The sequence below is a fragment of the Cottoperca gobio genome, chromosome 12 (assembly GCF_900634415.1).
Source record: "Cottoperca gobio chromosome 12, fCotGob3.1, whole genome shotgun sequence".
NCBI classification, from domain to species: domain Eukaryota; kingdom Metazoa; phylum Chordata; class Actinopteri; order Perciformes; family Bovichtidae; genus Cottoperca; species Cottoperca gobio.
Genome location: NC_041366.1, coordinates 5,888,070 through 6,032,248, shown reverse-complemented (window position 1 = coordinate 6,032,248; position 144,179 = coordinate 5,888,070). Strand labels below are relative to the sequence as shown.

General features: G+C 39.5%; 4 protein-coding genes and 1 long non-coding RNA gene across 7 annotated transcripts; 2 read left to right on the top strand and 3 right to left on the bottom strand.

Annotated features, from left to right (window-relative positions):
• Positions 1-24,937: 24,937 nt before the first annotated feature.
• LOC115017157 (uncharacterized) lies at positions 24,938-36,734 on the top strand. The gene is made up of 3 exons (XR_003833226.1): positions 24,938-25,119; positions 25,451-25,510; positions 36,643-36,734. It is a non-coding gene; the product is annotated as an uncharacterized LOC115017157 (long non-coding RNA).
• Positions 36,735-47,813: 11,079 nt separating this feature from the next.
• On the bottom strand, positions 47,814-54,619 carry LOC115016344 (uncharacterized). Its single transcript, XM_029444013.1, has 3 exons — positions 53,399-54,619; positions 52,733-52,806; positions 47,814-51,022 (listed from the first exon to the last, which is right to left on the bottom strand). Exons 1-3 carry the CDS (start codon positions 54,472-54,474, stop codon positions 50,874-50,876), a joined length of 1,299 nt encoding a protein of 432 aa, XP_029299873.1. The 5' UTR covers positions 54,475-54,619; the 3' UTR covers positions 47,814-50,873.
• Positions 54,576-100,739, bottom strand: igsf9a (immunoglobulin superfamily, member 9a). 3 transcript variants are annotated; one of them, XM_029444011.1, is made up of 19 exons: positions 100,471-100,739; positions 91,326-91,420; positions 90,964-91,164; positions 84,299-84,445; positions 81,208-81,356; positions 80,096-80,207; positions 74,813-74,954; positions 68,913-69,058; positions 67,969-68,111; positions 66,308-66,448; positions 65,742-65,858; positions 64,558-64,708; positions 64,186-64,297; positions 62,350-62,540; positions 58,002-58,219; positions 57,503-57,587; positions 56,420-56,590; positions 55,994-56,030; positions 54,576-55,679 (listed from the first exon to the last, which is right to left on the bottom strand). In XM_029444011.1, exons 2-19 carry the CDS (start codon positions 91,384-91,386, stop codon positions 54,602-54,604), a joined length of 3,402 nt encoding a protein of 1,133 aa, XP_029299871.1. In that variant the 5' UTR covers positions 91,387-91,420; positions 100,471-100,739; the 3' UTR covers positions 54,576-54,601. The 3 variants fall into 3 exon arrangements, with proteins under 3 accessions (XP_029299871.1, XP_029299870.1, XP_029299872.1); XM_029444010.1 differs by having other exon boundaries at positions 100,509-100,739; XM_029444012.1 differs by lacking the exon at positions 100,471-100,739 and adding an exon at positions 100,359-100,433.
• A 911-nt stretch (positions 100,740-101,650) lies between these two features.
• LOC115016670 (transmembrane protein 230-like) lies at positions 101,651-110,293 on the bottom strand. The gene is made up of 4 exons (XM_029444615.1): positions 110,164-110,293; positions 106,472-106,568; positions 105,928-106,050; positions 101,651-102,503 (listed from the first exon to the last, which is right to left on the bottom strand). Exons 2-4 carry the CDS (start codon positions 106,550-106,552, stop codon positions 102,363-102,365), a joined length of 345 nt encoding a protein of 114 aa, XP_029300475.1. The 5' UTR covers positions 106,553-106,568; positions 110,164-110,293; the 3' UTR covers positions 101,651-102,362.
• A 10,895-nt stretch (positions 110,294-121,188) lies between these two features.
• adra1ab (adrenoceptor alpha 1Ab) lies at positions 121,189-133,392 on the top strand. The gene is made up of 3 exons (XM_029444036.1): positions 121,189-121,366; positions 127,237-128,532; positions 131,714-133,392. The coding sequence occupies exons 2-3, from the start codon at positions 127,617-127,619 to the stop codon at positions 132,181-132,183; spliced, it is 1,386 nt and encodes a 461-aa protein (XP_029299896.1). The 5' UTR covers positions 121,189-121,366; positions 127,237-127,616; the 3' UTR covers positions 132,184-133,392.
• The last annotated feature ends 10,787 nt before the right edge of the window (positions 133,393-144,179 follow it).

The following is a 144,179-nucleotide window of genomic DNA, read 5'->3' as shown; positions in this document are numbered from 1 at the left end:
TGTGCTTTAATTCAGAAATTAATTAGGGTTTTTTTTATATTCAGATGTGAAAAAATAAAATAAAACAGTGAACAGTTTGGCATCTGCCTTCCTCAGTCGCTGTGGTAAATGAAGCCACATTAGCATTTCGCTCTCCATCCTGTTACATCTTCACAGCCAAAAGAGTGGGCAGTGAATAGGTGTTAATCAGCGGCCATCGATGCAGATTGGAAATACCTGTCATGTTGTGTTTGTAAAAGCAATCGCATATCAAAAATAGCCGTGGCGGGAAAGCTGCCATGTGGTTGGTTGAACTCACTGCACAGCTTCTGGAAGTAGGCAGATGCTAAAATGCTGAGCTGTGGGTGTGTTTTTTAACATGACAAACATGAGCAAATGATGATGGAAAATGCTATATTTAAAAAGTCGGAGTTGAGCATTCACTTCCACTCGGTCAAGTGGATAAGTGCTATTTTTTCCTCTTCACCTTTTTATTAACATTTTCTTGGTCAGTGGCAGGACCCCATCTTCTCTGTGTGTGCACGGACTGCCAAAATTGAATGGTGTTTTCATAAAGGAATTTTGTCAACTATTTTCATTTAGTGACCCTGTATACTTCTACACGTTCTGGAGACTGTTAGTCCTGCACAGAACTTTCTGATACGTTTATACCTTTTTCTTTTATTCATAAAACTACAAATGGTTTGACTTTGGAAAATCTAACTTGAAGGCTGTTTTTAAATGGCTACTTCAGTACCTGAGCCATCCGTTCATATGTCCTCATTCTGCAAGTGCTGTATATTCTGCTATTTCAGGTGTCTATAGTTGATACAGGAGGTAGAGTGGTTGTCCACCGGTCGGTGGTTCAATCCCCAGTTCCTGCAGTCAGCAGTCGAAGTGTCCTTGGGCAAGATACTGAACCATAAATTGCTCTCGATGGCCAACGGTGTGTGGTTATCCCTACTGACGAGCTGATGTGCACCTTGTATGGAGCCTCTGACTCTGTATGAATGGCTGAATGCTGACATGTGTTGTAAAGTGCTATATAAATGCAGTTCATTTACCATTTACTATGTAATTCGAATGAGGCAAAGGATAAACACAGTGTGCTCCTTGATGCTGAAACTCTGTAAACAGCATGGATGGGCCAATAGCTGAGGCTACACATATTGGAAAAAAATAAATAATTTTTTAAGGTTTTGATAATAACTGAAACTCCTCTTCCTCATGAGGTCAGTCGTGCACTTCATCAATATGGGTTGAGGAAACCCTCCTGTGTTGTTTTCCACATGCATGCGTCCTCTCACATAAAATATTAAAACACAAAACTCATAGAAAAAAAAGAAAGAAACAGAAAGCCTTTGTCATGTCATTTTACCAGTACTCCCTGTGCCGGCTCATATTACATAGGCTGGCAGCAAATAAAAAATGACAAATGACAACCTGTGACCGTGGCATTCAGGAAGAAGAAAGTGAGAGAAAATTCAGAATACAGTAACGGAGGGAGATGTCCTTTTTCAGGACGGACAGGACATTCCGCCAAATTTAACGACAACACAGCCATTTATAACTTTTCATCGTTTAGAACGACACATAGACACACAAGACTTGGTTAGGGTCGGGGAAAGTGGTTTGCATTCCAATTACCACTGATAAGGTTAGAGGACCTTCATGTTCATGGTTACATTAATAAACACATGGTTAGAGTTGGGGAATCACTGCAGACATGGATAAAAGAAACCAGTGTGACTTTCGCTAGGAAATGTGAAAGTGCGGACCCCCCATGTTGAACACCCACTGCTATACAATAACATCACACAACTTGCTCCTTTGCTCCTGATGATGACAGGTACCACTCCTGCTGAATTATTTTGTCTTATTTGTATGTCAAGAGGAGAGACCAAATTATTATTGCAATATAAACATGGATGTCACAATACCAGAGATTTAGTCGACGATACCAATACCAGTAAAATTCCTCAATTTCTCAATACCACGGTGAAAAGTAAAATAAACTATTACTATAATCGTTTGCATACTGTTTTTTGTTATGAAGTTAAACCGGTCATAATTCTCTCCTTTAATATCTACTTTATGTTGCTGTTGAAACTGTATTTATTCCACGGGGTTACCGCCAGAGTTCACCATATTGAAATGCTGGCGGTAACCCTGTGGCATTTACCAAGTCACTTAAAAAGAGGAAAATCTGCGTGCGTTCATGCGGGCAGCAACAGCTTCATAACCCTACCGTCGTGAGCGAAACCGCTTCTCCTGTGTTAACCACGTGCTTCAAACCGGGACTGTTTCACAACGTGCGACTATCGCCGTTACTCCCCAAAAGTCATATACTAATCAAATACTGTGTATTTTGAGCAGATAGTTGGGGAAAGATAGAGGGGGAAAGATTCACCAAACTTTCTTCCAAGATTGAGGCATTTTACCTGAATGCTACAATATTTGCTAAATCCAGATTACAAAATAAAACAACATTGTGTTAGAAATATTCTTGCACAATGTTACAAGCCAACTATGAAAATACAAGTCTGCAATATGTACTGTACAGTACTGTATGTCACAGTCTGGAATTAAAGAGCAGCCAGCAATACTGGGCAGAAAAGCCAAACACAAAGAAACACAAAGAATGTTATAGAACAGAGGTCTAACCCTGAGACAGCACTTAAACACAAATAAAGGTATGGCATCTCATATTACTGCGACGCAGAAAACACACATGTTCGCTTTAAAACTCATATTAATTGCTGAAACAGTTTTAAAGCCTGCCTTAATGATTCTGCAAAGCATCCTAAAGGTGTTTTATTGACCCGGGGAAGCACGCTGCGAGTGCTTGCAGTGGAAAGGTGCTATGTGACTAGATTATTATTGCAGTATTCATTCATACACGCACCACACTTCTACTATTTCTGGCCATTTATTGGATGTTTAGCAGTGCTGTTAAAGTGTTTAGCAGGTTATTTGAGGCATCTAAGGACTTTCAATTTGTCAGTTCGCTTTACAAGGTCTATCATAAAATGTAAAAAATGACTGGCAATAAAAAACATATGCTACTGTGATGACAAACCTCCTCTTGAAGTTTAATACTGTACGTGTTGACAGGACAAGGTGAACAATCAAACGTTTCCCTGAACCGTTTAGCGCTAATTTTCTGCCAAGATTGAGGACGACGAACGTCTATCCAGCTTTCTACACCTGAAGAATACATTTTCTTTTTTTTAAACACACACTCAAAAAGCATAGTCAGCAGATTGTGGAGTGGGTGACAGCGAGATAAGCCCGGAGCTTTGCTTTCACTGTCATTAGCAAAAACATGTATACTCATTCATGGACTAATGATATGCTGCAAGATCCATCTCTGTTTGTGCTTTCGCCGGAAAATATTGAAACGCAGTCCACATTTTTACAACATATGGGTCGTGCCGTTCTTTAAAAGCCTGCATCCCAAAACCACATGTGGTTAACACTGCCATTAAATATTTCTGGAGTAAAGAAAGGGACTCTGGAGGGCATTTCAAAGACATCAATCTATTTCCACCGTCAAAAGGCCGGGGCGGGGTGGGAGTCGAGCTCTGAATCCCCTGAGGGAAGCGCACAATCATCTCGTAGAGTGATTTCACTCCCACTCTCGCAAACTACACATAGTCATATGCAAATGAAATAAGGATTAAATAAATGTTTCTAAATTCGAAAGCACTTCCCTTAGAAAAACAATTTTACAGTATCGCGGCACACCACAGCCGCCTGACAGCTTGCAATAATAAGCTGCAGGAGAATGCGGGATCTGTTGTTTTAGCTCGTGCCTTTCTGAGGGCATGCTAATTTAATTTTAATGCATCCATCTGTGCATTAATGGGAAATAATGATGCAAACAAAGGACAAACAAATAAGCTTAAGTTTATGATTATGTTTCTGGAAATGTAAGAAAATGTTTAAGTGAGTGCAAAACAGGAATACAATAAAGGGAATTTATGTATCAAAATGTATAACCTGGGGTAGAAAGGGGAAAAGAAACAAAACAAAAACAAAATATTCTGCTGTACTGTGTAAAGGCAGTAATTAGGAATCCTTGCTTTTCTATTCTATTTGATCCAGTCTGCGGCAGGTACTGTAGTTTGTCAAGTCTTGCACTGTATTGATTGTTATACATACAGCTGCTTTTAGCCATGGAAAATCCTTGTAATGATAAACCTGTCAGCCATGCAGGGATTCAGAGAAGCAAACCAGAAAGCACTCAGTAGAGTGCAAGAAATGCCCACAAATCTCTCAAGTTAGCCAGCCAGTTTCACAAGCAGAAATTTAGTTGGATAGATGATAAAAAAAAAAGTTATTTAAGACCTGCTAATTAGTTAGTTGTATAAAAGGTGGGCTGATGGTGGAACCAGGGGAAAAGTCATTAGGTCTCTATAATAAAAGGTGGACAATTCAATCATTTTAAGATGCCAAAAGAGAAATCATGTGCTATTATTGAACTACATTTGTGAAATGTCAGGAATGCAGGCAAACCATTAACATATAAGGAACATTATTCTATTTATTATTTTTAAGAAATCCTCTAAAGAGACCCGCATTAACTGTCAGTGTGTAACCCCTATTTTCTCCCAAAAACACCTTAAAGTCAATAGGTGGAAGGTTTGTCAATGTTTTCTCTCCTTTTCTATATTGACCAAGTTTCCAAGTATTTTAATTCCCTAAACACAACCATGAATATGTTAATGATGCTTTAGTTGCCACTAGTGGAAATCTAAGAGAAAATCTTAAATAGATTTTTTTTTATGAGAAATGGTTGCATGGATTAGATTGAATGACAATGAAATCATTTTAAATTTGCAAAAATGCATTTGCAGATTTGATTGACGGAGAGAGAAAGAAACCTTCCATCCATCGTCTACCGCTTATCCGGGGTCGGGTCGCGGGGGCAGCAGCTCCAGCAAGGAACCCCAAACTTCCCTTCTCCGGGCCACATCCGCCAGCTCCGACTGGGGGATCCGGAGGCGTTCCCAGGCCAGTGAGGAGATATAATCTCTCCACTGAGTCCTGGGTCTTCCCTGGGATCTCTTCCCAGCTGGACGTGCTGGAACACCTCCTTAGGGAGGCGCCCAGGTGGCATCCTTACTAGATGCCCGAACCACCTCAACTGTCTCCTTTCAACGTAAAGGAGCAGCGGCCGAGTCTCTCCCAGATGGCTGAGCTTCTCAGCCTATCTCTAAGGGAGACGCCAGCCACCCACCTGAGAAAACCCATTTTGGCCGCTTGTACCCGCAATCTCGTTCTTTCGGTCATGACCCAGCCTTAATGACCATAGGAACGAAGATTGACCGGTAGATCGAGAGCTTTGCCTTCTGGCTCAGCTCTCATTTTGTCACAACGGTGCGGTAAAGTGAATGCAATACCGCCCCCGCTGCTCCGATTCTCCGGCCAATCTCTCGCTCCATCGTCCCCTCACTTGCGACCCCGAGGTACTTGAACTCCTTCACTTGGGGTAAGGGCTCATTCCCTACCCGGAGTAGGCAATCCACCGGTTTCCTGCTGAGAACCTCAGATTTGGAGGTACTGATTCTCATCCCAACCGCTTCACACTTGGCTTTGAACCGATCCAGTGACTGCTGAAGATCACAGCCCGATGACGCCATCAGGACCACATCATCTGCAAAGAGCAACGATGAGATCCTCAGGCCACCAAACTGCAACCCCTCTCCTCCACGACTACGCCTCGACATCCTGTCCATGAAAATCACAAACAGGATTGGTGACAAAGCGCAGCCCTGGCGGAGGCCAACATTCACTGGGAACGAGTCCGACATACTGCCGAGTGTCCGGACACAACTCTCGCTTTGGGCGTACAGGGATTGGATGGCCCTCAGAAGTGACCCCCTCACCCCATACTTCCACAGCACCTCCCACAGTATCACCTGGGGGACCCGGTCATACGCTTTCTCCAGATTCACAAAACACATGTAGACCGGATGGGCATACTCCGAGGCCCCCTCCAGGATCCTTGCGAGAGTGAAGAGTTGGTCTGTTGTTCCAAGACCAGCACGGAATCCGCATTGTTCCTCTTCAATCAGAGGTTCGACAATTGGCTGAACCATCCTTTCCAGCACGTTGGAGTAGACTTTACCAAGGAGGCTGATAAGTGTGATACCCCTGTAGTTGGCACACACTCCCCCTTTTTGAATAAGGGAACCCCGGTCTGCCACCCCCAAGGCACTGCTCCAGACTTCCTGGAACTTTGCCACTATGGAGTTGTTTGACTACCTCAGTGACCTCCAACAGGGAAATTGACGATGGTCCCCCATCAGCTTCCAGCTCTGCCTCTACCATAGAGGGCGTGTTAGTCGGATGCAGGAGTTCCTCAAAGTGCTCCTTCCACCGCCCGATAACCTTCTCAGTCGAAGTCAGCAGGGTCTCACCCTTGCTATACACAGCTTGGATGGTTCCCCGCTTCCCCCTCCTGAGGTGCCGGACGGTTTTCCAGAAGCACCTTGGTGCCGACCGAAAGTCCTTCTCCATAGCTTCTCCGAACTTCTCCCACACCCGCTGCTTTGCCTCAGAGGCTGCCGCCCTTCAAGTCTGTCGGTACCCTGCACCTCTTTCCGGAGTCCTCACGGATAACAAAACCCGGAAGGACTCCTTCTTCAGACGGCTTCCCTGACCACCGGGGTCCACCACGGTGTTCCAGGGTTACAGCCCCTTGAGGCACCTAAGACCTTGAGACCACAGCTCCTCACCGCAGCTTCAGCAATAGACATTTTGAACATTGCCCACTCAGGTTCAATGCCCCCAACCTCCATTGGGATGTCTGAAAAGCTCCGCCGGAGGTGTGAGTTGAATATCTCCCAGACAGGGGCTTCCTCCAGACGTTCCCAGTTCACCCGCACTACCCGTTTGGGCTTACCTGGTCTGTCCAGAGTCTTCCCCCACCCCTTGATCCAACTCACCACCAGATGGTGATCAGTTGACAGCTCCACCTCTCTCTTCGCCCGAGTGTCCAAAACATACGGCCTCAGATCAGATGATACAATCACAAAATCGATTATTGACCTTCGGCCTAGGGTGCTCTGGTACCACATACACTTATGAACATCCTTGTGTTCGAACATGGTGTTTGTTATGGCCATTCCATGACTAGCACAGAGGTCCAACAACAAACGACCTTTCAGGTTTAGATCAGGGAGGCCATTCCTTCCAGTCATGCCTCTCCAGGTGTCTCCATCATTTCCCACTTGCGCGTTGAAGTCTCCCAGCAAGATTACGGAGTCCCCTACTGGAGCCCCCTGCAGGGCTCCATTCAAGGCCGAATACTCCAAACTGCTGTTTGGGGCATAGGCACAAACAACAGTCAGAGTTTTCGACATAACCTGAAGGCGTAGGGAGGCGACCCTCTTCTTCGGGCTGTGCCCGACCGGGCTTCGTAGAAAACCCAGCCACCAGGCACTCGCTGTCGGGCCCTCCCTCTGGGCCTGGCTCCAGACGGGGACTCTCCTTCTCTTTCCCTCTGTTTCATGAAGTCGTTTTGACTAAGACCTAAGAGAAAGAAACTTGATCTCAAAATAATAATTTTATTTCATTTAAAAATACCTAATTTTACTGGTTTACTGCACATTTTCCAACCCAACAGTGACATAACAGTACACACACTGTATATACTTGACTGTGTCTGGCAATATTACATGTGGGCAGAAAACAAACATGACTTTATGTACTGTATCAATCATTGCTCAGCTTTCCTAAATCTACTTCTTGCTCACCGAGCACCACTGTTGCCAACTGTTTCACCAGACTTGATAACTTTTCAGACTTCTTTAAGTGACTATAAATCTCAGAAGAGTCGAGGAACAAATCTAGTGACATTTTTAGTAGGAATCAGCTACTTTCTTGCCCTTGCTCACATAATGCTGCTGTCTCACATAACATGTTGGTTATGTGAGACAAGAAAAGTTGCCAGATTTGCCAGCACCATGGCTGAAACATGAATGAGCTGCTCTTGAATAAGCAACAGGACGGAAACACTTAGGTTATAGACCTTGAGGAGGAGGATACAGAGTTCTCTTTGAGCTTTTTTGTGAGCTGATTCCACGTAGAAATCCACAGTAGATGTTATAGAGAGCATACTTTTAGTTGCTAACACTACACTCTATTGCAGGATGGCATGTTGTTGTACTGATGCCCTTAGTCAGAATCACACAATCTTAATATTTCAAATAAATAGTTTATTCTACTTTCTATCTAAAGCGAATAGTACTGTTATTTATTTGCAGACAAATCCTCATGTAAATAATGTGATTTTATCTTGTGTGTAATCTTTTGGTAAACATAACAGCTCTACTCCACTACAATAGGGAAGGAATTATTGTATGTTTGACTTTAGTTACAGCATTACTTTAGAGTTTCCTATTAATTACCTAGACTAGGGTGTCAAACCCTCCACAGTTTCAAAATGAACCAAAAATATTTTTAGACTTCTCATCATGAGCGCATTTCCTGCCCAGCGGTGAGATTAGATTTGTATGTACAACCACTGCTTTTATGATGAAATAGTTTATAGAGCACAACATTATTAAATTAGAAATTGTTGACAAGTGACCCTAGTGCAGGGGTGTCAAACTCATTTTAGTTCAGGGGCCACATACAGCACAATTTGATCTCAAGTGGGCCGGACCAGTACAATCATAGCATAATAACCTATAAATAACGACAACTCACAACCTTTCCCTTCGTTCTAAAAAAAGGTGCAATTTTAACAATATTATGCCTCAGTTTATCATTTACACATGTGCATTACAACTTACAGGTCACAGTGTATCTACAAAGACACAAAACATTTCGTCACAGGTATCTGGAACAGTCTTTTACTTTATGATCAAAACAACTCATTTTCACACTTTGCAAAGTCATCCCGCGGGCCGGATTGGACCCTCTGGCGGGCTGGTTTTGGCCGCATGTTTGACATCCCTGCCCTAGTGTGTCCGAGGTCCACCCACCATAGTCTCACTGAAACCCTGCATATGAGGAGTTAAAATGTTATATTTTTTTTAAAGATTAACAATATATACGAGTAGAGCTGGAATGATTAGTCAACAAAAATGTACGGTAACTACTCTGATAATCATTTAAGTTAGTTTTCATGTAAAAATGCCAAAAAACATTTCATGATTCCAGTTTATCAATGGTGAGGATTTGCTGCTTTTCCTTTTAATTATTTCCTTTTTTTCATTATTATTATTTTGAGGTTTGGAAAATGTAACAAAAAACAAGCATTGTAAAAATGTAATTATTTTCTGAAATTGTATACAACTAAACAAACAATCACAGAAGATTATTCTACAAGGAAAATAATTAGCAGCAGGCCAATACAAAATAGATAAATAAAGCTCCACATGAACCAACTACAGCAGTAACATACTGCTTACACATCAATGCATGAGTAATGATAATCTAATAGTGTAATATTGTAGCAACCCTGTACAGTTGGGAGTTGTGGATTGGCAGAGATGGGAGATGATAGACTGACTCCGCTGATCCAGAACTCCCAACTGCACAGGGTAGCTACAATATATAATAGTATAACACTCACAGGGGGCATCTTCCTACATTTAGTACTTTTACTTGTAAAGCGTAAAGACATTTTCCTGATTACACATAGTAGTGATATCCTCATTATTAACATGCAGTGACAGACTGGAAAAAAAAACCCTGGTATTTGCAACCAGAGGCCCTATTTTTAAACCAAATAACACCAATTAAACCCAAACGTGAACATGATTGACCTCTACGGTACAGTGAGGGGATCATGGGAGAAAATGTGTTTCTGTTTTGGGATGCATGCAAAAAATAACTTTATGAATCAAAATCTTTAAAGGCAAGCTGAATGCATACAATAATATATGTATGTATGTATGCATGCATGCATGTATGTATGTACAGGACGGTCTCAGAAAATTAGAATATTGTGATAAAGTTCTTTATTTTCTGTAATGCAATTAAAAAAACAAAAATGTCATGCATTCTGGATTCATTACAAATCAACTGAAATATTGCAAGCCTTTTATTATTTTAATATTGCTGATTATGGCTTACAGCTTAAGAAAACTCAAAAATCCTATCTCAAAAAATTAGAATAGTTCCTCAGACCAAGTAAAAAAAAAGATTTATAACAGCAAAACAAAATCAAACATTTGAAAATGTCCATTAATGCACTCAGTACTTGGTTGGGAATCCTTTTGCACGGATTACTGCATCAATGCGGCGTGGCATGGAGGCAATCAGCCTGTGGCATTGCTGAGGTGTTATGGATGCCCAGGATGCTTCAATAGCGGCCTTTAGCTCATTAGCATTGTTGGGTCTGGTGTCTTTCAGCTTCTTCTTCACAATACCCCACATATTCTCTATGGGGTTCAGGTCAGGGGAATTGGCAGGCCAATCGAGGACAGTAATGCCATGGTCAGTACACCAGTTACTGGTGGTTTTGGCACTGTGGGCAGGTGCCAGATCATGCTGGAAAATGAATTCCTCATCTCCATAGAGCTTTTCAGCAGACGGAAGCATGTAGTGCTCTAAAATCTCTTGGTACACAGCTGCATTTACTCTGGGCTTGATGAAACACAGTGGACCAACACCAGCAGCTGACATGGCTCCCCAAACCATCGCTGACTGTGGGAACTTCACACTGGATTTCAAGCAACTTGGATTTTGCTCCTCTCCAGTCTTTCTCCAGACTCTGGCGCCTTGACTTCCAAATGAAATACAAAACTTGCTTTCGTCTGAAAAGAGGACTTTGGACCACTCTGCAACTGTCCAGTGCTTCTTTTCCATAGCCCAAGTCAGACGCTTCTTCCGTTGTCTTGAGTTCAGAAGTGGCTTGACCATGGGAATACGGCTATTGTAGCCCATTTCCCGGACATGTCTGTGAACAGTGGCTTTTGATACCTGGACTCCAGCTTCAGTCCACTGTCTTTGAAGCTCCCCCAAATTCTGGAAGCGACTCTTCTTCACAATGCTGTTAAGGCTGCGGTCATCTCTCTTGGTTGTGCAGCGTTTCCTGCCACATTTCCCCCTTCCAACAGACTTTTTGTGGATGTGCTTTGAAACTGCACTCTGTGCACAGCTTGCTCTTTGAGAAATTTCTTTTTGTGTCTTACCCTCCTGATGGAGGGTGTCAATGATGGTCCTCTGGACAGCAGTCAGATCAGCAGTCTTCCCCATACTTGTGATTTAGTTTACTGAACCAAGCTGAGTGTTTTTCAAGGCTCAGGAAACCCTTGCAGGTGTTTCGAGTTAATTAGACGATTCAAGTGATTCGTTGAACACCCTACTAGTATACTTTTTCATGATATTCTAATATTTAGAGATAGGATTTTTGAGTTTTCTTAAGCTGTAAGCCATAATCAGCAATATTAAAATAATAAAAGGCTTGCAATATTTCAGTTGATTTGTAATGAATCCAGAATGAATGACATTTGTTTTTTTAATTGCATTACAGAAAATAAAGAACTTTATCACAATATTCTAATTTTCTGAGACAGTCCTGTATGTATGTATGTATGTATGTATGTATGTATATTAATGAAAGCAATGATCACCCATTTTAGAAATGGAAATTGCGGATCTTGAATGGTCACACACATCAGACAAGTGAAATTTAGAATCTGCATTTAAGTATTAGGAGCAGAGGGCAGCTGTTGTATCTGCCTTTCTGACATTTGTCCAATTTCCAGATGGCCAATCTCTCACTGTTAGCATTGTCTAAATGTTGCAATATTTTGCATGTAATTCCAAAGTCAGTTTTATTAGATGATGATTTATTGTCTTGATTATCATATTTGATTTTTGTGGTGTCCTCAATACCCCATATGCCTTAACATGTGTGCAATGGATGAGGGAGATTTTATGGGGGAGAACATCAACAACCATTTACATATTTACTGAAAACTGAAAAAAGGAAGCTATTATAATAAATAAAATAAAAATTCCCTTCATAATATTAAACATTATCGCAGCAAGCTCTGATTTGGTCATTTGTAGCTGAAATGATGTCTCGAAATTGAGATTAAAATTGAACCTAATTTACTTGAAAGTTTACACACCTAGGGGACATATAGCTGTCGGTTCAACATGGACTATATATTTCAAGATGTGTGTTTCACATTGAAGTTTGCTTGATGAAGATCTTGTATATCCAAATGTTGCCTCGCAAAAAGAAAAAGATAAATCAACTATTTATATGGAACCTAACAGTGTGCAGACCGCCTTTGTGCATCACACAGAAGTACAGTCATCGATGCTGTTGAATAATAATGGTTCTACTCAACCTTTGACAACTTTTCAAATAAATTCAGCCTGGTTTTGGCCTTGACATTTAAACATCTTCTGTACTGAAAAGAACCACATCACTATGATTGTAATACAGTTTAGATTTAATAATGCACTACTGCTCGTACAAGTGTATCTATGTAGTGATATCAGTGGTGGAAGAATTATCCACATTATTATATCATTATTAATTAACTTAAACAAAAGTACTAATGCTACATTGTAAAACTTTTTTTTTTTTAAATATTACTCAAGTAAAAGTACACCGTGTAACCGTTTTGATTCTCTCTGTGTTGCTTCAGCACTTGAGCATGAAACCTTATCACAACTGTTTTAGGGTGATCCTGTGCTGAGTTCTGGAAATCCTTTTATAACTTGCCCCTCCACAGATGGGTCAGTGCTGCTGGAACCAGGAAGAATTCAGCGACCTATAGGACAGGTAAGCTTCCTACTGCCTGCTAATAAAGTAAATAAATGAAAGGTTTACTTGGTGACATTCAGTAGGTGCATTCCTTATATCAATTTGCATTACAAACAGTACTGATATGCATATTATTATACAGTTTAAGGGCATCAGAACATTATACACTATATATACAGTGAAAGAAAAATACAACATTAGCATTTTGGCTATTTGTGGAGCGCAGAATCAAGTTGTAAACACAAATTTGACTTTTCAGTTGATTTGTCAAAATTCTTAGCTATTTACAAATCTGTCAGTTACAAAGCAACATTAGCAATAACTGGGAGTCGTGTTTCTGTCACGATATAAATATCGGTCTCTTTAGCTTCTGAATGCTCCACTATGTTCACCAGCTAGCCAGCTCTGTCTCATAGGCTGCATGTGGATGTAGTCCCTTTGACGGCACCCATTGTTTTGTGGACTAAAGTTTTGAAGCCTCGAGTTTGCCGTTTGGACCGCCGCCATCTTGGTTTTTGGCTGTTGCCATGTATATTTTTTGGAGACCAAGATGTTACATTTATCTTTCATGAACTGAAAACACACTGTGAAAGGGTTAAAATGGTAAGATAAAAATGCAGAAATCCCCCAAATCGGACATCACCGTGGTAGAGACTTGTCAATCACAAGGTAGCCCCGCCCTAAAGCATGCCCTGCTTTATTGTCCATTTTACTGTAAATGGGACCATAATTTAAAAAGGAACATCATGTTTTATTGAAGAAGACTTGGAACTAACGATTGAGAACATAAACCCATTAGTCTGTCTGTGCTTGGTCGGTCTGTTTTTTAATGCTGAGCAGGTAGCATATTTTGTCACTGAAAATGTGCTACCTGCTACCTTGTGAGAGTGAAAGGAGTTAACAAAACAGTAAAGTTGTGGGCCAGAAAACTAAGACAAAGACCCTTTAGAAAGACACTAAAGACAATATTTCACTTACCTAAACCAAGTTAACTTAATTAAACCTTAAAAATAAACATGGCAGATTGAAAAAACAAATTATTTGGATGAGTCATATGTTTCATAAAGAGTTGAGCAGGAGACTGCTGGTAACTTGAAGAAGTACATTTGTATTCAGGGTTCAGTGCAGCAAACCTACTAACAACAAAGACTGGACTGAAAACCAGCAGGACTTAAATACAAACTAATCTGACGAGGGGATGAAGTGCAGGTGGAACATGGGAGGAGAAGCTCAGGTGAGGGGAATTAAGTGATGAGGCAGGAGAGCAGGCAGGGAGCTGATTGGCTAGGAACAAACAGTGGGAGAAGGGAAGGACTAACGAGGCTGATTCAGAGCAGGTGTGTAGATGGGCAAGGAGGGAAAGGCAGAACAGGAACGTCACACACACACAAACACAGGGACACCGACAGGGGACATGGCAGGAGAGGAACACAGCGAAACACAAGTGAACAGTACTGAGGTACGGCCGTGGCAGTGATACCGTGTTACTGACACGTATGGTTGTTTTGGTCGATTTACTGGAAAGACTGACACTCCTAATTCCTTACTACATAGGCAACTGATGTATTGAGCATGTAATAAATATACTCAACAGTATCAGTGTGAATGCTACATTTGCATGATCTTTGAGAATCCAGATGATGGAGTATCTTGTCCCTTAATAAGCACTAAGGTGCACTCACACCTGCAAAACATTTGGTAGTGAAACAGCTTGAGCATGATCTGAAAAAAACCCCCAATAGTTTATTCTTTGTAAAAACAATTTAGCTTTCTCTTTCTTAACTTTAAGTGGCACTGGTATTCAGAGGTTGGCGTTTGATTGATGTCTATTGGAACATGTCTTGTACAGTGTCCTGTTGGTAGAAAACAGAGAAAAACACAAATGGTATAATATGTAATAAGTATATAGTATATACTGCACATTATTATTAGGCTATATAGCTATAATACAACCTTTAGGTACACATTACATGTCTCTCTGAGACCAGAGATAGCAGTGCCCGGAGGGGGGTGAGGGGGGGCTGTCACAAGGACAATTAAACAAAGATCTATAGACAGATTGATTGTTCCCTGAATAAAACCTGTGACTTGCCAGGAAGCAACTCCTCGCCACCAGTTGTTTTTGCTGAAAGGTAGATTAAGTCTTAAGATAACACTCTTCTCAAACTGCCTGTTTCCAACATAATTAACATTATTGACCCCTACAGTGGAGCTTATTCACATTCATCTTGCACTGATTTGTTTTGATTAAAGCTTTCCTAAAGCAGTCTTCCGCGTGGACGGTGTGCAAACATTGCTTTCTTCACAACTCAGAGATGTGATACTGACAGAAGAGTATGGTTGCCAGAACATGTTACATGTCAGCTGTCACAAGTGAGCTTGTACGCCTCTCTGCACAGCACTGTCGAGTCAATATACAGTATAGACTACTACTAGTCTGAGTGAAAGAAAGTAACACCAGGGACCAAGCCTGGAGAGAAAACGTTCTACAAAATATAATTTACTCTGTTTTTGTTTTTGTGAGCTTCAATCTCCAGGGTGTAGACCGTATTAGCAGAATGGAGCAAGTGTAAGACTTGTTTAACACGAGTACAATATTGCTGCAGATTTGTATTGAAACTCACTGTGGAGGAGTGTGAGTTAAATGTGTCTTATAGTATTTCTCTATTACATTGAATAATAACTAGTTTAACTTCAAATATTTAAAAAATATAATTCTACAACCAAACAGCATTTAAATTCAATATTTTAATATATAGGGCAGCATCATAAAATGACTCTATTGTTCTAATTTTACAGGACTCCCCCTAAAAGCATTTCAAATTAAGATAAACCAGGATGTTTTATGGGTAATGCAAAGGCAAATATACCTACTGCTATCTTCCGCTGAAAGCTCTTCTCGCTAAGATTTCCTTGGACTGCAATGTGCTGGGTCTGCATTTTTCTTGATTTAGGCCCAGCTTATCTTAAGCTTATAGAGATGTCAGCAAAACCCCTTTTTAATAGCGCAAGGCTCTTAATTCATTACCAAATGTAAACTTTGCTGCAGAGGAGAGCAGGATGGGCTGGGGGTAAATTAGAGGATGTATTCTACTCAACTAATTACTCTGTAAATTCAAGCCCCCCTTGGGAGGAGAGAAAAAAAATCAAAACACTCAGTCGTTTCTCTCCGCATTTATTAAATCCATCTACCCGAAGGGTGTAATTTTGCTTATTTTAAATGTCCTTTTATACATATTTTTCCAGAATTAAAAGGCACATCTTTTATTGTTGTTTTTATCAAATTGACAACAACCAGAAAATAAAAGAAGTTAGAACAATAAGCAGCTTGCCACACCATTGCCTCCACCTTATACGACCATGTCCCAATCCAATCATGTAACACTAACTCCACATGATGAGCAAAGATGTGCAGTATTGTGCATATGCATCCAACCAAACATCAGCTATCAATAGATGAAACCTGCTGACAGGTTTATTGCTTAACGGTGCTGCTATGGTCACAAAGGGGAAATATTCAGCCACCTGCCTGCAATGATTAAACCCTTTGATGCAGAGCTGTCACCCTGTCAGGCTAAAGGGCTGATGTAGGCGAGGACAGAAATCCTGGCAAACTGGTCATTTAACAGCAGACATCACAGAGCGGAGGATAAGCCGGACCAAGTGCTGCTTCTGTCTCCGGCTCTCAGCCACCCTCTTATCTTGTCTGAAGAGACGGATTTCAAGGTCAGCCAGTGACCCTTCAACTCTCCATGCTGTCACACTGCTCGCCACACACACGCACATGCACACGCACACGCACACTACTATCGCCTAACTAGGACACAGTTTGTGTAATGGAGGGCTTTTAGGTGACCCTTACACGCCCCATGAAATGGAGACTTTGACTTCCGGAAAACAGTGAATCTTATAAGGAATACCCAGCTGAAAATGGCAATGAAAAGCTTGAATCTTGCCCCTTTGCAGTGGATGGCAGCTTTTGCAATGTATCCCAATGGCAACCCAGAGTGACGGCAAAAAATAGTCAAAGCATGTCAAAATAGAAATGCAAATATCTCAAAACTCTCCTGCAACATAACCCCCTTCTCCACTGTTGGAAACCGTATGTTCAGCTTGTTCAAAACACTGTAGCGTATTTCTTGCTAAAACGCCACTTACTGGAGGTAGCACATTTAGCTATTCATTGGAAAAAAAAGCAATTGCCTACAGAGGCGAGAGTTTGATTCCCTCAAAGCAGGTTTTCGGTGGAATATTCCTTGGTGACCTCATTCTGCACTAGAAGCCTGAACGTAAAATGCTTTGTCCACCGCTTTTGTTTGGACTGAAATATCTCAGAAATGATTGGATGGATTACCATGAGGAATAATCCTAATGATCCCCTGACTGGTCCTTTAGCACTACCAGCAGGTGGAATCTTATATTTATCGAGGATGGATTGGCAGAAAAACAATTAACAAAATAAACATCTTGCTCTATGGAAGAAGGCTTGTAACTACGTTCAAGATGATAAATACATTAGGAAAATGTATCTGAGGTTATAAATCAAGTGAGAAGGAGGGTCATTTTATCATAGACTTATATATAATCTGACCTCTTTTTACAACCAGTAAAAAAAACAAACTACATTTTTAGAGCACTTCCGAATTGGCTTCACTTTTCAGACACAGAGGAAGGTGCTTGCCACTGATTAGCCAATGTTAGCATGCTTACATTTTAAATTAACATGGTAAACCTCATTATTGCTAAACATCCGCATGCTTGCATTGTCATTCTGAGAATAAAAAGCATACTGACTCTAGCATTTGGCAGGAAGACTAATATTTTTAAAAGAACCTGAAGCACTAAAGAATTACCATTTATAAGTAATGTTGGTCCAAAGCAAATCATTTATTTGTAGGTTTATTTTGAGATGCAAAAGGTAACTTAATTGTTACTGCTGTTCTCAAAGCAACAACAAGGTTTCTGAAAATGTCATTATGAGTAATAGAGTTGAGCTTTCCTCAAAATGTCAGAAAGGAAAGGGTAAATATGAAAGCATGAATGCATGTTATTAACTCGCTCTGCTCATATGTAATTTAGGATTTGAACAGGGATCCAACTGCAGTGTATTTTTGGTCTGCTTGTTGTGGGCGGGTTGAGGATTTTGTGTTCACTGTGTTTTACTGTTGAATTGTATTACATACAAGGAAGGTTGGAAGACAGACTATAGCTGTACATTCTAGGTGGAAGGATAGATACATTGATGGATGGATGCATAGGTAAATGACTGTGACTGTGTTCAGTTTAAGTCTTTTTATACATACATATATATATACGTAATATATGTAAATTAAGAAACAAGAAAGTACAATTATTTACAGCATTTTGGAGGGCTCCTGAGGGATTCTTTAAGCGTGCATTTTCATCAATACTGATTTCCAATAGTCCTGCGCCTACACGTGATATATGTCTGATTGCATGCCTTCTTAATTAGTAAAGGCCCTGTCACACATATCCGTATAACAGAAACGTATGCCGGCGCATATGAAAATTTGTCAGAGTCCAAATACGTCCAAATTTTCATCGGATCGGATCAGAAAAGTGAACGTATACAGATACGCATGTCTAACCTATTGATATCGTATCACTTACTTATACAAAATGTATCAGACGAATACCCAACAAATGCATAACGTATACAAAAATATGGCGTATACAAAATATCGGCAACACGCTGGTTTACGTTGATATAAGGTAAGGTATAAGTAGTATTCGTTAAGAGCTCACTGTGTTACGCTGGGGTGCGTTGTTGAACGCTGATGTTTTGTGCATGTTCAAAATTACCGGACGTACCCAACGTGTGCTTCATAAGATATGCAGACGTTACGTTACGTTAGACATACGTGAATACGTACGTGAATACTTACCTACGTAAATATAGTATGTGAATATTTACCTATGTAAATACAGTACGTGAATACTTACCTACGTAAATATAGTACGTAAATGACTACGTTAAAGGTACGTTAGATATAGTCTACGTCAGCTGACGGTGAACCCTACAGCCGATGTATTGATAACGAGTGGATAACCTATTTCTACCCTATGTTAAGATTATGCCTGACGACGGAGTAATTTATTAAACGTGTTTCTACAGTACAGCTAGCGTTCACCATGTTAGCCGTTCTCCAGCATCAGCATGACGTGAACCAGATGGCACTTTTCCAGCTCCGTGGGCCAGACGCTCTGATACGTTTTAAATAGGTAAGTGATACGCTATCAATGTTTGACATACGTATAATAATGTGTTATGTATTCGTTATGTATACGTCAGCTACAACACCGTTGTGGAAAAGTTGGACATATTTGGACTCTGACAAATTTTGAGCAAATTTTCATATACGCCGGCAGAAGTTTCTGCCATACGGGGCCGTATGTCTGCCGTGTTCGGCATAACGTCTGCGTCCTTCAAACGATCACAACTTACCCTAAATTTATATCAACCTATTGCCGATATTTCGTATGTGCCGGCATACGTTTCTGTCATACGGATATGTGGGACAGGGCCTTAAGCAAGAAGATAATCTTGTTGATTAGGGCTGTTACTATGGTTTCAGGTAACAACATACAGTAGATCATAATGCATGCTTTTAAATAAAAGTACTAAATAACCAAAATATGGATATAAAATGTTGTGTTTCTACACATATAGAGAAAGTGCATATACCTATCTTCAGTTCGTACTGATGTGATGCATGGTCATCGAAGCAGTGAGTGGATTAGAGTGAGTATTTGCATTGATGATCTAAATGAAACAACACCAAGTGAGAGCTTAGTGATTCAATATGCAGTGGAACTAGCGGTAACCTACATGCGATTAGCATGCACAGCCATTCGTAAAGATTGGGTTGCTCCTCCTTGAATAATAAAGACCTCAATGCTATGCTATGACAGCCCGAGGAATCCATTTAATTGCCTTCCGCATACCAATATTTCTCAATACACGCAGAAACTGATAACAAAAAAGAATATACATGGCTGACAAAATACAGCTTACGTCACATTCGGTGGCACAGGAGACGTGAAATGAATCTCTGAATTATCTTGTTTATTTTTAAGAAAAAGAAGGTCATGCATCTCGCAAACTTTAAAGTGTAGCCTACAGTGTTTATTAGTCATGTGTTTATGACACATGACTAATAATGTGTCACAGATTTAAACTTTCGTGGAAATTGTATTGCCATTTAAATGTTACAGTATGTTGACATAAAAGAATGGATGGAGTGAAAGTCTTATTTTCTTAAAACAAGTAAACAATTTTGACACCGTAGTAAGAATAGGGCTGGTGATCAAACCTCAGTACTTTTTTGGTACTAAAATGTGTATCGTATACTGTAGGCTAGCATTAGGTGTCTACTTTAGACTGCAAAGTTACATCAAATGTAGTTGCAAGAGTGGAGCACATATTTGATTAGTTTGCATCATAGATTTGTCCAATACTTTGGTTTATGACCAAGCGACAATCTCCAGGTCTGAAAGGGGAAGCCAATGCGGAAGTGCCTTAAACCTGCATTTGTTTTAATGGCCAGCAGGGGGTGACTGCTTTGGTCGCAAAAAGAAATCTGACTCTAAAGAAATCTATGAGAAGATTATCCTACTCAGTAAACATTTTCCTAATGAGTTCATGTTCTCAATCTTTAGTTTTAAGTCTTATTTAATACGGAATGATGTTCATTTAATAAATTATGGTCGCATTTAGAGTAAAACCGCCGATAAAGCAGTATATGCTTTAGGGCGGGGCTACCTTGTGATTGACAGGTTGCTACCACAGTGTTGTCCGGTTTCAGCGGGCAGTTGTACTTAGCTCCATCCTCTCGTGTCAATTCTGGTTTAAAAAAACCAAGATGGAAACGGCTAAAATGCCAAACTTGAGGCTTCAAAACCGTAGTCCACAAATCAATAGGTGACATACACTTCTTAGAAGCGCCTTGAGATTGATTTTAGCTTGGAAAGGCGCTTTACAAATAAAATGTATTATTATTATTATTATTATTATTATTATTATTATTATTATTATTATTATTATTATTATTATTATTATTATTATTATTATATACAGTCCAACCAACTACTTGCAGAAATAACGACAATCCCATTAGACTCAGCTGCTTGTTTTTTTACAAAGATTTACATTATTAAGAAATTAAACAACTTGCTGGAAACCAGTAAAAGATTATATTAAAATATTATAGATATTTACCACACACCTGTCTTAACCTGCTAATTAGGATCAATTGGCACACAGCTTCAATTTATGAGGACAATGGGGTTCATCATTATAAGAACACAGGTACAATCAATTCTGTGGTTTAAGAACTCGTCATGAATCTGACGTAGACTTTTCTTAGAACCTTTTTCAAGAACAACTTTTAAGGAAAAACTTGTTGGTGGATGAGGCCCAATATTCTTACTGCACAGTTGCATTTTTTCACGTTTTTTAAATAAACAACTTTTAAGGAGAAAGAAATGATTTGATAAGACGGTGATTTTCAAAAAGCAATTTGACGGAATGAAACCATGGAGGAGCAGGGCTGACGTGGGACAAAGAGAGAAAAAAGGGGGATAACTGTGAGTGCAGCAGAATAAAAAAGGAGGTTATTTGTTGAAGTGCATGTGACAGCACGTGTTCATTGTCAGTGTTTGCCCTGTTGCTGCTGACTTTAAGCTTTCTTAATTCTGCTTCCTGCAATTATTGCATTGGCATGACACCAAGCAGGGATTTCAGTCTTCATGGCTTTCTTTCTGTACTGTACAGTAAGTGTTTTGTCATTATTACTTTAGAGTCAGTGCAACTGTATAGATTTCAGAGGTGGCAGAATGTCTGAAGTCAAAACAAGCAAGACACCATGCCTGATGTTGACTTTTAATTACAAGCTGCTTGTGAAGTGTAAATAGATCACGTAAAGGAGGAGTAATATGTATCTTTATTTGTTGCAGTTTTAGAACACCTTGTATGCAGAGCATATAAAGCTGCTATAGAGTAGGGAAAAACGAGACAGAAGAATGGAGGGGGTGTCAGTAAGGAAGAATAAAGAGTTATCTCACTGATAGGAGCAGAGATGCCTCGTCTAGGGTAAATTACCAGCTGCTAGGGGAAGTAGCCTGTGTAAAAGTGGTTTGTGATGTGAATCACTCCAGTGGTTTGTGGCCTGCAGGGAGCCGAGTGGGGACAGGAGCAGGGCAGTGAGCGATGAGTGGCAAACAAACAGTTCACTGAGTGACATGCAGCGTACGCAGCATGGACAACCCGGGTAGGAGGTTAAAACAGCAAGAGCACTGAACTCTCCAGGGTGGCAGGAGAATGAGCGAGAGGGATAGAGGGGGCGTGTTTGTATGTGTCAGACGTGTGTGTGTGTGTGTGTGTGTTTACTCCACAGAGAAGGGGAAAAGAGAGGTAGACAGAGTAGCAAAGAAGATAAACAAAAAAAAAACATTATTTATTTGCTAATTACATGTGATACTTTGTATGATTGGGTGAAACATAATTTTTATTTGTTCGACTTGTTTACACAAGTTGTGAATAATTATACAAAATTGCACATAATTACAGATAAAAAGTAATTGCAAAAAACATTTGAAAGATATCTAATTGAAAGTGTAGAGTGTAATTTTAAAATCTCCATATTATTATTATTTCTAACTAGAAACTTGCTTCATCTTTCATTTTTTGGCATAATCTTGGTGTCCCTGCATCCTGTTTTATCTTGAAATGTTCACTCCCCCTTGTGTCATATCTTGTTTTACTTCCTGTCCTTGTGTTTTTCCCTCACCCTGTGATTGTTGATATGATCCTCATGTGTCCATTCACCCTGCCCTTGTGTCTTTGCCTTTCTCCTCCTGCTGTGTCTCGTTCCCTTGATTAGTGTCCGTATGTATATATCCTTGTCTGTCCTATTGTGCGTTATTGGTTCATCATCCATGTTACCTGTTGTTTCCTCATGGTTTCCCTGGTTTGTTCATTCAGTTGACTTTTTACCTTGTTTTGTATTTTTAAGCTTTTATCAATAAAGCTCTCTTTTAAACTTGTCTGAACTGCGTTTGGGTCCTCCCCTTTACACCACACCATAAGAAATGTTCACAGTAAAATAAACGAGCCTACAGTAATGCTTGCAGCTCTAACTGGGCACAGTGCTGCTTTGAGCTAATGGTTAATGTCAACATGACAGACAACCATGATGTTTAGCAAGGTTTTTTGTGCAATGTTCACCATCATAGTAAAGTGTGTTGCCATGCTAACATTTGCTAATTAGCAGTAAACACAAAGTACAGCTGAGGCTGATGCGTAGTCAATTGTTAATGCTGACCTTATGATGGTACTAGAATAAAAGTCAAGAGATCACCAAAGTCTCTGGGATTTATCCTCTAGGAACCATGAACGATTGCACCAAATTTCATGGAAAGTCATCCAGTAGACTTTGAGATATGTTTGGCTGCTGATGGTGATGGCTGAAAGGTGACGTCATTAGGATGTATTCTCTTGGCACTGTGTATATCTGTACCAAACGCTTGTCAAGACATGTCAACCTCATGGTGGCCTTGCAGGAAATATTGTATTATTGTTTTAGTTACCAGGTATTTTGTCATAAACCAAGGTATTGGACAAATTACAATTTGGATCCAATGATGGCACTTTTTTAAATGTGAAGGACTCACCTAAGTCAGTAATCTTCTGGGCACCATCAATGACGATACAACATTTCATGGCAACCAACGCTACCAGCATGGCTAAAAATGAGGTGTGTAACAGTTCTGAAACCCAGTACCTCGTGCTCCGCTCCTCGTGCTCTCCTGGTTTGTGTTTTTAGTTTTATTTGTTACTTTGTATTTTTACTAGCTTTTTTATAAAATAAAGCTCTCTTTTTGTTAGAACCTTGTCCAGTGTACTGCATTTGGGTCCTCACCTTTTCCCCACCGCGACACCCAGTTCATAATAAAACCCAAACATTTCTTTCACACAAATGCAGAAAAAGGTTGAGGTCTGAACCAAACCATGGATTTGTAGAATAATTTCTAATTAATTAAATTAAATCAAATGTTGGACATCTAATTTAGAAACATAATTTACAGCTAAAAAGCCAAATCATACTCTTGATGATCCAAGGGAAAAGGGAGTAACATATAACCAGATGTTTATAGTAAATAAAATATATTTATTAATACAATATGGATAATTGGCAATCAATTGCTTTTCAAGAGACAAATAGAACAAAAGAAGGTCTCTTAACATAAGAGCAATGAGGCGTCAAAGCCAAACTCACAAAAATAAACCCCAACCTAAACAATTCCAAAACAAAACTCGGGGTGAAAACTGGATCAATACGAAATACATACAAAGGCATAAACAGCACCGGAGCACCTAGCGTGCTTAGCAATTCTCTGCAAACAGCTTGTTCAACACGCTGATGATCAAACTTATCACAATCTACAGACGGTGAACAGCTTGCACGAAATACGAGACACACTGTGCCATGTTCAATATACAACATTCAATACTCTATATAAGAGCGCGATAGTCTCAGACCAAACAGAAATGCATATGGCTATGAACACCAGCAGCCTCGTCTGAAGAGCTGGCCAGGCAGTTGTAGTCTTCTGGTCTCTTCAGTGTGCCTCGGATTGGTGAACAGGAACAGGTACACGCCAATCACAACTCTGTCTTCTTCAAGGTGGGAGGAGAGGTATCACTGCAGCCAATCAAGGGGCGGGGGTTACACATTCTAATCTGCATACATAATAGGGAAACAAGGTGCATGCATCCACAAAGTAATCCCCGCAGATAAATAAAGCCGTGGCCATAACAGTGGCAGTTTGAGGCGTTTTGTGATATAGCTACAAACACTGACCAAAAATATAAATGCAACACTTTTGCTGTTGCTCCAATTTTTCATAAATTCAAATCCAAGATCTAAGACTTTTTCTATGTACATAAAAGGCCTATTTCTCTCAAATATTGTTCACAAATGTGTTTAAATATGTGTTAGTGAGCACTTCTCCTTTGCTGAGATAATCCATCCACCTCACAGGTGTGGCATATCAAGATACTGATTAGACAGCATGATTATTGCACAGGTGTGCCTTAGACTAGTCACAATAAAAGGCCACTCTAACATGTGCAGTATTATCTTGAAAAGAGACATTTATTAGGCACTGAACAGAGAGGGGTGGGGTCAGAAAACCAGTCATTATATGGTGTGACCACCATTTGCCTCACGCAGTGAAACATAAAGTTGATCAGGTTGTTGGTCCACTCCTCTTCAATGGCTGTGCGAAGTTGCTGGATATTGGCAGGAACTGGAACACGCTGTCGTATACGCCAATCCAGAGCATCCCAAACATGCTCAATGGTGACATGTCTGGTGAGTATGCAGGCCATGCAAGAACTGGGATGTTTTCAGCTTCCAGGAATTGTGTATAGATCCTTACAACATCGGGCATTGCATCATCATGCTGCAACATGAGGTGATGGTGTTGGATGAATGGCACAACAATGGGCCTCAGGATTTCATCACGGTATCTCTGTGCGTTCAAAATGCCATCAATAAAATGTACCCATGTTCGTTGAACTTAACATATGCCTTCCCATACCATAACCCCACCACCACCATGGGCCACTCGATTCACAACATTGACATCAGCAAACCGTTCACCCACATGACGTCATACACACTGTCCATCTGCCCTGTACAGTGAAAACCGGGATGCATCCGTGAAGAGAACACCTCTCCAAAGTGCCAGACTCCATCGAAGGTGAGCATTTGCAGTCAGGTCAAGACCCCGGTGAGGACGAAGAGCATGCAGATGAGCTTCCCTGAGACGGTTTCTGACAGTTTGTGCAGAAATTATTTGGTTATGCAAACCGATTGTTGTATCAGCTGTCCGGATGGCTGGTCTCCGACGATCTTGTAGGTGAAGATGCTGGATCTGGAGGTCCTGGGCTGCTGTGGTTACATGTGGTTGTGAGGTGCCACACCTGTGAGGTGGATGGATTATCTCGACAAAGGAGAAGTGCTCACTAACACAGATTTAAACACATTTGTGAACAATATTTGAGAGAAATAGGCCTTTTGTGTACATAGAAACAGTCTTAGATCTTGGATTTGAGCTTGTGAAAAATGGGAGCAAAAACAAAAGTGTTGCGTTTATATTTTTGGACAGTGTAAGTTGCCAAATGAAAAGCTCTCTTTTCAGTTCAGCCAACCTTTCTGTTTGAAGGGCTCTCTAAGATGAGTATATAAACGCCAACATTAGACATCATGTGCACCTTTTTAACAAAATGACTTCCAAACGGCACTCTTTAATGGCTCTTTTGACATTCTGCTCCAAAACACTGAAGAGTGAACAGAAGAGCTCAGAAATGGACTAATGGAGTGACTTTTCAGTCTTTTTTTTTCTCAGTCTGAAAAATTATACTGATTTACTCATTGTAATCAAATAGAGCCATTTCTAGCTCATATGACTTATAAAAAATAAGAGTACACCGGAAAAAGATATTTGAAAAAGATGCATTCATACAGGTAGGTTTTAGTTGTCCACCAACAGCAGCTGGCAGAACACAAATAATGAATCATCTCTGTTTGGATCTATGTTTGAATTATGTTCCTTTTGTGTTTGCTGCTATTGTAACTCTGATTTAATGTTTGCCAAGCAAACACTTCAATTATATCAATTTCAATATATTTTCTTTTCTTTGCAGTGGCATCTGTAAAGCTAGGATTAACTTCATAATCATTCCAAACATGAACTTGTGTAACTCCTGAGTACACTGTCAGTGAATCTGAAACTTGTTTTGGAACTATACAAACCGAAATCTTTACCAGGAGGCACCTCAAGGCTCAGGCTCCATTGCAGCCATGGGTGGATGACTGAACAGGCCTATCAGGCACAGGCCAAAGGCCCCAAAGTGTCAGGGGGCCCCCTGGCCTTCACCTACAAAATGTAATTTAAAGATACACCTACCAACCAGGAAGAGACTTAAATGACCAGACACAAACATGAAAAGACTACAAAGAGACACAAAACGAATACAAAGAGACCAAAACAACTGCCAAGAGACACAAAACGACTACAAAGAGACACAAAATTAACACATGGAGACACAAAAGGACTTCAAAGAGACACAAAACAACTACAAAGAGACAATAAAACAAAAAATAACAAGAAAAACAGGCTAACAACTCTAAAGTCTGTGTGACTTGCTCCTATGTAGGAGAGGTGGTGGGACCTTTGGCATGTCTGTGCCCAAGGGCCTATTGTCTCCTAGTCCACCCATGCTTGCAGCAGGGACTCACAAGAGAAAGATAAGAAAAATAAGGAATAGTTCAAATGGAAGCAGAGATAACTGACTTTTAGTCCCTTGTAATAATAATAATAAATTGTATTTATAAAGCGCCTTTCAAAGCTAAAAGCAATCTCAAGGCACTAAAATTATGTATGAGTTAAGCTCCAAAAACACTGAGCACTACAATTCCCATGATGCAACACTGTTCATTAGACCCTCTACTGTACATCTGGTAAATGACAACGTCTCTCAAACTCCGTGCCCCAAGTTTGTAACACTGGACTTATGTTGAAGATTTGAATCAAATCAAATCAAATTTATGTATATAGCCCAATATCACAAATTATACATTTGTCTCAGTGTGCTTTACAGACTGTACAGGTTACGACACCCTCTGTTCTTAGACCCTCGCATTCGCACAAGGAAAAACTTCCTAAAAGAAACCCCATAATTAAAGGGGGAAATGGAAGAAACCTCAGGGAGAGCAGTTGAGGAGGGTTCCCTCTCCCAGGACGAACAGACGTGCAATAGATGTCGTGTGTACAGGATAAACAACATAGTACAAATACAACATTTGACAGAAATTATGTTATGAGAAAGTATGGATGAATCCAGAAAAATGTCAAAAAGGCTTCCCGGTGTCCAGCAGGACCAGGGCAGCAGGCGCAGCCACGATTCCTGATCCTCACGTAAACTTTATCAGTGGCAACCTGCCACATGAGAGACACAGAAACTCCGGGGATGATGCGCCGGATGCTGTGTTAGTAACCTACATTTACATAAATGCATACAGATAGAGAGGGAGGGGAGGAGAGAGGAAGAGAAGGAGGAGAGCAGGGAGGTGTCCCCCGACAGTCTAAGCCTATAGCAGCATAACTAGGGGCAGATCCAAGGCAAACCTGAGCCAGCCCTAACTATAAGCTCTATCAAAAAGGAAAGTCTTTAGCCTGGTCTTAAATGTGGAGATTGTGTCTGCCTCCCGAACACAAACTGGACGCTGGTTCCACTGGAGAGGAGCTTGATGGCTGAAGGCTCTGGCTCCCATTGTACTCTTAGAGACTCTAGGAACTACAAGTAACCCTGCAGTCTGGGAGCGCAATGCTCTAGTTGGTTTATGATAAGAAAATACAGGTTTTACTGATTATAATACTGATTGTAATACTGATTTTTAAAGCACAGCAGGGGACAGGAGGTGAACTGCTCTTTCTAAGAACAGTTCCTCAGCCTAGTGAATTAGCAAGTCTGATAGTGGAGTCGATTGAATTAGCACGTCTGGGACCTGAGTTGATTATAGACGGAATCGGAGTTTCGGGCTTCCGGTGGAATCGCAATGCATGCTGGTGTGGCAAGTCTAGAAAAGTGAGCACCAACTCTACAAGGGCCGTCATATTGGATTTTCTTCTCTACGTGTTTACATTGTATTTAGCTTATTCTTCAAGCGTGTTTACATTGTATTTGGCTAGTTTTTAGTGTGTAATAATCGCTCTTCTAGTTATGGGATTTGGACACCGACATTGTATGGTGACAGGATGTTCAAACAGTGGGAAAAAGCTAAATAAATGGGCAGAATCTCATTGTGAGCTTCACGATTGCAAAAATTGCGACTGCAAGCCCCCGTTCGAACTATTTCCATTTCCAATAGCACTAAAGAACAACGATAGAAGGCTAGCATGGACCAAAGCTGTAAAGAGACAGGATTACAATGGGAAGTCTTGGGAGCCCAAGAAATCTTCGTGGATTTGCAGTGAGCATTTCATGCAAGGAAAAACAACAAATGAATTCCCTGATCCTGAACTCGACCTGAGGTATGTAGTCTATCTACTTGATTTATATATTGACAAATGTACTTTCTATATATTGAGTTTTATAATAATTAACAAACACAATTTAGGTATATATTTATAATAGCTTACCCTGCTACACAACTGCAATAAGCACTTATGATATCACCAGTTTTCTTGACTGCACAGATCCATGCCGATCCTTGTGAGTACATTTTGCTTTCAAAAAGCAATACTCAGAATCTGCGAGAGGATTGAAAGATATTTGTTTCAACCAGCCAGAGTCAAACAGTCTAAATGCTTTGCCTTCTTTGTATTCGTTCAAAGTTCGTTTATGAAACTCGACATTCGTTCCCTGGGTGGTCGGACATTAAAAATAATGTTATATCGCTGAGGTATATCGGCGGCCAAGAAGTCATGCTGTTGTTTTCATTGACCCAGCCATCCTGCAATGTCAAGGGATCAGGCACTGAAACGCCACTCGGCATAACCAAAAGCTTAGTCTTTTCTTTTTCTGTGATTGAAATTATTTCGTTAGCTGTTGGTTGCTCCTCAATGCTCATCTCTGATGCAGCAAACACCCTGGCAATATGATCGAGTTTTTACAATGTAAACGCGTAGAGAAGAAATCCAATATGTCGGCCCTTGTAGAGTTGGTGCTCACTTTTCTAGGCTTGCCACACCAGCATGCATTGCGATTCCACCGGAAGCCCGAAACTCCGATTCCATCTATACATCTGTGTTTTCTGTCGACCCCCATGTTGTAGCACAAAGGAAAACTGACCTGGAAGCTCTTCATGGCTTCCTGTCTTTAGAATGGGCATAAATACAGAGGCTAGGAGAGTTGTTTTTGATCATCCTTTGTATGAAATAAAACTCGGCTTCTTCTTATAAGAATATTGATCAAGCCCTTTTATTTTATTTGAATCCTGACTTCGTGGCGTTATTTTGAATATTTATAAGGTACTATGAGATCTTTAAGATATGCTGGAGCCTGACCATTAATTGCTTTGTAAGTCAGAAGGATTTTGAATTATATTCTGTATTTAACCGGGAGCCAGTGCAGAGCAGCTAATACAGGAGTAATATGATCCCGTTTCCTAGTTCTTGTCAATACACGTGCTGCTGCATTTTGGATCAACTGAAGAGTCTTAAGCGACTTTTTGGGACAACCTGATAACAATGAGTTGCAGTAATTCAGCCTTGAAGTAACAAATGTATGGACTAGTTTTTCTGCATCATTTTGAGACAGGATGTGTGTTATTTTTGCAATGTTACGTAGATGAAAGAAGGCAGTCCTTGAGATTTGTTTTATGTGGGAGTTAAAAGACAGAACATTAACATCAAAAAGTTGCTAGACATCCAAATGTTTATGTCCTTAAGGCATGCTTGAAGTTTAGCCAATTGATTGGTTTCGTCTGGTTTAATTGATAGATATAATTGGTTATCATCCGCATAACAATGAGAGTTTATAGTGTGGTTCCTTATAATATTGCCCAAAGGAAGTCCAACTCAAGATAAACATTTTTTCCTTCCAAATGCACAGATGTTACACAACTGTTTCCACAAGCTGATTCACACTCCAAATGACAAGTAAACTGACCTTTATTTGTAAAATTGGTGAAATGTCCCAGTCTTTATTGTAATGCAGCACACAGTGCTACCCCAACAAATGATGGCCTCCAAAATAATTAGAAAGCAAAGTATATATCTGACATGGAGACAAAAACATGGGAACATTACAAAATTGTTAGGTACAAGTATTTCTTTCAAGGCTATTATACTGAAAGGATCACATTGTGCAGGCTCTCCTTTCGAGCTGTTAGCGTTGTGAAGTACCAAAACGAATCACAACATATTGTACTTTTTCAGACAAGCATAAGAAAAAAGACTTCTGCAGCATGAAGCCCAGCACGATCTGCCTTGCTCCTCTTGTCTTAGAAATGAACTTGCTCCTATTGCTTGCTTGAAGTATCACTAAAAACCCATCTGTGTAAGAATAAAGACATCAGGGCAGGCTGCAGCTTAAAATGGTTACCTCATTCACTGAAGTTCCCCCTGAGTCTAGAAAGTAGTGTTCAAACTTCACTTGCACTCTAACAAGATACTCGGTTACGAGTCAAGTCAGGCCTCCCATAACCTCCGACATGCAGTTATACTCCAGCTACAAATCCCTTGATTTCTTGCCCTGTGAAGGCCTGTGTTTTGGTCACTGAGAATTCTAAGATCTGTATGAAGTAAATTAGTCTGACCAGCCACAGCTTATCACAGAGAAGGTCAAATAAATCCCTATACTCGCTCTCTTGGAGGGCCCCTACGTCCTCCCTCAGTCCCAACAGTGTGTCCATGACCTTCCCACTGAATAAACACTTCAGCACACAGCAGAACGACAGGTGCTAATGCTCTGCCTCCCGAAAAAAAAAAGACCTCTGAAAAGGTCCATTTCTTTGTTACTGAACCCATTTGTTTTCCAGTTATCTAGTGGCTGATGTGCTGCAAATAGTGAATGGCTCACTCCAATTAGACATTTTTCCTGAGGCTTCACACTCGTTTCGAATGTTATTAGGCCATTAAATGGTCGTTATCAGTTGTTTTCATAACCACTCGAATGCTTCAACACTTTCACAGTGCGTTTTCAGCCAATAAAAGTTCATTATAATAATTTGGGCGCCTATAATGTCTTGTTCAGCGTTCCGTTTTACTTCACTCTCTCGTGTCACTTCTGGTTCCAAAAATACAAGATTACAATGGCCAAAATGACAAATTTAGGCTTCAAAACGGTAGTCCACAAACTAATGGGTGACGTCACAGTGACTACGTCTACTTCTTGTATACAGTCTATGGTTTAGGAACCAAAACTACAGAGTTATGTTAAGGAAATATATCATGGTTTGGGTTAATAAATAAATGCTTATGTTAGTTACGTAACGTAAGATTACGTAAATTATGTTCCTCACGTAGTAATGTACAGAATGCTGAAGTTGGGGCTAAGCAACAGATAACAACGTGGGTCTAATGCTCGATCAAACCAGATTGCATATTCAAATATATATTCATTTGTAATATAACGCAGGGTCAAATCCTTATGCAGTAATTAAAAGTAATTTCCATTTCTATCCAGTAGCTTGCTAAATACCAGGCTCCCCTGATCTCTACCTGTTGCAAATGAAGTGACAATTTTAGTCCCTGCCCACACCGATATTGCACCAATCAAATTGCAGCAAAAAACTAAAAAGTCATGCCCACTGGAGAGCTGCAGAAGTATCGTTTTGGAAATGCCCATTTTGACCAAATAAGAACACAATGCAAAACAAATACCAAATATATATTATTTGATTTCCATGTTGATCAGTTGAACTTTAAAATAAAAAATATAATAATAAGTCTATTTGGCAGTTAGGAAACTTAAATATTTGATGGAGTCACATCTGGGTGGCTTTCAGCTGGTCCCTGGATGCTTTGGTGTAGTAAGAGGGGGAGGGGATCACTTCATCGTCAGTATCAACAGCACAAAATGAAAACAACATCCAATAACCTTTTCAATGTACAAATGGCATGTGAGTATTGTAACGTATCCTTTACTAAGATGCACAAACTTAATTACAGTATTCACTCCTGATGAGATTTATTACTGTCATACATTAGTAACCGTATTGTACACTACACATGTGCCACACAAGATGTCACAATAAGGGAAACAAACTTCATCATGAGAATATATAATGACATAGCTATCTTATTATGATATGCCAATTTTTCTTCTTTACTTTTCTTGGTTTAGCAAAAAAAAGGTAAGTATGATGATTTTTAGCAATGCACTACATCCTGAAACGCATTTTCTCCCCATTTAAACCTCACTTTAAAGACAACTTAATAAGTAAAAAGCACTTTACCACCACCCTCTATTTTTTCAAATTTAAATTGACAACCTAGAAAAATGGGTTATTAAGGCCAAAAGTCTGTATATCACAAATGACTACAAAAAGCCACCATGGATTTCTTAGCTGCTGAAGTGGTAGTTTAACAGTGTGTCATACCTCATTCTGAGATGCCTGCTGGTTCTGCGCTGCCTGGCTGACACTGGTTCTGGAGATGCTAACGCAACAGAATGTTGCCGTGAGAACAATCGACACCCTCATGATGCAATGTGCCAATTATTGTAAATGTAGCACCCTCGTTATCGTGGACTGACTCACTCGTCCTCTGCTGAGGCGCAGTTGTCTGAACCTTTCTGTGCGGTCTTGAAAGAATTGTCTCACTTTGTAGCCTACTCACGCTGTGGGGGTTCTGTAACAAGGTCTCTTTTTTAGTTATTACACAATGAAACTGGTATCAACTAAAATATCTACACAAACCACATATTGCGGCTGTTTTTTAAATGTTCTGGCTTGTGTTAACCTTACCAGACGTTATGAATAAATTCCATTCATTGTTTGAGATTCTAAATTGTTGACAGAAGTGGATTAGCAAACAAAAGGGGGACGTCATCTAGATCTTGGAATTCAATGGGGATATGTGAACGTATGCATTAATTTATTTTTGGTTCATTTTGAATTTCCTGTAGATCTGAAAGTTGTTCTTGTGAGTGATGGCCTGTTGGACTCAGGTGTCCTGTGGTTGGTGTTGTGTAGCCTCTCCCTTTTCCTTTAAGAATTTGAATGGACTTTTATTCAATTGCAATAGTGTATAAAGATGCATGATGATCATTTCCATCCTGTGCTGATTCCCTGGTGTCCTGTTATTATACAGAAATATCTAACTGGCATGACTGAGTCTCTGAGATGATGTAATTGTGGATTGTTGTAGATTGTTGAAGAATGACTGTTGAATTTCTAAGCGATATAGTAAGTCCAGGGTCCCCATTTTACCATATGTCGTTTTTGCAGGTTTATTTTCTTTGCTACTTCCTTTTTTACTATCAATTATAACAAAATGTTGTACAAGTGTCACGGATGTGTGAAGCTTTTATGGCATTGATGCACCCTCAGACTCAGCTTCCTCTCCATCACATCATAATTACCTCTCGCTAGGGAGGTTATGTTTTCAGTTTGGTTTGTTTGTCAGCAGGATTACAGAAAAACTACTGGCCCAATTTTCATGAAACGAATCACAGGGCTGATACACACATGTTTCTCACTAATGGAAGCAGCCTTGGAGGAGGTCAGTCCGGCTCTCTGAGTGCCCTTTTATTTGTGATTTCTCTAGGACATTCTTAAAAAGAGCCTTCAATAAGTCTTATGCTCTTATTTCATTAGTGGTTCCTTGTTTAATCCTGTAACACTAAACCATATGAATTATCTGCATGTGGTGCCAAATGGCTTTTGTCCCTGTTTCAGCCAGAAGAGCAGTATCAGCCATAGTGCAGATGAGGACAGCCATGGAAAGCTTTAACTAGCGGGGATTTATCTGTTACTCTCACTAGTTGCAGTGCTCTCTGTTTAGAATTTCCACTTTGATGTTAGTGATGATGTACTCTGAGTTAAGTTTTTACAGCATTTGCCTGATGAACTGTAATGTAATGTGCACTGGCATCTGTTGTCTTAGAAGTTATGGACAAGCGCAAAACGTGTCGCGTGCCACGTGATCTGAAAGATGGAAGTGATAGACAAGCGTAACTCAGACGACTGGAAGAATGAGCAGCTGGAAACAACAGAACACATCAAAACGTCGTACAGATGTGAACGCCAGTGAAAGGTAACACAGTATAATCATTAACAACCATCGACTAGCATTGCACCCAAGCAAAGAAATTATTAAACAATGACAGAAATTAGCAGTAATATTTGGTGAAAGATTACAGAACAGTACAACAACACTGCTGGCCCTAATTAACTCAATAGACTGACACCAGACTGATTGCATTCACTTTTAAAAAAAATCTAATTTGTTGTTGGGCCGACACAGTCGACCCCACTAACACATTTGTAATCAATTTGACTAATGGAATAATCTATTTGCCTGAACCAACGAACATTCATTGTGTAAAATAACTTATTGACGGCTGTATTTGGAGGTGAAAACAGACAATTCATATTATAATCATGGCAGTATACACTTCAGGCTTTAGGCTATGCATCAAAGAAAGTCTCATGGAAAAATGTTAGCTTGTGGTGGATTTCCATCCCCAGAGTAACATTTATAAAGTATGAAGCAAAAAACACGTTTTGTGCAGTCCTGTAGGGCATTTTGCTTGCAGTATGAAAGCGCACACTGACAGGACTGCACTAATTTTCTGTCACATTTGCTCACAGTCGTTTAGTTTACAGCTTGTCTTGGAAGTGCTTTGTCTGGAAAGAATATGTGCATGCTGTAAGAAGCCGCTAGCAACATAAAAATACCATTTCATAACACATTATGGATATCGCAGACAAAGTCAAAATACATGTCAAGGACAATCTCTTCACTCACGGTTCTCGTCTGCTGTCTGAGGCGTTTTGCGAATCAACAGGTGTTATATGGAGATTGTTAGGACATGTGTTGTTGTGCAGCTGCTCTGGACAGCTGCAGGCAGCTTCTATCTCATCTGATTGAGGGCAAACTGTCATAAGAGTGACAAGTTTGAGGCAAATTTGCAAAATCTAAGGCTGTATAATCTTCAGGAACACACCTGAGGAATATTGAAACCGGCAAACACTCCCAAACGACAGTTTATTTCCACTTTACAGATTTTTCTTAAGTCTTGACATTCACAGAGAAGCACATACTTACTTCCATATACAGAAATGGATCATCATCATATACCTTGTTAATTGATGCTAAAAATGTGGACTCAAATAATCCTGTTTAATAATAATACATATACATATATCAATCAAGGCACTTTTTTCAGCAGAATGAGTACTGTAAGTACTTTTACGTTGTTGTATTCCTACTTTGTAGTATAGTACTTGTTTAGCACCAGACAGCAGACAGAGACAGTTAGTGACTAGCTTGTGAGCATGTAGCAGCTAAAGAGACATATATTTGCCTCAGGAGTTGGTAGAGAGCAGAAACAGAGCCAGGGAGAGAGTAACACGACTCCAAATGAACGCTGATGATGATGATGATGATGATGATGATGATGATGGGTGCTCCGTAACTGCTGGATGTGTAAATATATAATCAACGGTTTTCTAACAGGTTCACTACAGTTGGCACTAACTACAAAGTAGAGCTTAGGATAATGTGAGTGTCATTGCAGAGTTAGAGGTCAGTGAATTTGTAATGTTGTGTTCATCAAACCTGAAGCAAACTTTTCGCCCGACACATTTAAATATAAAGTCAATGCAAAGACGCAACATTTGAGAACATTTGCGTGACACTGATTTGCTAAATCCTCTCAGCGTTGAGATTCTCTTCCTGGCGTCACTGACGTCCTGTAATTGTTGAATCAGAAATTATTAAAATAAATAGCCGTCTGTGGGCACCCAGAGCTTTACAATAGTACCTCATATGTGTACAGAGACCGGATGAAAATCTATTTTTAAAATGTATATGTATGAAGTATAGGCTGTCGATGGTATAAGGCTGCTGTATTTATGCCTGGATGAAGTTATTTTGTACGGTGATGGAGCAGCTACAAAATGAACAACAACATGTACAAAGCAGCAATGGTGGTTATTTTGGTCATGGTGAATGAAACGCTGTTATAGCAGCTGATTGCCTTCTATGCATCCAATTTGCAAAGCTCATACAGGACACCTTATTGTGGTTGCATTAGCATGCCTACCCTTGCTGCTGCTTGCAACCTGCCAACACCAAAGCTCTTCTTTTTTATGCTGTTTGACTTATTAATGTTATTTATGTTGTCATTGATGTCTGCTCTGTTCTGTACCCTATAGGCAGGCTTTGATGCTGTTCTCCCCGCCTTAGGCTGTTCATGTATGCATATGGAAGGGCAGGGAGGTTTGCCACAGAACAGAGCCACACCGCATATATCTTACTGAAAACAGAAATAAAGGTTTTCTAAGACTAAAGTGATCCTGACTGAACTGTGACCGTAGCGGAGTGTCAAAGTTTGACGTGTAGGGCTTCCAGTGCGTTGAAAAGTGAAGCCAAGGTTTCCTGACCAAGTGTCCGTATGTGACCAGTTGGGAATGAGAACGGGTTGCATCAACAGCTGTGGTGATATTGGCCTCAATTGCTGTTGTAAAGATTGAACCTGTTAATGAGAATGACAGGTAGTGAATATCCAATCCTTAAACAACAGACTGTAAGATTGTATCTCATCAATGTCAACCCCAAATGGCCCAGTCTAGAACGGACCTGGTCAAAATTGGTTTAAATGTTTATGATTCCCCAATTATGTTATAATCAGTCCAACTATTGCAGGCTTCTTTTTCTGTAACCGCACTGAACATGCAACAAAATGTGTTTCTGTCACTACCAAGAAGCCAAGTATTTTGACAAATGTGGCTAATTATTTAATGGTCTTTATTAGGATTATTAACTTTTCTTTTCGTACAGGTGGCGACAGCCAGTCTTCCTCGCTGTTCTCTTGCATTATTGTTGGGCAGTGCTATAATTAAACAGACACATTTGCCAGGTTTACTGCTGTAATTAGTGTGGAAATACTCACTCAAACCCGCATGTAGAGTAAGTATTCATGAGCAGTTCAATTTGTTTACTCTTTTCTCTGCTGCTCCAATGCTGAAAACTTTTAATTTCAAATTCATGATGTGAAAATGATAGGCTAAATAATAATTTCATAAAGTGCTTTTTTAAATTCTCGAGATACTTGATAGACCATGAGAGCTTCTGAATGATTTCTGGAACAACAAAGCGGTTTTGTCAGGCACCACAGAAAGCACAGTAACTGCTGAACACTGCCTGGAGAGTCTTATTGTGCATCGCTGCGAGGAAGAGAAAGTCAGTCATTGTGCTAAAAGTATTAATGATGATGGTTGTATTTCACTTCGACACACAGCCTCTTTAGTTTGTGGAGCCATAGTCCTGTAACATTTACGCTAAGTGTTAATATAAATGGAGTTGGAATGTTATTGCTATTTAAATGAAAAGTGGCAGTTAAAAAGCGTACCTGCCGAAATTAAACTACTGTGCATTCAGTCCGTCTCCTGTAGTGATCCATGGTAATCACACACAGTCATGATCACAATCCAAATTAAATAGAAAAGAAGACTGAGACTGACAAAATAAAAAAACAGAAATATTTAAAACCTTAAATTTCCTAGCAAGGCTTTGAAAATATTTTGCAAACAGAATGGGAACAAAAACCTGAAAGCTACATTTATTCACTTTAAAAATAAGCTTTACGGATATATTTCTATGCCAGCTAGCGCTAACATTCTCAAAAAATAGGGTTCTTGAGGCTGGGCAAGGGTAAAAATGCTTCATGTTTATTCATTAAAAATAAAAGACTAAAAAGGCTTTAAACTATGATTTACATGAGAAAATAATCATTATCAGTTGTAAGAGGCCATCAAAGAGACTTAAAAAACATACAAAGAAGCTTATTTTACTGTACATGAATTCTCTAAATGTTTTACAATGTTGCATTTTTATTTCAAACTATGGAAACCCTGATTCAGGGATTGAATATAAGTAGCGTTTATCCAACAGCCGTCTCAAAAGGTATCGTTTTACATGACTACAGTTATCTTCCAATCAAAAATCTGCTCATACAATCAACAATGTACAAATAAATCTAACCGTGGGATTGAAAAAGTGATGAAAAGTAATCCAAAAAGCACAATTCTACAGTTCAAAAGTAGTTTCCTAATTAGAAAACTCAATATTCTTTCATCTTGATGAGCTCATGTCATTTTATTGTCATTGTTGTAAACGGATCTGCAACCACACACTCCATAAATACATCACACACAGATATAAGCTTGATTAATCCTTCCGATAAACTGTTTTTCTTTCTTAAACCAGTAAACAGAATCAGAATCAGAATCAGAAATCCTTTAATTGTCCCACGACGGGGAAATTTACATTGTTACAGAAAAGCGACTTCAAAGCTATTCACCTTAACAAACGCTGAAATGAACATTGCCTCGGTTTATGGCAGCACTTGAGCACTACTCCGGTTTGATAGTCCACACGTTCGAGATGGTTCGACATATGAGCATTAATAACTGCCTCACCACTCAAGTCTTTCACCAGCCGACACGCCCCCTCACTGGATATCATATGTTATTGATGGGACGCTGCAGCTGATCAGACTGATCTGATACATTTTAACATCTCAGGAGTTTCATACCAGAGTGCAGACAGACAACAGTCTCAAGTGCATCACTCTTAATTTTTTTATTTTATTTGTTTTCTGATTCACCAGCTAGTTAAAAAAAAAAGATCTGAACAACAAAACAGCCCACAAACAACTTTCATTTATTAGAAAGATTTTTCCTTTCATGATCTGTTATTTCTCACATTAACTTGTATTATGGACCGGCCTACAAGTAACTCAGAGAGAGTATGAGAGTGTGTCTGTCAGCAGGAAACACTTTTTACATGTATTATCATTTTCATTCAATACATTATTACTATCATTGCTGAGCGTCAGGTTTGATAAGGGGTTACAACATTTCCACTTTCCCTGAAACATTAAGCCTAATAAGTCATTTCCAGTGTTCAAACGACACCACAATCATTTTCTGGGTTATTAAATAATGAATTCACAATCAGAACAGCAATACATATAGAAGCAAATAATAAATAAGTAAAATAAATGTATTCTGTCAGTAGAAGTGGTTATTGTGCCTCGCAGCAGGACACAGGACACAGTACACAGTATACATACAGACTGCAGGTTGTTATTCAAGTACAGGTGTTTGTTAGACGGGTACCAGGCTACAGCTGCTCTGGCTGTGGTAACTATGTCTTTATTAGTATTAGCACAGTGCAAAGAGACGTCACTTCGTGTGACGCTTCAGAGGAGAAGACGTCTCTTTTCTCTAAAAACACATTTCCTCTTTTCCTCTTTTCCTCTCTCCTCGTATGTTTTATGGGAAAAGATGCAAGTGAGGGAAATGTGGATGCAATTTAAGATGCAGCCACAGACAGGTGCAAGTGTCCTCTTCTTTAAAAAAATAAAATAAAACTAGTTTCATCAATCCAGGCTCTGAGAGCATGAAAGCCTCTCTCAACACCACCTACACTTCCTCTCTAGTAATTCCCACGATATCCAAAAACTTTCTTGGAGCTTCAATGGCTGTCTTTTACGAAGCAACGGCTTTTGTTTTGAAATTACTTCGAGAGCATTGCAGTGACTTTTCTGTTGACTGCTTTAAAGAAAAACGATTGATCCGAAAGGTACACAGATTTGGATTCGATATATACATCTCTCTATTTTCCTATATTTTTAATAATATAAATGTATGTATTTTCCTAATTTTCCTCTTCCCTTTAGTAAATAAAGTGTTTTACTTTGAAAAGTCTACAGTTAGAAAGTTTTACCTACAATTATGTCATTTCATGAAAATATAATATTAATATCAGTCAAACATCTCAAAAGTGCTTCATAATATTAACACATTGTGCATTTTTAAAGACACAGTCGAAGCACCCATTACAATAAGTGCATCAGTTCTGTGTAAACACGCTCTGTAATCAATGAGAGAATAAGAAACACTTACAGCAAGGTTAATGCCCTAGGGATAACAAGAACATAGAGGTTTTTCTGAAAAGTAAGTCTCTTGGGCAAGTGCCTAATTAAAGTGAAATAGGGGTTAAGAAAGATTCTGTTGTACTATAAAACCAATACAACAGAAGAAAAGTCATTCGCTCCCCTGATGCTATTATTCCACACTCTGCTGGGAGGCATTCGGTGAAGTAATTAACTTCGCTGACATGTTGTGAATTCTCGCTTCTCAGACTGAATGCTGGATGTGCAGATAGACTGATTGAAAAACTCCCATTTAAGTTTCAATCTTTAAAATATCCACATCCGGCCATATTTCTACGGTAATATTGCTGATAATCGCACTAATTTTACACTTGGCAGGAGAAGATAGTCGCGGCTTATCCTCGGCAACAAGCGCTAATTGCCATCCTCATTCTTTCTGAAATGCAACAAACGCTGTAGTCCACTTATAATAATTATGTCTGCAAGGTTATATGAAACATAAACACCTCCATCACAGTGGAACGCAATATGAAAATGTCACTGTAGAGCAGATAAAACCTGATCATGTGTGCCATGTTGCCCCTCAAGATGTTCCATGCATCTCACAACGTGGTCGCTATGTTATTTTCTTTTCAGCAACTAACGGTCCAAAACCAAATTTACAATGACGTAATACCATACTGTGGCAGTGGGGTGTGGTTAGGGCGCCGGCTGCTGTGGAGAGACAGGAGTGTCCCAGCTGGAGGCCAGACAGCTGAACGGAATCAGGTAATCAGTCACATAATAAATGCATGGTGATGGCCTGGTTCTGTTCTCTTGCAGTAGGCTGGGTTCGAGACTAGACGGAGACGCTTCTGCAGCCACGACGCAGAGCAGCCTGGAGAGCAGCGGACAGCAGAGCGACCGACAGGAGAGCGACCTGTGTCAGCTGTGCCTGTGTATAAACCCTACCTGTGTGAGAATAAAGCGTGTGTGTGAGAATAAAGCGTGTGTGTGAGAATAAAGCGTGTGTGTGAGAATAAAGCGTGTGTGTGAGAATAAAGCGTGTGTGGTGAGAATAAAGCGTGTGTGTGAGAATAAAGCGTGTGTGTGAGAATAAAGCGTGTGTGTGACACTACCACTCCTCTTTGTCATAACTATCCCTGACTGTGGACAAGAGGGTCCACACATACATTTCTGTGTTTTTACTTTAAAATGCATGAACGTTGTGAACTCATCTGATTTGCATGTCACAGCAAAGCTTCCAACTTTTTTAATTGCGTTCGAATGCTTTGGCCTCCAGGTGAAACGAAATAACACGTCCAGTTTCTGTCAGTGATCGTGCTTTGTGGTGAGAACGAGGGAACAACTTAAGATAATGGCATACATTTATATACTGGAAGAGTTTGACTTAGAGATGAATTAAAGTTCCTGTTTAATTTGTATTAATTTTTTTAACGCGTGTTTTGCGTTGATCGTCACCTATACGGCAGTATCTGGTAAAAAAGTTTTATAAAAAGGTTTTGTTTAATCAGTATTTTTAATGTTATATTAGATTTTCTTGGACAACGATAAAACATGTTGATGGCTCATCCTGCTCTCGGGGCGTATACTAATTTAAACATTTTTAACACAATCGTGGTCGTCTTCTTCTGCTGACTAGGCAATGATTAAGTTAGAAGCTACTGCCAATCTGGAAGTTTGGGACAATTGCACATTCAGCTATTTGCTATCTGCAACAAATCCCTCAATAGCCTACTGTTTTTTACAGGAAACGTAAATATGCGGAAATAAAATAACACTCTGCTAGCTGTTTCATGGGAACTTTAAGACTTTTCTTAAAGTTTTAATCTTTCAGATTTGCCTGACACCAAATCCCTTTTTTGATACTATTTATGGTCAGCATTTTTTCATTAGCTGCCATTTTGCCACTACCTTTCTAATGAACTGTTTTTCCTACTGCGGCATGCTGCTTCAAACTCAATGGTAAAGCATGGGGTGGCTTTCATTGTGAAGCAGTCACAGTTAACACAATGTATTGCTATTATTCAAAACTGCATCTTAAAAACAAGGCCATGGACATTGTTATTGTTTTTTAAGGGCAGATCTGCAGATTTGTTTGCTAAAGTGACGTCATTTTGTTTGGCTGCACTGTAAACAGACACATCAGTTGCTCTTGTTGTATTTCTGACAAACTAGCTGCTCAAGTACCGTCGTATTAAACTGCACAATCAAAGAGGAAAGTGTATAGATCATAACTCAAAATGTGTTTGAAGCATACTGAACTCTTAGTGAAACTCCATGAAGAATCTGGGAAGTAAAGGTTAAAATAACCCTATAGCTAATTGTCACTTCAAACCATCAGCACTTGAAACATATGGGGCAAAGGTCAACCAACACATCAAAGAACACGAACCATATATAGCATCGTAGCTCCAGCCTCATGCACCTTCTCTATATAAAGCTGAATCAAGCTGTCATTGTGTCACTTCTTGTATAGAAAGCTTGGAAGAGGAATCACAGGATGAAATAAATGTCTTCACTGAATAATATCACTTCAAAAACAACCAGTGGGTTGACAGCTACAGATTGAGCAGAGTAGAAAGCCTGAATGTCAGTAAATATGCAGCTGAGAAATTCACACAATGTACACGTACTAAAAAAAAGACAAAAAAATGGTACCTGTCAGTGCAAACTGCTATTTTGTCGTCTGAATGCCACGAGTGTTCGCCTTTGAAATGAGCTGTTGAAGTGGCAGGGCCACAGTGGTACACACTCATTACTGCCTTCTTTGTTTGCTCTCAGCTAAAACTCTACTTTGCCGACACAGACAAGAAATGTGTGTTTGTCCCAACCCCTTAATCTCTGATGTCAAAGTGATATAAAAGTCTAAATAAATGGAATAGAAGAGGATTAAAAAAAGATGACTGTGACAATACCGCCGATCATTTTTTAGGGAGTGGTCTTGTGCTGCAGTACTAATACCATTAGTTTAATTGGAAGCTGATTCAGATGTATGACAAGTATTTGATCAGTCAATGAAGTTAGCTGCCCACTCAGTGTCAAAAGAGCAGAATCAATGTGTATGTCTGTACATCATCACAGATTGCTTCTCTGGTTTACATTGTATAACAAGAGCAGAGTGAGCAGAGAGTAGCTGTTGCTGCCATGAAAAACCTGCAAACTATTCCTGAAGGCACTGAATGTTCGCTTCCAACTACAAAGCAGATCGGTTCTTTTAAGTAACTTGGTTTGTGTCGTTCAGCCGCCATTAGCTAACCCGCCTCATGCATGAACAAGCTAACTTGGAGAGACTCTCTAAGTCGGACGTTATTGTGATTCTTAGCGAGCAACCACCCGACAGGGAAGTTTGGCTCAGTGAGGGTTTGTACTTGTTAACGACTCAGAGTTCTACTGGTTTAGCTAACTGAACAAGTCTTTGGCTGAGCAGCGGCTCTCACTCGTTCTTTGTTCCGTTAGTTGTGTGCTGATGAAAGACTCGTTCTCGTGACGCTGAACAAGAGTCACGCTGAACAAGTGTCTCAACAAGGGTCTGAAAGAGAATCACATTGAAGGAGTCTCAAAGAGAGTCGCGCTGAACAAGAGTCCAAACCATACCTGTCAACATTGGAATTTCAAAATAAGGGAAATTTTTGCCGGACTCCGCCTATATTTTAACAGCTCTCAGCCACCAATGTAAACGTAAACACTTAAGGGATGGGTACATACATTCAGGAAATAAATGTTTATTTAAAGTATGTATTACTTGTACAGACATGTTTATAAGATTTATGTATTTTATTTATTAGTTATTATCATCAATTTATTTGATGATGGATGAGTTGTGTGGCTTTTGTTTCCCCCGACGAGGACTTCCTTGCGATGGCAGAGTCGGGAAACATGTCCGCTACACTGCGACTGAAATCATCGCAGAAGCTGAAGGCTACATTATTTTTAGCGCAAAGCATTGACATCTTTCCCTCAGCTTTGGTCACTTGGTTTGCCTGCGAAACAGTTCTTGTCACACATGAAGTCATTGACAGTGTATGTGTTTGTGCCTCTTGGCGTGCTTGTGCTTGGACGATTGTTCATGCTGGCGAACATCACTTATTCCGCCGTGTGCGATGCTAACATCTGAATGACACACTTTACAAAAAGCACAAGTTTTCCCGACTCTGCTTTTAATAAATAAGGGAAGGTCTCCTCTCATTTGGTACTTACATAAAGTTTTAACTTGTTTGGCAGGTACAACTCCATCTCCATATATCTCCCGGTCACTGTGACTCTCATCCATATGTTGTCGCCTTCTTCTTCAATGTTATTGTTCCTGTTTTCTTCTTCTGTGTGTTTACTGGCGGATAACGTTTTTCAGCTAAAGTTAAATATAATACTGCCACCTGCTCTACCGGAGGCCACTTTACACTTTTTTAAATTAGGCCTTTTTTTTATTTGAAAGGGTAAAAATACGGGAAAATTACGGGGAAATATTTAAACGGGAGAAAAACAGGATGGAAGTAAAAATACGGGATAATCCCGGGAAAAACGGGAGGGTTGACAGGTATGGTCCAAACGGCAGCGGCTCTCAGACGTTAACCTGGCTCTGCATGCACGATACAAAAGCAGGATTTTGGATTCACTCACTTGTGAATCAAATTAACTTGTTCCTCTTTAAGAGTTGTTCAAAAATAACAATTTGTTAGTGTATCTAACATCTCTATTTTTGAGCATCCCCATTGTCGTACTTGATTACCTTACTATAGGGGTCGGGAACCTTTTTATCTGGGAGAGCCATAAAAGCCAAATATCTTTTTATGTATTTCCTTGAGAGCCATATATTTAATAAAATTGAATGCAACTTTATGTGTGCATTTTTAAATATAACACGTCTCCGAGTACTAAAAGCGCTATCAGTGTTTCATTGAACAGGTGCTCTTTTATTAAATAAACTAAACGCTTACGTTATTTATCTTATGTATGAGCACGTTTCAGTGTTTACTGCACAGGTGTCAAACTCATAACTGGCCTGCCAGTTTTGGTAATTAAATCAATGCATGGCACAATCACGGGGAAATACATATTTGAGGAAGTATCTAAATGTGTGTGATATGAAACTGCCCCGGGACAAACTGACGGGACTGACGACAGATGGAGTGCCTGCGATGTGATGAAAAGAGCGGATTAGTGGGCAGGATGCGGGAGAAGATACACTGTCAGCTGCATCTTACACCAGGAAGTGCTGTGTTGTAAAGCTCTGGAGATGGAGCATGTAATAAGCACTGTAACACAGACAGGAAACTTTATAAGAGTCAATTTAAGTATTTTCTGAGCATGGAGGTGCGATGGCTGAGTCGAGGGAAAGTGCTGAATAGATTTTTCGAGATGCGTGAGGAAATCTGCCAGCAAAGGGAAACACACCACAGATCTCTGGGACGATGTGAGCTGGACTGTTTGTGCGACATAACGAAGCATCTCACTGTTAAACCTGCAGCTTCAGGGCCGTGAGATCACGGACATGTATGATGCAGTGAGAGCGTTCCAAGACGAGCTGCCTGTGGGAGACTCAGATGCAGAAGGAAACTTTGGTCACTACGTGTTTCCAAACACTGACAAACCATCTCCACCGCTGTGTTCCCGACCGCATTCTGCTGATCAACTGAGCGTATTTGCCGACTTTGCAGCTCAGAAATTTAAATTGAACTGCTCAGCTATCCGTTTGCCACAAACTATAACATAAACTCATTAAATGCATTTTTTATTTTAAAGGAAAACTACTAGAACTTTATAAGTAATAGATCTCAGAGCATGTTCTATTTCATCATGGAAAAAGCAGTTTTTGGCATCATTATGGTAACAAGAATCTATATGTGGAGGCCCATAAAACCTATTTCCTCAATCAGCTTGTCACTGGGAGCAATAGGGTCTCACATGAACACTGTTTTCTGCCATAGTCACAAAGGTTTTAGTTATTTCACTTGGGAGATTTATTTTGCCCCGCTTCTGCTTGGTTTGAAATGGAAGGGGCTCCGTTGGGAAAGGATCAGGATTAAGTAAGGGTTGTTTAGTCACCGTCAGTCCTCTGTATTCCTTTTTAGTCATGTATATTTAAAAAGGTGTCGAAAAATACTTCATATTTTATATATATACTGTATATATATATATATATACTGATTGAGCTCCAGATTTTTTGAATATATAATATATACAGTATATATACAATATATTGGGCGTCCCGGTAGTCCTTGCCACAGCGGCCACTGGTTCGAGCCCGACCTGCGGCCATTTGCTGTATGTCATTCCCCTTCTCTCTCTCTCCCCCATTCACTATCTGCACTTCCCACTATCATAAAGGCATGAAAAGCCCAAAAATATAACTTAAAAAAAAGAAGTATATATATATACAGTATATATATATACATATATATATATATAAAACGGACATGTCAAATCAAGCAATCTGATTGGTTCTTAGCCGTGGTATAATGAGCGTATATTGCGAGTAGAATTGTAGTTACTTTTCACAACAAGTCAGTATCCCTCAGCGTCTGAGAAACAGCTACAACCGTTACAGCTGTTAAATTACGTCCGTTAAGAAACAAACTTACAAAGCTTCACTCTGGAGGAGTGGATTGATCAGTGCCTATCTCCAGAGAAAAAAGCCCCTAAAAGACGACATGCAGAGCTACGTGAAGAGCAGAGCTGTTAGTGTTGTTGCATAGCAACCACCTTGCACTATGTTTTGTGCAGAAGGCAACGGAGGGACTATTTTATTTTGGACATCATTATTTAATAATAAAAACTATTTAAATTAGAGTGTGTATTTTTCTTTCATATTGCCACACTTGGTAACCGTTTTATAAAAGCAATAGCTCACTTCAGACCGTGATATATGCTCATTATATCACAGTTAAGGGGGTTGAACCACGCCCCTTAACTGTGATATGACCATATACCATATATATATATATATAGATATATATATATACTGTATATATAGATATATATATATATCTATGTATATACTATATATATATATACGTATATATGTATATATATATATATTATATATATATATATATATATATATATACGTATATATATATATACGTATATATATATATATACGTATATATATATATATACTATATATATATATACATATATATTCAATCAGTTCTAAATCTTCAAATATGTGTGAAAATCAGATTTTTTTTATTTGAATAACTCAAAAATGCAGGTGAGATTTGCACTATTACAATCCCATTTGCAGTTCAAACTTTCCGATCTTTGACAGTTTTTTCACTTTGAAGGAATCTGGCTCATAATCAGCAGCTTGCGTGTTAGCCGAAGTGAAGAGAAATGCAATTTAATTTCACTTCTTGCAGAAGAATAGAACACTTTTGATAAGAAACACAGTTTAAACTGGTCTGCCACAGTTAAAATAAATGTTATTTATTTTATTTTTCTAAAAGCAAAAATTTGCCATATTAATGTATTTCAAATAATGCTTTAATCACATTGTTGATTTCAACAAATATAATCCAGTCTGGGAAAGTCTGACAGCACGTTGACTTTAACAGTAACTCACATGTATATAAGGTAACATGAACAACATAAATTTTGACTTTTCAATTTGTATAAGACATTTATTTTTGAATGGTTTCTAGCTTCAAGAATCACTTCCTGTCATTTACAAATCATTTATTTGCTGCTTATTAATATCCATGATAAAAGAATGCTTGCTTTAAAGTACACATAATAACTGAAACAGTAGCAGTATAACAATCAGGTTCATGAGCCCTCGCTGTTGTCCACGTCTCTTTGTGAACACGTTTGCTTTCGTGATGTTTTAGTGCTGTTGTATTGTGCAGTATGGTTTATTCACATTATAGTATACAGCAATGTGCCAGGGCTGTGTTGTGTACATTTTCTTCTGGAACACTCATGATTGAATCCTTCAGATCACTCAACACACAGCATCTAGTAGATCCCCATATAATTCAACTATTCATATTTTAGTCGAAAATGGGTAAAAAAAAAAAGTTCACATACTTTTCTTTGTTTGAAGTATTGGAAGCACAATATTTAGATTCAATTTCAAAAACGTGGGCAAAAAAGTAGTGCTGACTACAAATCCCCAGAGCAGCACATAGGGGTTTGATCATTTACAGACTTGAGGTACAATATGTGTACACCAGAAAATTAAAATGTCCTACAAAAGTGAAACATTGATTTGCAGTAAATGTAGCCTCTATGAGAGAATTTCAATTATAGGATGGATACCCCACAATGCTCTGGAACACTGTGGAGCTCTGAGTTAATTATTTGGTTGACTAATGTGAAGGCCTTAAGCTAGAGAAGCAAGCAAAACCCAGTTTTCCTTTTTCTTCCATTGTTCGTGAAGAAAAGAGAGCATGAGGCATAAGCATGTTTCTCTCAGCAGGTTTAGGGGCAGTGGCTGCAGGTTTGTGGCAGCAGAGTCGTTCGATTTATCCCCAGAACTAACAGGAACAATCTGAATCTTCACTGGGAAGTAGGGCTTGGCGAGATCAATGGTTTTTATATGTCCAATTTTCTAATTTAATATTATATCACAACACATGATATATATAACATATGACATTATCAAATTAATGTTGGATGCAATGAACTGTGTTCCACTGTTACATTTAGTCGACCAATCATCAAATGTGATTCAGGGATGTATACCGAGAACTGGATACAGTGTTGGAGGCGGAGCTCGGTTTATTGAAAGTGAAAGTTGCTCAGTGGCGCATGAAGCCAAAACGTTTTATTGCTGGGTATAACATTTTTAAAAGATTACCCGCTGATTTACAGACATTTGTTTCACAACGTAAGTATAAGGTAAAAAAGTATTTTTCGGCCCAATGACATCATTACACGGTTTGGCCACTATGAAAATTGGCTTCAAAGCACGGCGCTGTTCATGTATCCAGTTCTCTTTATACATCCTTGACAGGAATTTCCCCATGAATCATCACGACCAATCACTGATCCCCATTGTTTGCCCGGGGAACTTGATGAGATGACAGCAAGTTGAAAATAAAAAATAACTAATAATAAAGCTAGTTAGTCAGTTAATTTCAGCTAGACTTTTATTTTTTTACTTTAATAAAAACAAATCTTATATGTAAAAAGTTATGTAAATAAGTCACCAATATGCAAATTACCAGGCTTTAGCTACTTTGCATTGAAAACGTTTTTTTGGGCACTTCCATAATATTTGCTAAACATATGGTTTCCACTGAAATGAATGAATTAGGGTCTGAATCTTTGCAGTTATAAATACTTATGTGACTGAGCAATTTGTTTCTAACTCTTAATTTGGACAACAACATTTTGTAATGTGACAGCATTACTATGCAATTTCATTGGAAGTCGATAAAGAATAATGTTGAATTGTCGCCCAGGCCTACAGGGAAGCATTCACTACCTGCTGTTGACGTGCCCTCAGACAAGGCATCTCAACTGGTGCCACTTATCCGCACCACAGTCGGCTCCCAAGTGTCAACGTTAACAACTGTGTGAGTGCAAAGCAGGTGTTCCTGGGAATCACTGAGTGATTAAATTGACTCTTGGCAAATTAAAGTCCAAAGAAAGAAAAAAAGAGAATTTCCTTTTATGTCCATAAAGAAATAAACAAGGACAAACCCTACAAGTTTACTTAAACCACTTCAATTACCAAACATAATTAGACGTCCTGCTTCCCTGATCAAGGAGCCAGCCTGGAGAGGAAACTAAGTCTTTCATCCACACTGAGGAGTTTTAGATTCATAGTATTTTAAAAGCAAAAAAAGCAGTAATGATCTCTGTTGGGAGAAACGGTGTTACACTGAAGCAAAACAGTAGTGTCGCAGAATAATATTTCATATTCTATTCATCTTCCTTATTTATTGGCATTTCATAAGTAGTTCTTGTTAAACTCAAAGGTGATTGATGACATTTAAAAACGTAATCATCCCCAGCCTAAGCCCGTCACTTGATGATGACTGAGATCGTTTTGTCCCTTGTGTGGCCACTGAGTCATGCCTGGATGATGAATGCGTATCAAACCACACACAGAGAATGTGGTGAATCCATCAGCACAGTGAAAAGCTTTGATATCGGCAGATTGGCAGACTGTCTCAAAAGAAAATGCCAAGAGCAAAAAATATTTGCTTTTAAAGCAGCGCTTTAAAAGTGTGTTTTTCTTTTAAGACTTAGAAAAACACACTTTTAAAGCGCTGCGTGATGGGTAAAGGTGATTCTGTGTCTCCCAATATATTTTTTACTGAGACATGTATTGTTGAAAATCCTTATATTCCAAGTGAAGTTTAACAAAGAGACCAAGCAGAATGGCCCACTCAAAAGTTTTTTTTTGTTTGAAAAAAGGAATTAGATTGGTCAGATAAAAGCTCAGTTTCTGCCACATGCACTTTTCGTCGTCTTGTGATGCGAGTCGATAAGTGAAAGGACACGTCAGGTGAGATGAGCCGTAGGCTGCCGCTGTCAGAACAGCACGGTGTCTGGTTCGGGTTCAGCAGAGCAGCTGCTTTGATGCCCCAGGAGCAAAGAGAGCTGTGCCTTAGTGGAGTGCTGCATTCTGGGAAGGCTACAGCACGGAGCAGGCATCAGTAATTTCAATGAAGGAAGCAGGTCTGTGGATAAAGAGAAATTATCTTTTAGTTTCCTGATACTTCAGATGTTATGTTATAAATGTCCGCAGCCTGTTCGTTTCGCCCCTTCGTCCTGAACTCTCACAGATGTAAAAGGTTGAGGGTTGGATATTAAATACTGGCTGCCGAGTGCAAATATCGGCTCGCTTGCGAGGTTAATTCAGAGAAGCCACAGAGTGACAATATAACCTTCCGGGTAATTTCTTCTTGAAACACAGAAACAAATGTCATATAAAATGGCTAAGTGTTGCAGTAATGGCCTGTAAAATGTTGCTCTCTACTACGCATACTACACTGTCTTGTATATAAAATATTAAACAAAATCCCGTAAGGAACACTGTACTACATATAAGGCATATCAAATTGAAATACAGAATATATATATATATATCAGGAGACAAATCATTCATCAAAAAGTGTACATTAAATTCCAAATAATATGTAATAATATGTATAATTATATTATAAGTGATCACTGAGTGCCAGTAAAATCATAAAAACAAGGAATAGACATTTTTTGTAATATTTGGTGGTGTTAAAAACAAGTTATGAGCTCATATCTAGAGAGCTAGCAAGAGAAACAACACTTTGCTAATTGTTTTATTTAGGTCACCTTCTAATGCTGAAATGAAATGCCATAGCTAATTTGGAGACAGGTGCTCTGGATTTCTCAGTCTACCTTTCCACCTCTGCTTGTCTTTTTAGCATTAATCAGTGTCACGCTGCAGTAAATAAGAAGTGAGAAACAGTGATTATGTGTTGTTGCTTCATCATGAACCTAACACCATCTTCATTTTTTATATTTATTAGAAAATTACAAAACTATTAAAATACCATTAAATTATTGGTCTGATTTTCCTAATCTTCACGTGTGTTCTTCAGATGTGGTGGAATACGGAAAAGGTACATACGCATAGTTCCCAGTTCTGTTGCTGTGGCCCCATTGCTCCTGAAACTATTTGGTTGAAAAGGAGCTAATATAGCCACGCCTCCCGGCATATGAGGACAAAATGAGTTAACACACAATCCTGCAGCTAAATGAGGCTGAAGAATGGAAGTCATTGCTGATCGACTATTCGCTAGCTAATTGACGTAGCTAATTTAGCGTAAACACTGATACCAGAGATGTTGACTGACATTCATATTTCTCAACTTCCTCTTGGAGGGAAGGCATGGCTGTGTACTAAAAAGTAGAGAAACTTGTCACCGACCAATCAGGTAACAAGTATTTCTCCTCTATGCTTTTACCCAAAAGGTTCTGGTGATACCCCGCCCCTGTCCAGTCACAATTTCCCCATCTTTAGAAAGATGTTATCCTTATCCATGTGAAAGGCACAGACTATTGTTTAACCTTAACATCCTTTACATGTTGAGTTCCAGATGCTTTCATTACACATGCATTTACTATAACTCTTTATTTCATGCCATTGCGTCTTGTTTTCCCATGATTCATGGTTAAGGAGATAAGGATCTTGTGTTATGTTGTGTATGATGTATTTCTTTAGACTATCTGTAAAGCAGATTGCCCCTCAGGGACATTAAAGTTCAGAATCTTGAATCATGTCCTCATCCACTTGGGAGCATGGCATCCATCGGGTTAAATTGTGAGGATTTGTCAACTAAACAGAAGACACCGTTTTGGATGAATAGAGATACACTTCATATTATCAACAAGAAAACAAAAATCCTCACCCTCAAGGTCTCCAGGCTGTGAGCAGAAATCAGCAGCATCCCACTCATAATTCTCATCAACTGAAGCCTTCCTCCTGAAGAGGTCACAAAGCATCACTTAGTATATGAACACAGCTCGGGTGTTTAATGCAGACATAGACACAGTGATGGCAAACAACTCTCAATAAACTATTCATCCAGTGCATATGTTAGCAAGTATTTCTGCTAACATCCTACCAAGAGATATTATTTAATTACATGTTACAGTTATTTAAAAGACATCTCTATAACTCTGAGTTATGAAACTCTTGATGCTTTATGAAATTCATGAATGCTTGGTAAGGAATGCATACAGAGGAATAGCTTTTTATATTGTTTTGACATTTCTCAACCTTTATATGGAACTTAATTTGACACCCATTTAATGAAGTGCATTTTATAATTTTTTGGAAATTGTCTTGGAAATCTTTTGAAATTAACCATGGATATATAATATAATCTAATCTGACTCTGAAAACATACCGTGCTTTCTTTATTTCCTTTAATATTTTATATGATTTAGTGTATAATAGGCTCACCTTGAAAGCTTTATAATGAACACAAAGGATCCACTAGCATAACAAATGTTAGCCCCCGCACATTCTTCTATAAACCATAATTTCTCCTTATTCGTTATGTCCTTGATACCTTTGGCTTTGTTCCATTGTGTGACTGTGCTTGTTCCCTGTGTGCTCCAGGCTCTCCTCTACAGTGTCAGGTGAGCAGGGGAGGGTTGGGGAAAGGTGACACAGGGACAGGCGTCCGTTGGCGGGCTCCATGCTGCCTCGGCCGCTGCTGGCATAACTGCTGTAGCTGCTCCCAGACTCTGGCACTCCCTCGTAGCCCCCTGCCTCCACTTCCAGTGCCTCTTGGTAATTATCACCATGTGGTAAGCATCTGGAAGCTTCCTTCATGGCCTCCAAGGAATCTTCTGCCTCTTTCATGGCCTCCCGGTAGTCAATTGGCCATTTGACAGTATTGGGAAAGATGGACGCCTCTCTTCTTGGCTCGTAGTGGCGAGGCACGTCAGCATGTGATATGGGCCTCTCTACTCTGCTCCTTAGAGATAAAGCGTCCACAGCCTGAGGTGACCGGGAGGCAGCTTGGGTAGCAGCAGGAGATTTGGAGATATTCCTGGTCGGAGAGCTCTGGGGTTCCCAGAACAGAGTGTCTGGGCGTAAGGAAGATGCAACAGAGCAGTTCTCTTGGCTGAGAGAGTCTACCCACGCATCAGGAGTCAGGAACCTGCTCTCTTTACGTCTCCGTGAGTCGAGGCTCTGACTTCGCCGCTTAGAGTCCCAGAGTTTAGAGCCTTGGGCCGCAGCTCTCCAGAGTTCTGGTTCTGGGGTTCTTGGAGAAGCCCTGATAATATCGTCCACAGAAGCGGGACTGCGATAGTTAAAGCTTGCGTCTTTGTGTTGACCTCGGCGAGTGAGCGAGTGCCCTTGTTGAACATGAGAGGCGATTCTGTGGTGCAGCATAGGCTTTGCAGGCTGCATCACACACACCTCCAACTCTGGCTCATCCACACTCATCTCTACACACACTTCTTCATCAGTGGGCTCGGGGAACACTACCTCCGCTTTTGGAGAGTCTGGCGCCCCGTCGAGAGCCAAATTAGATCTTTCTGTATATTTGTTGCTATGGAAAGACAACGTTGAAAGGCTGCCATGACTGAGATTGTTCCGTCTCTGTGCCTCAGAGCATGAATCATTCGTTTGCATTTCTAAGACTGTGGATTGTGGTGAATCATCATAGCCCTCTGGTGCTGCCTCTACCCTTTCAAGTCTGTGGTGCTTTGAGGAGAGATGTGGGAGAGTTAATCTGCCTTTGGAAAAACTGCCTGTCTCCTCAGACTGGAGTGGGGTCTGTTTGGTGAAGGGTGGAGCAGCATGATGGTTGCCCGGAGTTAAAAACAGAGGGACTCACAGGGGAAGACATTCTGAAACGGGTCTGGGCCGGGTTCAGAGTAAAAGGAGAGAGAAGAGGATGGGCATCCCAATGCACAGAGGATGAAGAAAAAGGGCTCTGTGGCAGAGCAAAGTTTTCCTTGCCGCCCTGGGGGTATTTGTGTGGCAAGGTGCTGCTCTTATATTCCCACACAAGCTCATTACCAGCAGCCTCTCTACTCTCCAACTCTGAATGCTCTATCTTCATTTCTCTCATGGAGCCTCTTTCCAGTGTGTACCTCTGGAGCTCCATCTCCAGCTCCTCCCTCTCCTGAGCCAGCTTCAGGCAGCGACTCAGGTTTCCTCTCTCACGCTCGTGCTCCATTTGGAGAACCAGAGCGCTGGCGGTCATCGATGGCTGACCTATCCCGGATCGGATATGCGGGAGCACTGGAAATGTGGGAGTTATTTCTCGGCCTTGATGAGAAATGGTGGGCAAACTACTAATGGAGCACATGCTGTTGAAGTCAGGTTCATAGCTTGCCTTCTGATCTGAGATATAAGGGCGGTGATGGGGCAGGTGTTGGGCAATGCTGCAAATTTGGTTTGTGGAATTAGCCTCTATTGGTGTGCAGGGCGGGAGATCAACAGAAAGCACAAACGCTGGCTGCTTCCTGTCTTCCCGTTCTGAGTGCAGCGACACAGACCTTCGGACTCTAGCTTGCTCATACCTTCCGCTTTTCTTGGCGTGAATGCCTGGCGCGTCACTGTCGTACGGTAGTGCGAAGCGCCCATCTGGGCGTCGAGAGATCAACTCAATTGGTGGAGAAATGGGGGAAGAAGTCGTCTGAGTAAGGCGGCCTCTGCTGTGATTGGACAGGAGTTGCTTCCCGCGATGATGATTCTCAGTGCTAAAGGAAGAACAGTCTGTCTGCGAGGAGGAGGTGGTGGTGGTAGAGGAAGTGGTGGGATAGAGGATGCTGGCTGGAAGGAGGTTTTTCTTCAACACACTGTCTGGACTGCCAGTGCCTGAAGTCTTTCTGTGGGAGAGGAAGGAAGAGGAGGAGGGAGGGAGGGGTGAAAGAAGAAAATTGTAAGAAAAAACGGAGGTGTAAGAGGGAGAGAAATAGCGATTGAGAAAAATAAGATTGAAAGTGAAAGAGGGGGCGGGAGAGATGCAGACAGAGAGAGACTAAAACAGCAGCAGCAGCAATAGATGAAGATGAGGAAGAAAAAGAAGATCTGAAATAGAAAATCACTTTAGTGCTGGCATTTTCAACAATTACTTTATAAAGGGAAGCAAAGGGAAAGGTCAATGGGAGGCATCATAATGAAATGATAAAGGGGTACTTACATTGATGGGGAGCATTTATAGATGGCAGAAGTGGGTTCTGAAAGGGAGGGAGAGGGGCAAGATGGTATCTGGCTCATTAGGATACAACCACATTGACCAAGAAGTAAAAACATAATCAAGCCTAATAAGAGCCCATTAAAGGGCTAGAGGCACCGAGGCTTGTCCAAAAAGTTAATTACACTTATATTTATAAGCTACTAATGAGAAATTACCCTAATTAGCAAGTAATGTAAATGACATCAATAACTTTTATAACTGGATGGAAGGGCGCGAGGGACAAGAGGAGCGCCAAATCCATGCAGTGGGGTATGATTTATATAATGGCCTGAAAGTGCCTTCAATATTTTATTGAATAAATGATGATATTCATGATGCAGTTCATCAAAGTGAGTGTCTGCTGAGTCTCTGGAGTGAGGGGCGTTTTACCATCCTTCTTTTTTCTGCGACGGCCATCCCTCTTGTGGCTGATGACACAGGCGGACCCCAGCAGCAAGACCAGCGCCAAGCACATGAAGCCGACCCCGCCCAGCACGCCGGCCAGTAATGGCTCCGGGACGAACTCCAGGAGTCGGGATGTGGCGGGGTAGATGTCCATCCCTGCGGACATCATTTCATCAGGGATATTGTTAAAGTGTTACTGTATAATAACCAGCCAATATATAACCAATAACTGTCAGCAATAACCAGAACAAACTACAAAAACAGCGCTTGCTGTGATAGTGACAGATAATACTAAAGAAATAAATACATTTTTTTTATCAATTAATGTTTCTAAAAAAGAAAGAAAATATGTACAAATGTTAAATGTTGTATGTTAAAAATATTTGACAACATTTTACATTTATTTTATAATTATAATTTATAAACTTGAAATAGATTTTTTTTAAAGTGTTAATATATATATTACTTTAAAATAAAAATATCTTATTTTCTTTTAATTTGAAAAAAAAAGAAGTTCATCAAGCTATACAATCATCTGATCATAATACATAATACAATACATGCATATTTCTTGCGTAAATCACATAACAGTAAATACGTCCCTGATGACAATTATCAGCTAATCCTAAACTTGATTGTTTTGCATTTGCTCAGTGAGATTACCAGCAGACACTATGTTAAACAATATACAAGCTATAGCTCTGATTGTTGTGACAGTCCTTCTGTGGTGCCAGTGGGAATTGTACATCCCCCAGTTTGATATCTCTGTACCATATCTAATAAAACATTCATGTCACATGCACATAAGAATCAGAAAAGACCGGTACAAATTCTGTCACTAACTCTTTTGAGAAGTTATTAGTGGAGCCATTTCTATCATTCAGGCCTCTAGTGGACAGCGTTCCCCAGAGGCTTGCTCTAATTTTGCTCCAACACTGAAGGACGGGGGGGGGAATAAAGGAAAAGAGAGACCAGAATTAGAAAAGTAGACTGAGAGAGGAGGATGGGTTAAAACAAAGGGGTGGGGGTGAGAATGCGAAGGGGGCAAGGTTGCTCTCGAACACCTACCCATGGTGGAGACATTGACTGATGGACTGGGCTCGCTCAGCAACTCCCCGCGACGAGATAGCAGCCGCAGCTCGTACACACAGTCCTGAGAGCAACACACACACACACACACACACACACACACACACACACACACACACACACACACACACACACACACACACACACACACACACACACACAGTGGGGAGGACAGAGGATGAAACCACACTTTGTCAACACGGGACTGTGCCTGCAATGCTAATGAAGTTCATTTGAATTTGTGTAGGCCTATATAGGAGAGAAAAAAGAAGGATGAGACGGGCAGAGAGAAAAAACGGCAGCGCACGCAGATTGAAAGATGACAGAAAAGTGATGGCTGCCATGTAGTGTGCATAATTGAGAGTCTACAAAAGTAAAAGTAACGGATGTATAGCCTAGATAAAAAAAATCTCCAAGGCATTCAACAAGCAGTGTGAACTGATTAGTCTCAAAGGGAGCAGTATGACTGGCTTGTTACCTTGCGCAGACCCGGAACGACTATCTCGCTACTGTTGGCACTGATGTCCTCGTCCAAAGGAGACCACTCCCCTTCCTTTGTGCGGAATTGGAGAAGAAAGCCTGTGATGGGAGGGTGCTGAGCTTCAGGAAGGGACCATCGCAGTACGACACCTGCTGTGCCCTGATTAGCTGACAGCGACACAGGGGGCTTCAGTTTGCTTCTCCTCGGCGGAGGATCTGATGCAGACAAAGAAAAGACCTTCAGTTGATCAGCTAGATATGCTCTGGCGGAAAAATGTAATTACTGTGGAGGAAATTGGGACTGCAACAGATGTTCAACCTTGAGGGTATGAGGGGAGTATGGCTGGGGCCGTTCCTTTGCAGGTTCCAGATACGTTGCAACATACAGTTTACAGCCCGGTTTGTTATAGCCTAATAGTACCATTTCAGAAAGGTTGATTAATATCGTAATAATACTGTTTACAGTGATACTTTGGCCACAATAATCGTGGCATGAACATTTGATACCAGCACAGACATGCAAAAGGCCCCAACACCACTACTACATAACAGCAAGACACGCTTTACAGTTGTTTAATCTCTTTTTGTTCCGTCTCTTTGCAGTGGTTTTGTTTGCTCAGACACACAGGCCTATTTTACTTGTTACTTTGTGTCTCTCTGTAGTCATTTTGCCTCTTTTTGTAGCGTTTTTGTGTCCCTTTGTGGTTGTTTTTACCCTTTTCATAGTCGTTGTGAGTCGTTGTGAGTCTCTTTGCAGCTATTTTGTGTCTCTTTGTAGTTTTGGTCTTCCCAGTCTTGTGTGTCTCTTTGCAGTCGTTTTATGTTTCTTTGAAGTCATTTTGAGTCTCTTCCTTGTTGGAATGTGTCTTTTTGAGTGACATTTTGGGTCCCTGTGCCCAGTAGGCCCGTTCATGATACCAGCACAGAAGTTGATAAGCTTGAAATATTGATGATTGATTGTGTATAAAAGTTAAATTGGGAGATTATGACTGCTGAACTGATCCTGCTTGTGAAAATAATCCAAATGGTGTTGTTTTCTTTACTCTTATCCAGCAGTAAGTTGCATCTTCAAAGGTATTTCCATGATCTCTGAGATGTCTCAAGGATATTTACTCCCTGCTGGGAAGAATAAAAATGTTTTCAGGGGCAAATTAAGTCATTTCTAAATTCACTGCCCTGTCTTGCTATAGACTATGGAAACATAGCTAAAAAGTACTCAAAAGCAGTGGTACACAGTGAGGAGACACTGGATAAGAATGTTGATTTCGGGCCGTGCAAACACTTGATCACCCCTGGAGAATTGTAGACATCTATGAGATCATAAAAATACCTTTGAAGATGCAACCCGCTGCTGGATAACAGATGAAACAGACACACCTCTGTGAGGCTGTGCTTAGTCAGAGTGGTGCTTTGAGGTACAGTGCATCCGGAAAGTATTCATACCCCTTCACTTTTTCCACATTTTGTTATGTTACAGCCTTATTCCAAAATGGATTCAATTAATTGTGTCTCTCAACATTCTACACACAATACCACATAATGCAATTTTTCTTTATGAATTTTTTGCAAATGTATAAAAAAAATATATATATATATATCACATGTACATAAGTGTTCACACCCTTTGCTGTGACACTTTAAATGAAGCTCAGGAGCATCCGATCTCTATTTATCATCGTTGAGATGTTCCTACACCTTGTTTGGAGTTTTGTAGTAAATTAAATTAATTGGACATAATTTGTAAAGACACACACCTTTCTATGTAAGCTCCCACAGTTCACAATGTACAGTATATCTCAAAAGTGAGTACACCCTTTAGATTTTTGCAAATATTCTGTTATATCCTTTCAGGGGATAACATTATCCTACTGAAACTTTGATATAACTTAAAGTAGTCAGTGTGCTGCTTGAATAACAGTATAGATTTATTGTCCTTTGAAAATTACTCAGTACACAGCTGTTAATGTCTAAACAGCTGGCAACAAAAGTGAGTACACCCCATAGTGAACATGTTCTAATTGTGCCCAATGATGTTGTTTTCCCGCCCTGGTGTCATGTGACTCGTTAGTGTTACAAGGATTCAGGTGTAAATGATAAGCAGGGCTGTTAAATTTGGTGTTTTGGGCACAATTCTCTCTGAATGCTGGACAACATGGCACCTCATGGCAAGGAACTCTCTGAGCGGCTGAAAAAAAGGATTATTGCGCTTCACAAAGATGGCCTTGGCTATAAGAAGATTGCCAACACCATGAAAATGAGTTGCAGCACAGTGGCTAAGATCATACAGCGGTTTTTCAGGACAGGTTCCACTCGGAACAGGCCTCGCCAGGGTCGACCAAAGAAGTTGAGTCCACGTGCTCAGCGTCATATCCAGAGGTTGGTTTCCAAAAATAGACGTGCGAGTGCTTCCAGCATTGCTGCAGAGGTTGCAGAAGTGGGATGTCAGCCTGTCAGTGCCCAGACCATACGCCGCACACTGCATCAAATTGGTTTGTATGGCCGTCGCCCCAGACAGAAGCCCCTTCTGAAACCGATGCATAAGAAAGCCCGCAAACAGTTTGCTGAAGACAATGAATCCAAGAACATGAGTTACTGGAACCATGTCCTGTGGTCTGATGAGACCAAAATAAACCTGTTTGGGTCAGATGGTGTCCGGCGTGTGTGGCGGCACCCTGGTGAGGAGTACCAAGACAAATGTGTTTTGCCTACAGTCAAGCATGGTGGTGGCAGCATCATGGTCTGGGGCTGCATGAGTGCTGCCGGCACTGGGGAGCTGCATTTCATTGAGGGACACATGAATTCCAATATATACTGTGACATCCTGCAGCAGAGCATGATCCCCTCTCTTCGGAAACTGGGCCGTAGGGCAGTTTTCCAACATGATAATGACCCTAAACACACCTCCAAGATGACAACGGCCTTGCTGAAGAAGCTGAAGGTTAAGGTGATGGACTGGCCAAGTATGTCTCCAGACCTAAACCCAATTGAGCACATGTGGGGCATCCTCAAGAGGAAGGTGGAGGAGTGCAAGGTGTCCAACATCCGTGCGCTCCGTGATGTCGTCGTGGAGGAGTGGAAGAAGATTCCAGAAGCAACCTGTGCAGCTCTGGTGAATTCCATGCCCAGGAGGGTTAAAGCAGTGCTAGATAACAATGGTGGTCACACAAAATATTGACACTTTGGGCACAATTTAGACATGTTCACTATGGGGTGTACTCACTTTTGTTGCCAGCTGTTTAGACATTAACAGCTGTGTACTGAGTAATTTTCAAAGGACAATAAATCTATACTGTTATTCAAGCAGCACACTGACTACTTTAAGTTATATCAAAGTTTCAGTAGGATAATGTTATCCCCTGAAAGGATATAACAGAATATTTGCAAAAATCTAAAGGGTGTACTCACTTTTGAGATATACTGTATGTCTGTGCAAAAACCAAACCATGAGGTCAAAGGAAGCCTGTGAAGCTCAGAGACAGGATTGTGTCGAGGCACAGAGCTGGGGAAGGCTGGGAGACCAGTCAGGGTCGACGGAAAGCTGAATGGAGCAAAGTACAGGGAGATCCTGAATGAAAACCTGCTCCAGAGCGCTCTGGACCTCAGACTGGGCCGATGTTTCACCTTCAACAGGACAACGATCCTAAGCACACGGCCAAAGTAATGCAGGAGTGGCTTAGGGAAAACTCTGTGAATGTCCCTGAGCGGCTCAGCCAGAGCCCGGACTTGAACTCAACTGAACATCTCTGGAGAGACCTGAAAATGGCCGTTGATCAGCGGTCCCCATCCACCCTGACAGAGTTTGAGACGATCTGCAGAGAAGAATGGAAGAAACTTCCCCAAAATAGGTGCACCAAGCTTGTAGCATCGTACTCAAGAAGACTTGAGGCTGTTATTGCTGCAAAGTAAAGGTTGTGAATACATGTGATATTTTAGTGTTTTATTTTTAATACATTTGCAAAAAATTCAAAAAATCTTTTTTCACTTTGTCATTATGCGGTATTGTGTGTAGATTGTTGAGAACATTTTTTTATTTAATCCATTTTGGAATTAGGCGGTAACATAATGAAATGTGGAAAAAGTTAAGGGGTTTGGCCTTTGGGCAAGATACTCAGGGATTCAGCTTTAATTAGCTACAGTTCATATAATCTGCTGCTGGCAGCGTTTACCAGTACAACCGTTGAAACTGATGGTCAGCACCGGGTAAAAATGAGAAGTCTGAATGTTTTGTGAGGTGTTCATTGCTAATATGAAGAACAATAAATGGGGAGAGATATAACACTTGATAAGAGATTGTTTTAGCTCAGTGGAACCAGCTGATTTAGAGGAAACCGGGGAATGGAACTAACCCAAAGTCCGCGTGGCGGTAATCTCACTGAATGGTCCTGTGCCCATCTTATTTTGAGACAGTATGCTGAACTGGTAGTCGGTGGCAGCAGACAGGTCCGTCACCTGCAGCCCGTTGCCAGAGGACAGGGGCACGCGCACAGAAAACCAGTCCTGCTTCACATCATTATCACCCGCTGAAGTCTTCTTCACCCTGCAGACGGAGAGAGACGGAGAGAGAAAAGAAGTGAGAACAAAAGAGCAGCGGGGAATTCTGGCGGTCTGGTTTTATGAAACATGACAGAAAAGTAGGTTTCATTAATCATTCATACTCATCATCAGCTCCATATTTTGTGGCAGAGACAGTACTGATGCTGTTGCACAAAGAGCTTGCAACTCAAATGATGGTGAATCTTATGTTCCTACCCGAGCTGAGGATCTACATGTCTTTTTTATACGGAGCAAATTACTTGACCCAGAGGCTAAAATAAAATCTACTCACCTAATTAAACTGGAGGGACTTTTGAAAATTATTAATTAATCTTTTTTTTTTTTCAACAGAAGTTCAGTTCTTTTATGAAAAAATAGAAAAGGGCAGAGTGTTAGTCACATTAACCTGGTGTGGATGATTGTGTGGTCATAATCGTTTAGGCACTTGAATGTAATTTGAATTCAGCCTATGTTACTGCGGTGCATAAAGCAGGTCAAATTCATAGAGCAAAATACTGGAGCAGAGAATAGTTCCCTTTAGAAGAGAAATAAGTGACATTTGTGGGAGCTTTTTCTCTTCTGCAGTCATCGATTTTACAAGTATATGTTGTGAATATTTACCCATGGAGCTGTCACAGCTGTCACACAACTGCATGATTGTTAGAATTGCATTCGTTGGAAGATCTGTTACCATTTCCAGCCTTTGTGAGAAGAGATTGAAGTTGAAATGTCAACGGAAAAACGTTCACATTACATCCCGTTTAACTTCTTACAGAACAGAAGAAGTGTTGTTGTTTTTCTCATAATAGAGAGTGTTCTTTCACTTTGACTATCTCTGATAATATATAACATGTCAGGCTTTGAGAGTGAGCTGAGACTTTAGAGGGCTGTTTATACTGATTGGCTGTTCTATTTTTATGGTTTAAAAAAAAAACATTTTTATTTCTATTTATTTCTATGTTGCTCTTTGCTGCAGCGATGACCCAGATCCCTCTCAGGGATTAAGATAGCTCATCTCGTGTTCATCTCATGTAGCGCTCCAGGGTCACACTGTAATTAAGATGAGCATTAGGAGAAGTTTTCTGGATGTCATCACTTGCTCTCTCTGACATAAAAAAGATCAAAATCTAAATACAGTTTAGAGAATCCCATTTTCTTTTTTCTACTGAATTTCTAAAATATCCTGCTTTTGAGGACATAATTCCTAGACATTATAACTGTACAACAAGCACCTTTTTGTGCACTGTTAATTTCCACGTTCATTTGTGTCCAGCTGGCTGCAGTTCTACATTCCTTTCCTGTACATAGCTTTCCCTTGACTCACTTATAATACAGCACTGGCATATCGACACTTAGCCTTCAAGCAAACACAGGACATTCATCTGTGATTTTTAAGCCAATATAAAAGAGCAGATTCACGAGAAACGAAAGTCTTACACTTCCCTTTCTTCTCAGTAACCTCCCGTTGTAGCTAGTATGGCCACTGCATTATAAAGCTATGCTCTGTAGCAGCGTTTTTTATTGTAGCTGCCAAGAGGTGATAACAGATAAATGAATTCCTCATCCTCGAGATCAATAGAGTAATACCAGTGCAACCGATGGCTGCCATGGTTACAGCCCGAGAAGAAAGTGGGAGGCTTTACACCCACCAAACTGAAAATGTCTGTGCTGATCCTCCATCAAAGCCTGCCTCCCAGGAAACGTTGGCCTGCTTCACCCCTGGAGAGACGGACAGAGAGGTAGCCGCATGGGGACTGGTTCCTGTAATGGAGGGAACAGAGAGATGTTGATGGATATGTGCCAGCCCTTCAACTACCTGATGCCGCTAAAGTTTAGAGGCTATCTCCAGATGTACTGCATTTATCCGTCAGAGGCGGAGTGAAGACACAGGCGTCCGGCCTGTGCTGGGTGTAATAGAGGTTTACGCAGGAACAAAGAAAACAATTTGAGAAAATAAATAAAAAATGTGGACAGCTCATGTAATGGGACTTTCGTTTTTGGTATTCTCAGTTTGCACTCACCCAGGACAAAGACTTGTGTGCTGGCTTTCACCGAGGCTACACGGTTAGCAGCGGTGCACTCCCACGCCCCCTGGTGGTCCTTAGTGAGAGGCTGCAGGAGCAGAGAACCGTTGGGTTCTATGGAGTAAGATGTGCGACGAACCAAGTCGACCTACAAGAACAGAAAGACCATTTACACATGGAACTCTCTGCATCCATCTAAATATATAGTATGTCAACCCTGTGTCCTAAATATGATGTTTCCATTCAACTAAACTGCATTCTCACTTACATTTTGAGGTAACAAATTATCCAGGAGAAAATAGATAATTGACAATGCAGCTTTGTTGCATCGGAACATAATTCTTTAGGAGACCAGGCCGAGTATGGGATGGAGAGAAAAAAATCATTAATGAATTTACTAACATAATGGATATCTTCTCTAGGTTAAATTACTCATATTTACTCAATATTATCATTGACTGGAGAAAAGATCCAACAGCCATTGACAAACAGATCAACAGTCAGGTATGAGCCAGCACAGGTAAGGAAATACAGAGAATTGTGCAACCACTAGTCGGCAGTACTGGCAGAATTTTCAGCTTTAGCGTCCTTAAAGTTACAGTGAAATGGAATCTGTGGGCAGGGTATAATTAAAAGAGGGATTTATTCAAATCCTAGAGCTGCAGAGGACGGTTGGCGTCCATCCACACCTCCCTCTAAACCTCCTACCTCAAACACGCTCCTTTGGAATGAGAACTTGGAATTGTTTTTTTTATTTTATTTCACTGCTGGTTTAATATTTTTATATAAAGGTGTGAACATCCATACTGGATGAATATTGTAGAAATTATAACCCATTTTATACACTCCAGAGTTAATCCGTAATAAAACATTATCTTTTATTAGTTGAAAGTAGTAAGTAGTGAAAGTAACTAGTAACTAATGTCAGAACAATGTAGTGGAGTAAAATGTACAACACTTCCCTCTGTGATGTAGTGGAGTAGAAGTAGCAAAAAAGTACCTCAAATTTGTATTTAAGTACAGTACTTGAGTAAATGTACTTTGTGTAAGTAGCATGTGCACATTTCTGTAAGCATTGCTTCTTGTACATACTGCAAAAAGGATGTCCCTGTAAACATCTGCAGTGCCATAAATAAAACAGGACTGCTTACTTATTGAATAACCTGCACTGGGTAATTTACCTTGCTCCAGGTCACTTTAATTTTTCGGTCCTCGTTTCCTCGACAGGGAATGAGCAGGGTCCTGCCGGCCTCCTGTTTGTATTGCTTCTCTGGAGTGACGCTGAATGATGGGGGATCCTGTGAATTTCCAGAGCAATATAGCGAGAATCAAGGAGATTTCAGCAATGGTAACAATGGGATTTGAAAGACTCGATTACTGCCGCTTTGGACGAGATTATCTTAATAACAAAAGGATTAGCCACACAATTAACTCTCCCAATAGTGGGAGCCATTGTAGTGAGTCTGAGTTAACTTCTATTAATGCCAGAGGGCTCACGCGTCGAAGTGAAAAGGTCATTAAAATGTCATTTCTGTTCATTTTTTATTTCCATGTGACGGGTGCAGTTGTGGCTAATTAATATGTGCACACGATGGTGTAGATGGACAGTTAAGCAGAGCTATAAGGACAGATTCAGTAGCTGTTTCTGAGCTTCTTGGGCATGATGCGAGGAATGTCTGCCTTGCATTATGTATAGATGACTTTATATAATGTACCGTTTCTCTCCACTGAGTAAATGCACTCTAACCTGTAGAAGTACGTCTGTTGGCTCGGATGAACCCATGCTGCCGAAGCTGTTGTATGGAGTGCAGGTGTACACGCCGGCTGTATCGTCATTGACTGTGGTCATGAGCAAAGAGCCATCTGGTGTTAAGGTCCATCCTGGATACTGAGAGAAATGCACAAGGCTCACAGCTACAAAGCAGACGAACTAGCACACATGCAGTCTTGTATGATACACAGCTGTAATAGCAAACAAAGTAAGAAGTGTGCAGAGAGCTTAAAGAGCTAAAAGGCTGTAACAACTCCAAAGCCTGCATGTATGAGCTGCTCAGCTGTGTCTGAAGGATTTACAGAAGAATTCTTGATATCTGCCCGCCACAGTCCTGAAGTGGTTAAGTACTTAATGCCAAATGGGCAGATTATTTCCGAACTTCTCTAAAATTGTGTATTATTTAATAATGTTGTCAAAGCTTTTGCAAAATGATATCTAAAGTACATGTAAAAGATAAAGTGGCAATTCTGTTCTAATTAAAAAAAAACTTTTTGTGGATATTCCCTTGATTATTTCTAAGGTGAGTCTCTACACACTTAACAGAAATGCTCTGAAGAGCTTTGAAAATCCCTTTTTGAAGCATTTGCATTAAAAAGCAGTTACATTTTCAAGTCATTTTTCCCAATAAGCCACAGCAGAAATCTCGTGATGTGCTTTCACTGTGTAAAAGGTTCCCACTCTGTTTAATGAAGTCAAAACTGCCATTATCCTCTCCAGAATGAGGCTGTGAGAAAGTATTAGTGTGTGTATGAGAGCTTATGACATCCAGTGAGGAATTGGAATAATTGGGAGAATAACAGCCTGACTCCAACTCGTGCGTCCCGCACTACAGGAATGTATCACATTTCCTGTGGGGCTTCTCATCCAACGACATGTCCATCGCATTGACACCAAAGTGTCATGGGACGGGGGGTTAACTCAGCATGTGAGAGAGAGGGTGGGGGAGTGGGTGGATCTTTCGCACGCAAAAAAAGGTTTCCCCGGCCTCCTTATTTTGAAGCAAAAGTATGTTCAAATATTGTTTTGCGATCTAAAAGACTAAGGTTACGAGATCTAGTGATGCACCATTAAGAAGTCCCCCTGCAACTCATCTATAAAGGTTCCTATACCTATCCCTCAGACAAAGTGAGCAGTGGATTGAAGTGGAAGTGGAGAAAAAAAGAAAAAAACGAGAGAGCAAGAGGCAGGAAGGAGTTCCTTGGAGATTGTTTCAAAAGCTTTTAAGATTGCACATGCCGTCCCTGTCCTTTAAGACATATTTGGTTGAATGACTGTCCAATTGAAAGACTGAGAGGATATTTCCATCAGTGGACACTGTGAAATGTCCCATTATAGTGCCTGAAAAAATGTATTCACACTGTAATAGCAAGAAAAAAGTTGCCCTGCTGTTCCATAGGCAAGTTGAGTGGGCGGATTGTTAGAACAGCTGCTGACGGCTGCTCATAGAGGCCTGTAGTCAGCAGCGGTGTCTGACATTTCTCTGCTAAAAGAAGATGAATGGATTCAGCCTGTGATGTTTGCAGTATCAGGAATCAATAAATAGAGTAGTGTTGACCGGACAAAAACGAGGGACAGTAAAGGTGGGACATTATTATGGTTACTGCGCCTCCATCAAAAATTATAGTTTGTATTACCAAGGACAGATCAAGTGGTTCTCCATCTTTTGTCCAATCCACACGGAGCAGCGGAGGCTGAGCGGCCGATGGGCAGGTGACCATGCCCTCCATACCTGTGGGAAGGTACGTTTGCTGGGGCATTGGAAGAGCCTGGGCTGGGTCTGAGCAGAGGAAAGAAATGAAAGCAGTTTACTTTAATAACTACTACAATTTAGATACACCTTACTATTAACTTCTGAATCATTTTGAGAACAAATTGTTTAGTTGTAAAGAATTTTCTGTGAGCCTATAGTTTGATCATAGACTGTATAAAAGAAGGGGACTGATACATCATTATGTCACCCATTGGTTTGTAGACAACCGTCTTGTAACCTCAACTTTGGTTATTTAGCCGTTGCTATCTGGGTTTTTTATGAGACGGAAGTGACCATATTTGGACGAGAGGGTGGAGAAACACAGCCTGGTGTTAAGTGACCCTTTATTTTAGTATTTTAGACCTTAAATAACCTAACCCATCTTGATATAATCCTAATATATATTCTACATTTGAAAACACAGCAGTGTCATATGCAACCAGAACACTGCATTCAGTAAGAATGCAGATCTCCGTCAGGTGTGTCTCCCTCTCAGACAGACAGTAAATATAACCAAATAGACACGCACACACACACACACACACACACACACACACACACACACACACACACACACACACACACACACACACACACACACACACACACACACATACACGACCAAAACATATGATTCGAGATAATAATCAACAGCATACCAATATTTTATTCTAATATGCAATTAGATAATAATGTACCAATGTTTAAGTCATAATAACCCCTTTAATTGTAGAGTTAATTGTGTGTTGAAACTCTAGAGGAATAGAGAAAAGAAGTACTTGATGTCTTATGAGGGCTCACAACTACAGACTACACACAGAAACATACGCATCACAGTGAGGTTGGCGGAGGCGGTGGGCGGGTTCAGCAGGCCATTGCTCGGCATGCAGGTGTAGTTCCCAGAATCCTCAGGGATGAGACTGGAGATGAGTAGAGTTCCATCTACCATAATCTTCACTCGCGACTTCAGAGACCTTGAGGAGAAAAAAAACACATGGAAATTCTTCAATATGTAAAGAACAAACCAGTTGCTTCAGAATAACAGCGAGAGGTAATTCAGTTATTCCTCTCCAGTCCAATCTAACAGGCTCTCAGTGCATCAACAGTGTGGGTGTTATTTTGTTTTTTTCCCCTGTGAGTTATTCACCACTGTGTGCAGATGGAAGTTAAGGAAATTTCATTTCATTTCAGTTTGTGGGAAGAGGAGCGCCCACTCATTTGTATACATTCTTACATGTACAGAGAAACCAGAGAGAAAACCAGAGTACTCTACCAGGCTGTAACACCTACCTAACAAGTTGCATGCTGACAATATGTGTTTGTGGGACGCCTCACAGTCACACATTACGGCTAATTACCATACAGGTCAGATGACTCATGTACTGTAACTGACCCTGATATTTCTCCACACTATGTTTTTCTCTCTTTGCATTGATATCAACGACAAACTGTGTTACTGAATGCTGCTTTTATTTAGGCTCCACTAACCAATATTTTATTAACAGTGAATCAAATGACTCAATGTTAAAGGGGTCGCCTGCAATGACAATACCACAAAGAATTATCACCAGCACTTAAGCTCTGCTCTTCGCAGTCAACTACTTTGAACTATCTCAACAACAATTACATGGACAGTCCTAACATTTGGTGCATATATCCATGGTACCCAGAGGATAAATCCTACTTTAATATAACATCGGTGACTTTTCATCTTGGGCCATCGTCATCAAGTCAAAGTTTCTTGCCCTACAGTGTGATCAAATACCTGCAAAAGTAATGACATTCATTATTCGGCTGTACTTTGCGTGTAGTGCTAACTAGCAAATGTTAGCACGCTAACACGCTTAACTAAGATGGTGATTATGTCAAACGTTACACCCGCATTAGCGTGTTAGCATGCTGCTGTTAGCATTGAGCTTAAAGCACTACTGTTCCTCAGTACAGACTCATGGTGCCGCTTGCACTGCTGCAGGGCTGCCACGTTTTCAATTTAGTTTAAAGTGAGATTCGGTATCAGTGAAGTCAGTGCATTTTATGAGTAGACCTTCTGATAGATTACCCACCGCATTTATAGATGAAAAGCCAAGTCAATAATCAATAATGGTCAGTGATGAATAAATATGGTCAGCATATTTGCCAACTTCCAGACATCATAGAGTGTAGCTTTAATGACATGTTTTTGTAAGACAACCCCGGGAGTTAGCATCACACTGGTTCCCTCGACAAAAGGTCAATGGGATTTTGCTCTTGAATTATGTACTAACGTATTTTATGTTGAGGAACAGAATGTTAACATCTCTAAAGACCTTATTTCAGGCAAAACCGAAATTCAAAAATCCCTAACTAAAAACAAATTCAAAAATCCATTGACTTTGAGATATGGAACCAGAAGTGCTGAAATGCTAACTGCATTGACTGAAACATGAATTAGCTTAGTTACACGTGTAATTAAGATCATTATAACTTCATACTACAGCATTACGAATGCTGATTTTTCAACCAGCTGTTATGGCATTAAAGTCAACAGCAGAATAAAGCTCTTTTTGTCATGACCTTTAGTAGTACTTTAATGAAGGCCTATTTCTTTACACTGGTGACTCTTTACAGACATCTGAAGGCAGCAGGTATCTATTCCATCTGCACTCTCTAACTGGGGTGATGTTGTCCACTGTCGAGCCACAATCACGTTCATTTTTGTGCAACCAGCATCAGAGTGTTGTTAAATAACCACAAAACCCCCTGCGGTTATGAGCACTTCAAAAATGTTGTTTAATTAACTATTCCACACGGTTTCCTTTGCACATCAACAAGCATGTTGGAGATTGACACATTGAAAACATTTCTTTCAGCTCCATGAAAAATTGTAAATCACTTAAAACTCCTTCTCTGTTAATAACGCCCTCTTTCTGAACCCAACTCAAGTGCGCCACAAAATTATTAAAAGTGTCTTTGGCATGCTCACGACACACTTGGCAGGGTGCAGTTCACTGCCATCTAGTTGGTGCTGCTGGTTTCACAAAAACAAAACAAAAACTCTTGTGAGCATAGAGCAGCAAGTAGCCATTGTTTGTGGCGGTAACGAGATAAAAACAAACGCTCTGTGCAGAGAAAGTACTGCTGACAGCTGGATGGACATCTGAAACATAAGGCATCATATTAACATGTTGAATACAACTTTAGCCCGCACATTTATGTATTTTTAAGAATGTAATTTTCTTTTCTGTTTTCCGCAGCCACTGAGCTTGTTACAGCGTTGAATATCCTCGACCATATGGATCATATTGTCTATTCTGCTGTAACATCATTTCCACACAAGTTCAGCTTTGTCAGTTGTTTGTTCTAAACATTAATATATAAGATAGTGCATGCATGTAGGTATCCAGGGAAGCCTCAGTGATCGGTTATAAATGAGTTTTTCACTGCATGAGAAAATGGACGTGTGGCATAAGAGCATGTAAAAAGTGTAAATTGCTTGACACTCACAGTAAATGCATAAATTAGGAGGAGGTGTGTGCTCTACGGTGAGTAATGAACAAATTGAAGGTGCTGACGGGATTGCATTTCACTGGAGTCGGACCTTGTACGACTTCATGTGACAAATAATAACAATTGAATGAATTGAAATTGACTGTAAAACCTTATACTTGTATAACCTTTGCCGTCCTCATCTTTTCCTGGTTGCATAAACATGTATTTGCATGTTTATTTTCAAAATAAGAGAAACAATTTAATTAAATTCTCTTTAGATTGACTATTCAAGAAATTGATAGCACTAAACAAATTGGCGATAAGAACTGAATAAATGTCAGGGCTGGTCAGAGGGAGTTCTTCTTCCCCGCTTTAGGCTTAATAATAATATATTATATTATATTAATAAGTATATTCTCCAATTATTCCCTCCACCTATGATGATTTAATTGTCATAATAAACTCTATATGTGCCAGCTAAACTCCAAAAAAACCATCATGGAATTGAGGAATACTGGGAGAAAATGGAGAAAAATGTAATTGACAGTCCACTTAGACAAAGAGCACCTACCTACCTAGCAGATAATCAGAATAATCCTCGTGTGATCTACTCAGCTGTTAACAGTATTATATATAGGCTCCAAAAAGCCCCTCGGAAACTTTTTTCCTCATAAAAATCAAGCTGAGTATTAACCCGAGTGTAGCTGCGATTAACTAGTATATGTGTGATGGAGAAATGCTCAGGAGGGGAAGTAATGCTAATGAAGCTCTCCACCTGCTCAACTGACCCTATCCCAGCCACCGGTTTTTTTAAGAGTGTTCAATTGTCTGGTGGATGATGTGCTGGCAATCCTGAACCGCTCTGCACTCACTCTCCCTGGCACTAAACACTGCTATTGTGAAACCTCTCCTACAGAGAAGATCGTTCAGTGCTTCCACAGTTTTAGGCCAACCACTTTTTTTTAACAAGTAACATAACTGATGCTGAACCTTTTTTCCTCTCCTTTATTTTATTTATATTTTCATTATATTATATTATACTGTCTTTTTGGCGGAGACTATTACCTCCATTAAGCCTGCAGTGATTGATGTCTGGCCTTTTGGGTGAATAACAGGTCAAAAAACGAATTTCACTTTCCTCTTATCTCTAGTTTTCTCTCCTATAACTTCTGAGAATAATATTTAGCTTTCTTCACAAGCTAGTGTTTGGTGTGGAGCAGGTTGTGCTCAGGGGGAAAGGCGGAGTTAATGAGAGGGCTGAACCGCACAGTAAACATGCCGTAAAACCAAAAGAAACAGGGTGGGTGATAATTCTCTTTCGGCTTGTGCAAAACAGAAGTCAATGTCAATGATGTTTGCATGCACACGTGTGCGATACCTTGCAGCTGGTTTCATGGTATTCTGCTGATTTACAGTTTGTGGGAGTAACATATATGATATCCAATTAGTGAAACTAAGAATGTGTTGTGTTTTCCTTAGCTTAGCATGAGCCCTGCATGTAGGGAACGAGCAAAAGGTTCCCTCTTCCAGGGAGTCCGCAATGCTCCACTGCCGTGTTTCTTCAGTAGCACAGAAGGGACAGGCTGAGGAAAAGGGCTGAAGCTGGAACGCAGAAAATCTTTGCAGGCATCAATATATACGAGTGCAAGTATAGAGTTTGAGCAGAAGTAGAGAAAATCAAAGCGCAAGCAGGGGCTATTTAAATGTGAGGGCAGTGTATTGAGGGGAAAGCTTTACAAAATCTGGACATGAAATCAATGAGTCATGCTCTCAAAACTGAAGGACCACACTATTGAATAATGATAGGAAAAAAAGAGCCCCATACTTCTATATGATATGACGTTAAAATCCTATCTCTTATGGATGTTACCGTATTTCCTGCGAGTGAACAGACATAACATTGAGGTGAAAAACATTGCTGCAAAAGTCCGAAAAATAGAAGCTGTGCTCTAACTTTTAAATCCCTGGCACAAAATGTCAAGCTCCAGGCCAGTAACCTTGGTGTGGTTTTTTTTTCATGCCGATTTCAATTTCACATCAGTAGTAGCAAAAAAAATGCACCTTTTAGCATTTCAGAAATATTGTTTCTCTCCTGGGTAGATACTGAAAGAAGAAAGCATTCATCACTAGCAGGCTTTATTAACACAACGCTCGGTTTATCTGGTCAGCAAAGAAACCTCTTTTCTTTGTTTTGTCTAATATGGCCCTTAGATGTGTGTTGTAAAAACATTTTGTACAGCCAAATATAACTCCACATGAAAAGAAAAACAATATTCTGAATCAGAATTGAATGAATACAAATTGAACTTGAACAGACACAGACACACAGTTCTGTCTTGTTGAAAAACAAGAACACATGGAGTGGTGTGTATTTCTTCATGGAGCCATCTTTGGCAGTACCAACATTTTACATTTTCAAGCTAAGTGTTGCTATTTTAGTGCAAGCTTAAGTTTTCACTGAAGAAGAACTCATGCATGAAGGGACTTCAAACATGCGAAGAGTTTCATAAAGAAATTCACCTTAGCTGACTTTTCATACCTGAGGATGGATTTGTACATTTAAGTTTCTTTTTGTTCCGTTTGATTCAGAGTGAAGCAACACATGTGCAAGACTTGACACTAAAACGTTTTATTAACATCTCTCCACTTATTCCATGTCAGTTTTACAAGAACATTCAACATTAGTCATCAAATTATTCAGTGGAGCGGCACATTACTGCATGTCAGACAGGCTTTTGGGAAATGTTGTCTCTAGTTCCGGCTGGTGCATTGGGACTGACTTCCATGCACCAAGGAGCAGAACTAAAACGTTAGGAGGCTGATTTTAGTTTCTATTGATGAAGAAGCAGATTTGAACTGTGTGGACATGAAGAATGACACTTTAGTTTCTATAGATCCCCCCTCTGATACAGCCAGAAGACTTGAAACTAAATGTTTTGCATTAATCTTTGTATTGACACAGTTACTCTGACTGATTTGACTCATTCCCTTGTTTATTTCACATTTCCATTATGTCTTTTTGTCGATTTTACTTTTTGACCCTTCTCTGTGGAACATTTGGTTTTGCAATCTTAGACGAAAAGCGCAAAGTTGGATTTAAATTAGATGTAACAATCCCTCCTGTGCTCTTAGAATTTAGAGAATAAAAAAATAAACCTCACAAGGTAACATTTCTCTCCGCCTGCTGAAAGGCACTGCATTTAACATCAAAGGCTAAAAAAAGCTGCATTTCAGGAGCAAAGAGTAATGGCTGTACTCACTCAATGTGATGGACGTTCTCTTCACCTTTCTGCCACACGTAGGTCATGTTGGGGGGGTCAGCCACCGCCTGGCACCGGAGGAGTGCATTCTGGGACTTGTTCAGAGAGGTGCTACTGGGAGGGACGACAATAACAGGCGGACCTAGGGGGAGGCAGGTTAGAAAAAGACACATTTTATTTTATTTTTTTAAAGGGCTGCAATTCACTTTTACTTTCAATATTAATTGTGTTTTTATCATTCAGTCTATAAAATGTCAGAAAATCGCAAAGAAAATGTCTCAAACAGCCTATTTTCTGAAATGCTGTTGCAATTCGGAAAACATCAGGAGCAATCACCGTTTTACATGCAGAGCACAACGCCTTATTTTGCATGCAAAAAGTGATCAGTCACTCAAAACCTTTCGCTTGTGTCAGAAGTGAATAACTTCATCTTTGAGAGCATCACTGCTTCCCATTATCATTGCTTCAGTCAAGCAAGGCAAATGTATGTGTCAGTGTGGCAGAAGACACTAAAAGTGTGTTACTTTATGTCCTTTCTCATTGAGACTTCAACACCCATAAACCCAATGACAAAGTCAAATATATTCTACACCCAACTGAATAATCTCATGATATACATACACAGGTTTCACCTTCCTTGCCTCCACTCCACCGTTATATGTTGTTATATGTATATGAGCTGAGAAAACATAATAAAAGACTCACAAACCTTTAGGGCTGTACCGAATAGTTAAAAGATTTGAAACTTCATTCATAACGTTGACATTTGAATTCTTAAATCAACATTCGGATGCTGCGCATGTATTATACTATTTGTAGAATTACATTCCAGTGGTCGTTGCGTAGGATTGTTTGCGACTTGTGTGATCCAAGCATTTCCTAAAAACACGAGAGCGTTTTAAAGTCCATAAAACAAGATTCATTGAAAAAAGATGGACAAAATATTTTGCTTCAATCCATATTTGTTGGCCTTTTTAAAAACAACATTTTCACTGCAGTCAAAAAACTGTTTCCTCTCCCGCTTGCCGGACACAAAGGGAGGCCTGCACCTGTATTAACAGAGTGGTTTAGCAGCAATCTAACAGCACTATAAATTACGTTTATATAAATATATATGTTTTAGGATGATGCCGTCATAAACTATGATGACAGACAGTCAAAGCTTCCTTAGAAAAGCTTAAAAGGAGCTTTGAATGTAAAAAACATAACATTCTTTACAGCCGTACAATTCCTTCTTACAAACACAATTCTCCGTTTATATTGCATCAACTCGAACATCAATATCTTCTAAATGTCCAAGATGCAATAAAGATGATGCAGATTTGTTATCATTCACTATGGAACTGTGAGAGATCAGACAACTACTGATGCATCAAAAGATCAGTAACATATTACATGTAGACATGAAACTGAAATCAAGTGTGAAATATGACCAAGGTCTGAGTTTCCCATCACACAACAGTAAACTCTTATCATGCTGTACCTCAGAGAAAAGCATCAGTTTGTCCTCTGGTGTGTAAATGTGATAAGTCACACTAAACACATGTTATCCGAGTCTGAAGATTCAACTCTTATCAGTTCTTGTGGCATTAACATTAAGCTTGGTGAATTCAATTCAAATATGAAACAATTATGTTTGAAAGATTATGTTGGCTGGGTGCAATACGTGAGGATTTATACACAAGTGAAAGAAGTTCTCAAATATTTGACTTCTGTAAAAGTAGTAATACCACAGTGTAGAAATACTGTATTTCCAGTTAAAGTCCTGTATTCAAATTGTACTTGTAGTAAAAGCATTGGCATCAAAATATACCAAAAACACCAAAAGTAAAAGAACTCATTGTGCAAAATATGCCAGTTCAGAAAAATAATGGATTATAATTATTGATGCACTGATATTAAGGGTGTACTGGTAATAACAATAACCATGATATTTAAAAAACGTGTGTATTGTGTAAATAATCCAGCGCCTCTTTAATATTCTCCATTCTCGCTTTGTCTCCCTTCCCCAACACCCCACACACAACTTGCCAAACAGACAAAACACACAATAAACAAAGTTGAAGATGAATTGTACTGATTGCATTTTATTTATTTTTATTGTCAATAGATATCACAATAATATTGAATTCTCATCAAGATAATTGTGTAGTGAAAATCTGATATTGTGACAGCACTAATTAATATGTACACCATGTAAATGTTACCAGCTGGTAAAGGTGGAGCTAACAAATAAGTACAGTACTCAAGTAAATTTACTTAGGATTTATTCAAAGAGCATGTTGAACAAAGTAGGAATGTCAAGGCATCATCACACTGTGAGAAAAATTAACTGGGGATTTGAGCATTGCACACAGTGTGTTGAAAACCATGATTCATGTTTGAGGAGTATGCCAAAGCAACAGAGAAAAGCTGTCAAAGAGAACTTTGTCAAAAAAACTAAAAAATGATATCACAATACCCCCTTTGTGCTGTCAACTATAATGTAATCTCCTTGGAAACTAATCACACACAGCTATTACAAGGTGGTGCTAAAATGTCACATTTATCTTTTCCCTGTATTGTGCCGAGCACCAGCACGTGTGCTATTTGCAAAGAGCTAATAAAGGAGGCTTGATGTACCACATGTCTCATATATGAATAACCACTAGATCACCACAGCAGTCATTACTGGTTAGATTTACAACATTAAAATACTGGATGAAAAATGCATGAGTGACAGTTTAGATGTTACCTAAGGCTTTTAGACTCATTTCATCCAGATCAACTATTAGTCTCCTGTGATCCATCCATGTGGCAACATTGCGCACACACGCAGCCAAAGCTCAGATAAAGTGACTAAGACTGAACAGTATTAAGGCAGTATGTGCTCATGATGATTATTATTCAAACCACTGAAACTGAGAGATTCCAAAATGATGTAATGATGTATGATCTATCTGTATGCATTATGTAAATGTATGTTACTAACTCATCATCCGGGCCATCATCCCCGGAGTTTCTGTCTCTCATGTGGCAGGTTTCCACTGATAAAGTTTACGTCAGGATCATGAATCGTGACAGCGCCTGCTGACCTGGTCCTGCTGGACACCGGGAAGCCTTTTTGACATTTTCCTGGATTCATCCATACTTTCTCTTTTTTCAACACAACATAATTTCTGTCAAATGTTGTATTTGTACTATGTTGTTTACCCTATACACACGACATCTATTGCACGTCTGTCCGTCCTGGGAGAGGGATCCCTCCTCAGTTGCTCTCCCTGAGGTTTCTTCCATTTTTCCCCCTTTAATTTTGGGGTTTCTTTTAGGAAGTTTTTCCTTGTGCGATGCGAGGGTCTAAGGACAGAGGGTGTCGTAACCTGTACAGTCTGTAAAGCACACTGAGACAAATGTATCATTTGTGATATTGGGCTATATACATACATTTGATTTGATTTGATTTGAAACTTCAAGGAGACATTATACCAAAAAATAAAAGTTTACCCCGTGCACCAGCACCACGCTCCAGACGAGTCCTGGCTCTACGGAGAAAATCCGCAGTAGGTGTAGGTGTACAGTGTGAGTAGGAGTACAGGAAGGAGTCAGGAATAAATGCCACAATGTATTATGCTGTGCTGTGTCGGTGTAATCCTATGATACAAAGTAGCATATTTGCATATTCTACATGTATTTGTCCTTACATTGGACATTTAATTCATGCATTTTATTTTTAGCATTCTGCAAAACCTTGTTAGGACAAGTCTTTTCTGTTAAACTAGGGAGCTGTCTACCAACTGAATTGACAATGCAACACATTTTTTATGTTTTTAATAGAGGTATTAAATCATGGCTAACTGAGAAACATTGTTCTCACACCTAGCACTCCTCTAGACACACCAGTATTTGGATATATTTTTATGTATGGATTTTCATTTCTCTTTTAACTTTTTTTTTTTAAAAGCCGACTGTTCAGATTAACATTTTGCTACATGCTAGGGATGTCACAAAACCAGAAATGTTAGTTAATATTAGTCAATACCAATACCAGTGAAATTTCATTATTCTCAAAACCCACCTCAATACCACGGTAAAAGACAAAAACAAAACAATAAATCCCATGTACTTCTACAAACTCCTTTATTTCCATTGTCATACTATGTTAGGAAGTTGAACAGGTCATGAATCCCTCTCTAATATCTTTTTTTTTTTGTGACGACATCTCCTTCAAACTTATTTATTGAAGTTTCTCTCCAGAAATTCACTTTACAATTTATTTATTTGAACCCACCACAATAGCGTTATAATTTATCTTTTCCCAATAGGCTACTAATTTTACTGAATAGAGCTTGAACGCATCGTAATGGAACTCAATGGAGCTCTGTTAACGTTAGCGCTGTTATTTAACCAACGTACCTACCAGCTACTAACAGCTAACAGCTTATAGCTTAAAGCTAACAGTTAGCAGCTAACGTTATTAGCTCTTGTCCTCAACACATATTTGTTGTTCGCAATGTAGCATTATCAGGGGAAAAAATCTTCCCGGGGATGCAAGACGACCGGACGACATTAGTCTCGAGCACTGATGATACTACGGTACCTCTGGTAGGCCTACTGTAGAAAAACGAGTCCCGTCACGCTTTTAGAATGTTGGCATCGACTTGGTACTGAAGCATCGGATCATGACATCTCTACTACAAACACTAAACACAGTGCATCTGGCCCGTGTGCATAAATGATGTTACAATTCTGTGATTTATATGACATATCAAGTCAAATAAACTAACTTAATCTGTAACCTGAAAACTTCCGGGAATCTGTCAATATTGAAATTATTATAGGCTATCTCTTGATGTATATTTTTGACCACACACCTCAAGAGAAATGTACATGTTTCATTCAACCAGGAACATTTAAAAAAAAATATTCATACGAGTTATACGACCAAACATATTTAATATCACTCAGCTACAGCTGTCTCTCATGTCTCTGAAACGCAGCCTTCAAATTGAGTAAAACACAAAGCTCTATCACGATAAAGCAACTCCTAACATCCCCAATGAAACCCTGTCTCGAATCATGATATCAATATTATCTACACAGGGACAGAACAAGAGTTGAATTCAGTTTGACTTTCTGTTACGACTCGTGTCATATGATGCAAGAAGGAGAAACAGAAATGTGAATTACGGGGGGCTCCCAGCCAGTTAGACACACAGACATCACAGAGACTGAAGGAATTGGCAGGCAGGCACGCAGACAGACAGACAGACATGCAGACAGACAGGCCGTCAGGCAGCAACTGACCTTTGATTTTCACTTTTGTCACGTGAGTCACGTTTCCCTCAGAGTTGGAGGCGTGGCAGGTGTACTGTCCTGCTGACTGCATGCTCACTGCTCGCAGAGAGAACGCTCCTTCCTGGTAAATATCATTATTAGATCAGCTGAGAGGTGAATGGATGCAAATAGAACATATAGATACATACAATAGATAGTAACAGGATGTACAGACAGGTACACACATGCTGTATATGTGATAGATACATATGATAGATGTAGAATGCAACTGCATTTACTCAAGAACTGTGCTTAAGTATACATTTGACGTACTTTACCGTTACAAGTTAATTTGCTGATTAAGATTTTAAATGTTTAATGTCAAAGATTAAACCAGTGTTTTCTGAAGTTGTTGGCCTGTGACTCTCCCTTCATGTCACAGTTCAGATTTCTGCGAGTTGTTACTGTAGCAGCTCCGTGTATTTCCACTTTAAACTTTTCAGATGGTTTCATTTAAATAACTGTTTAAGTTATTCAATATTTCACAAATAAAGATCATAGGAAAGTCCAAAAGAAATATACATATTTGTCAAACAGAACTTATTTTTCATCTTTCCTACCCTATTAAACATCTCGAGACCCCCCTAACTGACTGTTTAGACGGGGCCGAGACTAAACTAGCTCCACCTCTACCTGCTGCGACAGTAAAACCATGCTTATGTAGCGATACTGAAATTATGCACGTACACATATCCTGCCAAGAATTAGGGTACATACACATATACATTTATAATTAGTGTAATGTGATGTCAATATTGTAATTTCATATGATCATGTCACATGTATGCATTGTCCCAATCAGTATCAACAATCTACATTCACTGGCCAATCTATTAGGTACACCTGTTCAACTGCTCGTTAACGCAAGTATCTAATCAGCCAATCACGTGGCAGCGACTCAATGCATTCAGGCATGTAGACACGGTGAAGATGATCTACTGAAGTTCAAACTGAGCATCAGAATGGGGAAGAATTGGGGGGAATTAAGTGACTTTGAACATGGCATGGGGTAGATGGAGCTAGAGACACATAAACACAATTCATATTCACACATGAATGCATACACAGTTGTATGAACATACCTGATCATTTATTCTTTGTATCACACTGCCATCTTTTAACCAAGTGATGGTTGGAGTGGGGTTGCCATTAGCAACACATGCAAGAGAGAGGGGACTTCCAACCAGAGCCTCCACCACAGGAGGCGGGGCTTCAGTAAAGATGGGTGGTGCTATGGAGCAAAACATTAAAGGTGAGCATTACAATAAACTATTCATATCTATTCATTTATATATGAAGAAACCATCTATTGTTTAAGATACACAACACAATATGTTCTATGAGAATACAGCTACTGTCAGAAAATAGAGGTGAATTTAGCTTAATAAAACTCTACAGCAGCTTCCATGCAGCAGCAATAAGAGAAAAACTGCAAAGAGAATAGCAGACAATAAGTCTTTTGTCTCCCTCATCCCTATTTTATCCATTTATATTCAGCATGACAGCAGCTCAGCCTTGTTTGTTAAACAGCAGCAGCCTGTGTTCAGTTTACTGACATCATGTTACATTATTATTTCACACATCGCTGGAGTGAAAATGTCAGTTATGCTGCCTTTTAGATGTCCCAATAATAAAAGCTTTTGCTGCCACGTCTCAGATCTCATCAGAGAACATACAGGAAGGCTTTCTCTTCTAACGTCCAACATAAATAAACCGCTTGCAACTGACTCACACCCCTATTGTGCCTTTGTATAATAAATAACAAGAGGAAAAAGTTTGAAAATGGCTTCACTATTGATCTTTTCACAAGAATAAGAGTCATTTTTATTTTTTATTTGTTTTAGGGTCTGTACACAGGTGAGACAAACTCTGATAAATTAGAAAAACGCCAGGCAGATACTTACTCTTGTCCCTAAAAAAACACGCTTTTGCATGTAAATGGGTTTAGTTCTTTATTTGAGTGCGGCATTGACAATCTCATATACATATATTGAAGAAGAGTGCAAACAATAGTGTAGATGTGAAGAGCGTACCTGCAATGCACATCAGTGATGGCACATTCAAGGCCTCAGTCATAAACTATTATATTACTCTCATCTCTAACCTGGCGCACACAGACCAGCTCAGTGGAACTGTCTCACCTTGCTTTGATCTGCAGTGCGTTCTGTATTTTTGTGCGTGGAGTCATGGCAAAGGTTTTACCAAATGCGGATAAACTTCAAAGCACAAAAAATGATGATGCATATTTCATATTTAGATGTATTATTTAAACCTATAATACGTAGGATGATAAGTCAAAAGTCATCCAAATGACCTGATCTGTTGAGAAAATCTTTAAAAACAAAACTTTAAGTTTGCACAAGCAGTGCTTTACAGAATCAAAGACTTGGGAAGATGGAATTGATGATATTTTGAACTACACATTCAAATGATACTAATCTGCTAAATGAGGCTGGAAAAAAAGATCATCCACATGTATTTGCCCTACCCTTTAGATTTGCATTATTTGGCCCAGATATGGGCAGCTGCTGAATTGTCATTGTATAGGAAGAGGCAAATGTACAGTAAGATCTACATGATTTCTGTATCATAAAGAATTTGAATAATAATTGTATTATTCATGAATAATAATAACAATAATAATAATGATAATAGGCTACAGCGCTATGATGTGCTTCAGCCAGTAGTGCACCATGGGAGCTGACAGTGCGTCTCCTAGCAACAATAATGGCCCTCAAATTGTCAGTCAAACACTGCCCTGGGAAACACCCGCCAGAGGCTTGAAGCTTAGACTCAGTATACTGATAGTTTATATTTCTTTACATAAAAAGAGAGGACAAAATAACAATATTTTTGACCATATAAATTACAAGTATATTTGGCGCAACTTTAACTTTTTTGTCTTTGTCTAGACACAAGCAGCCATACAAGACCTTGGGTTGTGGCTATACTTTCGAATGAGACTTTTGTCATCCGATCATGTCAGGATGCATTAACTGTCATCAAGATCGGGATCCGATCAGCCGCACCACATGCCGAGGTGGCCTGGCTCACATTGAGTTCGGAAGTGAGGTGTGGACAACATGTGGGCACAATCCGACAATTTATCAGACGTAGAGCTTGCGTCATGTGCAGGAGAACAAAAAGAAACCGTGTGTTCAGATATCTGCTTTATTTTCCGCTTCATGTTCACGTTCAGCTGGATATGAGTCGTGTTAAGTTATGCTGATGAAAGCCCAACATTTCCTGATTTTGCTGCTTCATTAAAAAAAACGTTTCAATTAGAAAATAACGGGGGACTTTTATGGTGAAAAATGTGTTTATCACCAAAATAGCGGAGCTGTGTTTGCGGCTATTCTTCGATAAGTCACATCTACTAATACTAAAGGCTGGAAATGTCAGCAGCAAAAATGTCGGGGGACTGTGATTGTGAAGAATTTATAGGATGTGAAATGTGTTCATCCACCGTTTTAGAGCTGCTCCTTTGACCACTAGTCACAGCCATGGTTACAAACACCTTCAAGTTGCATATAAACTTGAGAGCAGTTTCAGAAATAAAGCAATATTTGAGAAAATTGTAACAAAATGAGAAAGGAAGGGTATGCTAGAACTTGAGGATTTTGAATCCTGTTTTTAAGGTCACATGTACACAGCAAACACAGAGTGAAATGTAGACTCTGCATTTAACCCATCCTACTATTAGGAGGAGCAGATCATATATATATACATATTTGATTGGCACACCAGTTGAGGGCAATCTTATATATTTAGAACAAATGCTTTTTAATGTTCAAACACGTTTTGTCCTTTGTTACCCGCCACGGAGGTTAGTTTGTTTGTTGTTTTGTATGTTTGTCCGTTTCTTTCTTTCTTTCTTTCTTTCTTTCTTTCTTTCTTTCTTTCTTTCTTTCTTTCTTTCTTTGTCTGTCAGCAGGATCATGGAAAAAAGCCATATATTCATGAAGGCTGTACTGTGGGCCAAGAAAGAACCAAGAAAAATGTGCGGGGAATCCGAATCACGGGACGGATACACGCTTTACTTTTCTCTTATGGAAACAGCCTTGACCGGCCTGCGCTCCCTGAGTGACCTTCTGGTTTACATTGGGATCACTGATTTTGTCCTATGAAGCAAAAGAAAAACAACACTAACACACACCACTTGATAAACCTCACCAGTTATAGAAAGCAGAGTCCAGGTGCCGTTTTGCAGCTCATCCATGGGTTCATCCAGTAAGAGGATTCGACACTCGTACAAGCCATAGTCGTGCAGCTGAAGGTCGCCCAGCCTCAGGTCAGTGTTGCGGACCAGAGACACCCGCCCTGCAGGAACACAGGGCAGAGAGATATTACAACTGCAGGTGATGCTGATTTCACTTGTCATCTTGTGTGATGCTTTGTTGTGTTGAATGCCTGAAACGGCCATGCACCAGTGCATGCACAAAGCAAAGAAATGTGATCTCCTGGTTGCCAGGTGATGGTTCCCTCAAGCCAGAGAGCAGCTCGCAACATCGACTCTTTCCAGTCGACAGCCCACATCTCTCTGGTGTCTTTCTAGTTTTCACACTTTATCAGACAGACAATTGTGCAGCAACCTAACAGCATGGAACGCCATGGCTGAAGAGAAACTGTCAATGAAAGCATTATTGAAGACAAACAATCTTCTCTCTGCACCAGCTCAGCAAAAAACTAAAAACATGAAAAGAGTAAACACACTGCAGTGTGGAAGCCTTAAGGCTACAGAGATGACTGTACGATGACGGTACTTATTAACAGAGGCTCTGATTTCTAGTGACTGCTGCAGGGAGGACAGTCCTGACAATCAGAAAAGAACCAGGAAGTTGGAGTTAGGCATGTTGGCAGCGATAACACACCTTATTTACTTTTCCAAGCTGCCAAAGGGAACTAAATCCACAGGGGAGGGATGGGCAAAGTAGAGCAAAACACACATCAGCAAACCTCTAGGGATTAGTGCATTTCAAAGTCCTACCCTCTGACCCCTGGCAGTTTTTTTTTCCCTCTCTCATGTTTACTAGCTCAGTGTGATAAAAGGTCAGTATATCACCATAGAGGAAATGTTGATCTGAGGGAGGGATGTTGTGGGAAGCGTGACTGGGGGTCATCAGATAAAAGGGAAGGGTGGAGATGAAGTATGACCCCACAACAGCTGCCATATTACAAAACGCAAGATTGCAAGAGATTTGAATGTAAGGTAAATTGAGCGTGAGAGGGAGAGCAGAGAAAGAAAGAGGGACATTTATCTGTCTCCATCTCCGTGTTAGTGCTGTGCACGTCTGAGTGTAAAAACAAGAGTGTGAGTGCGTACAACACGAGCTTCAGAGAGCTCCGTGTGTGTACTCAAGGGAGTAGTTAGGCAAATTTAGCTTTGAATTGTTGATGTAGATAAAACAAAAACATTTCCCTTTTCTTTTTCCAATCCAAACTAACTATAGCCAACAAAGACAACTCAGTTACTGTATTTATCTATTGGAATAATTTAGAATTTTTAAATGTATCATCACTTTTATGAAAATAAAAGACTGGGGAATTGCATTGTTGTGTGTTGTTTTTGTTAGCAATTATTGATTGTAATGTATATTGCTACTGTTGCTCCTACTGTTAAATAACTAGTGTTGAATTTCCATGTGTTTATTTAGCCAATTTAATGAACTAATTAATTAATTATTTTCAAATATAATTTGCACCCACCCAGCATCACTGTTGGACCTCACACATGCTTATGTGGCTGAATGGGAACAAATCCCTGCAGCAAGGTTCCAAAGCATTGTGGAGAACAAAAGGAGGCTGTTTTAGTGGCATAATATTTAATGCCCATATTTTTGGAATGAGGTGTTTATGGCCATATGTGTATTCAATAAAACTGCTCTGGCTGCCACTGCATGAATAGTTTGCATTGCTGTTGAGAGTTTAAATATAAAAAAACCTATCCTCTGTGCTTGATGTTCTCATTTAGATATGCTGCTAGAAATTTGCTTTAAATAATGTAAATGAGGAAAAATATGTAAAAGCCCTGGTGAAAGAGATTATAATACTTCCATAGATCAGGATGCAGGTAACCAAATAAGAGTGAAAATGACACCGACAACAACACTCCTCATGTTCCCTGCTCTGCTCACAATAATCTATCAATTTAAATTATGCACAAACGCCCATATCCACACACACACACACCCACACACACACATTTTATTTGCCAAACTGTTTAAAACTTGACCCCCCCCTCCCTCAATACGCTCTCAGGTGACAGAGAAACAGGAAACCATTCAGCGCAGTGACGAAATACAACTCTTTACTAAAGTCTGAATTGAAGAGTCTGCAGACTCTGCTGGTTTAGGAGATTATTAAATGTGGCGATTGTCTTCGTTATTAAGACAACTGCTTTCAAAAGGGAGAAATTCAAAATGATCTGCATTCAACTGAAATGTGAATTAAAAACCTTTGTGTAAAGTCATCAGACACGGGACCACAAAGTATTTATGAAGTGAGATGCTTTGTAAAAACTCATTCTTAATCCATTGACCTTTTAATAATGCAGGAGAAAATGTTATGCCTGATCCTTAATGTTGCACTCCGAGGAGCTTCCATGTCGATGTTACTACTGCTCTAGCAGTGCTGTGTTTGGGTGGTATTTTTGTTTTCTACATTTTATGTAAAGTACTGAAAATGGTGGTGTTTCATAAAGCTCACGTAGAAGCAGGCCCTTTAGTGACACAAGGAGCACTGTTCTCTCTCATTTCAGACTGAAGGTCTCACCAGAGATATGGATTTTCTTTCTACATTAATGGATGTGTAACATTTTGGAGATGAAGTTTATAAATGACAAAAAAGTATTTTGTGGCATCATCGGAGAAAGTATCGTGTTCGGTTTTGGACAGGGCTCTGTATGAAAAATTATTTAAATTCAATACCACTTTGTGCGACACGGACGTTTATGTCCCTGAGAATGTGATATTCACGGGCACGGAGCCCACATCGTCTCTGAGGGATGTCGTCAGCTCTTGGCAAACCACGCGGAGGCATTCAGGTTTCCGTTAGAGAAAGAAGCAGATAAGGTTTCACTCCTCGCTGCTTGTTGCTCTATTAAACCGCGCTGTGTGTGATCGAGCTGAGAGCAGAGCCATTGGCTGCCGTAACAAATATGAGTAATCCCAGTGCAAACCCTCATGTTTGTCCATGTGGGAAAGGAAGCTTATTAGCAACGTTAACTGTGTGTAATGTGTTACGCTCACACACAGCCTGCTGATTGTGATGGGATGTGCAAGGGAAGCTTGCGAACAGTGCATTTAGACAGCTGTATTTACTTTTTATGGAGTCAGCAGCTGTATGGGTGCTGAGGGACTGTCTGTCCTGTTCACAGAGCACACACTAATCTTAGGATCTTTACTGCTCTATTACAGCAAATACATTTAAACCCTTTCAGCTCTTAACACCCTCGAGGGATCAGAAATCTAATATATCTCACACTTTATGAGCTGCACACACGGTTAAACACAAATATGAGAGGTGTGGACTTACAACATTGATAACTTCAGACTCGATTTCACAAAATCAAAAAAACACTTGCAACTAGACTTGGACTTTAACACCAGTGACTCGTGACTTCACCAGGACTTCAACCCTTTGACTTGAAAACGCTTGATACCTTCGCCCAAGCCCGAAGATTTAAACGTATGTTGTTTACAGATTGTGCCACAAGAACCACAAAGAACTAACATTACGTTATTCAGCACCAGTTGGAAAACCAGATACCTAAAGGCCCTGTCACACATATCCATATGGCAGAAACGTATACGAAAATAGCTCACAATTTGTCAGAGTCTAAATACGTCCAACTTTTCATCGGATCGGAAAAGTGAACATATACAGATACGCATGTCTAACTTATTGATAGAGCATCACTTCCTAATACAAAATGTATCAGACAAATACCCAACGAATGCATAAGATATACAAAAATATGACGTATACAAAATATCTGCAACACGCTCGTGTACGTTGATATAAGGTAAGTGATTAGGAATGTGATTTGGTGAAGCACATGATGACTTGTTTAGAACTCAAACCTCAAAGTTTAGGATTTGGGACTTATCAGTCTTAAATTGGGACTTAAGTGCAACGACTTGAGACTTACTTGCTGTTTTAAGGTGACGGAGAGGAATGGGAAAGAAATGAGCCTCAACAAAGTGAACCACTTGGAAAACTTGGGCAGCCATAAGAATCACAATAGCTGAACAACAGTGGGACTCTGGGTACTGAAGCCAAACCGTTGAGACACCCGAGAACATTCATGGCCTGAGGAGGTGAAATCCGCACCACTCGATGCACCACTAAAGCGTTAGTTTCCCATAGTGCACCTGTTACTCTCCACAACAGTCAGTACCTGTGAGAAAGCTCGAGCTCAGCACCAGATTGGACAAAGCATCTTTTTCAAACCTTTTGTATCCGCAGCTTTCCGTTTGTCATCGGAGAGGCATGTGATTAGTAACAAGGTGTTTTCTGTGCTTTATGGTCAAGCAAAGTTTACAAGAAGTGTATTGGCGAGCCGAAGGGTAGGCAAATATTTAGGGTTTTTTACTACCTGCACATTGCCCTGCTTCTTCTGAAACTAACAACCGGCGTAATGAAGTGTGACATCAGTGTACATTGAAGGATCGTCGCCACAGTCAATGACAAAAAGGCTACTGTCTTTTATGAGTCTGGGCTGGAATTAAAGTCTGCCGCGCTCCCACTTACGATAATTCATCAGCCAAGGTTCACCCTGACTTTATTGCTATGTAAATGTCTGTGTCGTATTTCCTGCTTGGGTTGGGCGAAGGAGTGGCGTTCAACTGAAATGAGAAAGGTCCCTGGCTCAGCTGAAAGCAGATTCTGATCCTTTAACAAACACATACTTTAACACAATGATTACTGTTCTCTACTGTGCATCACTGCAACCAATGAATCTGTGACACCAAAGAGAGTTCCAGGTTGTAATAAAGTGGCCTAAAGGATAAGGCTGGCAACGTTTATTGTAAATTTTACCTCTATGGGACAAGCTCTTGTACCATGATTGTTATTAGGGCTGCAACTAATACATGTATTATTTACATTGGAGAGGATTTAATCTAGAAATGTGAAGCATTTTTATAGCATAATTTACATGCTGATCGTTACACTGTCTGAGAGTACCACACAGTCTCATTGAAGCTAAACGATTTGTACACCGAGTGAAATATTTCTAACTCCCTCAAATTGACGTACACTAGATGTCTTTTTCATAATTGTATACACATTTCCCCACACTTCCTCCTGAAATACTTGGTATCGTTGGAAACTTTGGGATCTCCACTAGAATTTAAAATCAAGTTCTCTGGGTTTGAGCCGTGTTTAGCTGCACAGCATGAATTTGTAATGACTGATGCAACAGCGGGTAACAAGGGTTTATAAGGTTAAATCTGTAATTGTTTCATTGTTATATTGCAACATTGATTGTTGACGTCTGCTATCTACCGGTACTCAAATTGCAGAAAATAAATGGCAAGTGGTAGTTAGCTGTCTGCTCCCACCTGAATGTTAAAAAGTATGAATTTATTTCACTCTTTGCAGTGGTATCATCATGCCTGCTGGGGCAGTTTATGGCGCTCCAGCAGAAATTCAAATAGCCTTTGAATAGGTCAATAGGTTGAATATCTCTTCAGGTAGCATGGAAAATAAAAAGGACTCTGACAAAAGGAAGATCTGAGCCCCGCAGACATGCTTTCCTTTTGTCCACACTAGTCCCATTGTTTGTGACTTTAAAGGATAACAGGTGCTACACAAAGGTATTCCTAGTCCATTGAGGATCTTTTCCCCACAGACTCTCTTTGTTCTTAGAGCTGTGGGCACAAAGTGCACAAAAGATGATGATGATGCAATGTGAGAGTCTTAGCTCCTTTAAAAGTGGACTGGTTTGAAAGGCCTTCAAGGTGTGGTACTGAAGGTAATCAGAGACCCAGATACTGGTTATATTCTTTCACTGGGAGAAACTGGGACTGAAGCATGTCGTAACCATTGTCCTTCTTATTACTATCAACCTTCCTGTGGCCTGAAATTGCATACATGGTGGCATTAAGGTCTGTTATTTTAATTATTGTAAGATATTTGAAAAATGTTATAGTTTCTATACTATGACGGTGGTGGCTTAACATCGCATTGGATGTTTACAGTAAAAAAGAGAGTCTACAGGCATGGTGGCTCTCTGAGGCTATACTTTTCTAAGTTAGCCATTTTATTTAGCTAAATGCTAATGTCAGCATGCTGACAATGAATAGTTAGCATGCTGTTAAGCTAGGTATAAAGTTTACGACAAAAGGTTTAGGAACCAAAATACTCGGTTAGGTTAAAGATAAGATTGTGGTTTGTGTTAAAGTACATTTGTTACGTAACTCAGGTTACGTACGTTAGTTAAGTGTGTTACATATGTGATGTATTTGACTTAAGTTAAGTACGATATTTAAGGTAACTTATTTACGCAAGTAGAGATGTTACGAGAACCGATATTTTGGGTATCAAGTCGATGCCACAATTCTGAAAAATTGACACGTTTTTAGAAAAAGAGGGTGGAGAGAAGTGTTAAAATCATACTGTCCTTTCCACATAACATGAACCTTAGCTGTAAGCTCAGTAAACAGGTTTGTGTGTGAGCAATGCATAAAGGTTTGATCAAATGTCATCAAGCCATATAAAACAAGCCCAGGTTCTAAATAATAATGACAGACAAATATACTGTAGCACAGTGAACAGTAGGTTAATCCAAATTTCAGTTGGATTAAAGTAATGTGATCCTTTCTGTACATGCTTACCCTCATATTGTGGATGAAGGCGAAGGGAGTAGGATCCAAATTTGATCAGGACGGGGATGTCAAGTCCCTGTCGGACCCATTCTACCACATGCAGGGACGCTGAGGACACAGCAGCCGGCTTTGATGGAGGAAAACTACACTCCAACTCCACCACACCTCCCACCTTTCCACGCACCTCTGGCCTCGCACCTTCGACGCTCACTGTTAGGTTTGAAGAAGCAAAATTACAAATGACTTTAAGTTACTTTATATGTGATGGGTCTAATAATATGAACAATGGTGTGCCGTATCATGGAAAAGTTTAGCTGAAAAGACAGTGGGATGGCAAAATATATTTCTGATCAAACGATGGAGATACTTACAAAATAGGCAAAAAAGTGCCACCACAGTGAAAGTCTGCAAAGATGATCTCGCTGACCCCATATCTGTCACTCATACAACCTGCAGCATGTTCAATCTGTTGGCAAAAGAGACACAATTGTCACAATCACATTACTTCTTTGGCTTCATGCAAGATGACTGCCATCTGTGACAGATTTCCAAATAAAAAGGCTACAGCAGAGCTGCCGCTTCTGTCATAATTTTACAGACAGATTTTTATACAGCTTTCCAATAACTGGAATTCATCCCATATCATTACAGAAATGGGCAGAGCTGCCTCTGCTGCCAGAAAACTCCCGGGCCCTATATCCTTTTGTGAAAGTAAATGACATAAATGCCACATAAATCTCTCGAGAGTCACGTGCGGAGCGACATCTAAGTGTTTTATTTAGAGCACATCAATGAAGACATTTGGCTGGGGAAGCCAGGAGACTCAGCACTCAAGGACAGAGATAAGTTGAGTAGGCATCAAGAAGTTCAACCTAATGTCAAGACGCAGCCACCGATTAATTCCGGTCAAAACAACCCCAGCTTCCATTTGATCATATGTGTGAACCAGAGGGAGAACATTAACATCATAGCTCAGATCTCTCTCTCTCACACACACACACACACACACACACACACACACACACACACACACACACACACACACACACACACACACACACACACACACACACACACACACACACACACACACTCTATTGTAGAACTAGCAGCCACTGTATGAAATAAGTAAATAAATGAGTAAATGCCACACATGCTGAAGGGAGGTCTCGTATCATGCAGGCCATTTACAGTGGGCCACAGCTGCTGCTGGTTAAGGTCAGATTTGACAGGAATATAGGGCTGATATCAGCTCTATAGCCACACACCAGTTGAGCCTCACTTTAGCCCACATCTCCTCATTGTGCTGAGGTAATTACACTACGGTCCTGTAAAGAGCAAAGGTTAACGTGTGTACACTCACAAAGGCAAACATGAAGAAGTGTGCCAGATAAGAGCCAGAAACTAGCTCTCTGTGCCACGTACATATAACGCAAACTGTCTTTGGACTATGGGGTTCATTCACTCTGGCACAGTGGTCAAAGCAACAATAGGTAACGATGGCTGAACAACCACTGCAGCTACAAATGACAATTATTGGATGATACTAAAAGCAAAACTATTTAGGAAAGCTACTCTAAGAGTAGCACAAATGAACAGCAGCCATTAAGTCAGGTAACTGACGTTATACAGCTGCCTTTACTGACAGTTTTCTAAAATTAGCGTATTCAACTTTTCAGAGTGTGCTACGGTTTCTTTCAAAGGTTTTCTATGTAAAATCTTTTCTGAAAAGTAACTAGCAACTTAATCTATAAATGTAATAAAGTAACATCCCCCTCTAAAATGTGGTGGATTGACTAAATTACTTCCTATACCACTAAACTGCAATCTCAATTAAGTTCAGGGAAATGTATTTTCTCCAAGTTCTAAACGAAATTAAGAAGCTGCTCTCATCAGGGAAGAAGTGAATTTTTGGTAGAGGTGCACCGGCACAAATCCTTGATGGGAAAAGAAATTCACTATTAGTGAAGATTTCTCTTATTAAATTGAAAGTTACAATTTGAATGACAGCTCCTGTCTTGTATAATTTCTGACTGAATGGTAACGTGCATTTATTTCTTTGAATGCTTGGTGTCAACATGAGCACATAGAGTACAATATAGCTTTACTATCCACCATCGCGGAAATCTGTCTTTGATCATTTAACACTTTAAAAGATTGCAGCAACATTAAGACATGATAAATAAGGCATCAATGACATCACGTCTCATGTACAATTAAATGGTGTTTTATACTTTATACATGCTGTACTGTATACTGTAGGTGTTTTTACAAAACATTTAATTAAAGGTTACTGAATTACTGATTTATTGCCGATATTGATTTTCTCAATTATCTAATAAATCCTTTGGACAATAAAATATCCGAATATTGTGATAAATGTCCGTCATGATTTTCTAATCAAAATGCTGGTTTTGTCCGACCAACACTACTATATATATTCAAAGATATTCAGTTTACAATCGTATGTTTACTTTGGGCTTTACTTTGGCTCACAAATCACGTGACTTGTCAAGTCAAAGATATCGAGTCAGAATCGGCGTACAGGCCTTGTATGGTCTGACATGAATATTTCATTATTAGGCCTCTGCATTGAAAGGCCTTCGTCTCAACTAAAAAACATCATCAACACAGCTGTTGAAGGAAATTCAATAAAAAAAAAAAAATTAAGGGTCATATATATAAGTTTATTTTTATAAACATAGTCTCGATCCATCTATCTGTACAGGCATGTGATTAAACCATTATACATGATAAAAGGTCCATAATAAATAGATTTGTATGATCAGGAAGTGATGTGACCCTCAGTGATCTCTACACTTCCTGAGAATGAACAGCCAACACACCTCCCTGAAGCTTTTATGGGCCTTTTCATTTCATAGCAGGGGCAAAGTCTGAACCAGTGAAAAACAATTACGCAGGCTGTCAACAGCTGCCGTGCTTGTTCCAACACACTCTCCATGATTCAGCAAACAGCACAGCATACACAGATTTTCCACAAAATCAAAGTAAAAGTAAAAAAATAAAAAATCCCCAATCTGCAGCGCGTCTGCTGAATGCCAGACTTCCATCCCCTGCTCTTCCCCCGCTTGGCTTTATGCAAAGCAGCACAATAGAGAGTTCAACCAGAACTTATTACATGTGAATGAGGCATCGAGTGTTTCCTGAGACTGAGCCAGGCAAGCAAAAGGTAAAGCTTCAACATTATGATGCTCTTGTTTGTCATCCTCACAGCACACAGTGGGTGAGGAGGAAGGAGCAGCACATACGCACAAATGAAAACTGTTGCCATGACTAAGCACAGCGACGACTCTTCCCTGTTTGGCACATAATTAACAGATGCTCAGCATCTTCTCCTCGCTCTTCATCGACTGCCTCTTGTTAACAGTTAATGGAGATGATATAGATTGAAAACCCTGTAACGTCCATAATGTCGCTGATTAATGAAATATAACCGACACTTCTTCATTTGGTGTCCAAATACAGACAGCTACAGATGAATGAAAGAATCTGCTCTGACAAGGTGAGACTTATTTGTGTGTCTGGCGAAATAGCAAGGGCAATAAAGTGGAACAGCAGCGATAGAAATAGCATTTTTGTGGAGACAAAGAGAGCAGGGAAAGTGTGGCAAACACAGCAAGAAGAAAGATGAGAGGCAAAACGAAATCTTGTTAAGCTGCAGGACATTTTCTGTCATTAAATGTGAAACAAAACCTCACAGAGCTGCCAAACAAAGTGGCCTGCACAGGTGAAATGCACAGCCATGGTAACACAGATGGTCTCTAGACATTTCCTTCCTCTGACATGGCATACACACAAACACAGTGACAGCGCAGCACTCTGGACATTTTTTAAAGCTATAATAAATGAGCCAGTAGCTCACAAAAGAGAGTGCCCTGTCTCATGCAGATTTATCAGCTGACAGAAATAGAAATGTCAGTGACAGGCATGCTGTTGAAATTCTGTGCTGTTGCCATTTTAATCTACACGAGGAGAGAAATGGGGACCAGCTGATTAATCACGACTGAGGCACAGTAACAGATTTATCAGCACTCCTGCCTCCTCTTACCCCAACACGCTCCAAAGCAAAGATAAAGAGACTCCTATACATTTGTTTTCTGATCAAATTCCATTTCCATATTTGTTTGCGTGTATACTCAAAAAACGTCCTTTATAATGTCCTAAGTATTGATTCAGAAAGCTACAGGTACTGAATCCTCAGGGAAACCCAGGATATTTGTTCAGTGAGTTTCAAGGCTGCTTGCATCAGCCAACGAACTAAATTGGACACTAACCTCTGACCAGAGTAAGAGTAAAGAGAAAAAGAGTCAAATTCCTAATGTGCTGCAACCTAAAAAGGATACACAAAACACTTAACAGAAAATGGTGTTTTTATCTTCAAACTGACAAAATCCTAATAGTAAACATTCCTCAAAAAGATGTAGAGCATTGCACAGATTTATCTATAATGTTGACTCACAAAAGGAAAGTTAAATACAAATAAAAAGGATAGAAATTGATGAAACAGAACCAGAGATTTCATCCATTTACTCTACACATTCCTCTTCCTTCATTCCTTCCTTCTGGCAGCTACATTACCCATAATGCAATTGAACCGTCGACAGTTATGTTGGAAATCTGGGTATGTTAGGGTAGTAGCGCCTAGCATAGCCTCAAGCCGCTCACCTGGATGCTAGCCTCCAGCAGCGATGAGGCTGAAGAGGCCTGGTAAACTCAATTCTTTCTTATTCAAAACTACCAGATTATGTAAATGTTCAAACTTGTAATATTTAACCTCAACCGATGTTCACCGGCAATTAATCAGATTTTCAGAATACAGCATGCATTTGCCAAGGCGACGTTGTAAATACTGAATTACTGATTTATTGCCAATATTGATTTTCTCAATTATCTAATAAATCCTTTGGACAATAAAATATCCGAATATTGTGATAAATGTCCATCATGATTTTCTAATCAAAATGCTGGTTTTGTCCGACCAACACTCCTATATCAAAGATATTCAGTTTACAATCGTATGTTTACTTTGGGCTTTACTTTGGCTCACGAATCACGTGACTTGTCAAGTCAAAGATATCGAGTCAGAATCGGCGTACAGGCCTTGTATGGTCTGACAGCTTGAATATTTCATTATTAGGCCTCTGCATTGAAAGGCCTTCGTCTCAACTAAAAAACATTATCAACACAGCTGTTGAAGGAAATTCAAGACTTGTGGTTGACTTGACATTTGCAAATAAGGACTTGACCAAGTTACAGTTTTGATAAATCTGAATCATTGTTTTTACACCAGCTCTTTGGAGCTCTGTCAGCTGACATGCTTTGTAAAAAAAGCACTGCTCATTGTCATTCCACCTGCTGTATCCCAGCGCTGCAGCAGTAATTGTTATTTTGATTAAGTTACTTCAGAGCTTAAGTTCTTCTCCACAATGTGCCAACATTAGGTTGTCTGCTGCCTGTAAGTGACATTTTATTTTCCCCATAGCTTGCACATGGCTTAGAAAAGCCAGTTTTAAATTCTAACACAAGCTACCATCACAATAGGAACCCTCTGCGTGGCTCAGTTTGATGTGCACTTAAGAGAAAATAGGACAGACTGAAAAGGGGAGATAAAATAAGAAAAAGTAAAAAGTTTCCACTGTGTCGTTATTGCATCTCTGCGCTCAGAGTACAAACGTTAGGTATCTTTTCTATGAATCAGAGAGCAGGCAGGCAAATCCAGATGAAAGCCACAATCTTTTTGTTGATTTAATCTACGAAATATACTTCAGTTGTATACGGAAAACAAATTACGTCATGGGTTAAAAGGATAGAAGGAGTAAAGTCACTATTTTGTAAATCATAAATACATTAAAGGTTTGGTTGTGAAGTCCAAAGTGAAGACCAAGAAATTCCTAATTCTAAACAGTTGTAAACAAGTCATAATGCACACCTCACCAAATAAAATGCCATTTCTTTTTTTTACAGACTAATGGAGAGTATAATACAAAATTACAGAAAAATTCATTATTTAAAAATAATAATTTTCCATAAAATCATAAATACTACTTCTGTGCAATTATCAGTCTATCTGAGCCGAATGTTTTTTGTTGACAGCAGCGATCTGGAAATCAACAGACTGTGGGTACTCGCATTTCAAAAGAGAAATGAAAAATAGTTTTGGAATAGGGTACATTAATAAGGAACCTGCCTCTTATTCTTTCCTTTTGTATTTAAAAGCTTTAACAAGATTAATTCACTGAGTTTCAAGTCATTCTGCAACATATTTAACGCCGACTGTGCAGGATACACAATGTCCGTGGGGAAGAAGTCCAGAGAACTCAAAGGGTATTGAAAGGTAGTATTGGAGCAGACCTCCCTGCTCTCTTGCCTTATTTATAAAAAGGTGTAACAATGTCAGAGCCTACGAGTGGCCAGAGCAGACCACACTATCCGAGAGTATGACTCACAGTGGTGAGTCAGAGCATACTGTATCTGTTGTCAGGAAAATTAAGAGCTTTTACAACATCAATTTTAAAGTTTTGGGTCTTGGGGAGGATATCAAATCATTCCAACTCAAAAGTCCAAGTGATGTTGACTTGAGCTCTGCAGCAGACAGGACAACCTCAACTGTGCTGAACTCACAAAACAGCTGAAACCCAATATTAAAGTGCTGTATCTCTCGTGTACAGTGTAACGCACTTAAAGGTTAGGCTACAGCAATCCGCTTTTTCCTGTGTGTGATGGGTTCCTACAGTTGCGCACTCTGTTCTGCCGAAGTTCCAAATGTTTTGGTTATTTCTCAAGAGATAAACGTTTTCCTTTTTTTCTCTGATGCTCTTCTCACTGGTTTGAAGTAGATGGGGCTTAGTTGGAAAATGGTGATGTCACATACTTGAGAACCAATCAGCATTTAGCAGCATTTGAACAGTTTGAACAGTTTGAACAGTTTGTCTGCTCAAACCACACCCACACAGTTCTAGTGAAGCAGCCTAATTTAGTTTTTGAGCTTTAAACTCTTAAAGAAAAATACCTGAAGAGGATTTATTTTCTATTTACCTTTATTCTACGAAATTGAAGCTTCATTGTGTAATTCCGAGCCACCTGCTACAAAGAAATAGAGGGCAGTACTTCATGTCTATGCTGAGTCCATACAATCTCTAATGTTCGTATTTTAGTTCAAGTAGTTTGGCATATTTATTGTATTCTAATGTATATTGTGTATTGCATTTACTCCTGTGTAATGTCAGTCAGAGGGCAAGAACACCAACATTCGACTAAACTGCTGAAACTCTGAGAGCCATAAAACTCTGCCGTCTTATAATCTTCTCGTGGGGCTGATCATCTGTGTTTACTGGGCACTAATATTAACCGGGGGCTGTAGTGTAATGTTACGTTAGTTTGTTTATTGGACTAGAAAATGACCCACATATTCGTGTCATCTTCCCGGTGGTGGTGCAGCCAGGAGAGCAGCCCGCCGGGGAGGAGAGGTCAGCAGAGCCGGCACTCAGCAGCCGCCTACGTCAGATAGAACCCCAGTGAGCAGCCAATGAGACTGATCTCAGCCAGAACAAGCCCCAGCACCGACAGTCACAGCGGGCTGCTGGACCTGTGTAATGGCAGCAACAGGGAGTTTGCAGTTCCCCGGTGCTGTGGCTGAACTCAAGCTAACTGCTAACTGAAGCTACGCTGTTTCCCGGGGCTGCCGACAGCTAAACACTCAGAGAAACAGCCTCCAGGCAGCTGTGAGGACGAGGAGAGGGTGCGGGTTGTTTTCTCATTTCTGCCACTTTGAACATAATCCAATAAACAAACTATAAAACAGACACAGAACATGGCTGTAATATTTAGGAGCGAGTCAGGCAGCTGTACTTCTTCTCCCTCTGTACTGAGGCAGACTGGAGCTACAGTGACTCACTATCACCTCTAGAGGAACAAGTGGTATTACAGACTGGACGGAGCGGAACTGTCAGTTAGCAGTGCTAACTTTAGTAGATATCTCTGCAACACACAGACGTCTTTGACACAACGTCAACACTGTTACCTCTTCACACTGTAGATAATGTTAGTTCATTGTTTTAATGTTTTAAGTCTAAATTCAGGCATATTTTACACATTGAACCTTTAAGTCATGACTATCAATGGTATAAAGAAATTATTGGACCTTTGGTATCAAGGCTGTGTTCCAAACTGCATACTTTTTCTTTTTACTTTTAGTACATACTGCAGCTGCCCTTGCAATTGGGACATACACATAGTATGGTAGTATGGGTATTGGAACACAGGACATGATGTCAGGGGCTTTGAAAAAGTACCTTACCACTTTTACATCACTGTTACTGAATTCAAACATTCGTACAGTTGTTGGTTTCCAATCATGCCATTATAGTTTTGCACATACTTTCTGGACTCGGATAATCCATCAGAATTATCATAATGTCTCCTTTAAACAGGCACCAAGTCACGAGTAATGCACTGGGATTCAGCATGCAAAAACACTGGTATGGGCTTAATAGTGCTTTGCAGGTAATAATTTGCATCTACTTCAGTCTGCTTTAAGTATAACACTTGAAATGTTTACTGCATCCATATAATTCAGGTGATGTCAGTCAAGTCTTTCTCCTTCAAAATAAAGTTATTTCCACTCGCCTCCCTCTGATGATGTAACCTTTATGGAAAATGTTATATTGTGGGAGACTGCACCCATCTGGCACATTAACAGACGCAATCAAACAAAATGGAATTTGAAATGATTAAATGAGCCTAGTCTGGGGGAAGTTAAAAAAATATTTCTTTCATAATCTGTGAAATAAAGAGCAACTCTGGCCTCAATTCAAAGTCAACAGCACAAAAGAGATGAGATTCCATATTCGGTGTATGGCTCTACATATTGTTAGGTTGCTAGTTATTCCCTACTTTATCTATATCTGTAAGAAATGCTATCCATCTCCTTCCTTGTTCAATACTGAATAGGATACAGAAGGAAAGACTTATCGGTTCCTCTTTGAACCATGCACCATTGAAAGTACTGAATAAAAAGTTATTTCAAACACTTTTATGATTTTAATGAAATTGCATGCACCTATAATCTTGCATTTTTGGAACCCTGGATATGATTTTTAATGGATTGTATAGACCCAGCATTATTTTTGACAGCTTTTTTTAAGCAAAAAGGTTTAATCAGTTTAAAAAAAGGTATTCTCACCAATATAACCAAATAAAAACAATGAACAATATAGGTCTACAGAAGCATTACAAATTAATAACACAGACTCTAGTTGAATATCTTTTTCTCGTGAGAAGTGACTGCTGCTGAGTTCAAGCTCCACAAACTTTCTGCCAATTTTACAATCCACATAATATATAATATATAATAAAAAAGACCCCATAAAAACTTAATTACTCACGTTTAAATGCATGACACTGTTCGGAGGATTGAGAGGAAAACTCGTACTCCCCAGTATGGGCTCAGAACATTAATTTCTCATCCTTTCAAAAGCAGCTGGAAGTCAGACTCACTTTTAACTGCTGTGGGTTTTTTCCTTGACAGATCCTACCTGTAGCTCGGTTACCGGTGTGCGGCCGCTGTGAGATTTCCTTTTAAAAACACATCCTTCCTAAATCCCTTTGAGTCCTGCGTGTGCCTCAGTTGGTTCCGTGTGGAGCTCCAGGTCACTATCTTGCCGACTATAAGCAGGCCTTGATCTCTTGTGGCGTTGAAAACTACCTGAAATATGAGCGTTTTCTTTTTAAAACCCTCCGGCAACAGGTGTTGATTTCACGTACAGGTGACAGTGAAGCATCGACCCACTTTGCTGCTCCCTCGCCGAGAGTCCAACTCCCCCCCCCCCCTCCCCTCTCGTCCTCTCTCTTCCCCTCCTTCCTCTTGCTGCTGCTGTTTTGTCGCTGTGTTCAAAAGACTCCAACTACATTAAACAGAAGTTAGCCCTTTAAGCCCTTTAATATTCAAACCAATGCAGATTTACTATGGGTTTGTTTGTGCAGGCAGAGGATGAAAAGGAGATTTTTTTTTTTTAGCCCTTAATCCCACTTAATGGTGGCACCCAGTTTAGTGGTAACCACAAGAGGGTGTCCTTTACCTGATGTTGGTGGCCAAACCAGAACGAAAAAGTAACAATGAGTCAGAATAAACATGCATCACATTACACAGAGGATAACTTATTCACTTACTAATGAAGGGAAAACAGTGGCTTCTGGTATTATTTATAGATCCTCCTCCACCCTTCCAAAAAGTGTTTAAGAAACTGAACCTTGTGAGCCTTTCATACTGTTCGGTGGTGGTTGATGAGATTCCTGGTATAAAGTGAGAAATTCTCCCCAAATGAAAACCTTCACTTTTTTCTTTTGTGTAAATAATAAAGAACCAAAAACAAGTTTAAACCGACTGTACAGCAGATAAAACATTTTTTTTAAAGGATTGGCGTGATTTATTTGCTTTTCTTACTATCTATTCAATATTTATGTTTCAAGGAAGGACGTTCCAGGTCTTTTAATTGATCTGTACTTCTGCAACTTTTTATTTTTTTAACTTTTGGTGTTGTGTTACCAAAAGGTGTTGTAATACCCCATAAATAAAAGTAAACATCTTTGTTTCATAAATGTTTTAATTTGACATTTTATCTGTCTTGTCTTTCCAGAGAATGAACTTGACTGCAATCATGAGTCACACAAACAAAACTTCTAGATCAGATTTCTACTTTTATTTTATTTTTTTAAATCAAGCAATGCATGTAAAAAATACATCTTTCTTTGATATTCAAAATCAATTGAATATGCACCAACGGCAATACTTCATACAGAAAGTAATACATTTCAGTCAAAAAATATACTGTACTTCAACAGGGTAATCCATTTTTGGATAGCATTGCAAATACAATCTTTCAGGAGAAATACAGTCCCCCTGAGCTCTGCATTAAATCATTAAGACTTTAAGACTACAGTCACAAATAAATATTTGTTTAAGATACACTATGAAACAGCTGTGCAACTGTGCAAAGAACACAAACCTTCTCAGTCACCCAGGACGTCCCAGCAGCGGTAAGTTCAAAGGCCTCTGTGTAGTCTCTGAAAATGTTTCACCACTCATCCAAGGTGTTTTGCTTCTTGAATGAGTGGTGAGTAATGTACAACAGCGACATGTGGACAGTGGTCCTCTACTCGTTAAGTGTTTGCTTCTTTGTAAATAAAGTTGAATATATAAAGCCTCTAAGGTTCGTCCAGCTTTTGCGTGGAGGCCAATACAACACAGAGCGTCAAATAAATCATAAGAATCATAAAAAACAGCAAAACACGTGTCTCCAGTGATACAGTTTTGCATTATTAGCTACATACATAAGAAAGTAAACAGCAGGCAACAGTCTCAGGGTATACAGCAGTGGCGAGTGGAGGGGTCAGTCGCCAAAATCTGGGATGTCGTCGTAGGAGTAACCCCGGTAACCCTTTGCGGCGTAGTAGGCGATTCTCAAATGGTAAAATCCAGGGAGGAAAACGAGCAGCCCTATGATGATGACAGGAATGGTGCGGTCTGGGTTCTGAAAACATTACAAAGAAGAGCAGAACATGGAGTTGGGGGTGAGAACAAGTAAACATGTCTTTATGTTTAAAAGCTTGGTCTACTTTAGGTGTGAATCAGATCCTTATTTACTCACAAACATCAATACCCTACTTGGTAATGAGATGCGTAAAGAAGCATCACAGACTCCTTAATGCACTAATCAGGCTTTAACATGCTTATCTCCATGTGTGCCTGCCAGCCCCATAAACAGGCTCTGGATGAAAAGGGTGAGCAGAAGGCACACAGAGGGGATGACTTCATCTGTCTGAGATCTGGTTTCATGTAAATCATTAGTCATCTCACACAGGCGGCGGCTAACAACCACGAGGCACAGGCAGGTAGTCCTCATCAACGCTAAGGAAAGAATTTAATTTCACCACCAGATGGCAGTCTTGTGCACTGAGTCACTGTAACCCACTGCACTGCTGGATGGGCCATGGCAATAGATACACCAAATCAAATCAAATCAAATCAAATCAAATGTATTTGTATAGCCCAATATCACAAATTATATATTTGTCTCAGTGCTTTACAGACTGTACAGGTTGCGACACCCTCTGTCCTTAGACCCTCGCACCGCACAAGGAAAAACTTCCTAAAAGTACCCCACAATTAAAGGGGGGGAAATGGAAGAAACCTCAGGGAGAGCAACTGAGGAGGGATCCCTCTCCCAGGACGGACAGACGTGCAATAGATGACGTGTGTACAGGATAAACAACATAGTACAAATACAACAATACATCAATGTGACAGAAATGATGTTGTGTTGAAAAAAAGAGAAAAAGAAAGGATGAATCCAGGATGATGTCCAAAAGGCTGATACATGCATCATGTTATTGTGGTTGTAAGCATTTTAAACATCATATTGTAAATGCCATATATACCGTTTCTATTGAGATATATTTGAGGATTTCTTTGAGTCAATTCACCCAAACTACAAGAACAAACAGGAGAAGTGTTTTTGTAGTTTGACAAACATAAATCTTGGATTTCAACATCTCATAATCTGCAACATCTGATGGAGTATGCTCAGTTGTCATCACTCACTGAGCTATCTACACGAGAACTGAGCAAACTCCCTTTAATAATGAAGACCAGGCGATGCTGATGAAAGCTCTGGAAAAAGCTAGTCAGTGTTGTGTTAAGATTTTTTTAAATATTTCTAAAATAATATTAAAATGTTAATGTTATGTATATGTATATACATATACATAATAACGTCAATGTCTTTGTGTTATTTGCCACTGCGACTAATTGACTGTTCAAACTGTTTGCTGAAGACCTTGACAGCGCAGACACTCACACACTCTCCAAAGCTGAAACCAAAACCCAGTTGATTCATTCCTTTCAAAAGGTCCTTCCATATTTCCTTCCTCCCTTGCTTGAATCTTGTGTAATTAAGTGGTATTAGATATGCTATTTCAACTCGCGTGGGCTAATTGGCAAGTCGACGGCTCAAAAACTCTGATGCTGCCTTCATGTCAGACCAAATCTTCTGCAAATACAAATCTGCAGACTGGAAAAAACATTCACATCAACCTCCTACTGATTATTACAAATATAATATTTGCAGTTATATTCCACATTGAGTTATTATTTTAGGAAGCAGAAAGCACAGCAGGGGATGTACCAAAGTTGGCACTCCAAGGTATAACATATCAAAATCATCAGTTGTATTCAAACACACACAAAACAATCAGCGCCAGGAGAAGCACGGCAGCAGGGCAATAAGATGCCAGGATAACTTCTCAATTAGAGCTATTTAAAAATCAGATTTACTCAACAGGAGGGTTTTAATTACTGCATGAGTTTGACATTTTGGAGGCTGTGTTGGCTCTCCAGATCTGTGAAAGCTAGGGCTGAGTATTACGTCGCAATACTTTTCTGGTACCGACTGACATGTTTTCACACTGTAGCACCAAGTGTTGAAAACGGTCAAGCAGATCAGACTTCCTGATCGAAATCTAAATGTTGCAGATTTTAGGATATTTAATTCAGACTATTTGCTGGTTTGGCTGCTTATGTTTAGTCAACATTTAATCTGGTCATCACTTTTGTAGAAACATGTTTTTATATTCCCTAAATGTTTGCATGGAGCAAAGTCTTGGTACTGAAACGCAGGTGTTGTATCAGCACTAGTATCGATACAAACGATACCCGTCCCCAGTTTTTTTATGAAATCAACTTATTTTAATGAATAAATGTCGTCAGTGCCTAAATGTGTGAAGCAAGCGAGAGAGCAAAGAGGTTTTTGACCACAGTGAAAATGTTGTTATTGAAAAAGGCTAAAAGCCAACAAACGTATCGAAACATTTTGTTCGATAAAAAGATGTTGTGAAGTTTGGAAATGATTACATCTCTCGGGTTTCAATAAGTTTGGACGTTTGGACTTGGAAATGTTTAGATAAATCTTACGCAGCCACCACTGGAATCTAATTCTACCAATAGTATAATACTAATAATATTAGTGTATTGAAGATAAAGATATGGCTACACTAATATTATTAGTATCATACTATTGGTAGAATTAGATTCCATGATCTTTATCTTCAACTGTGCAGTTACCGACTTTAAACACAATGAATAGAATTCTTATGTTGATTTGGAAATTGAATGTCAACTTTATGATTGAAGCTTTGCAGTTTGGAACTATTCAGTACAGCCCCACTTTATGGTTAATATGAAGCTAACAGCAGCAGCCAGTTGTCTGAAGATGGGGAAACAGCGAGCCTGGCTCAGTCCAAAGGTAATACAATCCACCGTTACTGCACCTAGCAAAGCTGCCACCTAACTGCCAGACAAACCTCTTCGGTTTTCATACAGGTTCCAGCCTTTATGCTAAGCTAACCATAGCTGGCCATAGCTTCGTATAAGGAGTACAGGCATGAGAGTGGTATCAATGTTCTCATTGAAATCTTAGCAAGAAAGCAAATAAGTGTATTTCCATCATGTTCTTTTAACATCAAGATGCAGCCAAGGTGACCTGAAGACTTTATTCATTTATTAACTGTCCTGAGAGATGTTTGGAGACATATTTTGGACACAAGCTATAAAAAGGTAAATAAAAAGCTAGTTGACATAGAGGAGCAACATAAAAAGAGAGATATCTTGCGAGCAGGAATTACACTGAGACAGACAGGAGGCAGGCAACTCAGACACAAACATTTTTGTCACAAATGGATTTTCAGGAGAACAAGCCTGACAGGGTATTTACTGTCAGTTTTAAGGAACCCAAACACTGTGAGAGAATGTGACACGCTTCACAATAAGCTCTTTGGCAATAGAACAAGAAATTGTATTCAAATGTATATACCGGGGACACAGTTCCACTACAGTCCAATCATAGACCCAGCAATGTAGTTTGCCATTTGAACAGATTCCATCACATTCACCAAACTCACCTCGACCTTAATGGTTCCCGACAGAAGAAGAGCCCCGAAGATTATCAGTAAGGAGCCAATCAAAAACAGGAATATTGCCAGTGCAATCGCCTTGTATGGGACCTTTGTCGGGCTTTTCTTGAACTGTAAAGTGTTCAATTGTTAGACAAAGTACAAGACATTAAACTTAGTGAAGTGTTTGTTTTCCATCATTATAGTTAATAATAGCAGATAGCGTAGCTTAGGTTCAGTGCAGCATCAACGTTGTGCTTAAAGAAGTACATGCTTTACTTTCATTATAACAAAACAAAAGCCTGTGTTAATCCCTAACAAACAGACACAGAAGAAAAACACAAAGTTGAATCAGACTTGTTATTTAGCAGGCAGCTACTCTGATCTCCTCTGGTATCACAGAAAGCTTTGGCACATTTCCAGAAAGGCATTAATTGGGATTTACCTCAAATGAATTTGTGGTAATAAAAGGCTAATATTTACCAGGCTCCTGAACAAACCATAGAGCGGCACGAGACATGACAAACAATGTCAGAGAAGAAGAGCACGTCACCTGTAAGTCTATGTAACCGTCTTCATCAGCAGCCAGCCGTGAATACTTGACCTTGTTGTTGGATACTCCAGCACCCAACATGTTGCTTCATTAGGAGCTGTTTGGAAAGAGACACAGAAGGGGCACAATTCATAAATAGGGATGCACGATATAAATCAGGCCGATACAGTTACATTATTATATATTATTATACCTCAGCTTTTCTTACCCTCAGTGTGCATAAACAACAAGTTCTCAACTTCTAAATACAACAATGTGAAATGATCTGTTATCTTATGGGTATTGGCAAGAAGTAGCAGGTAATTATCAGTTATCAGCTGAAAAACATCCATATCCTGCATCCCTCTTCATAATATCTCCATAGTAATCTTCCATCTGTGAAATTGTACTCAACAATATACTGTGCTGCTTATTGATTTGAAATCTTAGGTAGGTGAAGTCCAAATCTATCATAGTAGATAAACGTGTATCGTCTGATGACACACAGTAGCCCATATTGCAAAACAAACCTGCTTAAATTAGTTTTGTAAACCTACATTACACTTTTTAAAAAGGTGCCCCAAGTGAAAATGTCCGACAGACGTAATTAAGCAGTTTGAGAATATAAACACTGAACTGACCTCTTTATTTACCGTCTGAAACAACTTTTTTTTTTGCATTTCCAACATCCACTTTCACTGTTGAAACAAGGGCAAGGTCACTGACTGTCTCTGTTTAAAGTGTTAATTAGTCAAATGAGATGTTTGCAGCAGACCGTCTGAGTGCTTTGGTGAACTTTTGATCTTTCTGTTTTTCCACAAAACTTGTTTTTCTACAAAACCTGCCAAGAACACCGCCTGAATGAGAACGTTTTCTTGTATTCAATCCACACCTTCCAGTCAGCTTTAATAAAAAGACTCCTAGATTTACCAGATTATCATCGCTCCATCTGATGTGTCATCCACACACAAACAGAAGAACGAAACAATAAAAATAGCCCATTGATCTGCCCCAAAGGGACTCAGAGGAGTGTGTCTACACATGTGATCCGATCTTTCTCAAGGCCTAAGTTGTGTTTATGTTGGGAGCTTTTGGCTCGGTGAATACTTGCACTTGAGCGCCCCAAACGGGAAACTAAACCCATGAATAAAAACTGTTATTCCTGTTTGAGTATGGAAGAGCTTACAGAAACATTCTGTAGTTTTGCAGGAAGCTGTCACATCAATTTACCACAGAGCCTCTCTGATGAAGAACGCTCCAGGTGAGAGTTGTTGTGAAGTTACACTTACTGCAAAAAGAGAATACTGTGGATTTAGCAAAAACAAATAGGAGGAAAGTGTTTGGGAGACCATTTCTGGAAGTCACCACATTTTCTGAGAAAAACATGCAGCTCTGAATGAGAGATAAAACTACAAATATGTGAGAGTACTCATTAGTATTCATCTGGATGGATTTCAGAGGGAGATTCAGACTTTTTGTGCAAATACTTTTCGACAGGACTGCTTTCCTGAAGAGCAGCATTCTTCCAAAGGAATTTCCCTCATTAGTTGTTGATGATGGTGGCTGAGAGCGCTGTCTAACACGTTGCTCCAACATCTCCCATCACGTTCCCCTGTCTGTACAGGCAGAAACTAAAATCTGCTAAGCCTGTTGTCAAAACTGTGCCATGGACCAACGACACAACGCTGGAGTTACAGGCTTCCTTTGACTGCTGTGACTGTGAGTGTTGTGCTGCTGCTGCACATACAACAAGAATAAACCCTGGGCTAAAGCAATAAAAAAAAACTCAGGCAGCTTCGTCAGGCCAAGGAAGAGGCTGACAGAGGTGGGGACAGGATCCTGTACAACCAGGCCAGAAACACACTGGCAAAAGAGATCAGAGTAGCAAAGAGATGCTCAGCCCAAAACCTGAAAAACAGTCCCTGCATTGGTGTGGAGAGGGAACAGCTGGACATCTCGCAACAACCAGGAGCTCAACACTTTTAAAAATGTGGACTTCAGGTTGCCCCCAAATGTTCCCCCATCACCAGCAGCAGACCATCAGACAGACTAGCAGACAGCACTGTGTCTACTGTGGAAGCTTTCAGGTTTCAGGACTCCACCACCTCCCAGGACCTAAAATTGACGCCCAATATAGACACGATCAGGAAAAAGCCCCGCAGAGGGTGTGCTTCCTGTGCCAGCTCAGGAAGTTCAATCTGCCTCAGGAGCTACTGATCCAATTTTACAGTGCAATTATTCAGTCTGTTCTCTGCACATCCATCACTGTGTGGTTTGGATCAGCCACCAAGCAGGACAGGAACAGACTACAAAGGACAGTATGGTGCCACCCTGCCCTCCAATCAGGACTTATACATCTCTAGAGCCTGAACACAGGCAGGAAACATCACTGCAGACATCACACCCTGGACTAAACCAACTTCTCCACTCTGGTAGGCGCTACAGAACACTGTACGCCAAAACAGCCAGACACAAAACTGTTTTGACACTGTGATCAACATTTGACATCAGTCACATAGAGTCAGGAACAATCCCTGTGCAATAACCCTGGAACACTAACATCCACGGTACATGTAAGTTATATATGTATAAGTTAAATACTGTTTTTAACATGTAAATAGCATCACTGTAAAACTTAAATCTAAGTGTATACACAGTCATATCCACCTACCACATGTATATAAAGAAACCTGACATTAATACTTTCAAACGTATTCCAGCAACCTTTGCACTATTGTCCTACTGTTTACACATTTCATTGTGCTTTTGTTATGTATATACGTGTACTTTTTGTGTATATATATATATATATATATATATATATATAAATAAATAAATGTACAATTTGCATGCTTTGCATATGAACATACATTTATTATATGTTTTGTCATGCTTGTGTCTCTTATAGTCACGATTGCACACACATACAGTATAGGCCTATGGTGTGTCAGTTTTTAAATAATTATTGCATAATGCAGATCTTTTGTATTTCCACACCAGAACTATACCCCTTGAACCAACCTTTCTGGAAATAATGAGATAGGAAACATTTTCAAAACTTGGGGAGGGGTTGTACTGGGATCTGTGGGCTTATGTACTCAGTAACGTTACATTACATCTAAAACCAGGACTACTCTGGTCCGTTAAAACGGGTTTAATGCATGATGGCACTTTGTATACTTGTATTGTACCTAAACATTTTACTTCACCACTCTATTCTTTGTGAATTACATGTGTAGTGTCTGTGTAAAATAAGGAGTACTACTGCAAGATGCTTTTTCTTTCTCTTTTTACTTTCCTGCAATTGTACCGTGTATTACTGTGTCTTCACATAAAGTTGTATACTATAAGACATTAAAAGTAAAAGAAAGTAAACGAACATAGTTATAACATCCAGTGTCAATTTAAATTCCCAATCCTTCACATGTAATCTCGTTAAATCACGTAGGCTATGGCTAATTACTGCCAAACATATATACGTAGCTTCTGTGCATTAATACGATTACGTAGCTGAGGCTTTAGTCCAGCAAACAAAGTGGAAATGAAGATGTGCTGTGAACATGTTACTGTAGTCAACCTGCTTTGGTTGTTTATGTCTCTCGTACATAATTAGCTGGAGCGTTAGCTTCTTAGAAGTTACGCTATTAGAAGCTAGCTAACGTAACCCGTTACATACGCAACTACTGATGTAAAACTCGTCCTTCCTCTCCTACCTTCACTCAAAGTATAACACCGTCAATGTTGTTATCTAGCGCAGACCGCTTCTCTACGGTGCCACATCATAGTTTGGAAATACATCCATTGGAAATATACGTCAACCTCCTTATTACTAAGCAGTACGCATGCGCACATAATATCCTGTTTCTTGGTCTGTTGAAAAACACAGGCTTCATGTCCAATTTGTCCATCCATATCCTAAAAATAATACATAATTATTATTATTATTATTATTATCCAATACCACATCGTAAAAATATTCAATTACAAGTAAAAATCCATTACTTAAAAATTCACCTGAATAACAGTACAGTATTATTATTATTATTGGATTGTTATTGTTAATGATCATGAAAGTAATTAAATGTTATATCAGTTCGAGGCTAATTTGAATGAATGTATATAGACTGTTGGGTAGTACATCTTCATTTACTATACATTTATTTTATATTATTATTAAGAATCTTAATTCTTAATCTGAAAGTACATAAATAAATTGGCTAGAATGTATACTTTGTTACATTCTACAAACAAATTAAGGTGATCAAATACTTTATTCCAAAACTACAAGAGTAACACAGGAAGAAAAAAGGAGCCTATACTGTTACATCAATAAAACAAACAGACATTTCTGTGAGACTTTCTTCCATTGTCCAATAACGTTTTCTTCTTCTTTGTCCTTACCTTGGTTACGTTCCTCTCCTTTATCTTTCACAGGTGTTCCCGAATGTGTGAAAAAGCAGCATTGTGTCACATGTCCTTCAGTGAATTACAGAACATTGCAGCAAAGACATTTTTTTTCTTTCTTTCTTTTTACAAGACCCTAATCATAAACAATTGCATGATGTCCTAGCTTGTTGTGTGTGTTTTGTCTTAGATTTATTTAAGCCCACTAACATGTGTCGATAAAGAATAGGCAATCTCACCCTCCACTCAAAATTCCAGGCATGCAGTCCTCAAAAAACACATCATCCTTGGGTTTGTCAATGCTATTTTTCTCTTTGTTAACGTTACATTGCAGCTTCATACCATACTTTGTAAGCTCTCTTTTATCTCTCATACTCCTCTATGTAATCACATTCCACCCTATTTGCTGATTACCTCAGCATCTGTTTGGTTAAGTGGAAAGTAAATGACCAAGTACTTTGTAGAAAGCTCAAACTGAAGGATCTTTTTTCTGGAAGTGGATTGCCTGTCATGATCATCAGTCACATTATTAAACACATTATGTGTGAGGTATTTCCACCAGATCTACTTTACATTTTTTGCACTGCGACATTTCCATAAAGCAACAATCTCCACTTGAAATTGAGTGTCAGCTGAGAATCAATCAGCATTGTTAGAGGCATTTAGATTTTAAAACGCTATGAGCATTTATCGATTTAAGAAATGCAGAATGTTCCAATCAAATGAACTGGGGAAAAATATTACTAATAATTGCTTCGCTGCTAAACTAATCTTAACAGCCTTTGCAGAGTATTAGCCATCCCCCACCAGGCAACCTTTCTTCAGAATCAGATCGGAAGAGGAGGAGAGTTCACACAGTTCAGGAAACCCTGATACAATACTTTTTACAGACAAGCCATGAAGCTGCATCACAGACATACTGTAAGTGCTCCAGGTACTTAGGCATCTTAGCTCAAGTCATTTGTTATGTATGTTAATATATAACAATAGATGTGTGACACATGTACCAGCACCTCTCTGAGGCTGCACTTTGGCACAGTGATACCCAGTGGTGGTGGAAGTATTCAAATTCCCTAATTTATTAAAAGTATACCACACTGTAAAAATACTCCACTACAAGTAAAAGACGTTTAAATAGTTAATTAAGTACAATTATTTACATATAATAAGGAAAATGTCCCCTTTGACTGTACTATTATGTATTATATCATTTATATTATCATTACTCATACAATAATGTAAAGCATTGTACTTTGTACTGTTGTACAGTAGTTGGTTGAGGTGGAGCTCATTTTGAATGATTTGGTATAGGACTGCAATAATGACTATTTTCATTATGGATTAATCTGCTGATTATTTTCTCCATTAATGGATCTATTGATTTGTAAAACTTCAGAAAATAGTGAGAAAAGCCGTCACAATGACCCAGAGCCCTACGTGACAACCTCACAATGTTTGTTTTGTCCAACCAAGAGTCCAAAACTCAACATTATTACTAATACACTAAAGTTATTCAAAGGAAAAGCAGCAAATCTTGAGAAGCTGGAACCATGTTTTAAATGTTCAAATGTTTTAACATGAAAAGTGACTTAAGTTAAACTATTGTCAAAACATTTGCCAATGAATTGACTTTGTGTTGTGCTGTTCTTGAACATTTTCTTACGCACAAATCTTAATTTGTAAAGTTGTAAAACTGTCAAATGAAGGAAGTGAAGAGCACAATATTTCCCTCTGAGATATAGTGAAAGTAGCATGAGAAGATAATAAATAATAATAATTATTGTTATTGTCTCTATTAATAATCACATCTGCTTCTTAGATAATGACATATTGGATGTCACAACCTGTTTGATGAATATCCAAAACATATTAATCAGAGTGAACATCCTGTTTTCACATGGACAAATCCAAATAACTCCCCCACAACCACATAAACACCATTCTGGAAAGCCTCCGGCAGTAATAAGAATACAAAGCGTATAACTGGATGGGAACAAACAGTTTGAGCCTGTAGCCTCAACTGTCTTTTTCTACTAATGGCAGGAAACCAGGTCCCTTTGTGGAGGAGATACTGTGCTCAAATAGGATCTCTATACGATCATAAATAAGACATCACAGTTAAGAATACACTACTTTGATCATTGTGAGAAATACAGATGCCCCAGGCAAGTCATATAGAAAAAAATGGGAAAAGCTTTATATCATAACCATCATTCAAGCCAATACTGAGAGAATGATATACAGCGTACACTCCAGATGACTTATCAGCAGCATTTCATTCTTTATATATTAAATCAAAATGCAGCACCAGAACCCTCCACAACTGAGAAATGTCTGAATACTATTAAAGTCAGGGAGCAAACTAGAGAACTAAAGTTTACACAGTTTTACTTACATCTCTGGTCATATATATATATAAATATGTATACAGTATAAATATATTTATATTATTTATTTATTTTTTAATCCCCAAACCTTTTATATTATTTAATAGCCAGCCAGGTGCATTGAATAAAACAGATGCAATCAAATGGACCACAAATGTTGAGGTACACATTTTGCATGCAGTGACCATCTATCAATTGCCTCATGACACTTTAATAATATGTAGTCAGAAATTATTGGACAAGCATTGAATAATATAATCTTCATGAAGGTAGTATTTATTGCTGGGCTGTTTATATATGTATGTATTTGACATTAACTTTAGCTGGACTATCTTAACTGAGAGTATGTGCTGATACTGCAGATTTATGTATCTGTGCACATGACATGTGTGTGCAAAATTATTTTTGGTTGCATTTCTGCAGACACGTTGCATTTATGAAAATATGTGCATGCATGTCCATAGTGTATGTAGATTCCGTTTGGTGCATTCATTCATATTTATTATGTTTACAACATTGAATTTATTTTATTTTGAGTAGTGGTGGATTAAAATTAGATTATTTTTAGTATGTAGCAGTTATTTGCATCTACACTTGTATCATGTGAATATATTCAGAGAAAATAATAATAATAATAATCCTTACATTATAAATGATAAACGTTATGGAACTTGGGGTCATGTTGATAAAAATCACTAAAGTATCATTATCACATCTCAAAGCTAAACATCTAATAAATCCTTTAATGTGAAAATGTGAAAGTGAATAAGAGGAGAAAACAGATCATTTGATGATTCATAGTAAACATGTATGTGTTGACAGAAGCTGTTGCTTTGTCAAATAAATGTTGCCACCACAGTATTTGCAGTAATTAATAGGACATTCCTCAAGATGGCTCAAACAAGTCCCAGCCATTAGCATGCCATGGGCCCTCTTTCCATTTCATTTCCCATTGAGGTTTTTCCTCTTTTCGCCTAGTCTGTTGATGAATTCATCATGTGTTTCTGTCAACCCCAGAGGCTCTATAAGTTAATGAAACAAAAGTGCTCATTTCAAATTCCATTTACCCATTTCTAAGTGCATTCCATGATTAATTGGACCCCATGGTATCACAGGCATTCACCAGCATCTCTTCAGAGTCCTGCCCAGCACATGAAATCAAATTAGGATTGACATCATTTCTTTGAACTGCCTACCTTGTTTCTACAGAGGGAAGGAAAACAGTGTGTCACACATTTGATGGATGTAAGTGCACCATCAGTCTTAAAAAAGGAACTGTGGGCTCAGGAGGCTGCACAGAGATGTGTCACTTTCCCTGCTTCCTGTGTGACAGCATGTCAGGACAATACACAGGCTGCTGAGAACGCTGGAACAATGAAGGCATTCCTCTCATAGTAACAGGTGTTGAAAACTGTACATCACCATATAAAGCGTTGTTTTATGCTATTGGGTTAATAGGTGAGATATTAGAGGGATATGTAACATTTCTGCATCACAATGCCTAACAACGATCAGACCTATGTTATGTATTTTGTAGAGTTCCAAATGTTTCCGACTATTTATTATTACTTTAAGCAAGGCAACGTTGGGTTTCATTTGGTAGCCTGTAATGTCGCCGTATCCCCTTTGTGCAAGTGTCAGCGTTGTGGTTGTCTGCCATAAGATGTCATAAATTGACATTCTATCCAGTTTTCAGCCTGGGAAGGATTTTAGTGGATCTTAAATTAAAAGAGAAACAAGCTGAGTGTTAGGAGCAGCCAAACAGTGTCAGAGAAATATTGATTTTTTAATTTGGAACAGCTTTATTCAGTGTTTTTATTGAATTGAATCACCTGCTCAGTTTGTTCTGGAGAGGAGGAGACCTCTGTGGATAATTCAGCTCCTGAACTATGAACACATTAATCCGGGAGAAGCTGACTGCAATGACAACAATAAGGGTGAAGACAACATCTCCCAGGATCCCACACAACTTCATTCACCACCAAACTCTGTATTTTATTATTGTTTTAAGCTGCATAAATTGGAGTTTGGCCTCTAGAAGAGCACCCTCTTTCACACCTAGTGAACTAAAAGGGGCTAAAAGCAGATTTAGGAGATTCTCTGTAGGTTTGGCATGAGTGACCCCTTACACATTTTTCTAGTCATTTGCTCCAATATTTATACACAAATATTCATTAATGCAGTTTTTTTTTTAAACACTTGGAAGCTTCTTGCAGGCGTTTGGCATTGAGGCAAAAATATAATTAGCAACTGCAGTATCGCTCGCTCCCCTCTACACGACCCCGTGCGCTGAGCTTTTTCGAGGCTGACTCACAGGAAAAGCCTCGGGGAGGTTAACCAAGAGCTCCATATGTGCTGGTCATCAGATGCAGCCAGGATACCAGTTTCCTTTTTATAGCAACAAGCTGAACCTTCACAGTGAACCGTATAAGAAATTGTTTATTTGTACAGAAACCAAACACAACTGTGATGTTTTGGTAATATTTCCGACAGAAATTGTAGAATGTAATTGTATAAAGTGACATGCCCGAGGATTTTAATTATGACAGAATAAAGATTGGAAAACGCCATATTAGACAGTAATACATGGTATATTGGCTCATTTAAGAATGCATTGAGAAAGCAAACAAATCTGCATATTGTGGAGGAGTATAATAGAATATTCATGTGTCTGCTGGAGCTTGAAATCAGAGCTCCGAGACATTGATGTTTTTCAAAAGATGCGTTGACATTTTCAGTAGCTGACTGAAAATGTAGGAGAAAATAAAGAGATACAATGGCTATATAACAATGTTTTAAAAGGCTTTTGGGTCATGAAGTTTATTTTACACGGAAAATAAATAAATAAATGATTTCTTATTTACTGTATGTCATTTGACTTTTACAAGGGAACATACTCTAGATTCTGTGTTTTATAGTAAAACTGAGGAGCAACGATCAGCCGCCCTTCTCCCAACTGTATGTCTAATTTCCCCTTTAATTTTCCCAACATGCAAAGTTGGAGGCATCCATTTTTGCTTAGCTGAGTATATTAAAAGTTTAAGGAGCTCTGTAAATACTTTCTAAACATCTTGTTTCTTTTTCTCATTAATGAAATCATCCAGGGTGCTGGTGTTCAGCCAGCCTCGCTCCTGCATTCAAGCAATAAACTGGATGAACAATTAGGGGTACTAATCTCATGAGGGCAAGCCTTCCTATGAATAATTTAACGTTTAACCAGCTGAAGCTGATAACAAGAAATGTATTTCCCTTTGCCAAGTGGAGGCTGCAGCCACACGGTTTTGCATTCCCCCTGGCACTGAAAGGAGAGTGTAGGTTCTTCCCAAAATGTAATCACTTTCTGATGTCTGATGTCAGCGAATGTGAGAGAACATCAGTTATGAGAGGACGCCCGGAGCAATACGGTGCACTCATGGCTCTCTGAGATGTCTGTCTGCCCAAGGTGAGGAACCTGACATTTAAAGTGAAAAGAGTTTACTTTACAGTTCATATATTTTATTTCATTTTTTGAAAGATGGCATAATATAAACAAGAGAAGTGCAGACAGGAGCTGGACACCACAATCAGAGTCACTCCTGCCCAGGGGATAAATGACGATAGATCAATTTCAGGGCAAGAAAGTCAAAACTTTCTGTTATTACATAAGCACCAGTGTGAGTGTCCGTTTGCAAACAGCAAATCACAGCTAAGCAAACTGCCTTACCTTCAATAATCGCACAGATCAAGGAAAGGGAGAGTAGGGAATAGCAAGAGGAGGAAGAAAGACGTGTCTTATTGAAGTCTGTGAGTCATTCTCTAAACTTTGAAAAGAAAAAAACTGTCAAGCTGTCATTTCAAGGAACAGACAACTCCTCATAGTTTACATCTGATAGAACTTCCTGACCTATGCAAATGAGCAGGCGCGTTTAGGAAGAGGATTTAAGACCAAAACAAAAATTGCCTCTCAGCGTTTACGCTTCTTAGATCTTCACACAGAGAAACTTGACGCATTCCTTAAAGATGAGTCTCCTTGGCACAGGATGTTTTATAACAAGTTTTATTTTTTATATTTAGTGCCATTTGTTTAGTCATAAGTTAACATTTTTAAACAGATACTGAAAATATTCTGTACTTAATAGCATTAGTTTAAAAGCTTTAATAAAGTGTCTGGATGGGGACCAGTGTTAAGGGCTGGTTTGTTTGCACATCGAGGCAAGTCCATCAAAATTCAACAAGTAACTCAACTCTTCCCCAATATATTATGATTTATTCCTCAAGCTATTTCAGGTATCCTGCCTTTATCAGGTTGTTATACACAATAGTTTTTAATTTCTTTATATACAAACCATAAGTTAGTCATTTGACTTTACAAAAGGAAATAAAAGTACAATATGTACAAAACCAGCAGTGCTGCACTTAATTGCCAGTTTATTGGGTCCACCTAGCTAAAAGTAATAGAGTCTAATACAAGCGTCCTGCAATAAATCCTGCCTTCATAAAGGTTATAAGGTTTAGGTTTGTTAATCTGAGAGGTGTTTATTTTGATATTGTGTCTACCCTATATTAATGAGGGTCGACTTAATATTTACAAATATACAAATGCATATTAAAACTGCATTATTTATTTTTTCCATTTTCTCTTGATTTTCTTTTAAGAGAAAAAACAAGTGAAGCCAACTCCAGATGCACCAAACATTCTTGACTATCCAAATATGCTCTTACCCAGGTGTGCTGAATGATGAATCCCTTGATCATAAAGTGGAAACGTGTGGCCAATTGTTTATTATTAGCATAGGTAACACCCCTAAACACTATATAAGGGCAGGTGCTGGGCCGTGTCCAAATACTCTGGCACATACCCAAGAGTTGGTGAGATGGCAACCAAAAAACTTCAGCAGTAGTGAAATTAAGGTACTGTTAATAAACTTAAACAATGTGAACATGGGATTTTCAAGAGCGTCAGCACTCGCGTCACAGGAAAATCAAAAAGAATCTAAGAGCAGTATGTAAGCCATTCAGAAGCTTCCCTTTCCTTGTTCTCCTTGTGTTGGGCAAACAATCTGTGGACTGTATCTTAGTAACAGTGCTCTCGACCACCAAAAATGTTCTATTAACATGTTGTCATTTATTTTTATTTTCAAAATATGGAAGTTCATTCTTGTGTAGTCCTATAATGACGTGCTTTCACAGTATATCCGGATGTCCATCACATTTCTTCAACATCCTGGACTTACTTTCTTCTCTTAGGAGTCTACAGCCATTCTAGCAGCGCTGCGAGTCTGTACTTCGGCAGAGAGGTGCTTTGAGCTAAATGTTAACATCAGCATGCTAACATGCTCACAATGACCATGAACACCGACCTTTTCCTCCATTGGTGGAAAACTATAGCACTAAATCCTCTTCTGACAGCTGCATGTAAATGGGAATTTTAGTGGAACACTCCTTTAATTAGCCATGTAAACAGCTTAGTGGGAATATTGTCTTTTTCGTAATAAAGGGCAAAACTTGGAATGTTTTTTGTATATTTAAACGTAGTATCTGAACAAATGTAATGCAATTTTAAATCCTCTGCAGAGCCCTGTTTGTGCTATATAAAATGTATGCTCTGACTGAATGCAGTCAGGTAGAAGTCACACAAGCATTAGCCAGCTCTGTGCTCGTGCACAGTATCTTAAAATATCAAATGCAGCACCAAATATTCATCTACAAACTGTTATGTTCCTCACAACACTCTGGGGCGGTGGGACATGAGCAGTGTCCATGAGATGAATCTAAATACACAGCTTCTTTCCACTGTTCTCAGAGTCAGGAATAAACATCAGTTTACCGACGGCAGCTTACGCTCTGCATAATGATCCAAATGTTGATGTAAATTCCACAGATTCTAAACAATAAATCACCTTTTTACGCTCAGACGGGGACAAGAAAGAGGCTAGTCTAAAGACAATATAAGGATAGCCCCAAATGAACACTGAAAGCTGCACTATACACCCATAATGTAGACTAGAACAATCCATACGCTAGATCAATACACCCAGCGGCAGCAGACTTATGAGACAACTCTGCCATTTGAAGATGAATGCATCACCTTGAAATTCAAGACAGGAGTGAAAAAATAATATCAAAGTAAACACTGCTGCCAGGGCCCTCAGCTGCATCTGAAACACCTGTGGTCAGGTCACAGAGCCATCGCAGAAGCCATAAATAACTCAACCTGAAACAATAACCTGAGAGACGAAATAGCCAATTTGTTATCCTTAAGGTATTAGTGATGTACCAGACCCCTCCCAACTCCCTTCAGAGTATTTGTCAATACATCTGGTATCCCTCTGCGAAATAAAGCCGGGCACCACCCAGGCTGAGCCATTCCCTTCAGCCCGCCTCCACCAGCACACATCCGTCATCTTCTGACTAATTAAAAGTCCTGCAAACAGTGTGCTTCCAACTTTGTGGCAACAGTTTGTGTATTGCCATTTCTTGTTTCATCATGACAACGTGTCCTCATACGAGTTATTTACTACGAATGTCCAGCAACACCAACAATTAGTGCACCTGCGAAAGCCCCTGCAGTGCAGAACCAGCAAAACTACTGGGTCAAATTTAGGAAAGATCGTGGCTAGGGTAAAGAAAGTATGTTTGCTAGGTAAATGTGGTGTTAGTTAAGTACATTATGTATGTAACAGAAGTAAGATAAAAACAAGTCAACATAGACTTTTGTTTCAAACGGGACACGAACAGCGTCGTCCTGTGTTTGTTTGACTCAATCATTCACGTCGACCTCCTTCCTATGCGGAATTGTTTGCTCTTTATGCTACATAACCTGACTTCCTTGGCAGCAGCTAAAAGGGTATATACCTTTGGGAGCATGAATGTGGTTATTTTATTGCAATCATCCCATTACATTGTAAAATATCCTCTGTGGAAATATTTGGCCTGATGTTGGTACTAAAGGAAAGCTCGTAGTGTCTGAATTGGAAAAGCGTTCATCCTCTGGGGAGCATGAATCCGTCTGCTCATTAGATTTAGATATATGTGGTGGATTAATTACATTTTGGACAAATATCAATGCTAATAAAAGACAGGGGTCAGCAAAAACAATATGATTCAACAGTTTGACGAGGAAGTATTCTTCTGTCTACTATCACCTTCTGAAAACAAATTGCAGCAGTTGAGTGTTGTAATAAATGGAGATTGGTTTTTAAAAGAAAGAAAATGGAAATATCACTTTAAAAAAAGATTAATTAGCTCGCAGTACTTTCCCGTTTAAAGTTGAATCACATAAGCTGTAATATGTAGACTAAAATAAATATCTTGGTTTCTATATTGATGAAAAAATGAATATCATAAAAGGTGGTAAAGTTCTTTCTGAATCAGCAGGTTGAACTCTGGGAGGAATCATTAGTAAAAGTAAAATGTGAAAGATTTGAGTTTCTAAACATATGTATCTGCTTCTTTCTTTTTTTCGTTTTTCCACATGCTTTGCATAATACAAGACGGGAAGATGCATGTTAAATAGTGGTGTCTATTAATCCTATGTTGGATGGGCTGAATGTTTGGCATGACAAAGAAAAAAATAATAATTAATGAATAAGAAAAATATAGAGATAACAATAGGCCTACTTATCCTTAGAAATCCTAAAAATAAGTTGTACATTAATAGTTGTTTGGCTAAGTCAACTATAAATTCCAAATGCATTTTTGTACTTAAGATACAATACATTTTATTACTCCAATGGAAAAAATACTTCTCTTCCATGTTATTTTTGATAAACATCTACAAACAAATATTAACTTTGCTTTAGTTGTTGATTGATTAGACTGTCCGTTGCTCTTATGGTCCCACTAACCTGCTCGGCGCAGCTAATGATTGAGCATGGCGCTTGGACACCGCTAATTAAAAAAGGTACAAACTGCTCGGGCAGGGGGCGGGGCCTGGGAGGATCAGGTGGGGTGGTCCACTGTGACACTTCTCCCACAAAAGGGAGGCAGAAGGACGGCAGGCATAGGGACGGGAGCTCTGTGCTCTTCGTGCTCTCCGTGGCGGACAGACACGAGAACGCATGTCTGCTTTCAGAGAGAATCAGCTGAACTGTTTGCCCCCCTTTTTTAAAAACTCGCTGCAATGAGATGTGTGCGCTCTGAGAAGGTAAGACTTCTTTTCTTCTTCCCCCCCTCATCCCATATCAGGCTACTTCACTGGCTGAGTGACTTCTAATTTCCATAATGGTTCGTTATGATTCTTTTTAATCAGGTGGAGGATGTGGTGATTGTTTTTTTAATAGGCCACTGATTGTGAAAATTGCTTTATTTCCACCATCAGTTAGTGATGCTAATTCCTGCAGCCAGTTCAGTAATTGTTTATTTCTTGTATATTTCAAAAGTATTCAAACGTGTTAAAAGTGAAAAGCAATATGTATATTGTAGCCTATACATATATTATATTTATAATTAACAAAACAATAGGCTGTTTCCCTCTACAGCCTCATTTAGATTTATTTTCACAACATCTCCCCTCAACAGGTAGGCCATATTAATCTAAAAACAGACGGGGATGTAAATATAGATGTTTTATGAATATTAAAAAATGATTAATGATTAAAGCTGCAAAGGTTTGATGCTTAGGAACATTTATTATGATCCTGTGAGATAGATGCCTTCTGGAAATAGACGCAACACAACGTTCCTCAGATGGATGAAAGCACAAGACACAATACTTGTACTGTCCTTTCTGAAGGGCAGTGTGCGTTAGTGTTCAAGGTTGATAACACATAATGATTTATGTCATGCAGGTATATGCATGAGAGTACAGCTATTTAGAAATTGACTTCCAACGTGAAGTAATTCATCATGGTAGTGCATTGCTCCAGAGAGCTGACTCAAACTGTTTTGTGTTACAGTGTTTGTAAAAGCAAATGATTGCAGTGGTCCGGTACTGGCAGCAGAATAGATTACCATGTTGGGTAGATCCGTGTGTGTACTTAAAAAGTAGATTGGATTTCATTTGTTTGATGTGACCTGAAGGAAAGTTATGTTAGGCAACATTTCAAATCATGGGATTCGTCTAAGTAGTGGTGTTGTGGAGAAATATTTGAATGATTTTACCAATTTTGACAACATTCTCTGGTTCTCACTTCTCAAATGTGACAAGTTGTGGCTTTCCCCTGTTTTATGTCATTGTAAATGTATCTGTAGTCTGTTTGAACAGTCATACTGACAAAATATAAATATTTAAAGAAGTAATGTGGGCTCTAGGAACTTGTGTTTTTATTTTATTTTATTTTTTCCGAAACGAAACAGTAGTGACTTACTTGTGGTACAACAATGATAAAAGGTGACGTACAGAAGTTAACATGATACATAACAAACAAAACAAACCTAACAAAATGCAGTGTTTAAGGAAGAATTTGTTAAATATGGCATGCATGTTTGTGTGTGTAATGGTGAAAAATAATAATAAAATAAATTATTTAAAAAATACTAATTTATTTTTCATTACACCACCTAGTTAATTATTTACATTGTCTGGCATTTATTAACCTATTAATCAAAAGATAAATCGAGACATTTCACAAGTAATTGATCAATGAATCAATAATGAGAGTAATTGTTAGTTCCAGCCCTGAAGACAGTAATACATCAGACGTGTCAGACAAAGTGCTGAATATATTTCCTTCTACAACCTTGATGATTGTGGTCTTTTAAATATAATGAATGTGTAGGCCTTTGTGTAACGCAATGCAGAGAAGTTTCCATATGTTGCAGATAGCCACCACACATGCTGTAAAAACAAGAGGAGCTGCTGCGTAATGTTGTCAGGAACGTGAACGCTGATATTGTGCACATTACCCTTGTGATGGCAACGCTGTCCTCTGCTGTGAACCGCTGTTCTGATTGAATATGCCCACAGTCAGGCTACATTAAGCCATTTGGTATGCTCACTGATATACTGTCTCCTAATTATGATTCCAATATAAGATGTAATTGGCTGTCTTGCTTTAATTGTGTAATGGCCACTAAGGCCGAGGAGGCTGACGGGAAAGTTTCTTCAAGGGCAAAGCAACATCTTTCCATGAGACCCACTAATGCAATACAATGAGCAGTGCACCTTTGAGTTTCTGATGTAAATTAGGGTGTAATGATGTCCGCTGATAGCTTTTAATCAAATATCATCTGCAGGGAATGAGAGGTGTTTGCAGTCTCACTGTTGGGATGAGCATAAGGAAAATGCACTTAGGGAGCAACTCAATGTTTTTTCTATTAATCTATTCTATTAATTCTACATTCTTTTTTCAAATTGAGTAAAAATGTTTTTTGAACCCATCACAAGTTGTCAGAGGCCATGGCGATGTCTTTAAGTTGCTTCTTTCTGACCAACAATCCGAAACCAAGATATTTAAGTTACAATTATATAAAATAGAGAAAAGCAGCAAATCGTCACATTTTAGAAGCTAAATGAGCAAATATTTGGTATTTTTGCACGATGAGTGACTCAACTCATCAATCATCAATGCCCTGAAAGATTGATCAAACACATTGACAGTTTGATTTGACCTTTCCTATAGGACACAGGATCTCTGCAGGACAGTTCACTCTCTTAACACGTATTGTAGGACTTGTTTTCTAATCTCTTTGCTTCAGTTTCATATCTGGAGAAATGCACAGACATTACAATTCCTCCTTTGTTTTCGAAGCAAGATCACGTGTCTGTTTTTCTCTGCCTTCTGTCGTTTTGACAAAACCGCTCAAAAACGTTTGCATTTTGTCTGATAAAGATCCTTTCCTGGAGGAAGAAAATTACAAATAAAAGACTCCAAAAAACTCCAGGACGTGGCTGGGAAGGCAGTCAATAGTGTAAATAGTCATTTAATTCATCTTACACCACTTCATCATGTTGTCACAGCGCTGCCATCACCCTGCTATCATACTAATACGTGCATGAATGAAACATGAAGCGCAAAGACACAGGAGTTTTTACCTTGAAGGAATACTTCACCCACAAGATGGCCATTTGTAGATCAATAACTCACCCCGTGTTACTTTGAATTTGTGAAGGAAACTTTGTTTTTCTCGCATGCCTGAACAGTGATCCAAGAATCCATAAACAAAGAAAATTCTTGATGAATTGAAGTAAATGGGGGGCCGAGTTCAACATCAGCAAAACTATATCAAAACATTCGTGTAACATCAGTAAAATCCAAATATCATGTATCCAGTCGTACGCTCTTCAAACACAAGTTTGTAAATGGATATAGTTTTACTGTTGTAAAACTCACTTTTCTGCGTTTTTGTATTCATCTTCAACCTTGGATGCATGCCAGAAAAACAAAGCTTCTTCAAGAATACAAGGTAACACAGGGCGAGTTATTCATACACAGTTGATCATTTTGGCAGTGAAGTATTCTTTTAAGCCAAGTTTTCAGCCTCGGGGCACAGGACATGCAAATACAGCAAAACTTAATGTGTGGTTTGGAAATTCAGGAAAGACTTATTAGCCTCGTCACAGTAATCCTCAAACACAGGTGGGCTGAGGAAATAAACTTTTAGAAGCGGTTCATCTCTTTGGCACTTCACCACACTGAGAAATCTCATTACAACCTAAAAGGCCGTCCAAATATCACTGCGTTCAGCCATCCTTCTGAAACAATCCAAGATATTCACCGGCTGTTTGATTTCCATTCCTCCTCCAGCTATTGATGCTGGAAATCCCAACATCAAGTGTTTATTTGGGAGGATTTTCGTTCTGCCTCGTGGTGGGATGTGCGGCGAGCGAAAGCCTTTGATCCTGATAAAACACGTGACAAGCATGACCCTGCTCACCGAAGGCTTTATCGCGGCTGCTTTTAAATATTTTTCCACCCCGCCGCCGTTTATCTCACTCAGTGACATCCCAGATCTCCAACACATACACTGAGAGTGGTACTGAGTGGGACTATCAGCTAGCCAAAGCCTACCCCTCAGTAATATAGTTCCCACCTCAAGGTTCAATTCCTGGCCTGTCAACAGGCGTTTGAGTTAGCGCCCGACTCGCAGACACAAGACCTTCAAGGAAGCCATCACAGGCTCTGGCTGAACGGCTGCTCTTAAAAAATGTTTTATCTCTGCTTTCATTTATCTTTGTATTACCTGCATGGCTGACTGGTTTTCTCATAATGCCATGGATGATTTTCTTTTTGCCCCCAAGGATCGTTATTGCAGCTGCGGTGTCTTGCCTTTACCCCCTGCTGTTGTTTTGGATTATGTCTCGTCTCTTTTTTGTCTTTTCTATTATAATACCTGCGATACCTACTGCTCAAAAGCTCCATGCCTCCTCACAGTAAACAGATCATTTCCTTTAATCGATTTCCAGGTTAACTAAAGGTTAAACAAAAATCAGGTATGAGTAATGAGATATTCTATGGTTGTCAGTTGTTTGCTTGCAGAGGCAAAAAGACAATTAGGCTACAATGTTCTTTGGTTGAAAACTAAGTTGTGAAGGCCACTTAGTTTACTCAAGCACAACCCCCATGTTCTCTAATGTAGCTGTAATGAGGGAAGACGAATATAGAGACCTTATTCTCAGAAAAGAGACTTGGGGGATGTTTTTACCCTTTAATAATATCTGAGTGCTGTATATTTACTTTTTCTTTCTTTAATTTAACTTTAATTCATTATATTTTATGTGTGAAGTTTTGATTAGCTCCCACGCTGCTGAAGAAATAACTGCACTTAAAGGCCCTGTCCCACATATCCGTATGACAGAAACGTATGCCGGCGCATACGAAATATCGGCAATAGGTTGATATAAATTAAGGGTAAGTTGTGATCGTTTGAAGGACGCAGACGTTACGCCGAACCCACCAGACATACACAGTTCCGTATGGCAGAAACATGCCGGCGTATATGAAAATTAGCTAAAAATGTGTCAGAGTCCAAATGCGTCCAACTTTTCCACAGCAGTGTTGTAGCTGACGTATACATAAAGAACACATAACACATTATTATACGTATGTCTAACCTATTGATAGCGTATCACTTACCTATTTAAAACGTATCAGAGTGTCTGGCCAACGGAGCTGGAAAAGTGCCATCTGGTTCACGTCATGCTGATGCTGGAGAACGGCTAGAATGTACTCTTGTCGCAGCCTCTCAGCATCCTCCATGCTCTCTGATGATGGGGTGATGTATTCATCAAGACGTGTTGTGAAGAAGTCAGGATGAGCTACTCGCAGGGACCCTATATATTGTATTCAAACCCCAATAAGCTCCCAAAACGCTAGCTGAACGCTAGCTGTACTGTAGAAACACGTTTAATAAGTTACTCCGTTATCAGGCATCATCTTAACATAGGGTAGGAATAGGGTATCCACTCGTTATCAATACATTGGCTGTAGGATTCACCGTCAGCCGACGTAGCCTATATCTAACGTAGTCACGTAGGTATTTACGTACTATATTTACGTAGGTAAGTATTCACGTACTATATTTACGTAGGTAAGTATTCACGTACTATATTTACGTAGGTAAGTATTCACATACGTATTCCGTATTCACGTATATCTAACGTAACGTAACGTCTGCATATCTTATGAAGCACACGTCGGGTATGTCTGGTAATTTTGAACATGCTCAAAACATCAGCGTTCAACAACGCACCCCAGCGTAACACAGTGAGCTCTTAACGAATACTACTTATACCTTACCTTATATCAACGTACACCAGCGTATTGCCGATATTTTGTATATGCCATATTTTTGTATACGTTATGCATTTGTTGGGTATTCGTCTGATACATTTTGTATAAGTAAGTGATACGATATCAATAGGTTAGACATGCGTGTCTGTATACGTTCACTTTTCTGATCTGATCCGATGAAAAGTTGGACGTATTTGGACTCTGCACCGGCATACGTTTCTGTCATACGGATATGTGTTACAGGGCCTTAAGAGGTAATGAGCCTGGTGTGGATATTAAAATGATGCTTGGATTATTAATGTTTTGTTAAATATACTTTTATCTCTTTTCTTGTTTCTAAAAGGTTTCCTGGAAGAAAGTCTTTCATCATGGCTGAACACATAACATTCCAAATCCATCATTAACTGCCACTTTGAACATGGATATTTGTTCGATTTCTATTAAACTCTATTATTATTCTGGACTAAATATGACAAAGCATGGCAGTGTTTCTCTCTCTGAATATGACATTCTGCCAAGGAACCCTGGCAGAGGCTACGTGATCGGTGGAGCGCTGGCACGAGTCGTCACATCTACAAATGAACTGGAAGATCAGTTTATGCTGCAGGAAACGCTTTTATCCTCCGCAATAGGAGGAGCAGAAAATGGGTTGAGGAACAGATGTGGCATGAGTGTTATCACTCTTCAAGACATTTAAAAAGGTAATGCACCCAACAGATTACAATGGTTCCTGCTGAGAACTCGAGTGTTTTCTCTGCAGCAGATCGCTGTCCCAACTGCAGCTCCTCCGCCCACACCGAAGTGGATTTAGCCAAGGTGGTGGTTTTGGGGATGGTGCTGGTGGTGTTTGTCGTGTTTGGGGTCCTTGGCAACATCCTGGTCATCCTGTCAGTTTTATTCCACCACAACTGGCGCTCTGTGACACATTACTTCATCGCCAACTTGGCAGCAGCAGACCTGCTGCTCAGCTCTGCCGTGCTGCCCTTCTCCGCCACCTCGGAGGCTCTGGGAAGATGGGTGTTTGGTCGATCCTTCTGCAGCGTCTGGGCCGCTCTGGATGTCCTATGCTGTACCGCCTCCATCCTCAGCCTGTGTGTGATCTCAATCGACCGCTACCTAGCTGTCAGCTACCCTCTGCGTTACCCTGCCATAGCTACTGGACGGAGAGGCCTTACCGCGGTGGCTGCTCTCTGGGTACTCTCAGCAGCTATATCTGTTGGTCCTCTGTTTGGCTGGAAGGAGCCCGACCCCGAAGACGAGACAGTGTGCCGGATCACAGAGGAGCCCGGCTATGCTTTGTTCTCGGCGCTAGGATCTTTCTACATACCTCTGGCCATCATCTTGGCCATGTACTGCCGTGTGTATACTGTGGCAAAGAGAGAGACCAAAACCCTCAGGAGGAGCAGTAAGGGAGAAGGAGTTGAGACAGAGGGGGTGATGCTGAGGATTCACCGAGGGAATGCTGCTCAGACGGAGAAGCACGAGGAGGACAAGGGGACCGCAACACATAAACGCACCACCTTTTCCCTGCCGAAGTTGCTGAAGTTCTCAAGAGAAGAGAAAGCAGCCAAGACCCTTGGCATCGTTGTCGGGTGCTTCATTCTGTGCTGGCTCCCTTTTTTCCTGGTTTTACCCATCGGTAGGTACCTCCTTACCAGTGTTACTTTAATTAACAAAAACTATGACTGAATGCGATTTCCATGACTAAGGCGAGACAATGATGAGACGGCACCGACATTATGAAACATTAGTTCCGTGTCCTGTGCTGCGCGCGCCATCTCAGGATTACAGCACACAATGAGCACAGTCAAGAGAACTATAAAACAATAGCTGACAAAATAACTACTTCTCCTAATCTTTTCTGCTTTTAACATGACATAACCTCTGTTTGTTCCTTTTCATGTAATCTTATTGTATTCAAGTCACAAAGCGAAGGGTCTGTGTCTCTGAAACATAAATCCTTCTAAAACCCAGAAGGTAATTTAATAACATTTACTGCTGGCTGGGTTGAATGTATTTACAGAATCCTCAAATACTCTTCAGTCAAACAATATTTTGTCTGCAGAACAAAAGAAAAGATTTCATAACAACGTGTCTCCTGAATTAGGTCTCGAGCAATAACTTTACAAACTCTACCAACTCCTGTAGCAAATATAATGTCTCTTAAGCTGCTAAATGCTCCACTGTGTTCACCAGCTACTTGCTAACAAACTCTTTCTGTTGTCTGGTGTTGAGCATGTCACTCACTTCAGATGTTATCAGCCGATTTAAAGGGCGTTATCGGGAGCATACATGTGATAGCCCTGCTCTACCCCTTAGTTGACTCAGTGAGCTGTTATCATCTATTAGTAAGCTGGACCACTGCAGGGATGTTCAGCATTGTTAGGCAGTCTGTGCAGGCAGTAGATTGGGTTGAATGGTTAGGTCAAACAAACAGGACTTTCACCCAGGAGGCCACTGTTTGTGTCCCGTGTGAAAACAAAACATGTTGACTTAATTATGTTATGTACGTGAACTTACATTCATAATTTAAAATATATTCCTAAATATAGAAATGTGTCTATATCTATCCTTATAAAGAGTCTGACGATTTTGGAAATACTTTCAACAACAGTGTTGTCCAACAACCTACTGGGTTCTTGAAAGGTTGTGACAAGTTTACTGTATCTTTCAGAAAAACAAGTCTTTACAGTAGCTCTGTAACTTGAATGCAAGGATATTTTAATGAGAGGTAAAGAAGAATGGGGCCTAATATAAGATCAAATGATTGATCTGCTGTACAGGAAAATGCAAATAATTCATAATTTTCTGAATATGAAAAAGTATTAAATGATTCAGACATTAATTGAAGTCATAATTAAGAGTTTTAATGAGTTCTTATAGAGGCCTGCTTTATTCTGAGAAATATATTAAATGTTCATTTAAATTTTAGCAGAGGCAAAACTGAATAGAAATGAACTAATTAAGGTTTAGTCCACCCTCACTGTAGATATGAGCTTCAGTTAACAATATCAGGAGCTCAGGGAAAAGGTAAATGTCCTCTAAGCCCAATATTCTCAACTTTATCATCAATAAATTACACCTACATTTTTGTCAGACTGTCAAAGAAGGCGATAACAGCGATGTTATCATAGATGTAAGAGAGGCCAGAATCAAACCATTGTGAAGCCTAATCTAAAATCTTAATTGCTTCTGAAATAACTCTCATGGCTGAGATAAGTGATTGTCATGGTGGACCAGTGTGTATTTAAAGGGTAAGAGTCTGTCAGCAGTTACCTCCCAGGTCGCAGATGGTCAGATTATTTCTGAAACGTGTATTTTGTTACACAAACTGTAATCTTATTGAAGGAAGGAACAATGTATTATACAGGATGGGGGAGACAAGGATGAAACACATCCTGTGGACAAATAATATGCGTTATCTTTTCTTGCCAGTGTGTACATTCATAACTGAGCGTATTAAAAGGCTCGAGGTGGAATCCAAATGTAAACAAATGGGTCACTCTACCAAAAAATGACACGTCCTAATTAATATATATAGTCTGGACCAAAGTAGCGGATTGACCAAATGACCGCCTGACTGACGATCTAGCATACCAATATTGCCACCCATGAGCATAGACTGAGCCTTTTTTATGTACATCTAACAGCAACCCTCCTGTGATAGCTATTGTGATACAAAAGCTGTTGAGGCTTAAATCACTTGTATCATTTTGCTTGCCCGGTTTTGCTCTATGAACACAACATCAGGCCGGACTTTTCTCCTTCCCTGCTGTCCCTAGAGTCTGCTACTCGAGTTTCTCAGAAGGGACATCAAGAAATTCAATTACAAGCAACCAAATAGACCAAATAAAACACCACACGCTTCTACTTTGAGATGAAATGGAATGAAACGTACTATAAATCCCTCCTATGAAAGCTATTATAGATAACAAGCACAAGGCTTAATGGGCTGTAATACTGGGAGGCATCCTCAGTCACCCTTGTAGCCTCCCAAGCCAGCCAGTCATTGGAGAATAGTTATGCATTCCAATTGAGACAGACCTTCATGGCTCACAGCGCAGTGATCATTCAAGCTCTGAGCCAATGATAGTCTGAGATTCCCAGACTGCAAAACACTGACTTTTTTTTGTATTCCTCCGGACCACTTCAGACGGAAAGCCTGTTTTGTGATGAAGCACTTGGTGGCCACCAGGAAGCCTTTTACTGCAGCCGCTACCATGCTGGCATTACTTGTACAGTATGCTTACCAAACTCATAAAATTAGATGACTGTTGCTTATTAATGGCACCATATAGTTTCAAGCCGTTGTGAAGCAATACTTTTGTAAAATTGGTTTTGGTTTATACAATTCATCCCAAAGGTGTTGAATGGGTTTGATGTCAGAGCGCTGTGCAGGCCAACCAAAACCAAATACTAAGTTCAGTGATTTATTGCTAAAGTAAAGGAATATGTCGACTTCCAGGCAGGCAGGTACAGGATCAGGTTACATAGCTCGAAAGGAAAAATACAGAGAGCATGGCAACTGCAGAGCTGATGAAGAAAGTGGGAACAGGTGTGTAGATGGTTGGGGCAGTCAGGTAATGGGGAAAGGAGGGAAAGTCTGAGGGCATCTGGTGGATGGATGGAAATTGCAATTATAGGCCCACCAGTGCGAACAAAAGGATACAGACACCTTTGGCATGGGATTTCCAGAAAATAGTACCCCTTAAAAGCCTTAAAAGTGGTCTAGGGAATTACAAATGTGGCTGGAGAGGAGAGACAGAGAGATAGTGTATTTGATTCCTTTTTTGATTTGTGTCTGTTTGTGTGCTCTCCAGGATCCATCTTCCCATCCTGTAAGCCTTCTGAAACCGTCTTTAAGATTACCTTCTGGCTGGGTTACCTCAATAGCTGCATTAACCCCATTATCTACCCATGCTTCAGTCGGGAGTTCAAGAAAGCCTTCCACAACGTGATCCGTGGTCGCTGCCTGAGAACTGGGGTACCGGCTGCCAAACCACAAGGACACATCACGCCTCACTCCTCCAGTCCAGGCCCCACGTCCAATACCTCTGATATCTCGGCCCCAAACATCACTGTTTCCTCATGTGGTTGCTGTAGGGTGCTGTCGACCCCCTCATCTGTCGGTGGTCCGGATCAGGCTCAAAGCGCACAAATCCAGAGTAAGAGTCTGCTGAAGGCGTGGTGTCTCTCGGCAAGCCGAACGCCGGTGTCCCAGAATCCCTCCAGTCACAGATCAACCAAGGTCTTACGCATTTCTCTCAGCGCGACAGGAGAGGCTGTTTGATTGGCATGCTGATGCAATGGTGGAATTCTTACCATCCATTCTTGTACTTGGGTTTTGCCCCGCGGAAACACTTATGTACAACTTCTGCATGTATATTTAAATTCCTCAGAGGCATAGAGTGCAGGGCCAGTCGATAGTGAGTCTTGCCTCCAGCGCAGGCAGAAGATAACGCTGTTGCCTTAAGGCTTTATGCCAGTGTAAATGCCTGGAGTGTCAAAGAAAATATGATTTGGGAAACTGAATGAGTAACATTTTTGTCTTCACTCAACAGCCAGCACTGAGCTGCTCTTAAACAGAGCTCTACTTGTCTAGTTCAATAGGAGCTCCCTAGTGATCAACAAGAAGAACACTGGAGTATGAATGCACAGCATGAGACTTTTGGAAAAATACAATCCTCTTTGGTTAAAAAAAGATTAAATAAAAGTATGGACAAAAGGTTAGGAGGGATAACTATCTGCACTTGAAGAGGAATAAAAGACATAATAGAATCTTATTGAAATACCATTGTAAAAGCACTCCAGAGACATTATTTCTTTAAACATTAGTGGTATTTCTTCAGATTGCACAAGAGCCCTTAAGGGTGAGATGCTCTAAATCCAGTGAAAGCTCTGAGAAAGTGGGAGCACGTCTAGGAGTGCGTGTATTACATGCGTGTTCTCCCCGCTTTAAAGGGACAAAACACTTGCAGGCTTTGGTTTTGAAATACCTGTCACAGAGAGACAAAAATTAGAAATTGTTGGAGGGAAGAGAAATATCATTTGATATTTAGTTTTTGGGTAAATAAAAGAAAACTTTACAATACAGTGCTGTCACAAACAAAAGACCTTCATTCTACCCCTCTGAAGCTTTCAATGTTTTTATTGAGGTTGCATCAAAGATGTGTTGAATCAACTTTTTATGTTTGACATCATAGCTTGTGGTGTTGTTTAATAAATGAAGAGGCGTCGGATGCTTTTCTCTTTATTTCTGAGTACTGGTTTCCTTTCAGTGCAGTTCTACAGAGTTGGGTTTTCCACGTGCAAACATCTTCAATTCTTTGTTTTTCTGTAACTGTAGCCGACAGACACACAGCCCTGATGTATTATCACCTGATGAAGCTGTTATGTCTAGCGTGTAATCAAATATGCATTTAGCAGACACAGAGCCACAGTATGTTCCCATTTGAGTCATGTTTGAGTCCATTTGACGAGTGTAAGTCCAACATTCACTCTTGTTTTTAGTTCTGGTTGAATCTCCAATAACTCCTGAGGGAAATAACAGGCTCTTTAGCTGCAATATTTTCCAATTTCTTCATCAGCTAGTTGCAGTGCTTTGCAGGTAGTGTACAGTCAGTGTATCAATAATAATAATGCAATAAAATAAAAATAGAACAATTTTCTACAAGAGATGAAGCTGAAACTGCTTTAAAAGAAAAATATGCACCATATTTAAACTTGGGCAAATAGATGATAAAAAGAGAGAAGATGATAAAATATAAGATAAAAACACACTAAGAATATAAATTAAAATAAAGAATTAATAAAAATATTAAAATTACATTAAATTATAAGCCAAAAATATCTGTTCAGCTAACATAACTCTTGTAAGGAGGTATGTAAGGGAACTGGATGTATGGTAGGGTATTCCATCATTTTGGAGCATATTTAGAGAGAAAAAAGTTTTATCAGTGGGTTCATCACTAAGAGTGACCCTGATACATACTCATTTAAAATCAGTCGATTAATGGGTTTCGTAAGTATTGCTTTTTTATTATCCAAGGCTAAAAATAAATGTTCATTTACTGCCTTATGATGGAAGGACATTACTCAGGTTATTGGTATTCAGTCCATATTGTGAAAGGTCCACTGCTGCAATATAAGCTATAAAAATATATTATTGTAACCTTTAATAAAACACTGAACCAACACTAAAAAGACTTTTAACAACAACATAGCTTTACAAAGCCTAGTTTTTATTGCAAGGTGATTGTATTGCATTATACCTTATAATACTATAGCAATGTCTCCGGTGTGCCCACCCACTCTCTTTATTGAAATTAAGTAATTTCATTAATTAGCCAAACAAAGCCCACCATATCACACAAATTCATAAACAAACATTGTGTGGTCCGGTGTCAAGATAATGTGAGCATTTCATTAAGAACCATGTCATGGACTTTGATTAATAGCTTAAAAAAACATGTTTTGGTTGTCTGATCCTTTTTTAAGAAGTTGTCACGCGTTCCTTCTTATCTATTAATCCTTTGTTTTTTCTCTGCTGTGCTCGGATTAAAGACATTTTTCTTCAATACAGACATAACGGCGATGAATACAGGAGAATGCTTATCTGGGACACGCAGGGTGTTGAAATAATTTTTAAAAGACAAATTAATTCACCTAAGGTAAGGACACAATGAAAAGAGTTACCTTCATTCTTCATTGCTGTACTTAAACAGTGGCATTATACAGCCGTTCAGGAGGATAATGTCTGTGTTTGAACTCTAAACCCCCACACTTTACATTGTCATGACATTCGAGGACAACTAATAAACATGCAGCTCTCGTTTTCTGAGATTATTCAGCCAATGACTCAATGTTACGCTGCATTAGGCAACAAATGGCATAAAGCAATGTGTTGACTTTTCATTAGAGAGGCATGACTGAATGCAATAAATATAATATATTAGCAAATACAAAGACATTTAGCGCCAAGACTAAAAACCCATTTTCATATGTAAATCTTTATAACGTCTTTTTCACTCTGAAAGTAAAAAGAACTTCATCTCCAGTGACTATTTCTCATGTTCGAATGTCGAACCAACGTACACAAAATCCATCTTTGTTTTTTATTGTTTTGCTTAAAATTCACAACAGAGGCTGCCTTCTCTCCGTTCCAAAGAGAAGAAAGAAAGAAACCTTGAAAACTAATGATACAAAACACATTGTTAGTGCTACAGGGACACTAGTAGAATATATATTCAGAAACTTTACTGAAGTAAAACTACTAACACCACACTGTGAAAATACTCCACTACAAGTAAATGTCTTATATTCAAAACCATAAAAAAAAAGTATGTAATCAGCAAAATGTACTTAAAGCATCAAAAGTAAAAGTATTGTGCAGTAAAATGTTCCCCGTCAGTGTTTTATTATATAGGATGTTTTTGCATTAATGTGTATGTTGCATTTTACTGCTGTAGATGTTTGAGGTTGTGCTAATGTATATACTGGTTTATGTACTGTAGGAAGTTTAATCTACAGCAGAGCATCTTATTCTTTAAGATCACGTTTGTAGCTTTGTCGCTGTCCTGTGAAAATCACGTATCTCTAAAAAGTCAACTCTTCATGAGTTTCTTCAGCTTTGTGAGGATGCATTTTTTAAAGAGTGTATTTATCTTAATAAATATGATATTTTTTCTCAACCCATAAAAGGAATACTTCATCTTCAGTTTGTTAGGGTGTTAATTGTAATCTGAAATATAACTAGTAACTCAAGCTGTCAAACAAATGTAGTGGAATAAAAAGTACAATATTAGCCCCTTAGATCAGGGGTGTCAAACTCATTTTAGTTCAGGGGCCACATAAAGGCCAATTTGATCTCAAGTGGGCCGGACCAGTAACATCACAGCATACAAACCTATAAATAATGACAACTCCAAATGTTCCCCTTTGTTTTAGTGCAAATAAGTACATTCTGAAAATGTTCAAATTTAATTAACTATCTTTTTACAAAACATTATGAACAACCTGAAATTTCAAAAGAAATAAAATTTCAAAGAAAAAAAGTTGCAATTTCAACAATAGTGTTAGTTTATAATTTACACATGTGCATTACAATTTACAGATTACAGTGTATCTACAAAGGCACAAAACATTTCGTCACAGGTATCTAGATAGATGGATAGATAGATCCCGAGGGAAATTTAGGAACAGTATTTTACTTTATGATCAAAACAATACATTTTTACACTTTGCAAAGTCCTCCCGTGGGCCGGATTGGACCCTCTGGTGGGCCGGTTCTGGCCCGCGGGCCGCATGTTTGACACCCCTGCCTTAGATGTAGTAGAGGGGAAGTATAAAGTAGCATAAAAGGAAAAAAAGTCAAGTTAAGTACAAGTGCATCAAATTTGCATTTAAATAAAGTGCTCGAGTAAATGTACTTCCACCTCTGGGAGAAACAAAAATCAAACCACTGTGTACACCTGTATTTGTTGAGTGCGTTGAGTTCTGTGTTGTTTTCTAGGTGAAGTCGAGCGGTTTTGTGGCTGCTTCCATCAGCTCAGTTATTAATTATGGAAATAAATGCATCCGATTCCTATTAGACATCATTTTCAAAAAGCAGCTGGATTCAAACAGTATTGCTGCAGCTGTCTTATTAAGGCAAACACTGTTTTGGTAAATGGATCCAGGCTCCCATTACTGGAGGGACAAGAGTGTGCCATTTAACTTGATCAGTGAACTTAGCAAAGTGATGTTTCATTACGAAATGGCCATCATGATTAACAACAATGTTGAGCAGCGAGTAAAGTACAAGACAAGAATTGTAACTACGTCAGGAAGTCAAAAATGCCTCATTATTTGCAATGAGAAAAATGTGGTTTGTGTTATGCATCAGACTTCCACAAAAACTCTGACAGTCTTCTCTTCTTGTGTCCAAGTGACTGAGCATACATTTGTAAATGTTACTGGCACTCAGAAACATTTCTCCTTGATAACTCATCTGATTATGTAGAAAAGTAACTACATCAAATCCACCCACTTAATGAAACCCTCATATGCAAAATGTCCTCGGGTATAACATCATAACGCAGCTTTCTGCGCTGATATTTGTGCAAATGTGCTAAAAGTGAATAACCTACTTGCAAATGCAACTCCTGGCATTAGTGTTGCTGTTAAAGTTAAAGCCAAAAATCCCCACTGTGTTGTTTACTTTAATGATTTTTCTGTGTCATTGAACATTTAGATGATGTGTTGTAAAACAAGGTGACGGATTCTTGTCTACCAGCACAAATTAAATTGGACAAAGTTGTTTTATTTTATGTTTCCTCTTTTATTCGTTCCAAGTGCTTCAGAAGATTTAAGCAAAGGCCAAATGGTTTGTCAGATTTTCTCCCTTTTATTATTTACTCAATTGTATGGATTGGACAGTAGCTGCATAAACAATTGTAACATGACAAAAATGCATGAGAATAACTCTGCAGTTCGATTTGTTGGGCTATAAGCAATGTAGTCCTAATATCCTTCCATCTTGGGCAGCTACATGAATTGTATTGCTATTGCAAACCATTACTCAGCGTGGCTAGTAGGCCAAAACAAGTTATCAAACTAGTGAGTGTTTCACACTTTACGGCCCCACTGACGCGTGTTTTCAGTATAACAACTATCGCCATTTCACCAAAAGTCAAATGACTACGGTAAACATTTCAATGTCCGATCATTCTATTTCTATGGTCGAACATTATCCCGAAAAGAGGAAATTATTAAAGCTCTGTCCGTGTGCGTGAAATAACTGATTTGAATGGTGACAATAATGGATGAAAATATTATAAAAAGACTTGAAGCCTCCGCATGTGAGAAGAAGCAAATACCATTTAAGATGCATTTAATACTCATGTCACCAAACATTTGTTTTAACAGCAGTCAGCTGCCATCTGGCACATTGAGGTCTTTCCTTCTCCGTTCAAGTGGATTTTGACTTGACAACCTTTACATTTCAGCTATTCACGTTGTGCCTGGACATAAAAACGCTTTATTTTGCAGCTACAAAACTTTAAATAGCATTATTTCACGATAACTAAGCAGAGTGATGGCCTTATAGGACTTGAGCTTCTTCGGCAGCAAAGTGAAGGTCCTGTCATAAAGGCTTATGGAGGTTAAAAATAATGCTGTGGTGTGTATTGTAGTCATAGTTTTACTTCAGGCAGCAGACAAGCACAAGTCATGTTTGGACTTCTTTCTAAAAGCCAGACTCAGCTTGAAAAGGTCACTACACTCGTCCGGTCAGTGGTCCCATCTCGCCTGAAAGCCTGCACAGAATCCAAACAGTTTTAAGTGTTGCATATGCATAAAAACTGAGCTTACGGTATGTTTTGTAAAGGTTTGTGTATAAGGTTTGTGTCCACTTGGGCATTGTGCAAATACAATGCAAAGTACAAATTTCAGAACAAACATACCCTGATACTCATACTTCATGTAAACAAAACAATGTTTGGTGCCAACTAACTCTTAAGGTTAAGGACAACGTGGGAGGCTTGGATTGAATTCTAGAAACCTTCCTCAGGCACATCTGTTATCGGGTCTCTGGATATTTAAAAGCTTAACCTTGACTTGTATTTATTAAATTATTCAAAATCAGAAAATCCCTGATTAATATAGTAAACACAGACGAGCAGTTTGTTTGACCCGCTGTCTGCCACAAAGTCAAAGAGCAGTAATTGTAACTTCAGTGTGTTGATGCATTTATTGTCCTGACAAAATTAGCCTCTGTAAAGCAAAGCAGACATTTAATTTTTTGATTAAATGTTATCCTTACTCCTCTACAGTCATAGAACAGTCGAAACTAAAGCGGTGCATTTTTGTATATTTATATACATATGTGTCACTGCCACGGACGTACCTCAGTGTTGTTCCCTTGTGTTTCTCTGTGTTCCTCTCCTGCCATGAGAGGGCTCCGTATGGCATCACTGTGGACAATAAGGACCACCATGATGTCGCTTCTGAGTCACAAACACACATTGTTAATACTATTATTCACATTGTTATTATTTGTTTGCCTTTATTTGATAGGACAGCTGCCGACTGCAGAGGGGGTTGACATGCAGCACAGGGCCTCAGGTTGGATTTGAACAGCAAGCCAAGATAAAACCCAAAGAGAAAATCCTTGCCAAAAGAGAAAACATAAATTATACTTTTCATTTGAATCTTGAAACAGTTAATTCAGTGTATATTTTGTCATCTGTTCTCACATTTTTCCTGTGCCTCTGAGGAAGGCACATGAAAGTGCCTCTGAAGTCAAAGAATGCTTTTATGTTGAAAACTGTTTTTCTTTCATGACAGTGCAGGAAATGGTGGATTTTCACTTTAATGCTCTTGGGAATAAGTCTGGCAGGTTAAATTACCACTTACTATTCCACAATTTATATATTTTTATTATTTCGTCAGTTAATACACAAACATGATCGATTAATAATAAGAGCAGCAGAACATGTGCCACAGAACGTCTATCTACTGATATCATTTTAAAAATGTTCATTTATGGGCTGAAAAAAAAGGAAATCCCACCAGACAGTGGCAGAGGAAGCAAGGAGTGGTGAGTGAACAAGATGACAGCACTGCCACCTAGTGTAGAAACATGTAATGCTTCCTCTGGTGCTGATATAGTGCATGCAGTATGCAGTAACAAAGAAGATTATGTGATGTTACCACCCTGCTGCAGTGGGATTTATGACTGATTCTGTCCAGCTGGAGACTTTCCCAGCATGCACTAAGCATAAGGCGGGTCGACTGGTCTATCACAGATCTAACAGACAGAAAGACAAATACATAACACCTACAAGTCGTCTTCATGTCTTAGACTGTCATAGGAAACACCCTTGAACACTGCGATAACATTCAAACGGCTCACAGAAACCGTCATCAGCGCTGTATTAAGCTATCTGATGCCAGTTCGAAACGTCTCATTCAGTGAAGTGCAAAAATAAAAGGCCTCAGTATGCTTCAAACGAAGTGCTCATTATATCGTCTAGCTGTGTCTGACAACCCCACTCAGAATGCAACTAGTCAGTTCCTTTTTTCATTCTTCACATTAACTATATTTGTCATTTTTCAGATGTTAAACCATCAAGTGTTTCCCCTCTCTGGTTCATGTGGTTGCCATGGACACAACGAGCCGCGGCTGGAGGTGACAGCGAACTGCTCCCTGTATGTAAGCAGGCCTTGTGTCCTGCCTGCTGGTGAGGCCATTCGACACCAGTGTTTACTTTGCTGTTACACATGGCCAACCTTGTTTGTTTCATAAAGATAGTTTTGCAACTACCAATCTGCTACAGAGTTATCCTATCATGATTGTTTAAGTTGATTTCATGGTTTTTCAACCATGAACTAAAATACTACGGAGCTGACCATGGTGTTTTCAGTCAACAGAAAGTGGAGCTCCACTGCTCCTCTATGGATTGTGTCAGTAGAAATAATGATGATGAGGCAAATAAATGATGTCCGAATTAATTGCTGCTGTGTTTATGAATTAAGAACAGGTAAAGAAAAAAAGTTCAATTATTTTTTTCACTTGTAAAATAAAGCGTATAAGAAGGCTCTCCGTAATGCCAGAGCAGCTTATTACTCTTCCTTAATAGAAGAAAATAAGAACAACTCCAGGTTTCTTTTCAGCACTGTAGCCAGGCTGACAGAGAGCCACAGTTCTACAGAGCCTTCTATTCCTATATCTCTCAATAGTGACGACTTCATGAGTTTCTTTAACGATAAAATTATAATTATTAGAGACAAAATTAATCTCCTCCTGACCTCAATTGGTAATGACTTAAAGGGCCTACGAAATGATAAACATGAATTTCTACTGATGATAGTAAATGCTATTTGTGGTGTAAAATGATGTGTTATTTATGACACAATGATCGCAGTATTTAATAAATCATGATTTAGTATGTCGACCACCGATGTTTACATTGCCGCTACCGGAAACACCCGACGCCATGTTCTGACGTCACAAGTAGAAAACAGTCCACCAGTTGAATACACAGGCAGCACAGCAGAAGCGGCAGACGTGGCGATGTCGGACTCTGGCTCGGATATTTCGACAGAATCGAGTGACAGTGAGTCGTCAATAGACTCGTTGCACCTTCAAGAAGAGGAGTTTATTGAAGAGGATGCCGGTGTCGTGGATTTAGATCATGCGGGCGAGTTTAACGTGGTGGAAGCAGAGCAGCTCGAGACACAGTATTCAACATGTAGACACAGACGGGAGCGGACAGGCAGATGATAGTGGTGGTGAATCTGGATTTGGCAGAGATCCTGTGCGGCAACAGAACACAGACAGGTATATATATTTGACTATAGTTCATAGAACTTCTCAATATATAGTAAATACATCATAATAAAACGTAACATTATCCTCGATCGTAAATAGATCGCAAGCTATCCTATATCGAGTCGATAGCTTGGTTTCCTTGAATTGTTATGAACCCGACTAGTTCTCCGTAAATTGCTCGATCCCTAAATATTCAATTACTTCTCTACTTGGACACATCGACGTCTGTAAAGCTTGATAACTTGATTCTTTCTCAAAGTTTCTACGGTTGAGGTTCTATCGTTGTGTCTGATGTCGAACGTCATATATTACGAGCTGTATATAAAGCATTAGCTATTAGCTAACAAACAGACCGGAGGACAGCGCTGTTTTATAAAGTATAGTCTGTATACTGACCGTCTCACCTATAGTGCTTACGAGCCTGTTGTAAAAAAACAGGCCTATACATAGTATGACATTAAGATGACGTTAATATTGGCCTTTTTTCTGGATATTGCATATTGTGTACACTACCACTCTTTTGTACATTTAGGTGTACATGTGAACAATTATGGAAGCAATTGAAGAGGTACTGCCAAGAAAAGGATGTCATGGAGGAATTCAATGAATATGAGGGACATGGTGCAAACATAACCTGCATAACAGATCACTCAGGATTCAAATCAAAGTGTCTGGATGTTTGGGTGTTGCAGACAGCCTACCACAGGTATTCGAAGAGAGACAGACAACAAGCAGGTGATCAGCCACGTAATGAGGAAGTTACTTGTGTGCACAAAAGTGTAGAGCTCAGAAACTTTGATGTATTTATGAAGAGTCGAATGGTCACTCTGGCAAAGTTACAGAATAAATAGATAAATAAGCAAATAAGGTTGAAGTGATTACCATTGACATGTATTATCTTGTATGTTACAGAATGTATCACTATGTGGCATACCGCCAGCTGGTGAGATGTCGCTGGGGAATACTTGGTAAGAACCACAGAATGCCATCATGTGCCATTCAAAAGATCTGTGCTACGTTTCCATCTGACAACTACACGTCGTTCAAGTATCCAGCACTTTATTAGAGTCAATAACAAAACACAATGTCAGTTCAGTGATTGAATCTGCTTCTATACAGCACAACAGCATCCCTCTTGTTTGGTTCTTCCACCGACTGCTGAGTGGATCTGGGACTTCGAAAGGTTCCTCATCAACATTGTCTTGGCACAAAGCATTGAGTCTCGGTCAAGAGTTCAGTAACATACTCTGCAAAAAAGATGTTTTATAATCAATCATTATATATAATATGTATGTGTATATATATATATATATATATATATATATATATATATATAAATAATATATGTATATATCTTTATTATATATATATATAATATATATCTATATTATATATAGATATATATATAATATATATATATATATAATATATATATATATATATATATATTATATTTATCTATATATATATATCTATATATAATATATATATATATATATATTATATATATATATTATATATATTATGATATATATTATATATATATATATATATATATATATTATGATGCTGACCTTTGGAACAACCAACTTGGATTGGAACTTGCAGTCCAGCTGACCTGACACGTGGTCACGCCTGCATGGACTTGTGGTGTGTCCGTGGAGGAGGATCCGTCTGCACAGCAATTTCTTTCTGACATGTCTGAAATGTACAAAACACAACTTTACTAATAAATCTTTCAAACCAGCTTGAAATTGTATTGCATGTTTATACATGTCTGCGTGAAGAAAATATCTAACATTCATAATAAAAGATGTGGTTGAATTTATTGAGAGAGCAATGATATCAAATTAAACAAATATATGAATTATGTACATGCATGTGGTGATTGTATTTTTAACACGTCATGTGCAGGTCTACTGGTACTACAACTGTAATGTACAGATGCCGTACAGTCTGTATACTTACTGGTGTACACACAGCTTCCTCCCCAGTGTGGATGTCCAATAGATGGTCGCTGATCACACAGGTATCCTCAGTTCTGTCAGTGGCTTCATTCACCAATGTTTCAATACCTATGTAATAATAGGGTGATAGTTAAAAGTTAAATAGACTCACGCTTTTACTCAAACTACAGAATAAAATGGGGAAGCCTGTTATAAACATTGAATCTATACTTAATTAAGCTAAAGAAGTGTAATTAGCTAAAGTTATTAATACTACAAACAATAACACACATATTGGCTAGGGCCTGGTGTAAACTCGTTACATACAGTAGGCCTAGACTGATTATGGCTTTATGCTTGAAACAATAAATACAGTAAACAAGTAGCACGGCTTACCTTCGCGCTCTCCCTTTTGGCGAATGCATTTCGTCGTCTCTTTGGTGGAGGACTCTGCACCGGTGGACGTGTTTGAATCCGCGTGCTGGCTTGTGCTGGCTGGGGTCTCGGCAGTATTGTAGGCACAGCATCTGCGTTCAGTTTTAAATTCTTTTTGAATCTCATTTCCTTGGCGAGCATAGTTTGTTCGAAACACGATCTCTCAAAGTGCTGCCCACAAATCGTCGGTTTCATCGACGCACTTGTCTTGTCCATAAACGCAACATTTTATCATCTTTTGGCCACAGAAAGCTAGATTTGGAGACGGCCCCACATCCCCACACAACACATCGCTTCACAATCATCCTTGACGATCGATTTTTGTCCGTTCTTTCTCATAATAATTGACAGCAGTCTTTGCTGGACGCTTCAACACAGACGAACACTGGCGGCGGCTGTAACGCAGACGAACGCTGGCGGCGGCTGTATTCTACTTGTGACGTCATCGCCCGAACATTGCCGAAGTGGATGCTCTCGGCGCAGCGATCGATTGTTGTTAGCGGAAGTCATTTTTATGCTGTTATGATCGTGATTTATTACGAATACATCAATATTACCTCACCCTCACCTATGGTCATGAAGGCTGGGTCATGA

Excerpts from the sequence above, each read along its gene's own strand:
- LOC115016344 (XM_029444013.1), bottom strand. The coding sequence starts at position 54,474 with ATGCAAACGAATGATTCATGCTCTGAGGCACAGAGACGGAACAATCTC. Across the intron at positions 52,807-53,398 it reads ACAATGGAACAAAGCCAAAG|GAGGAAGGCTTCAGTTGATG; the intron begins GTATCAAGGACA and ends TGACCTCTTCAG. Across the intron at positions 51,023-52,732 it reads ACAGCCTGGAGACCTTGAGG|ACCTGCTTCCTTCATTGAAA; the intron begins GTGAGGATTTTT and ends CTTTATCCACAG.
- igsf9a (XM_029444011.1), bottom strand. The coding sequence starts at position 91,386 with ATGGGGTCAGCGAGATCATCTTTGCAGACTTTCACTGTGGTGGCACTT. Across the intron at positions 81,357-84,298 it reads GACTCTGCTTTCTATAACTG|CACCACCCATCTTTACTGAA; the intron begins GTGAGGTTTATC and ends TTTGCTCCATAG. Across the intron at positions 74,955-80,095 it reads GACAAAAGTGAAAATCAAAG|GTCCGCCTGTTATTGTCGTC; the intron begins GTCAGTTGCTGC and ends GCCTCCCCCTAG.
- LOC115016670 (XM_029444615.1), bottom strand. The coding sequence starts at position 106,552 with ATGTTGGGTGCTGGAGTATCCAACAACAAGGTCAAGTATTCACGGCTG. Across the intron at positions 106,051-106,471 it reads ACGGTTACATAGACTTACAG|TTCAAGAAAAGCCCGACAAA; the intron begins GTGACGTGCTCT and ends AACACTTTACAG. Across the intron at positions 102,504-105,927 it reads CGGGAACCATTAAGGTCGAG|AACCCAGACCGCACCATTCC; the intron begins GTGAGTTTGGTG and ends TAATGTTTTCAG.
- adra1ab (XM_029444036.1), top strand. The coding sequence starts at position 127,617 with ATGGTTCCTGCTGAGAACTCGAGTGTTTTCTCTGCAGCAGATCGCTGT. Across the intron at positions 128,533-131,713 it reads TTTCCTGGTTTTACCCATCG|GATCCATCTTCCCATCCTGT; the intron begins GTAGGTACCTCC and ends TGTGCTCTCCAG.